A 143,048-nucleotide genomic window follows, 5' to 3' on the forward strand; every position below is an offset into this window, starting at 1 on the left:
AGTCAGGGTGAGAAACTTCCTTGAGAAAAGAGCAGTTCACACGGTTGTGGAAATTTTCAGAGACTACTAGCTTTAGTACACTGTATAATTTATGTAGAATCTGAGTGCATAACCATGTCACGGTCATGATGTCTTTAACTCCAATGCAGAATTTGAGCATTCATCTTAAAGCTCTCTGTCTTTAGTGTATATACAACAGGGCTTTTTGATTTATTTCTTTTTTATGTGGTAGCTACCATGTTAGCTCCTGACATTGTCATGAGCTAATTCATTTTGGGGGTAATGCTGGTCTTGTGTACCATTGCATGATTAGTTCATGATTTACAAAGATCATGGAAAAGCTGTAGCGTTTAAATCAGGAGCATAATCTCGTCCATTCAGCCTTCATTCATAAAACTGCCCTCCTCCATAAAACTTCATCTCCCTTCATCCTTAAAACGGATCCCCGTGCCAAAATCGTCAGCTTACAATCAGTGTTTTCATCACCCTCATAAGCTTACCAATTACCATCTCACATCATCAAATACAGACTATCATATGCTCCTGAGAGTTGGACCCCCCTCCCCCACCTTATGGTAGTATTTATTTTTCCAGGGAGATGTTCCCTGGAGTATATCCAGTCCATCAGTGGTGCATGTCACCGTGTTCTCCATTGATACCATCTGGAAACTATTTAAATGTCTCTGTTGCCCTCCAGTGGTCAGAAGAACACAGAGCCTCAGTAGTACTGTTGGAAGATTCCAAGTTTCCAAAGGTTTTTTGAGACTATCAGTCTTTCAGAAGAGGCAGTGAATGCAGTGTTGTTTCTTATTTGTTTCACCTTCAGAAAAAGAATGGGAAAAGTACCGAGAATGCACTTTACTTTGCATTATAATGCATTACAGTGCTGTACCTCTTCCATCTTTTTGACCCCACTTTTGACAGCATCTAGTTTGGTTTTCACTTTCCTAGTGTATAATATGAACCTGCCTAGTGAGGATAGCATGTTAAATGTATGAAGTGAATTCATCCACAAAAGTTTATGCTGAAATAAATGCCAGGTTTAAAAGGCGCTGCAAGGCTTTTTGTTTGGGCTGTAACAGAACTAGCATGGCTACCCCTCTGAAAATTATATGTTTTGGAAGATTCAGGTCCCAGTGATGCATTTCTGATGTAGAGACTTCATTCCTCACATTTCCAGCCCTTGTGTTGTTGGGAAAATGCAACTGCTTCTACTCTCAACTTGCTTGTCAGTTGTCACAATGAGTATTGTGTGGATTATAGGTGCACAAAGATTTCATGTGCCCCATGATCTCACTGTTGATGTGACATAGCTGTCCCCTCCAGTGCCCATGTAATGTGCTATGTGTTTAAAGGCTGACATGAGTGTTCCCTTTCTGTGGTGTCAATGTTACTTGTATATTTATTGATTTATCGCACCACTGATGTGCATGATACTTTGGCTAGATTGTTCAGTTTAGCTTTACAAAGTTCCAGACAGGCCCCTGCCTCAGTTACAATCTAAAATTCAACAGTATATGAATGAAAGCATATGTGCAACGGACTCTCTGACAGACTTGCATGTTGCAAAACTCCAAAATTAATCGGCCTGCTTATTGGTCTGCAAGGAAAAGAATTGAATGTGTAATTCAGTCATACAGATACAATCAGCATTCGTAAGTGTGGAGGCAAAAGAATTATATACCTCCAAATATGAATCTGTGACGTGGCTCTCATACCCTTTTCACTGCTCCCCCCAAAAACAAATAGTAGTAATGCCTCCATGGAACTCCTCTTATACTCAGTCACCAGTGCTGCAAAGGCTATTATACCACCTCCAAGATAGTAAATGGGTCCTCTTCTTGCTGGTTCTGTTTCAGTTATAGGTTGTGTGCCTAGGAAAGATGATGGATGGTCGTGCAGAGATGGAGGTGATAAGAAGCACAAAAGGGGGCACAGCGGGAGAGGTCAGTGTGCACTTGGTAGCCAGTGAGAATACTGTGCAAAATGCCCACCTACCAGCAACTGCCTTCATCATACCAGGTAGGGGCTTGAGACACTGAAGCTTGATTGGCATCCAGCTGTCTTTCAGTTGTCTCTTCTTGCTACCATTTTTCATCCTTTTCCATGCGCATACCCAGGTGAGCTAATTTCTCCACTAAACCATGAAGATTTTGGCTTTTGTTTGCTTGGTGGTATGTCTTTGCCACTATTTCCCTGGTATAGGGAAAATATAGTAGACTAATATGGGATGGTATAGTATGGGATGGTATAGTAGACTAATATGGTGTGCTTTGGATCTTTTCCCTCCAAAGGGTTGGCTCTGAGGGTGGCTTCTCCCCATCTATCCTTGTTGCCCAGAAACTTGAGCATTTAAAAGTTGAGCTTGTTAGGGGAATGGACGAGGTGCAGGCAACCAGAGGCAAATGTAAGCAATGAGAGACAGACACACACCAAAATACAATGAGCCAACTTGGTGGGTGCTTTAGAAGTTCAAATTTGCTGTGCATCTACTGCATCTTGGGGTGGGGGAGGAAAAGAGAATCATTCCTTATACATTCTAATCTAACTGGGGGGGGGGAGCAAACTAAGGATAAGGGCTGTGTCAAGGTTTACCTGTCACACAGGTAAAATGCTGAATAGTGGCAGTGTGGGGCAACACTTGAACTGTTGATGTAACATTGCCTACCCTTACAGTAAGGATTTGGAAGCACACTGTAAGAACATAAGAACAGCCCCACTGGATCAGGCTATAGGCCCTTCTAATCCAACTTCCTGTATCTCACAGCGGCCCACCACTGTATTCACTCCGTCCTTCCAGGCCTGGAATGCTATGCTCTTCTGTTGTGGTTACATCTGTGTTTTGCAAATACCTGCAAGTGGATATCAATGAGTGTGTTGTATTGCTTCTCCTTCTCTCTTTGTAAGCAAACACTACCACTGTAAACCTTCCTACAAACACCTTGGAAATCCAGCGGTTCCCCCGAGAACCCCAGAAAAACATGGGGGCAGAAAGGCAAAGAGAAGGCACAGTAAGTGAGCCTATCACAGCGACAGTCATCCCTCAGATCAGTGGAGTACAGACTTGCAACACCATCCGGGTTCTGGAGTGGAAAGATGGGGTAGCCACTCTCCCTGGAAGCAACTTAAGGGTAAGTGGAGAAAAGCCTGGTTTTTATTACCTTTTGTACTGGCTGGGGGAAGCTTTCAAGAGTAATGCTGGGCTGGCAGCCAGCACTGCAGCTCTCTAAGATTATACAAAATGTTCCGTATAATAGAAGTGCTGGATCTCTGTACTTGGAGCCCTTGTCTAGAGTGCCGCTCTTTAACATGTCCTTGGGTATGCTCGGAGATGGCTGTGTACTTACTGAAATGTGTAGTTCCACCTTGAAACGGTTTACGCAGAAGTGTTGTTGAATCTCTGTACCTGGAGGTCTTTAAGAGCAGGTTGCACAATGCCTGTGCGGATGACCTGATGAAATCAGAGGGCGGGGAACAAAAGGTTGGAGAAGAGCAAGGGAATGACAAGGTTGGTGACGGTTTGAAGAGAGGTAGGAAACGGAAGAGAATATGCTGTTGAGAAGCCTGTTGAGAAAACAGAAGGGAAGAGAAAGAAAAGCGGGCACAAGTGAGTGGATAGCACTGAAATGATGGGGGCAGAAATGGCTATTTGATTATCAATAGTTAACTGACACCATGCCACGTAACCAGCTGTGGTCTGGAGTAGGGTCCTCTGTAAATGATTTGTTGTTGAGTATTTCTTGTTGTACTGGTTAATTGGATAGGTTTCGACTTACCTCGCCAGCACTGGAAAACTTTGAACAGGATCCGTACCCTGCATGGTGTTTGCGAGGACTCAGTGTTTAAAATGGGGGCTAGTATTTACCCCACAGTGTGATTGCAGGTTTTCCCGCCAAACCATATACCACATTGTGTCTGACTGCAAACTGAGGGTGTATTCTGGCCCATGGTCTGACTTTTTCAGTGAAGGTAACTCTGTCCTTGAATGGCTGGATGAACTTGGACATTGATATTTGATCTAGTTTAGTTGTTATTTAAGTCCATGTATTATATGCCATACGCTAAATAAATAAATAAATAAATAAATAAATAAATTGGGTGCCCTAACTGTTTTTAATTTATAAGATTAAACATGGTTCATATCCAGAGTGATTGCCAACTGCCTCTTCTCATCCATCTTTGAAAACTGGGTGCAGTAGTGTAGCTAGAGGGGTGCAAAACAGTAAGTACTGCAGGCACTGCAACATGCCATGTAAGCCGCCCCTCCCACTCATCATCTTAGCAGTTCTGGGGCAGTAATGGCAACATGCAGGTGCTCACTAACCAAACAGTATCACCTGCGTGTTGCCATCGCTGCCCTGATTCACTTCAATGGCGTGGGAGGGGCTGCTTACATGGAGTGTGGGGGCCTCTGCAATACTTACTGTTTTCCCACCCCCTCTAGCTGTGCTACTGATGGGGTGTCATTCAGAAAAAGCCTATGAATGTACAAACAGCCCTTCTAGCTCTGACTGAGGGTCTAGGTCAGTGGCTCCCAAACTCTCTGGGAGTTTGGAAACTGGGGTAAGTGCTTGTGGGGGAGGGGCAAAGACAGCAACATGATCACACCGCTGTCAGGGATAAAAGGGTTAAAAAAAACTTAGTGTTTGTAGCACCAGCCTTCTGGTGAGTGTGGGGAGCCCATGGACCTCTCTGCTGGTCTCCCTTGACCTCAGGACAACTAAAACTAGCTATCGCGAACCACTTCTGAAGACTGGGGATTGTTATTTTCAGCCTTCCAGAGGCCTTAGAAGGCCTTCTGAGGGTCAGGGGGCACACACACAACTCTGGTTGTGTTCAGAGGGAGCCATTCCAGCTGAATTCACGGATTCAGAACCTACGGTTAGATAAAACTATGGGTTCTGAATCCATGGATAATCAGTCTGGATTGGTAATTTAAAAATAGTGTGCCAGGGAATGGCAATTTGGAGTGAAATCATGCTGGGAGGGTTTAACTCACTCCCTGCCGTTGTTCTGATCCTGATTGTAACCCCCATGCTTGTTTTCCATTGAATAGGTGTAGGGTTTCCATTGAAACTGCCATGGTTCCAGTCCAGATTGTGTACCCTTCCCTCTTTTTGTCCTATTTACCATAGTAAAAAAAAGCTTTCATTGGCACTAATGGAAACTGTTTTAGTATGGTAAATCTATAATATAAACATATTATAGAGTATATATTTATATATTTAAGTATATAATATATTTATAATTCAAATTATACATTTAATTTATAATATAAATTTACTATGGTAAAAACTGCGGAGAGGGGAAATGCACAAGTTGTATCAGAACCATGGAGGGGTGAAGTATTAAAGTCACCTTAATCCCACCATGGTTTTGCTCCAGATCACCACCCGGTGAACTTTTAAAAAATAAAAATAAAATTCTTAAAGAGAGAGTTTACTCATTGATTGTAACATGTAGTTTTGTCCTAAGAAGTCTTTTCCAAATATATTACTTGTTAAGCCCTAGGCAGTCTTCCCTTCAAGCATGTATCTGTGTCTTTCAAGTGTATTATGAGAAGTAATTCTCAATTTGTCACCTCTGACTGCCCATTGACTGAAAGGGCTCTCCTATATTGTTGTTGTTATTTATGGCACAGTTTCAAATGAGTGGTGCTTCGGAAGGTAAAGTGAGAAAGGTCTCTGCCCCAAGAAGTTTGTAATCTAATCTGCATACTGCTATGTTGCCCTTCTCTTCCTATAGTGCATGCACAATAGAAGCAACATGATGTAGCGGTCAGAATACAGTAGAGTAGGGAGACCTGGGTTCAGAAAAATGAAACTCATTGTGCAGCCTTAGGCCAGTCACTATTTAGCTGCTTAAAATTGTTGTGAGTATAAAACAGGATGAACCCATGCATCTTACCCTAAGCTTGTGGAGGACAGACAGGGTACAGAGATGATGGTGATGATGATATCATCTTGTTTTCATTCCAGTGCAATGCCCCATGCCTTAATGTGGCTGCTTTTTCACCATATTTACCCTTCCCTCCCTTGTTGATGTAGTTTCGGATAAATGAATTTGGGACACTGAAAGTGGTCAGCGCTGACAAGCTTTCACCTGCGGAGCCCCTAAAGGACTGCCACTCAGAAAGAGATGGGGCTGCTGAGGTGGCACCTGCCAGCAAGGATATTCCCACCGTGGCCCAAGGTGAGGATGGTTCTTTAGCTGGTGTTCAGATCTTTGTATACAATTTTACTGTAGAAGTCCTAAGCATATGCTAGTCTCTTATATGCGCGGTGACCTACCAAAAAGTGCATAGCTGAAATGTACAGTTGTGTTTTTCTCAAATGCTCTTCCCGGCCATCTCTGATGTCCCCAAGCCCTCAATGTGTTTCTATGTATGCGTCAGCATTGATTCCTGGGTGTGTGTATCATCGCTTGTTTTCAAATTCAATATTTTTTTCATTCCAGTTGTCTGAGTGCAAGAAGAAATTATGAGAATCTATAGTGAGCTTTAGCAGTGGCACATTGAACATGCTTTACAGAATTCTTAAATATCTACTTGGCCACTCCAGAATTTGGGCTGCTTGTGATCTATGCTGCCCATTAAGTGTGCTTCTCTTTTGACTTCTCCAGACTCAGATGTGCTGGAGCCACCCAAGCTTCCAGCTGTTGACAGCCTCTGTCACTGCAGCACCTGTGGCCGGAGAAATGTTTCAGGGTCCTCCCAGGAAGGCAGGGGGTTCTGCAGTGAGAACTGCCACCGACAATTCAAAGAAAGGTAAAGAAAAGATGCTGCTTGCATGTGATGGGGAGAGAGAGAGAGAGAGAGGGAGGAAGGGAGGAATGTACTGTCAGTATAGAACTGAGTAAAGAACAGCTGCAGACGTGGCTGTATTCATAATACAGAATAAAACTGGTTTAACAGTCATTCTCTTTTATTTGGCAACCCTGAGACCTGTAGGGATTAGGAATCTCTAACAGAGGGTATTCAGCGTCTTTGTCAAAATACGGTTCTCAGGATTCTTGGGGGAAAGCCTGAATTAGACAGTTGGATTGTTGTGCGGCTGCTATAAGCATGTAGCGTAGATCTGCGTTATGACTTCAGCATGGTGGAACGGTCAAACCCACAGACAATGTCATACTCCCAAAGTGCATGTTCATGATCCATGCATCATACTTGTGCTTTTGACCTTTCCAACATGTTTTTCATCCAGTGTTGTGCTTGCATCCTTATGACGTACATGAAGGAATGTAACATTAGAGCCAGTGTTACTAGTTACAGAAAGATGGCAGGCTGAGCTTTTGTAGCCTCTAAGACTGCAGTCCTAATCAACTTTCCAGCACTGGCATAAGGGCAATGCAACTCCAAGGTAAGGGAACAAACGTGGCCTTAACCTTGAGGAGGCCTCCATGACTGCCCTCCAACTGCAGCACATGCCCACTGGTACAGCTATGCCAGTGCTGGAAAGTTAGTTAGCATTCCACCCTAAGTCTCTTTGATCGTTACACTTGCCGACCAGTAAGATGTAGAAGGGCTAAGATCAAGGCATTTCATTGGAAACGTTATTGCCCCTATCTCTTACCATCTTCTGCACTAGAAAATGGTGGATGTCATATTTCTAAGCATTAAAAAAATCTGAAGACGATAATATGATGTTTGAAAAATGATCATATTTGTATCTCATCCTTCCTCCAAGGAGCGCAGCATGGTATCTCATTTTATTTTCACAACAGCCCTGTGAGGTTGCATAGGTTCAGTATCAATGACTTGCCCAAGGCTACCCTATGAGCATCCTAATTCAGTGGTATTCATTAGTGGCTTTCATAAACAGACTTTTCTTCTTTGACAAGGTTATCCCTGCTGCAGCTTGGTGCCCTCCCCTATATCACTGCAGCGATCACATTATTGTTGGAGGAGCGGGGCCCAGTACTAAAAGGGAAGCAGCCTCCATTGCTCATAAAACATTATTGTCAGTAGAAGATGCCAGTCCCCTGCTTTGCAGGTCTGTCATTGTGGAGAACTCTGCTGGCAGCACCAACTCCATGGAAATCCTCAAGCCAGTGAAGAAGCGGAAAAGAAAAGATTATCAAAGCCCATCGGAGGAGGAAGAGGAGGAGTCTGAACAAATGGTATAACTGGATATACAGAAGCTTCCCTATTTACGAACACGTTAGGGTCCAGAGGTCTGTTTGTAAGTCATTTTATTCATAAGTTCAGTAATGCTATACAGCAGTGGTTCTCAAATTTTTTGGTTTGTGGAGCCCCTTATGCTCCTAAAAGGAGTCTCGAGGAACCCCGCAGGTGCATGCACAGAGAGTCTCAGGGAGCCCCAGAACTCCAGAGCATTCTCAGAGTGGTGCAGTGCCAAGCTCAACCCCAAATACCTGCAAGGAGCAAAAACTGGAGGGGAATGAGGAAGAGGAGCCATAAACAGGGGAGGCGAGAGGGGTGGATGAGCAAACTGGGCAGGAGGAAGGTGGTGGCCACATGATGTCCTTGTGGAACCCCTGGAGGGGTGTCAGGGAGCCCCAAGGCTCCTAGGAGCACACTCTAAGAAATGCTGCTGCACAGAAATGCCCCTGTCTCTACTCCTGTAGCTGTCAGTTTCACTGGGGATGCTGTCAGTGTTGTCAGCTTCACTCCCAGTGCTGTCAGATTTACTGGGGCGCTGTCAGTTTCCCTCTAAAGCAGGGGTGTCCAAATTTTTTGGCAGGAGGGCCACATCATCTTTCAGACACTGTCGGGGGCTGGGAAAAATATTAATTTACATTTAATATTTGAATAAATTTACATAAATGAATATGTTAGAGATGGAACTTATATGAATGAATGAAGGTCTTGCAGTAGCTCAAGGCCTATAAAGGCCTTGTGCAAAGCAAGGTTGACCTTTCTTTCACTGCCATTGCTGCTGCTTTGCAGATGTAAAATAGCAAGCAGCAGAGAGAAAACTCAGCTTACTCCAGAGTTGGCCCTTGTACTGAGAACAGTTGCGTTGGGCCAGTGCAGGCTCCAGCAAGTCTCTGCTGGGCCACAGACACGCTGAAGACTGGGGACCCCTGCTCTAAAGATTCTCCATTTCATTTTGTAGCCTGGGTCCGGATTGGGGTCCCTGAGGGCTGCAAATGGCCCCTGGGCCCCCTGCTCTAAAGGTTCTCCATTTCATTATGGAGCCTGGGAATGCTCAATAGTGGCTTCTGTAAGCAGCATCAGCTACAACCTGAAAGTTGGGGCTGAAAGTGGTGTTCGTAAGTTCAGTGTTCTTAATAAGCAGGGAAGCTTCTGAACACATATAGGCTTGCTGAAGTCCTATAACCACATTTTGTCATATGCTCCTTTCCTCATTAATTGGCCTGACTTTGGGTCAGCTTTAACATGAAGCAATTAGATTTAGACTGTGAGTTCCATAGAAAGATGCCAAGGATTCGTTCACTGTTGATGGGGAGGGGGGAATGGGGATGCAGATAATACTGGTGTTTTAGACTACATGTGATTATTTCTCCTATATTTCTCCTTCTTCTGGCTAACTTGCTGGTTCTCCCTAACTTGTGTGTCTGTTGTCCTAAACAGTGAAATGGGCTGTTGTGTTGGGGATGCCATGTCAAAGGCACTAATGTCTTTGCTTAGTGTAAATGGTGGCTAGTTGACCTGAGTTAGTAGCATTTTTATAGTTAAAATAATATTTGGTTACAGTTTTATCCCTTTCTCTAGGGAGCTCAGAGTGGCAAACATGGTGCAGTAACTCTGTGGGACAGATTAGGCTGAGAGTTAAGGGGACTGGCTCAAGATCATCCAATGTTCTTCATGCTTGAGTGGGAATTTGAACCCGGTCTCCCCTGTTCTAGTCAAACATGTTAACTCCTACACCACACCAGCTTCACTTGATATCTGAAAAGATACCAAAATGAATGCTCTTAATAGACATTGCTTGGGGTGGTGTGTGTGGGTTTTTTTTTTAACCACACTTTAAGTGCTGAAAATAATGTTAGGGGAGCTGATCATAGATCTGCTGTGTCTGTTAATGTGGTCTGTGTCTGATCTCCTGAGCTGTTGTTATTTCAACACACCAGTTCAGTTTTGAGACTAGCAGCATATTTATAAAGGCACAGCTCAGTGGTACTCAAACTTTCCCGGCCAGTGGCTCCCTTGACCCCCGTGGCTGTTGGCCATGACTCCCCATCATGTTCCTGAGGGCTGGAAGTGACATCATTAAACAAGAAGTGGCCAGAAATATTAACTATATTAATATTAATTATATTAATCATATCATTAATTAAATGCAGATCTTAAAAATATATTATTAATACACAGCAATATACATGCTTTATAAATGATCAGCTGCTGATCACTGTGGGAGACAGGATGCTGGAGTAGGTAGATTTTGTCTGGTCCGGGAGGACTCATTTTTTTTTAACTTTGTAAGCATACCAATAGAATTGTTTTATCAAATGAACTTTGTGAACAACCAGTCTGACCAACATTATACACAAACACCCCTATGGACCCCAGTCCAGCTAGTCATTTCTCCCATTCTCCTTGGATAGGATTGAACCCTTTATTAATTTAATGAAATTAAATTTTTCCAGCAGCTGGTGGGGAAAACAAAAATAGACCATGAAAATACATCAGAGCTGATAAGGGTTTGGTTAGGAAGCTGATTTGTCTCCTATACTAGGAGATGCACAGTTCAAGCCTATGCATGTCTACTCAGAAGTAAATCCCATTAGAGTCAATGGGGCTTACTCCCAGGAAAGTGTGGATAGGATTGGGCTGGCAATCATTTCATCAATGGCTGATAAGTATTCCCTTCAAATAGCAAGATTCATCACTTTAAAATAAGCCTTTCCTCTTCAGTTAAACAACAAGATTAATAAATCACTTTAAAAACAGTACCCTTTTTCTGCTCTTGGCCAAGTAAAGTGTGTGCTTGTCTCTCCCCTCCCCCTTTGCCAACTGCATGGAAACAACTTTAAGGGGAGGGGGAGGAAAGCGGGAAGGTTTGGAGATCAAAGGGGAGGGGAGTGGAAGAGGGAGGGGGTCGAAAAGAGAGATTTCACATTGATGAGAAGCAATCCCAGGCTCAGAACTAGGAACCAACCAGACAAGGATCAAGGAGGGTTTCTTTCTGAGGGTCAGCAAGGGCAAGGACTGAAAGCTGAGCATGCTTAGTACTTGCCAGATGGGGGTTGGAGTGGAAGAGCTTTGGAAACAACATGCAGTGAACACAGAAGGCGGCAGTCTGGGAGTGGAGGGAGAAGAGGGCGGGGCGGCAGCAGCCACTCTCGCAGCTGAGCAACTCCTGTTTCTTCTGCTTTAAAAAAAAGCGCAGAGACGGGCAGAAGAAGGGCTCATATTCTGCCCAGGGGTGTGACTGTATAGCTTCGAGAGGACATCCCGCGCCTCCCCTTTCAGTTCCTGGCGCCTCCCTAAGGAGCCGCGCCTCACAGTTTGAATAACACTGGCATAGCTAGTACAGAACAAACCCAGAATCTAGTACTGTACTCTCTTGTTGTGTTTTTTAAAGGCCATCCCAGAGCTTCCTGCCCTTTGGAGAACTAGGGAGACTTTGAAGAAACAAATTGCTTGATTAGTTCAGAATAAAAAGTATGATTTTGTGTGGCATAGGAAGTGAAGCAGGAGGAGACAAATGGGTCTGGAGGAGAACCCCCTGCAAGCAACATTGGGAATGCAGAATGGAACGCAAGTCCACCTGGTAAGTATATAGCATGGCTCACTTGCTTGAGACATCAGCGTGTTCTGTATACTGAGCTGATTCCTTGTCCAAATGTGGCATGATGCCCCTTATGCACTCTGGCCCACTGGATAATATGGATTAATGACATGATGGGAGACAGCAGGCTAATCTAATTCCTTAAATCATTACCTCAGAATGCCAGATGCAAGGGAGGGCACCAGAATGCAGTTCTCTTGTTGTCTTGTGTGCTCCCTGAGGCATCTAGTGGGCCACTGTGAGATTCAGGAGGCTGGACTAGATGGGCTTTTGATCAGTAAAGTAAGACTTTAAAATGCCAAATCTTCCAATGGACCCCAGCCTCTTCATACTAATGAGGCAGAGCACTGGAAGGAGAGAGCTTGTTTACTTCTCAGGCTGCAATCGCCTACACCAGGGTGGTCCAACTTTGAGAAACTGGGGGGGGGGCACATGAGTCTGGCATGACCTCAGTCTGTGTCACCCTGGAAGTAATTGGCAGTTACATGATGACACCACTACCAATTACTTCTGTGTTCTGAGCCACTGATAGGGAATGTGGCAGGGATTTTCAGTCTGTCATGGGAGAGATAAAGTGGTAGGAGTTGGGGGGCTATGCTGGGTTTTGGGGGGCTGCTAAAAAGGACCTCATGGGCCACAAGTAGCCTGCAGGGCACATGTTGGACCATCATGATCTACACACTTACCTGAGTGCCCTCCCTTGCATCTGGCATTCTGAGGTTATGATTTAAGGAATTATATATACTTATATACTCAACATGGAGAGAATGTATCTCTCACCATCTAATATCATTTTCCTTGGCATTTGTGTGGGTGGGATAAGGGGACTTGAACCTTAGGTGCAGGGATTTCTAGCATGTCTTTGCTTTTGCTTTGCTGTGCTGCTCATTCTCAGTGGCTAGCAGGGGGGTACCCCCTAGCATTGGCCACTTAAGGCCAGTATGTTCATCCTGGTGGCACTTCTCTGACTGTGGCACTTCTCTGGAAAAACAACTGTTGTCACATTCCTGTTCTTTACCTTTCTCTCAAATCTCTAAATGTGGAAATTTCAGTGAAACTTCTATTACTTTTGTATCATGTTTATGTGGTCTGTGATTTGCTATTCTCAGCTTCCAGTGATGAGAAGACAGAAGGTTGGTCCTGGGCATCTTACCTAGAAGAACAGAAAGCCACTGCTGCCCCTTTAAATCTATTTCAGGAAGTGAGTTACAATGTTTCTTTTTGTCTGGGATCAGAGGCATATCTGTACTACAGTCTTAAGCTGGTTTTATTACAGTAGGTCCTCTTTATCCGTGGATTTGGTATCTGCTGCTTTGACCAACCACGGGTTCCAAACCCATGGCTGGAGGACTCACTAGCATCTCCACTAGCACAACCAGAGGTTTCATCTGGGAGATCTTCTGAGTCACAGGGAGGTCACATGCAGCCTCCCTGCAACTCAGAATGCCTGCCATAACCTTTTAACAATTTAAATCTCTCCCCTCTACATCTCAGGTTGAAAAAAAAACCTGAGGAAACAGCTCTTCTCCTAGGTCCCCCAGTATCCAGCTCTGCCTGGAGGGCAAGTCTTATTCTTCTCCTTTAGGGATTGTTGGGGTAAGGCCTGCCCAGAGTGATTAATATGGCTGCCTCTCTGGTACCAATTTCCTCATTAAATTCAGTGCCAACAGGGTTACACAGAAGCAGCCTGGTTTGTCATGTGATGATAGCATACACACTTTGTCTTTCCTTGTTTGCTTCTTCTTTCAGTACCAGTTAGCCCCCCAACAAAAGAACGGTTTCAAAGTGGGGATGAAATTGGAGGGGATTGACCCCCAGCACCCTTCTATGTACTTCGTTCTCACAGTGGCTGAGGTGAGATGAGTCTGTGTCCTGTTTTAGCTCTGGACTATATCCCTTTCTCTGGACTGGCTTTAGGCCCTCCTGAGGCTTGGTTATGGGTGTGGTTGGGATGAGGCTTCTAGTGAGAGAAGTAAAAGCAACTTAAAAGAATAGCCATTGGCTATGCTTTTTAGGCCACCAACAGCACTGCCCAAGCACTCTCTCTGCTGGTTTCTCTGCTGGAGATAATAGAAAGTTTGTTGGAACCCAAATCTGCTTCCTATTAGTCAGAGATGGAAACATCCAGAAGGTCAGGATCAGTATTTAGAAAGGTTTATAGCAGGGAAATTCATGTGGTGAAATGGAATGGAATGTCCCCTTTGCTCTTCCCACATGCAGGTATGTGGTTACAGGATGCGCCTTCATTTTGATGGTTACTCTGAGTGTCATGATTTCTGGCTAAATGCCAATTCCCCCAATATTCATCCTGCTGGCTGGTTTGAGAAAACAGGGCACAAGCTCCAGCCCCCCAAAGGTAGGTGGATTGGGACCCTGTATTTGCAAACGCTTGTCAAATATGGTCTGTCTGTTGAGCAACACTGGCACTTCATGGGGTGGAGATGGCAAGGCAAGAGACTGTGGGCTTGTAAAGACCTGCATTGCCAGCCTTTTAAACAGTGACGTGTTGTGAGCTGTGTCATGCATCAGACAAGGTGCATCTAGAGACAGACCTTGGTACCTCTCTGAACTGCTTCAGCATAAAGCAAGGCATTCCCTTCTGGGTTTGTTGATGCAACTGCAAAGGAAGCTCACATCAGGAAGCACCCCTAATAAGCACCATCTCCCCTCCATTAGGGAGGGGCCGTAGTGTAATAGTAGAACATCTCCTTTGCCTGGAGAATGTCCCAGGTTTAATCCCTGGTAATTCCTGGCAGGGCTGAAAAGACTCTGGAGAGCCATTGCCAGGAGTGTTGTCAATATTGAGCTGGATGGACCAATAATCTAACTCAGTGGCAGGCAGCGTCCTATTTTCCTAGTCAGTGTAGTTTCTGTAGGCCAAAGAAGGGGCTGTGGACCTCACTGATGTGTTAACTCTTCTCTTCACTCCAGGATGTTTAGGTTACAAAGAAGAAGAATTCAACTGGGCCACCTATCTGAGGATAACCAAAGCTCAGGCAGCTCCCAAGCACCTCTTTGCAACTCCAAGCAGTGTGAGTGGTTGCTGCTTCCTTCTACAAACTAATCCCTTTACATGTGCTTTTGAAATGGTAGCAAGGGAGAGGCTGACTTTTGTGCAACAAAAGCACTCCATGGTAGGCAACTTCCTGTTTCATTAAGAAATGTTAAGAGAGTATGCCCAGCAATCTGCCCTGCTGCCTCACCCAACCATTGACCATTCTCTTGGACAGCTCCATTAGCGAGTGATAAGAAGTTGGGGAAGTCAGCCAACCTCCTCCCTCACTGCTCCCAAAGATCACAGATGCGGATGCCACTGCTGTGATCCTGTTCCCAATCACTCTCCTTTTAAGGCAGTGATCAGGAATAGGATCACCCCCATCTATCATTGTCATCTCCTTCTCTTGCTCCTTTCCTCTTCCAAGGCCTTGTCTTCAAAACAGACTGAAAGGAGAGGATCTTGGGAGAGGAACTTGGGAGTGGAAAAGTATCTAACACAGGGGTGCCCAAAGTTTTTGGCAGGAGGGCCACATCATCTCTGTGACACTGTGTCAGGGACCAGGGAAAAAAGGATTAATTTACATTTAAAATTTGAATAAATTTACATTCGTTTACATAAATGTATATATTACAGATGAACTTCTATGAATGGATGAAGGTCTTGCAATAGCTCAAGGCTTATAAAAGGCCTTGCACAAAGTAAGGCTGGCCTTTCCTTTGCTGCCGTTACTGCATCACAGATGTGAAACAGCAAGCAGTGGAGGAAGCCCTCACCCCACAGCTCATGCAAGAGGTCAAACAGTCGCCCTCACGCTGAGTGCAGTTGCGTCGCGCCAGTGTCGGCTCCAGCAAATCTCTGGAGGGCCAGAGGCTCATTGGAGAGTAGGGGCTCCCTGAGGGCCGCATTGGGAGTCTGCATTGGGAGTCCCTGAGGGCCGCAAGTGGCCCCAGGGCCGGGGCTTGGGCACCCCTGATCTAACATATTTTGAAGGTGCAGTGACTAGAGTAGACACAAGACAAAGGAAGTGAGGAAGGGATGGCAGTGATGATGGGGGGGCCCTGAATTTGGGCACCATTTGGCTCGGTCCAGGCCTGGTCTTATGCTTATGTTTTGAGGCTATTTTGATTGTAATGCCCTTGTCTACACCCTCTCAGTGGCCTACCTTGCTTTTCTGTTAAGCAAACCCTTCTCTATGTTGTTCTCTTCCTGGCTCCTTTGAGTCACCAGCTATTCCTCCTTGCAGAATTCACACACATTCCTGCCCTGCTTCCATGTTTAGTCTTGACCCTGAGTGCCAGAAGCATATGCATAATGTGTTAAGGCAGGGCGTGGACAAGGAAGCAGCCTTTGCATCTACCTCTGCTGTTTCTTCTTCACTGATGGAAACTCTCTCTAAAAGTCAGCTGTTTCTCTCTCTTGCTTTGGGGCGGGGCTATGCAAATAGATTTGATTTTGATCCACTTCAGTTGGAGAGCCTCTACAAGTCCTGCCTGCTTCAAGGCAACAGGGTTTTTCTTCAGGTTGTGTGCCATCTCCTGGAAAAGACTCACGCAAACTGCCTCACCCATATGTCCATACATATATCAACAGTCAATCAATCAACAGTATTTATATACCGCTTTTCAACTAAAAGTTCACAAAGCAGTTTACAGAGAAAAATCAAATAACATAAATGGCTCCCTGTCCCAAAAGGGCTCACAATCTAAAAAGATGCAAATGAATACCAGCAGACTGCCACTAGAACAGACAGTGCTGGGGTGAGGTGGGCCAGTTACTCTCCCCCTGCTAAAAAAAGGAGCACCCACTTGAAAAAGTGCCTCTTACCCAATTAGCAGGGGTTAGCCTCGTATTTATCCACGGATTTTTTATCTGCTGATTTGTCTCAACTCGAATGGGGTGGGGGAACCAAAATTCACACACACCTTTGCCTCCTCTACCCTGCACTGGACTCTCACTCCATTTCCAGGCAGCCCAAAACACTGCAAAAAGGCTCTGCCTTGCCCAAGCAGGGAAATAACCCTGGAGCCCTGGAAGAGGTTCCCCTTGCAAAGGAACAGTAACACTCCTGGAGCCCCTGAGACAGCAAAGAGGCTGAAGAGGGGAAGGGGGGGCGAAAATCTCTGTATCCAGAACAACAGCAAGGTGGAGCTCTCTCTCACTCACTCACTCACTCACTCTCACAGGGGCAGATGTGGTAGCAACAGAAGGGATTGCGTTAAAAAACCCAGGGAGTGTTTGCCAAATTCCCCCCCATTGAGACGGTGCAGGCAATCACCGAAACAAGCAAACCCCCCCCCATGGTGCATGCAATCACTGACACAAGCAAGCCTTCCCACCAAGGAAAGCATGAGATATAGCCTACAATGCTCTCCACACTTTCCTGGGAGTAAGCCCCATTGACTACAGTGGGGCTTACTTCTGAGTAGAAACGCATAGGGCTGGACTCTTAAAAGATCAGCATCCCATGTGAAAGAAGCTGGGCAGCTGGCAACAAGGAGGGCTGAGTACAGAGGAGAGAGGATTGATAACCACTGCCCTAGTTTCCTTCCATCCGGAAGTGTCAGGCTGCAGTGTATTTGCATAACTCTATGGAATTCAGCACAACACGTTTTTGTTAATAGCGCCGAGTCACGGAATGGAACTAACGCGGATAAATAGGCTCCACCAGTATAGTCCCTGCTCCATGGAATCGTACCACATGAAAACAGCTCATGGGCAAGCATATGAAAGGGAACTGACGTTTCTCTCTATTCTTACCTCAGAATGCTGCTCCTACAGGATTCCAGGTGGGCATGAAACTTGAAGCGGTGGACCGCATGAATCCTTCTTTGATATGCGTTGCCACAGTTACAGATGTGGTGGACAATCTCTTTTTGGTGCACTTTGACAACTGGGATGACACTTATGACTACTGGTAGGTGAGAGAAAACTCCAGAAAGTACAACTTCATTGGATGTAGCGATACCACCCAATTCTGCAGACCTTGGAATTCAATGCTAATTTGGAGCTGGTTTCAAAGATTTTCTTCTTGCCAGGCCAGTCCCATACAGTAAAAGCTGCAGATGCTCACAGAACATGCACATTCTGGCCCTAAGCTTGCTTCAAAAGGAGATTTCTTAATTGTCATGTGTGAATGTGTTTGCAAACCACTCTGCGATATGTGCTGCTATACTGTACATGTAGAGGAACAGTATGAATGAACCACCACCATTACCCCCTGCAATTGAGAAAAATCCCTCTGAATCAAAGGGACAGGCAAAGACATGGGTGTGTCATGAGTCTACGTATATCAACAAGAAGCTGGTTGGGTGATAAAAATATCCCAAGTAGCCCTCGCTTTCTGTTCAGGGGAAACAGTTTCTCTTATTGTTGGAAGCAGAGTGCTAGAAGCACTTTTGGTGTGATAATAAAAAACTTTTCTGTAATACAAATTTTAAAAACATTCTTCCTGATGGTACTTCACTCAGCACAAGCTCTAGGATCAGTGCCCACATATACACCCATAGACTCAATCCCTGGTCTCTGTATAACTGTTCCTTGAATCCTCCTCTTCCTGTTCTCACTCTGAAACAACGTGCTGAATTCTGCTACCAACAAATATGCAAACTAAGTTGACATCAGCAAACATACCTGCTTTGCATATTCTAGGGATTAAGCATGGGGGTAGGGGGCACACTTACAGATTTCCATTTTCTGTTTTCTCCTCTCCAACATGTCTGCCATAATTCCAAAGTATCTTGTCATTCTGTGGAGTGTGAACTCCATAAGCTTTAGACTCCATCTTATGTAACTGTTTTATTTGCAATTGCAGGTGTGACCCCAGCAGTCCCTATATCCACCCAGTTGGTTGGTGTCAGGAGCATGGGAAACCACTCACACCTCCTCAAGGTGAGTACACAGGAGTGTTTTTAATGACTTCCTTAAGGCAGTGACTGGCAGCAGAACACATGCACTGCCGTCATATATATATAATCTCCTAGTTTTCATTCATTCCCCCTCCTCCCTCCCCCTCCTCCCAATTCATCCTCTTAACACCCCTATGAGTTAGATTTGGCTCAGACTGGCCCAAGATCACCTGCTGAACATCATGACTGGGTTTGGATTTGGATCCGGGTCTTCCTGGTCTTAGTCTGATGTTTCCTGGCATGCCGTAGAGCTGGTGCCAATATTCCCCTCAGTTTGTTGTTTAATCTATGACTTCCTCTAGCAGTAGTAGTGCACATGATAGAAAAACAACATTTTGTGTGTGAGGAACAGTGAAATGACCTTTTTGAATTGACCAATGAACTAAACTTGACTTCAGGGCAGTAATATCCACTCTGAGTTCTAGAGAACTTACTCTGATAGGTGATGAATTTTGAGGCCTCTGGGGCAAAGCTTGTCATCTGGTAGACACCTTTATTCCCAGATTACCCTGATCCTGAGAACTTCAGCTGGGAGAACTACTTAATGGAAACAGGTGCTTCTGCAGTGCCATCCTGGGCCTTTAAGGTGGTAAGTTGTCTATATCTTTCCTTAGTCTCTATAATTTGTGTGTGAATATTTACAAATAGGATGGAGGGGAAGGGGAAATCCATTCAGTCACAAAAGGCAAATTATTTCATCTCAGTCAACCATTTTCAGGAAAAAAAGTTCATCTTCACTGCTAACATTTTTAGCAGTGAGCAAGCCTTCATGCTCTATCATGAGCCTGATAACTGTGTTGTGCCAAGGTAGTGAAATTCCCACTGGTCCACTTCTATACTACTGTGGAGTACTGAATGAAGCATTGGTCATCTCTCCACAGAAGAAACCAAACATGGATTCATATGGGAAAGCCCTTATCTGTACAGAAGATAGTAGGTAGGGAGAAGGCAAGAGTTTATTTCTCCCACTCTGATCTCTGCCTCACTCCTCATTCTTCTCACTCCAGAGGGAACCCCATGGCTTCCTGATCAACATGAAGCTGGAAGCAGTGGACAAAAGGACTCCTTCCTTGATCCGAGCAGCTAGTGTTGAGGATGTGGAAGACTACAGGATAAAAGTAGGTTTCTCCCCTTCTTTGTACCTTCTTATACCATTCACGCATCATTCACCCTCCTCTATCTCTCCTGCTTTTGTGATGAGGTTCAGTTACACATTTTTAAATGAAAGCACTTGGAAGAACTAAAAGGTGCCATGGGATATGTGAGGACCTACTTCCTGGTTCAATATATGAAACAGCCCTTAATATACCAGTGCTCCAGAGCCTGCATGTCACCTTCCTTCATGATGGTTTATTGTTCCAGAGACAGATGCTAAATCTGTTTCCTGTTGATCTGTGCCTATAGGTCCATTTTGATGGCTGGAGCCATGTTTATGATTTCTGGATTGACTCGGATCACCCAGATGTTCACCCTGTGGGCTGGTGCTCAAAAACTGGACACCCTTTGCAGCCTCCTCTCAGTAAGTTGCAGTGCTTTGCCTGATGCCAGGTATATGGGAGTGGCAGCAGTAGTAATTTCATTCAATATGAACTTGAACAGGAATTCCTGCATTGCTTTGTTTTTATTATGCCTGCTTTCCAAGTTAAGATCCTGTGTTAGCTTCTCCCTCTGAAATCTATCATGGGCCCACTATGCTCTTCTGCCTAGTCTCCATGCTCCATGCTATCATTATAGCCTCACTCATGATATATCATGATATATCATGCTATCATCAGCCTCACTCACATATTGAGCCCGGGTTTTAGCATTATGAAATATAAAAGGAGGGTGGCTTTCACTGATTCAGATCATTGGTCCACCTAAGTCAATATTGTCTACTGTGGTGATTTTCAACCTTTTTCATCTCATGGCAAACTGACAAGTCACTAAAATTGTCATGGCACACCATCAGGTTTTTGACAATTGCCAAGGCACGCTATGCTACCAGTGGGGGGCTCACATCCTCATTGGCCCTACTAATAAATGACCTTCTCCCAAATTCCTGTGGCACACCTGTGGACCACTTGCGGCACACCAATGTGCCACGGCACAGTGGTTGAAAATGGCTGGTCTACTGACTGACTATGCTACATCACTGAGATTCTCTACTTCTAACTCTCTTCCCCTGATTTTCAGCCTTATCTCCTGAAAGAGCACACAAAAAAACCTTGTAATCCTTGCCTAAAGCTTCCTTTCATTTCTGTCTTCAACATACACTCAGTGGTGTTGCTAGGGGGTGTGGGCTGCACCAGGTGATGCGCACGGGGGTGTGTGTGTGTGACGGTGACACCACTACTGGTCAAAATTTTTAAAATCTTGGTATTTTTGTATAATGCCATCATGTTATGTGTCATTCAATGTGTCATTTCATACAGAATGAAATGAAAGAAACGGTGTTTAAATATCTCCACTCTATCAAAAGTTATAACCAACAAATCAGAGGGTGTGGGGCAATGGTGCATCACCACACCCACCATCTGGGGTGTTGCCCCACCCACTGCATGGGAGGAGGTCCATCATGGGGGTGTCACACTGGCCTCCCTAAGCGGTTGACACAAACCCTACTAATGTCACTGCATACACTACCTGTGTGTCTTTTAATTTGTCTTAGCCCTGAGATCTAGAAAGTTGCTTTCTTTTTCATAAGCGGAAAAGCAAAAAGAGAACTAAAGATTGCAGGGTTGCTTTCTGTGTTATTGTAGGTCATTCTTGGGTCTAAAAATGGAACAAGGGAAGGCTATACAATTTTCCACACAAAATTGCAATTAGAGAAGTTGCCCTTAAAAACTCAAATAATGAACCAGGTTCCATTCTGCTGGAAATAGTTCACCTTTGTATTTTAAGTACCAGTGCAACCCGACAATTTGAGTCCTGATTTTAACTATACAGCAACTTACAAACATGAGATGTTATGCTATAATTCTGCATGACTCCAATGTTTTCTGTGGAAAGACTGTAGGATTTCTCTGCGTAAATAATCATTTGAGAGTCTTTCTAAATGCTTCTTTTCAAAACCCAAATCTTTTCCTTTGTGCTTATTTGCTTATTCCTCATTTTGCTGCTGATGGAATGGAATTACATGTTCATTTGATAGAATGGCAAGGATGGTCTTATGTGTTATAGCAGCTGAGAAATTCTAGCTCAATCCCTTTGCTTCTTTTTTGTGCAGGGTCAAAGGAACCTGTTTCTTCCGCCAATGGGAACTGCCCAGCCTTGGCCTGTAAGACACTCCCCAATACCAAGAGCTCAAAATATAGCTTTCACAGGTAAGCTCTCACCATAGGGTGCAAAGGAAATGCCTGACTTCACTGATAAAAGCTTCCCCAGTTTAAAAAAAAAAAAAAAAGGCCCCTCATCCAAGTGGGATCCCTCTTAAAATCCAACAATAGTGAGGGGTTTAGTTTTCATTAAACCAGAAGTGTGTCTCAGAAGGCTCTGACAGGCCTTCTGAGGCATAGGGAGGTCACCTTCTTAGGCATTGCCTCCCCGCACCTCAGAACACATCCCTCTTGATGCAACCAGAAGGCTTTTCCCGTTGCATTTGAAGGTACAGCAAGGCCCTCCTGACCCACATTGTGTCAAATCCATGGATTCCCAACTTGTGGATAAGGAGGGACAACCTGTACTGTGCAGTTACTACACGGGGTCTGCACAACTTTCTCACCAAGCTAAATGCAACCACCAGTTGGCAGCATACCCTGAGACTGATAGACATCCTGTTCTTACTGTACATTTATGATATCCTCCTTTGCTCTCCAGGAACAAAGGATCTGAATAAGCTGAATTCAGTCCAGCTGCAACCTGGCAGTTTACACAGTTCTAGCATGGTGTCTGTGCACATTTGGGAACTTCGATTCCCACAGAAGCATTAGAATTTTGGCATTCAGAATTTTGGTATTCACATAAATTTCTTGGTGCCTTTATGAAGCAACCCAGAATGTCATAGTTGGAGATGGAAAGCAAAAATAATAGAATAAAGAACACCATCCCCTAATTTATCCACAACAGAAGAAGGCTGTGGGGTTGTCAACGTGTAAGCCATATTTAGACCTGAGACTTAGGCTGATCTTCCTCTGTTCTTCAGGAAGTGCCCAACACCTGGTTGTGATGGTTCAGGTCACGTGACAGGGAGATTTACAGCTCACTACTGCATCTCAGGGTGCCCCCTGGCAGAAAAGAACCAGGGAAGGATGAAGGCTGATCTCTCAGACACCGAGAATTCAGTTCGAAAGAGGAATCTGATTGGCTTCTCTCAGCGGAAGAAATCTAGACACCATGGAAGGTAAGAAGATGCTGAAGTACCTGGATTGAGGGCCAAATGAGATATGATATGGGAGGTTAGTGACTGGAACTCTCAACATGCCACTGGAACTCCTGTTCTCAAAAGGACAGCCAGTCTGAATTGGAGCCAAGTGGAGCTCTGTGAGGCAGAGGGGTTTGATCCTTTGCCTTGCATTGATTTTCCAATGTTAATTGCAATACACACACAGCCCCAATGCTGCTGCTAGTTGCATTTGTGTTCACATAAGTTTTTCCTCCATGGAGAATAGCAGCTTTGGGAAGGGTGATTCGTACTGGGGTCTTGGCATTGGGTTCCTGATTTACAGCCCAGTCCAAATCTCCCCAGCCCAAACATGGCTGCATTTTAAAAAAGATGTCAGGAGTTTCAGTTAAAAGAACTTCCAGGTCATGTCACGTTTGACGCTCCAGAGGCTGCTGTATAAAAGTATTTGCTACTGCTCATTCTCTTTTAGAGGCAAAGCATCCATTTCTTATTACACTGTTTCTCGAACATTCTGAGCTTGACTCCTCTCCTGAATTTATTCTACCTTCTGTCTGCCTGCCTCCTCCCCATTCCTCCATATTTCAGCATCAGTCTGTTGAGTTCTACAATAGAGCATACAGAGATCTTTGTATGCAGCCACACCTATGTGGTTTTCTTAAGGCTCAAATCCAACGCAGCAATTAGGGGGGGCTAGAACAAGGTCTTAGGTCATGGTCTGGGCACATAGTAGAGCAACCATGCCAAAGTTATATAGTTCAGTGCCTGGATGGAGACCACTAGGGAACTTTGCTGCCATGACCTCCATGGAATATAGTATGAATAAATATCTGACACCCCCCCCCCCAAAAAAAAAACTAAAACAAAGCAGTAACTCTTCCTTAATCAAGTTACGTTGATGGGGCAACTGGGAGAGCAATCACCTCACAAATCGAATATAAATTAATGAGGATCCTCTGCATTCAGCCCATCCCTGTGTCTTGGCTAGTAAAGGAAGTCTCCATGTGCCTCCTGAGGCAGAAGGAATGCTTTACCAGTCTCAGGATCCTGTTCTTCTCTGGAACTTTGCATCCCCTCCTGTGGCACTCCAAAGGGAACCTTTCTGTAGGTTTAGAACTACATCTGTAAAAATGATTGGTGTTTGTGCCTTCTTGGCATTTTGATTGGAAGTTCATCCTCAATTAATATTGATGGAAGCTTTGTCACCCTTCGATGGTGGAGGAGCATGTTTGCTCCATTGGAATCATGGTGATGATTTTATTGCCTGAACCAGGCAACATTGCATGGAACAGGCATTCTGTGAAAATTCCTGATTACGCAGAAGATTGTTTCGCACAATCTTTCCTCTTCAAAAAGTGAAATCGCTTTTTCCAAACGTATGACTTAGGGCTTTGTTAATAATGTATACCACAGGTCAGCAGTTCTCAAACTCTGTGCCATGCAACCTTCAAGAGCCATAGTAACTCCACAGGGGCACTGCAGGACATCCATGATAGCCTCTTCTTCTGGCTGTTCCAGGCGCCACCATCTTGGACTGCATGAGATCTCACTAATAATAATAATAATACAGGTATTTCTATACCACCTTTCTTGGTCCTCAGATTTCTCCTCGGACTTTATTCAAGGCGGTTTACATAGGCAGGCAAATTTAAATCCCCATAGGGATTTTTACAATTTGAAAGGTTCTATCTTTCAAGAAACCACAACACTCAGATGTTTCTTTCTTGATCTGGTTGCACATTCTGGCCTCCATCCTCCCATGCTCAGAGCAGATGGAATAGCTCGGCTCAGCTTGTCAGCTGCTTCAAGGTCGCACAGTGCAGGTAGCCTTGAACTGGCGACCTTCAGATGTTATCTTCAGGCAAATGGAGGCTCAACCCTCTAGACCAGACCTCCTGCAAGATCTCATGCAATCATGCAAGATCTCACGTGATCTAAGAAGGCAGCACCCGGGAGAGCCCAGAAGAAGAGGCCACTGCAAGAGAAGGGTGTCGTGATCCTGGTAAGTTTGGGTACTGCTGCCTTACATCAACTCCTTCTAAACAATGCTCTGGAAAGTTTGAAGCTGAGCTTTTCTTGTTTTTCTAGAGGGCGTCCTCCAAAATACAGAAAAATTCAGCAGGAAGATTTCCAAAGTAAGTGCACATTATCTCTCATTCTGTCTTGTTTGTAAGCAAAGAAAGGACTGCTCTGTAAGGGCAGTGTGGAAAGATGGACCAAGAAATTGTCAAAGGGCCCTTCACTTTTCAAAGTTGTGGTTTAGCAACACTGTGGCAAAGTGACAAATTTTAAATGTGATTTTCAATTTGAGCTGTATCTTTCTTAAAACGTGGTCTGTTTAGTGCCCCATAAATGCCTGTCTGTGCTGCATAGGAATAATCCTGCATGTTGCCACAGTGACTAAGACGATATTAGTGTCATGTAAAAAGGCTTTAGACACTTTTCTGTGGTAAGTGGAGATATAACTGAGCTGCTTTGAGAAAGCCGGCACCAGTTCCCCTGTGCAATCTGCAAAAGGGATTCCTCCCTCAGGCCTGCTGCATTCTCCCCAGTTCCACATGCTAGCAACATGAGCACTCTCTGAGAACATTTTTACCAACAGCCAATGGTTGATTCTTGATTACTCATAAAGGTTCACTCCACATGACTGGCCACCCACATAGGCAACCACTTTCAAATCTATCCAAGTGACTAGACTGCCATGCAGTAAACCATTTGTGTGCCTGTCTCCCAGTGCAGTTCAGGTAGATTTTAAGCCAAGTGGTTACAGCAGGAGCACAGTAGTTGTGGGGCAAAAAGATGCAGGTAGGGAAAGGGGTCACTTCCCCCCACCACCCCATCCACCATACTGTACTTTAAATCATCTCCCACCTCCATGTGGATTCTGCAGCAAACTCATTTTAATACAAAGGCCTGTGGCCAAGTCTAGCTTGCCACTGCATCTCTCCTTTCTAGGCATCACACACCTTCTAGATATTATTGCGACAGATAATTGCAGCCCTGTATAGGCTTATTTCTTTGCATTTTTTTCATCCTTTTCACCTGACATGATGATTTGACTGTCACAACCAGCCATTTCTTCAGACAATATGCACCAGTCTCTCTTCATGTCAGCCTTATCAGCACACCCGGACCGCTCCATGTCTGTCTGCTGGGAACAGCACTGTAAGCTTCTGCCAGGAGTGGCTGGGATCACAGCATCCACTGTGGCCAAGTGGACCATTGATGAGGTGAGAGAGTGCAAAGGGCATGCATCGGCAAAGAAACTTGGAGATGGCTCTGTGAGAGCCCAGGTGCGCGTCAGGGTGCACTTCTGCCCATCCCCTGTTTGCACATAGCAGAGGGAAAAAACTGCTGGGGGGGCACTCTTGCAAAAGAGAATCACTGGATCTGGGAGATGTTAATCATCCCTCCTTGCTTTCTTATTTGCCTTCTTTTTTTCTTATTTGCTTTCCTTTTGGCAAATGGAGATATAGAAATGTCGATTTGCTGAGGTGATGCGAATTGCACCCTGAAAAGCAACAGTGGGGGGTTGTTGTTGTTGTTTTTCCCCTGCCCTCCCTTTTTAATGATTCACTATATCTCTCTTATCAAAAGGTCTTTAGCTTTGTACAGACGTTAACTGGTTGTGAGGACCAAGCAAAACTCTTCAAGGATGAGGTAAAGGAAATGGACCTTCTTTTGTGGGGTGGGAACTACCACTTGTGTCAGGGAAAACAGCATACAACCAAAGCAGGCAAATGTCCCTGGAAAGGCTAGAGCCTTTTACCTAGGTCACACTCCTCTCATGAATACTGCTGCCCAGTTTATGCTTATTCTGCAGGCATTGGTTCTGTGGATTGCTAGGTGGACCTGAATGGGATGAAACTCTGGTCAGATGCTGGTCAGATGCCGGGAAGCAAGGGGAGCATTGTATTGGACTCCAAAGCACTGAGTGGTGATGGCTTGCTTTGCAAGGACATGTGCATATGCATGAGTTGGAAACTGGCACACTGAAATCTCTTGTTTCCTTGCAGATGATCGATGGTGAGGCATTCCTTCTGTTGAGTCAGGCTGACATTGTGAAGATCATGAGCGTCAAGCTGGGTCCAGCACTGAAAATATACAATGCCATCCTCATGTTCAAAAATGCTGATGACACCTTAAAGTGAACCACATTGAACTGCATTGGACTTCCTCCACATACAGGAGCTGCCAAATTCTTTGTCCGTCTATCTCAGCAGAGTGGAAACCTTCCTGACTGCTGCAGCTGTAAAATCCTGCCAACTTGCGTGCTCTCTCTCTCTTTGAGTCTTCGCCTTTGTTTACATGCCAAATCCATCCCCTGTTTGTCTTCCTTTCTCTCCTACCAGCCTCTCTGAATACTGCTCAGCCCTTCCTGTGACTAGCAGTGGAGCTCCAGCACTATCCTACTTCATTCCACAGACCCTTGTATTTTTTTTTTTCCTGATGATTTCAAAGGCACAGAACATGAGTTTGAGATTTTTGCTGATGGACTAGAACCTTTAGTTCTGACTGCCCAGGGTTCTTATATTAGGAAGTGTGCCTGGTTTTACATGCTAGGGCAAATATGTATTGATGACCATTATATCCAGCGATCCAAATTCAATTGTTATCTAATATTTGGAAGTGACCTGAACTCTGAAGTTTCAGGGCAAAAGTCAGGATTAGACCAAGAACTTCACAGAGGGCAAGACTACTTGGCCATGTGCTGGAACACAGATTGTTGGTCCTTCCAAAACTGGCTATTGGACTTAAGTATTCAGTAGACAAAACTCACCCAACTAATCTTGGATTCACTGCTGCTATTTAAAAAAAAAGATATTTTGGTGCTCACAATTTATACTTATATTATTGCCAAATTAGCCATAGAAAATGAGAGGAACAAAGCAGGTATAATACTGTTCCTTGGTCTGACTTCTGTTAGTTCAGTCCTTTGTGTTTGCATGGAGCACTTTTGCAAGCAAATACATAAAAATATATAGAATATGAACTTTACTTGGCACACACAACGCATTAGATCTTTGTACTAAGTAAAATTATTCCTCCAGCCATTGGGAGGAATGACAAATATTAAGAAAAGCCAGCTAACTTAATCCCCCTTTGCTGGCCAGGTAGGTGCTATATACAATGTAGGGGAGGGGGAATAACTGTGCAGAGCAACAATTTTTAATTTCTTTGTTTGGGTGTGCCAAATGTTTCCATGCAGCTGTTTAACAATGGGCTAACCAACAATGGGCTAACCAACTTTCCAGCACTGACATAACTGTGCCAGTGGGGCATGTGCTGCATCCTGCAATTGGGGGCAGTCACAGAGACCTCCTCAAGGTAAGGCAATATTTGTTCCCTTACCTCGGAGCTGCATTGCCCTTACCTCGGTGCTGGAAATTTGGTTATGACTGTGCCCAATGTCACTTTGCAACACAGTTTTTTTTTGGGGGGGGGGAGGGGGGAGTTGTTGAATGCCATTAAGAGCATCAAAGTTCTGGTTAGTTATATCTTTTTGTGGGATAGAGGGGAGCCATATAGATTTTCTACCTAGAGTGCCAAAACATCTTGGAATGGTCATGTTGAATTGAGCATTTTTTTTCTAATTTCAGTTGTCCTAAATTTCTTTCTGGATCCTTCTCACTGTTTCCTAGTTCATGCCTTGCATTACAGTGGTCATATTTGATAAAGCAAGTTGAAAGACAGTGAATGGCCCAAGACCTCCATGGTCAAGCAAAAATTTGGACCTGATTTGAAGTTTCTGGGGTCCAGTCTCAACCCTCTAGGCACCATACTGCTCCTAGTGAATGGATCTCTTTAAGGTCACTTTTATTTGTTCTTCATGCTGTAAAAGCAAGGGTAAAGTTTCTTAATCATACATTACACCAGCAACATGTCTCATAGTAATGAGGTCTGTGAAGTCCACTTTTTATGTTTGGGTCAAATTCATGCGAGGCTTCCCATGGAAACGCAGCATTGACTCAGATATTATTAAATACTTGGTCACATTTGGCCTTTGCTTTTTAACTGCTGGCTGCTTGCTACCCAAGATAAACTGAGGTCTCAATTGAGACCTCAATTTAAATTGAGAGTTTTTCTTCTCTGTGTCATGGCAAACTTCTGTTTTCAGCAAGCTTTCAAATTTGGGTCAGCATTTTGTTCACCATATGTTTACCTGTTGGGATGAACAGTAACAGGATGGAAAATGTTTTGCACTTCTGAATCAAAACCTTCCAAGAGAGGCAACTAATAAAAAGTGCTAAAATATTTCTCTTATCCAAAGAGGTGATGTTCTTTCTAGTCAAGCAGGAAATATGAACGAGGACTGTTTGAGGATATCTATATGATTCTTGGCAATGGCTGCGGATTTTAAGAAAACATTCTTATTTTGGGGCATAGTCCTGGCAAAAGTCCAGTTTCCTGCTTCACTGCTTACATCACCACTTATGGATAAACTAGCATATTTGCAGGAAAGAAATCCTGTGCATTAGAAAAGACCCTTCTGTTTCTATTAGTTTCCATCTTAACTCACCAATTACGAATATGTTCTTGTATTGAAGGGTAGCCAAAAATTTCCATGATTCCATGGATGAACAGTTGGATGAATTACTGTAGAATGGATTTGGCTCTGAAACTAAAACCTGAGTGGGAAAGAGCATGACCTAGTTCAGAACATGCTCCAGTAAGCAGAGATACTAGAGTAATGCTAAGGCTCAGTAAGTATGTGATTGATTTGAGGCCATCTCTGTTGCCCTCCCACTGGGACTCTAGTCATGGAGAGAATGACTTCTCTTATGCAATTTTTGAGACACTGACAGACCCAGGTCTGCATCTTTGACTCTTCTCAGGTTTGGGACTCTCTTGTTTGGCTCGAGTGAAATGAACTTTCTGAAGGGTCTTGGAATCTGAACTGCAGCAGGTGGCCACTTGAGGTCCTCAGTGTCAAATGTTGCACATGCAGGCTTCAGGTTTAATAGTGTAATCTGCTGTGGATTTCATGTTTCCTACTTGGGCAAACTGGACTGGATTGCACCAGGAATGGAATCCAGATATAGTGCATTGCTCCCATCAGCCTCAAGTTCTTCCAAAGGAAAATGATCATTATTGGGAGTGTAAAACGTAAGGTCTAATATTGAGTGTTTGTGCATTTGTGTGTCAGGAGAAATGGAAATAATGTTTGTTGATGGGAATATGCACGCTTAAGTAACATGAAACTTCAGCACTTCCAGTGATTTTCTGTTTATCTGCTGTCTAATCTCATACCTCTTGTCCTTTGAGGCATGAAGCTTGTTGAATTGGTCCAGACTGAGGGAATTGCAGGTATAACTGAATAGATGGTAAAGGGCTATTTACTGCTAAAATTGGGTTCGATTCTTATATTAACATAAGAACATAAGAACAGCCCCACTGGATCAGGCCATAGGCCCATCTAGTCCAGCTTCCTGTATCTCACAGCGGCCCACCAAATGCCCCAGGGAGCACACCAGATAACAAGAGACCACATCCTGGTGCCCTCCCTTGCATCTGGCATTCTGACATAACCCATTTCTAAAATCAGGAGGTTGCGCATACACATCATGGCTTGTACCCCATAATGGATTTTTCCTCCAGAAACTTGTCCAATTCCCTTTTAAAGGTGTCTAGGCTAGACGCCAGCACCACATCCTGTGGCAAGGAGTTCCACAGACCGACCACACACTGAGTAAAGAAATATTTTCTTTTGTCTGTCCTAACCCGCCCAACACTCAATTTTAGTGGATGTCCCCTGGTTCGGGTATTATGTGAGAGTGTAAAGAGCATCTCCCTATCCACTCTGTCCATCCCCTGCATAATTTTGTATGTCTCAATCATGTCCCCCCTCAGGCGTCTCTTTTCTAGGCTGAAGAGGCCCAAATGCTGTAGCCTTTCCTCATAAGGAAGGTGCCCCAGCCCCGTAATCATCTTAGTCGCTCTCTTTTGCACCTTTTCCATTTCCACTATGTCTTTTTTGAGATGCGGCGACCAGAACTGGACACAATACTCCAGGTGTGGCCTTACCATAGATTTGTACAACTGCATTATAATACTAGCCGTTTTGTTCTCAATACCCTTCCTAATGAGCCCAAGCATAGAATTGGCCTTCTTCACTGCCACCGCACATTGGGTCGATACTTTCATCGACCTGTCCACCACCACCCCAAGATCTCTCCCCTGATCTGTCACAGACAGCTCAGAACCCATCAGCCTATATCTAAAGTTTTGATTTTTTTGCCCCAATGTGCATGACTTTACACTTACTGACATTGAAGTGCATCTGCCATTTTGCTGCCCATTCTGCCAGTCTGGAGAGATCCTTCTGGAGCTCCTCACAATCACTTCTGGTCTTTACCACTCGGAAAAGTTTGGTGTCGTCTGCAAACTTAGCCACTTCACTGCTCAACCCTGTCTCCAGGTCATTTATGAAGAGGTTGAAAAGCACCGGTCCCAGGACAGATCCTTGGGGCACACCGCTTTTCACCTCTCTCCATTGTGAAAATTGCCCATTGACACCCACTCTGTGCTTCCTGGCCTCCAACCAGTTCTCAATCCACAAGAGGACCTGTCCTCTAATTCCCTGACTGTGGAGTTTTTTCAGTAGCCTTTGGTGAGGGACCGTGTCAAACGCCTTCTGAAAGTCTAGATATATAATGTCCACGGGTTCTCCCGCATCCACATGCCTGTTGACCTTTTCAAAGAATTCTAAAAGGTTCGTGAGGCAAGACTTACCCTTACAGAAGCCATGCTGACTCTCCCTCAGCAAGGCCTGTTCATCTATGTGTTTTGAGATCCTATCTTTGATGAGGCATTCCACCATCTTACCCGGTATGGATATTCTGTGTAAAGAAACCAAATCAAACTCCAAATTTGTGTGTGTCGGGGTGGGGGGAGATTGAGAGAGCATCAGAGTGAAGCTACTCTTTCCAGGTTTGTTATGAGGTTCCATTGGCCTCAATTGATATTATCTGTGGCATCTCCAGGTAGTGGAGCTAATGACAATGGAGAACTTCTCCCTATTAGAATAGATGGTACTGGTCTAGCTCTCCAGAATAGCTCCCTCAGAGCTCTCCAGACTCCGGCACCCGGTCTAATTCCTTCCCCGCGTGAACAGAGCCCCTGCAGGCTGTGCACCCAGACTTCTGAGCAGTCGCGGCTGGCTGGAGCACAGTTTGGGGGAGATTGGTAGCAAGGTAGGCAGGCTCCCCCGTGGAACGGAAGGGAGGTCTTTCCAGGTGCACAACAGTTTCTAGTTTGGAGACCACTGGCCTAGATGGATTACTGATCTGAGTTGGTACATAAGGCAGCTCCTTGTATAGTTCATCCTTGAATATTATTTATCTTTCATCTATTTATACCCTTCCTTTTCAGCCATTAGGGCCACCGAGGCAGCTTATAAATGGTTGAAGAAAGAGCAAGCGCTCTTGGAAGCACCTGTCACCTTGACCAAATGTAAGAATGGAGCAGACCAGATTATGATGATCGGGTCAGGAAGACGGGGCTGCTTCTGTTTTCTCACACACAGCTGACAAAAGTGTCAGGCTGCTTCTCAAAACTTCATCCCCCATTAACTTTTTTTTCCTTGGACCATTGAAGTTGGTAGAATTTGGAACTGGTTGAGGCACCTAGGAGTTATTTTGTCTCAAGCATTTCAATAACGGCTCCTTTTTGTGGAGCCAATGGCAGCTAAAGTGTCTCCTGATCGAAGGAGGTGGAGGGTTGTACCTGCCTTCTGATTGAGTCCTGCACCTGCACTGTAGGCTTGAGGTCCTTTATTTAGCACTTGAGGATCCTAGAAATCTCTTCAAAGACCAAGCAAGACAATCAGCCAAACATCCTTCCCAAAAGCTTGGGATGGGCTTCCTTGCATTTGCTTCTGATAACGTCCAGAGTGATGGTGCTAAGTAATGGTTGGAATGATGACACAGACAGGCTGGATAAGAACCTCTTCTAGCTCTTCTCTGCATTGCTGCTCTGAGAATGATTTCTCCCAGTAAGAGCAGACATGCTGGAATCCCTTTGCTAAGAACTGATGTGAAATAGTGTCATTCTGACTCTAGTTTTGGACTCATTTTAAGACACGGAAGGTCGGATGGCATCAAAGCCTTAGGGGGAAGGACACTGTTAAATCAGTTGCAGAGAGAAGCTTGTATTGAAAGTACTGGCTGGTCATTAAGAAATCAGGATAAGGCCTGATAAGGTTTTATGAAATAGGAAAAGTGTTTCAGAATCTTCCTCTATGGACATATTGAATACTTTCCTTCATTGAAGAGTTAAAAATCTCTCATTTGGAGTATGAATTGATCAACTAGTGTTATAACAAGTGGTTACTAAATCTTGTATTTAGAAAGGATCCAGCAGATGACATAGAGACCAACTTACTGCATACAATCCTATGCATATTTTCCTGGGAGTAGGCCCAACTGAACACAATGGGACTTGTGAGTAGACCTGCATCAGATTGGGCTGCAAGTCTACTACATAGACCAAGGCACAATATCATTTGCTTGCTTCCTGTCAAACTACGACTTCAAAATCGCAATGGAAGATGCCACAAATGTCTGAGCATTATTTATTTGTTGGTTTTAGTATGCCATCCCAAGACTTAGTGTGTGGAGGTGGATGGATCACTGGGTAACAATCTACTAGTTCTATCTTAATTTTTGCTATCATTGGCCACCCAAAGCCAGTATGAATAAAAACATTTTGCGGGAGTAATGCAATAACCCTATCAATAGATAGAGTGAGAGACAACCTTGCCACATGAATTGTGGGTATCCACACAAGAGGGGCACAAATCAACAGAGCTAGGTGAGCTTAATTCCTTTAAAAGTGGGTTTAAGCACATCTAACCCCGAGTTGGATTATGGAGGTTGCCAAAGAAGAGTAATGTAGCAGGGAGAGAGGTGCAGAAGCTCCAAAGATTTATTTTTTTTTTAAAAAGAAACTAAATTAAACTAAACAAAAGATTCACAACATGATGACAGTTGTTATGTATTTGTGGGAGGGGGAGTTGTCTCAGCTATAATTGTGACACATACGGTCTGCTGTAGATACCCCTGAGTTGGATGAAATTGTGTTCCATGCCCTAATGTAGCAGTTGGCATCCTTCAGTCTCGGAAGACTATGGTATCGCACTCTTAATGGTTGTTCTGGAACAGAGTGTCCTCTCCAGTGCGCGAAGCCTGGGTAAAGTAGATATGGAGGATAGACTGTTTCCCTTGCAGCAAATCCCCCCTCTCCACGTTGTTGAAATGGTCCAATGGAAAGGCAGAGGCCAATACAGTTGGTTCTAGCGACATCGCAGGAGTTGCCAGAACGTGACTGTGTTCAGCCATGAACTGCCTCAGGGACTCCGGCTCCGGATTTTGCCTCAAGGTTGACTCCTGAAGCCTTTTCCATAACTGGATGTAGCCACAAGGCAGTGGAGGTTTGGGATCAGAGTTTTCCTTCTCTCAGATGAGCTGCCTTTCCAGGCTAACAGTCCCATCTACCCGGTGGCTATTTAGTCGCCTCTTACAGACAAGTACAGCCAAACTGAGGGCCTATTCTTATCCCCAGCCCCCAGGGGACAACTGATCTAGCAACACACATACATTAGCAACAGCCAGTCAGGTATCCAAAAGGAGGACAATTGAATCCAGTCTCTTGCTTCCTCTCCCAAACAGCTGGTTAATGCTATTGCTGAGATTCTGATTGTGTTTATGTATCTAGCCCTAGTTGTTGAAAAGGTCTAGCAACCTTGCACACAGCTCTTGTTTGCATGTACTGTATAGTTCCTTGTCCAGGTAGGGCTACGTGAGCAGAATTCCCAAAAATGTGAATACATAGCTCCTAGTTATATGAGGGTTTCTTGCAATAAGTGCACTAAGTAAGGGGGAAATTGTGGCTTTACTTTAACCACAGAATATTGCACTGGAATGTTGTCATATTTTTGATACTGCTTTGAAAGAAGATGGGTAGATTATGAAACAAACGTGCATTTATTTCCCAGTAAACAAACTATGTATCTTCTTTCCTGTCCAGGACTCGGGTTCCTTTAAAAGATCTTACCAGAAAATCTGGTATTATCTCCCATGTTCAGGCACAGAGTTAAGGATTTATTTTACATAGTAGAAATAGCAAAATGATGCTCAAAAGTCTGAACTAAAGCCCATCAGAGTTGTTAGCAAACATGTGACTTCATTCTACTGACCTATGTTCTGCAGTCCTATATACACACTTAACTGGAAGTAAGTCCCATTTAACACAATCCTATGTGACCTCTGAGTAGAGATACATAGAATTAGTTGGGGAAATCTGGATGGTTTCGTTCCTCAGTACCCTTGATTACTCCCACCCTTAAGTCAAGTTTTGGCACCAACTTCAAGCACTTTTAAAATGCAAACAAGTTCAAAATTGTAAAACAGGTTTACTATTTAGGGCTTATTTAGGGCTTGAGTGCAATGGAAGATGGGAAAGTCTTCAGAAACCCTTGGTTGATCTCCATCTTTTCCTCTTCCTTTCTCCATGGTTCCTGTGGACCACTCAATCGATCTAAACATGAAGGAAGGAGGAATAGGACCAATAGGTGAAAGTCCAACTGTAACAAAATTTTCAAAAATGTCTTTTATGTGCTTTTTCAGAGGCCAACGATATTGTTTTCAGAAGAAGCATTTTCATGAAACTGAAGCTTTTTTGCACTTTCATTCATTTTGCACTTGTTTAATTTGGTTTTTTGATATTTGCACCTTTGTGTTTTCATGAAGGAAATACTATAATTGTATCCAGTGCAGCTATTCTGGAACGTTGTGTCCTGAAGGTTACTATAAAATAAAAGCAAGATGTGATATGTTTTGTCAAGTGTTTACAATAACAATAAATGTGAATTATGGAATTATACAAATAATATTGAGTGGATGTTTTTGTTTTCAGGGATTTTGTTACGAATCATGGGCTAGGATGTACGCAAAATAAACTCAAAATGAATATTCAAAGTAAACAATCCATATAATGTATGAAATTCCAAAAAGTTTGATTGCATCTCTGAAGTGGTATTTGAATACGTGCTATTGACCAGGAAGGAAATTTAGATCTTGTTTACTTGAAACCTAAGGCTTCAACACTTGCTAGATTAAGGAAATCTTAGTTCATTAATCATGTGATTTTTAATTAGGGCTGAATTGAAACTTGAAGGATGTATGCTAGCTCAGCAGGGATTTAGAAGCATTTGAAGCTCATAATAATCACAGATTAATTTTCACAGATCCACCACCAAATTGTTACCTCCAGTCTGGAGGTCTAAGTTCTTCCCTAAGTGGTTGTTTGCTTCTAGTCCGGTTCTGGAGATGAATGTAACAGAAGCCTGGAAGTACTCAGCAATGTCCAACTTTGAAACAGAACACCCTGACCCAGATGAAGGCCTCAGATCTGTCCAGAGCTAGTAATTCACCTCGCATTAGTGGAGACACAATGATAACATGTGTACTTTTAATCCTGTGTGCCTGCATATTTGTATACAAATTGTGCATTTTAGAGAAGCAGATAGATCTATATACAGGTGTCCCCCCACTCATTTGACAGGTTAAGGACTGGAGCCATGGTGAAAAGCCGAAACGGTTGAAAACCTGGTCATTTTTTTTAGTACACAGATGTGGCTTCCAATGCTTTTTTAGCTAACAAATTGCAAATGTCTTTTAAATCTTGCAAATCCTTGCTGTCACACAAAGATTTCTTCAAATGGACTCTTATTAATGCCTTTGGGAATGGGAATAGGACTGGTGCTAAAGTTGGTGTGTGCGCTCTCTCTCTCTCTCTCTCTCTCTCTCTCTCACACACACACACACACACCAAAACAGTCTGAGTCACCATGTCATATCAAATCAGCATGGAGGAGGGCAATTTTAGCGTTTAGACCAGGGGTGCCCAAGCCCTGGCCCTGGGGCCGCTTGCGGCCCTTGAGGCCTCTCAATGCGGCCCTCAGGGAGCCCCTAGTCTCCAATGAGACTCTGGCCCTCCAAAGATTTGTTAGAGCCCACACTGGCCCCATGCAACTGCTCTCAGTGTGAGGACAACTATTTGACCTCTTGCGTGAGCTGTGGGATGAGGACTCCTCCACTGCTGCTTGTTTCATGTCTGTGATACAGTAGTAGCACCAAAGGAAAGGCCATCCTTGCTTTGTGCAAGGCCTTTTATAGGTCTTGAGCTATTGCAAGACCTTCATTCATTCGTATAAGTTCATCTTTAATATATTCATTTATGTAAACTTATGTAAATTTATTCAAATTTGAAATGTAAATTAATTCTTTTTTTCCCCTGGCCCCCAACACAGTGTCAGAGAGACGATGTGGCCCTCCTGCCAAAAACTTTGGACACCCCTGCTTTAGACCAACAGAGAGAAGTTGAAGGAGTGGAGCGTGTTTGGAGCGAATGACTTTCGTGTATAATTGAAATGTGTTAAAAGAGCAGAATGTTGAAAAACAAATGGTCAGAAAGCGGGAGACACCTCTATGTATGATTCAGAAGAGAGAGGACACCGTGATGGTGATACTCAAAGTAAGGCACACCTTTAGGGTTGCATCGAAAAACATGAGAATTCTGAGGTGCCTAAGAAGCTGCCTTATACTTTCAGATCTGAAATTTTATACTGTCAACACAGATTGGCAGCTGCTCTATAAAATTTCAGGGCAGAAATTTTTCTCTGCCTCACCTGGAGATGCCAGATATTGAAACTGGGCCCTTCCGCGTGTAAAGCTCACATGCTCCAATGACATACACCCTGCATATTTACATGTGCCCTCAGTCATGCCAGGGCTCTTTTGTCTTTGATCACCTTTGGGACTGGGAAGAGGGGACTCATTCCAGACAGAACAGGCTTTAAAAAAGAAATTAATACAGCAAAAGGGAAGAGGATAAAAATATGAAGCTACCAGTAACTATAAGCAATCACTGCTTACGCAAGCAAGCATAGTTACAAAATATTAACTAGAAGATACATCGAGCACTATTCCTTCCCCCCACCCCCTTGGACCAGGCCGGGGAGTAAATGCCATTATCTGGATAGGCTGTGTGGAACACAATGTGGTGCTATGCAAAATTTTAAAAAATCCCACCTTGCGTTACCTGACTGATGGTGGGAATGCCCAGGACCCAGACTGGTAAATGAGTGGCCCTTCATAAACGTGGCTGCTGTAGTCAAAGGCGCTCAGTGTGCATTAGCACCTTTCAGCTCTCAGGTTGTCAGTGCTGCTGGCATTTAAAGTGACACATGTCATAATTAGCTCAGCTCAGCTCCAGCGTGTGACTTACTTCTAGAAAATAGGGCACTTTGTTTAAACAGTTTTCACTTTCCTTTGCTGGGCTCTAATCTGCCAGTGAGGTAAACTCTCCTCCTCCTCTTCCAGTTATTTCCAACCCCCCTGTTTCCAAGAGCAGGGTAATAATTTACTTCCTGACATAAGCCACTCCTTGAAATTATTCTTGTGACCTTCAGACTAATTCGTAAAAATAAAAACAGGAGGAATGAGGCAAGGAGGGAGGAAGCAACAGCAGGATGACAGTGGACTGAAAATGATCTTTCCTGCTTCCTGAGAGACCCCAAGAAGCCTACCTGCTAGAATCCTCTTCTTTAGCAGGTAAAGTCTGGACCTGCAGTACTTCTCTCATATTCAGATATATTTGAAGAAGCACAAATGAAGAGGTGTTTGATGGGAAAAAAACAACAACCCTGAATCAAGCAAGAGACGCTTGCCAGTGCCTTGGAATTGATCCACTGGGATGTGTGCTATTTGTGCATCTCCCTTTACTCACTGTTTGGCAGCTCAAGTCAGCTGGTTCTGATCTACAAAGGGCGCAATCCTAATCCACTTTCCAACTCTGACATAAGGGGAATGCAGCTCTGAGGTAAGGGAACAGACATTCCCCTACTTTGAGGTGGCCTCCGTGAGTGCCACCCAACTGCAGGATGCAGCACATGTCCCTTTGGCACAGCTATGCCAGTGCTGGAAAATTAGTTAAGATTTGGGCCAAAGAGTGTTACATCCTCATGTGAACTAACAGTAGGAGGATAGCTTCCTCCGCCCAAATACGACTTTTTTTTAAGGAACAAATTTGGTTTCAATTGGTTTGAGCTCTTGTGAGCAACGGGGTCTGTTTCATCATGCCAGTGAAGCGATGAATGCTCATGCTTTGGGACTGCAACCAAACAGAGCATTGCTTCCAGAGTTTTCTTTTCAATAGCATTCTGTAGGAGCTAGCCTGGCACTGGTTTGGTGACAGGCAATAAACTTATGGAGAAATCAGTTCAGGCCTGTGGCCAGAAATGATCTGGTGAGGTGTCCTGAGGGGCAGGAATCATGATAGAAGATCCAGAACATAAATTCAGGTAGCTTAATATGTGCATTGTTGTTTGTTTTATTTCTTGTGAGCTTTGCTCTGCTACATAACCTTCATTTATTTCAACTAGGCTTATTCAGGTTTTTGGCACAAGAAACAGCATTAAACAAATGAAGTTTGCACAACAGTAAGAATCTGGAAGAGTCATCTCCTCCCTGGCCTTCACTGACATTGCTCAGGTACCCGCCCCCCTCCACAAAGCAGGAGTGACACAATTCTTGAAAGAAACAGGGCCATGATTTATTTGAAATTACAGTGCTGGGCAACAATTGGCAGCTGCAGCAGGGCCTGAGGCACCTGAGGGGCGGACATGATTGAGATGTACAAAATAATGCACGGGATGCATAGCGTGAATAGAGGGATGTTCTTTTCCCTCTCACAATCCCAGAACCAGGGGACATCCACTAAAATTGAGTGTTGGGAGAGTTAGAACAGACAAAAGAAATTACCCAGCAGGTAATTGTTCTGTCCTAGAGTCCTCTTCCTCAACTTTATCCACATAGTTTCTTCCAGTCCCCCAGTGCATTACTAACAAAACAAAAGGGGCAACTTACATGTTATGGGTCATGTCTAGTTTGACCCCTTAGTTCAGTGGTTCCCAGACTGTGAGCCATAGTTCCCCAAGGAGCTGTGGAATCTTCATGGAAAGACCCACTGCCCTAAACAATGGATAGGATTGTAGCCCTAATAAGGAGCCACAGCCAATGGCCCATTAGGTCAAGGGAGCCATTCAAAAATGTTTGGGTAACCACTACCTTAGGGGAAGGCTAGATGTGTATCTATTTGTGTACTTTTTTTGATAAAAGCAGGCATGTGGGGGGGGGAGCCCTAGTTGAGATTGAGACCCACAGGGAAGGGGAGATGTGCTCTTTTCCAGTGTGCCATTTTCAAACTGAAAATTGCCCCCAATCTTCTTGCGAATGGAGTAAAAATCACAGCATCACGATTATGATTAACAACAACAGTACCCAGGGGAAGAGCAAACTTCCCCCCTCTCTAGTCATCCTGGTCAAGACTAGGGTTGCCTCTCCCTCCCGTCCCCACACCTGTTTTGAGCAGAAAAGTGGCACTTCCAGTTAGATACATGCTTATACAGCAAAATTAGGTCTGCACATCTTATTTGTGTCCCTAAGGGTGAAATCTTAAAAAGCTAGGAACACAACTTGACCTGAACTTGGCAGCCATCTTGAGTAAACAGTGCAGCTCGGATAATGCTAATAAATTAATGCCAATGAAACAATAGCCATGCATAAAGTTAGAGTCCTAAGAGTGTTTACTCTGAAACAGGTTTCATTGAGATTATCCGGTGTTCTAAATAAATGTACTTGGGATTGAAATACTAAGGCAATTAAGGTTTTTTTGCACACTGGGATTGTGAACTGTTTCTCAAGCCCAGTTCCTTTGCTGCAGATCTTCAACAGCTGGTTTTCAGCTTAGCAGACTCGTGTAAAGATGTATATTAGAAGGGTTGGGGGACATGCATTCCTTTTCTAGAACACTTAAATGCACATGTATTCACTTTTGTGTAGAAGTAGGTACCAATAGCCCATGCAAGTACATGAACAAAATCTAAGCTAATGAACCTGACTATGAGGATAAGGCTGTAGCTCATTCGCAAAGCACCTGCTTTTCATGCAGAAGATCCCAGGTTCAGTTCCTGGCATCTCTAGGTAAGACTAGCAAAGAACCTTGTGAGAAACCCTGCAGAGTCCCTACCAGTCAGCGTAGATAGTTTTGAGCCAGCCCAGATGGGCCAATGGTTCAACTCAACATATGGTAGCGTCATATCATTAAAACAGGTTTGATAGGACTTATTTGAATCTGATCTCTGATCTGAACTTTTGAACCTGATTACAATGTAAGTTGACAAAACAGAGATGAAAGTTGGTGGCCCATATTTCTCTGCTGACATCTGCTTCTCACTGCAGCCCAAAAGCATGTGTGTGTGTAATATAAACACAGAGACAGTATGAGGAAATTTATAATGAACAATGTATTTGTGAATGAGAAATTGAGCAGGAGAGATGGATCCAAGCTTTCTACAGAGTCCCCTGCTACTCACAAAGAACCCATGGGAAGCAAGGGTCAGCAGCTCACCTTGTACCAGGCTTTAAAGCCCTCAGAAGCAGTGAGAGATTTTTTTTTAGCTTCCCAATAAAGTGTGAGCTCAATTGGGGCACTGTCCCAAAAAGATGTTTCCCCTGTGAAACTGGAATCCTGAGACTTTCTTCCTGGAGCTACCTTAGCATTGAAAGGCCTGGCTGATTAACAGCTGCAATGCTTAATCATTAAACTGCCCCGTTCTTTTGATTTGAGGCTGGTATCACATGGGCAGAAGGCATGGCAAGCCCAGATTCCCACAGTTGCCCCTGCCCTGTCTCTCATGGCATGGTTTATCAGCAACGGAGACAGACTGTGCGGAGTAGGAGAATTTATAACTCAGTCCTGTTGATAAATGTATTTCTCTGACCTGAGAAATGTCTTGATCCTGGAATGAGAAATGGGAGCTGCCAGGCCAAGGTCTGGGATAAAGGCTGCAATGCTATACATAGTAATCTGGAGGTAAGTATCATTGAACTCAATAGGATTTAAATCTAAATAGGCAGACATGCTTGAGCTTTCAACAGTGTGATTTCACTTGCTGATTTCTGCAGATCAAGATGGTATAGAGATGAGCCTTGTCACCCACTGATGCCTGCAGATCCAGTTGCAGCTAAAGGCACAGAAGCAGGGACCAGTTAAAAGAACGACAACCCTAATCATCCTGCTGGAGGAAGGGTACTGAATATCAGGTAGCAAGGAGTTCAAAAGTGAGTCCAGATTGGCAATTTTTTCTGCAAAGAAGGGATGCATTCCATACAGCATTCCTTGATTTATCACTTTCTGGGTTTCTAAGAGAAAGGTATTGTAAAATGGTGCTGGATCAAAGTCCCTTGGTGTCTATCTTTGTCTCACAATAGTTAAACCTCACCCTTTAGACCCTCCAAGCTACATCACACTCCCTTAGCAAGGTGCTCTTCACTGACTATTGATGGATTATTCTGAAATTGTACGGGGCCACCTTTCAGCCTTACTGCTTCCGGGGCAGCTAATGAAAGTACAATGTCGAATATACAATAATTCAAAAGCAGCAGCAGTGCAAGCATAACATCACTGCAGCAGGTAAGAAGTAAAAAACAACAACACAAAACTGGGCTACAGATTGGAAGTCAGAGATTCAAAAGCTGGGGAAAATATAAAGGTCTTCTCCTAATGCTGAAAATCAGCACAAGATGAAACTCCTTGGAGTGGGCATTCAAAAGAAGGTGCCACAACTCTGGTCACCTGCCCTACCTCTAAATGTGGGGGCACCTGCAAAAAATCTTTGATTCCTTCTTCCTTTGTGAGCAGGAAGAAGGCATTCCAGCACAACTTTAGCTTTGTTGTGGTAAATATATGAATACATATGTGTCAGGCAGCTTTTATAGATTTATCAAGGGAGAAAACACACAATGAACATTGAATTCTGGGCAGAAGAAAAATAAAATATTGTTCAGACATTAGCCTGAATGTGCATAGAGGAGGGAGCAGGATCACCCCTACACTTGCCTGTTGTCCCCTGCCTCTATATTCATTTGGCATAATATCTGAGAGAGATCCCCCCCTCCGGGGCAACATAATGAGGGTTTCTTGCAGCTCTTTCAGATGCTATAGCAAATGGATGTAGGGATGGGGCAAGGGGTAGTGATCAGGAGCAATCAGGGTGACCAGATACAATGAAGTACAGTGCCTGTTCCTTTAACCATTGCATTGAAGAGGGAATTTTGGCAGGTGCAGCTCAACATGGAAGGGTTTAAGAAGCTGCACCTGCCAATATTCCCTCTTCTACAGAATGGTAAAAGGTATAAGAACTCAATCAATCAACAATCAACAGTATTTATATACCGCTTTTCAACAAAAAGTTCACAAAGCGGTTTACAGAGAAAAATCAAATAACTAACTCTGTCCTCCATTGCATCTGGTCACCCTAGGAGCGATCCTACTCCCCCCCCCCCCGCCCTAAGTACATCCAGTTGAATGCTTAGAAAGTGCTTATGAGTATGGAAAATAGTACCAGGTTTAGATCTGAAACAATGAAAAAAAGAAAGTGACATGAAATACAATGTCACAAGACTGCTGGATTGCTGAGCACTGAGTTCAGTACATTGGGGGACTATGGCATGTAAACTGAATTGTGTATCATACATTGGGGAACTGGGGCATGTATGCACACACCAGTGACCATGGTTGAAACTTATAAAACTAGGCATAGCATGGAGAAGATAAATAGCCCAACCCTATCCTTTTCCCCACCATAGGATGTAGCTGTGCAAAAACGAACTGTGCTGCTTGCTATGGTGGGGGGAGGGGTGGATCAGAAGGCATGGGAGAGGTAAGGGAAATATTTTTTCTTATCTTTTGGTAAGCCTCCCAATTGCCAATGAGCTCCCTCAGACCTGCACCAGCTCTTTGGCTGGTGCAAGACCAAGGAGAGAAAGGGGGCATGTCAGGAGCATAGGGATAGCATATTGACAAAGGTTGTGTGCACTCTGATACACCTCCTCCTGTCCTCAACGTGCCTCCTCCTCTCCCTGGTTTCTGCCCACCCTGCTGAAGTACCTCAATTGGTGGGCCTTCCTTGTCCTGCCACCAATGCTCAGGGCCTCTGCAGCTTCTTCAGTGGTGGTCCAGAAGTGCATGGCTATGCTTGCTTCTGATCACTGTTAATAACTACTGTATAGCACAGATTGCATCTGTAGGATTGGGACGAAAGATAAGTTTTTTATCCCTCTCTGACAATACTAGAAGCAGGGGTCATCCCATTAAATTGACTGGTGGGAGACTTTAGGATGGACAAAAGGAGGTCCTCTTTCACAAAGCACATAAACAGCCTGTAGAGATGTAGCAACAACCACTAACTTGGATGGTTTATAACAACACTGAAAGTTCGTCAAAATCTTGGCAACTCAAATGATAGCAGACCCTGTTCAAAGCTACCCTTGATGTGTGTTCTAGGCTAAATGTTGGGCAACTTTAGACTTGGCAAATTCCAGTTAATCTTGAGTTGGTGAAAACTGAGCTGGCCTTTTGAGTCTCTCTATCTCTCTGATGACTGTCTAAATAGCCTTGGCCATGATAATTAACATAAATATTTGAGCAGATGCTTGTTAACACCCTTCTTGTACTCTTCCAAGAAACTTCTCAGTCAAGTGGCTGCTGCACATTGATCATAAACAAGTGCTATTTGAGGTTCCTTAAAAGATAGTGGGTGAGGGCCAAAGATAAGAGTTAGTACTGGAGCTGTCTTTCTGTAATCTAAACTTATTTACATGTAAATTTTTTTAACCCTTGATTTGTAGACCTGCGGATTTTCTTTAGGAAGGTGAGAAGCAATTCTAATGAGGCTCCCCAAATGATCTGCAGGGCAACTTGAACAGGGTGGTGCCAAATCCCTTCTGCTTTTGTTATTGCAATCCCTAGCATTGCCAGGTAGGGTAGGGAGTCCCCTATATGACTCACTTGGCAAGTCACTTCCCATCTGAGTAGACTATACTAACCTAGAGGGACTGAAGATCAGGTTCTGTTTAAGGCAGCGTCATGTGTAAAAGGTATGAGTTGCTTATTGCACTTTCTGCCTTTTCACTCTTAAAGGCAGAGGAATGCTGCTTTGTATAGAATCTGGCAATTGTGCTTCAGCTCAGTGATGAGATTCATGTGGTAGAATTAAATGCCACCAAAGTGGAGCTCAATCCTAGGATACAATGCATGACTGCTGGGGGGGGGGTAAGGTACCTTGTCCTTCACTTTTGCACTAGGAGCCAGCCAACTAGGGCAATACAGGGGTTCTCAAAATTTGTTACTGCAACCCCCCCCCCAATTTACATGACTCCCCTTTACAGCTAGCTGTGGTCCTTTGAGACCTCTGGCATAATACAGTTGGTCCTTCTAACTCAGCATTACCTAACTACAGTACTTACTGGCAGTGGCTTTCTGAGTCTTCAGACAGGGTCATCTCCAGATCTACCTGGACATTCCAAGGACTGAATCTGGAATTCAGTGCTTTGTGGTTGTGATCAACACTTTGGGAACAACTGGAGAAGTGGTTTTCTATTCCGTAGGCTAGGAAACTAAAAGCCCAATCCTATGCATGTCTACTCAGAAGTAAGTCTCATTATAGTCAATGGGAATTACTCCCAGGAAAGTGTGGATAGGATTACAGCCTAAGTGTCATATGCTACTGTCCCCCTTTCAGGGAAGGCTCCTACACCTTTAACAGCTTGGGACATGCTACAATTCCACAGATGATTTCATTAGGTCTCCTCAAGGGAAAACTGAGTCTGTTGAATGCTTTAATATAGTGCAGCTGCTAAAAATATGAGAGCATGTCCCAGGGAAAAGGTAACATATACCAGTAACATGTAAGTAATTCAGGAAGGGGAAGCAATCTATACCCCCTAGTTTCCTTTCTCAAGTACTGTGTTTGGTCCTTTAAAGTCTCAAATGGTCCAGGCCTAGAACATTTGAATCTCATCCCACCCGTACCTTGAATTTTTCTCTTCTGAAATTCAACAAGTGGGTACTAATGCATTTTTTTAAAATATCCCAGTTAAATTCTTTTCTGCACTGTGTGTCTGACTCACTCATACCAAGAATTTAGAAAAATTGTCATTATTAAGGCTTGCATTTCTGGGGATATTTTGATGAAACTGTGTGTAAGAGTTATCTACCTTTTCTGTGTTGTGTTTGCTTAATGTGGTTGGGATTTCCTGCATATTAATCTGTTGTTGTTTGTACTGGATTGTAATTGCTTTAGCTGCTCTAAGAGCCAACTTTTACCTAAATAGTATTATGATAGTGCTACCTTAGTCTTGTTTTCATTGGAAGGTTCAGGTATTAAGGGATGTTGAAAATCTATTTTAGGAAGAGGTGTAGAAGGCTCTACCCTACTTGCTTTGCTTAAGATAACTTCAGGTCCTACATGTGTCTCTGCAATTCCTGAAGGTGACCTTAGTGCAAAGTGCTCTTTTTATTCTTAACTGACATTGATGTACTGGGGTAACAATGTTGTTTACTGCTATGTTCTGAGCTAGTGGGTTCTATAGTCCTTCAATGTTCTAAAGACGAAGCTACATTTGATATTAATAATGTCACTCAGGGCTGGACTTAGGAGCTGCAGGACCCAATTGGAAACATATTTGCAGGGCCCCAGGTTCATAGCCAAGGTATGTAGAATCACTGGGTATCAATGAAATTTATGATAGAGTTTATGGTAGAATGGAAAGCAATAAAAAAGTGTGCTTAAAAAGTGCATGTGAATTAATGGCTCAAATGACTCTAAGCACACTTTAATACAAAGTTATTTAGATGTAAACCAACAAAATGTATAGATTACCTTTGAAAAGCAAATAGTTACAAAATCATTTGTTTTAGTGACTGTGAAACGATTAAGTCAAAATATTGATTTTATTTTTATACCTTATCCTAGGATGGGTCCCAGTTGGCTTAAATTCAGCCCTGATATTACTATAAGCACCCCAGATTTTTTCTTTTTTTTTTTTTTTTTGTAAATAGTATGTATGTGGGGGACCTAGAAATGGTTTGGGACAATGGTGAGGATTAAAGGAACTGTAACTCGTGTCTTCCGCCTGAATTGGTCCCTCGTGCAGGTGCTGTTTTCCAAACAGGGAGGAGCTTCCAGGAACATAAGATATTGGTACATCTTTTGCTGTATAAATGCATTCATTTCCACAGTTCTATTTTGTTTGCTGTAACACGCAAACATATCTACCCCTCTGGAACAGCAGTGAAAAATACCTCACTGCTTGTCATCTTGAACTCAAAGTTGGTGCTTCTTGGGTAGGCTGCAGATGAGATATGTGTTTGAAGTTTGCAATCTAGGTTATATGATCCAGTGAGGCAGGTGATATCCAGTAAGAGGAGTGGGGGTGCGGGGAAACCAGGGAAACCTGGAAAATGAGGCTCTGAGGCTGCTTTTTTTTCTTGCAAGGTAGGAAATGTACTCTTAGCTTTTAAAATGCTTTGATTATAAGCCTGGGGTGGTGTGAATGAGATTTGTGACAATTAATGGCTGTTGAGGTGTCTTGGAATTGAACCATAAAATACTGATGTGTCTAAAAGGGTTATTGTATTGACCTCTTTTTCAGTGATGAATGAGCAAAAAATGGCAACTGAATTTCAGTGTAAGTGGAATTATGTGCCCCAATGTGCATCACATTCTATCTTCCTGTATTCATTTATGGGATAAGAACCGTCAATCTCCATGGTGGGCACTCACTGCAAATATCAATGTAATGTGTGGCAGTGCTGAAAGAGGCAGATTCCTTGTTAGGACTTATTAGGGAAAGGATTGAAAATGAAAATGGTTAGTATGAGAATTAACTTAAAATCTATGGTTTGATTACTATATGATGTACGTGAGCATGCACCCAAGTGCGCAGTTCTGGATATTGCAGAGCTGCCAATCAAAACTGTCAGAGGGGGTGGAACTCTTTCTGTATGAGGGAAAGCTAATTTTGGAGCTCTTTAGTTTATAAAACGGTTGAGAGGGATGAGAGAGCTGTTCACAAAATTACACATGTTGTGGAAAATGGCCTATTTCTTAAGATCTGAGAATGTTTGCAGGACAGAGATAAAGCAGGGTTGAATAGGTTGGCACTACAGCCATGTTCAGGGGACTAACTGTATAGAACTACTAACATTTGTTCCAAATAGACATATCTGTATGGAATCGGAGCAGGATAGTGCTTGCTGGCCCAGTCCCCATCTCTCTGCATCACATGTTCAGCCCAACCTGTGAACAGAACCTGCATGTGTACAACTTAGGTTTGGATAGATGAGGGAGGACTGGGCTGTGTGATCCTGCTGCCCCCTTAACCCCCACTGCATTTATTCTATATAGATGAGTGCATAATGTGTATAAAATGGAATTGTTGCTTTTCAGATAAATGAGTCCATATCACATATTAATCTGTGATAGAACCATCCTTGGAGTTGACCAAATCAGGGTGACCATCCCCACTTTGCAGGGTCCCACTTTAGCCATAACTGCTATGATCTTCTTGCTTGCTCTTCTGAAAGGAGAGCCAGAGAGAAGAGGACTGAATGAGCAGTGACCCATGTCTGTCTCCAGTGCCATGTCTGTGAGCAAGGCATTGCAGTGGTGGGGCTGGAGGAGGGAGCAGGAAGCAGGGCCCAATCCAACTTTCCAGTGCTGAAGCAGCTGCAATGCAGCCCCGTGGAAAGGGAATAAACATTTCCTTACCTGGAGAAGGTGTCGTGGCTGTTCCCCTGCCACAGGATGCAATGCAGGCACCATGGGCATGGCCGCACTGGCACAGGAAAGTTAGATAGGATTTGGCTCTGGGAGACTTTTAGTTCAGGTCCTTCTTAATTGTGAGGAGGAATTTTTAGAAACCTTTTTACAGTTCTTTGGAGCAGCATTAATGATGTTCATCTTTCCACTTCTGAGGCATTACACCTGATCCAGCATTGTTAAACATGTTAAATTTACAAACAAAATGCGAGAAGAAAGGGTGCCAGTTGTGTTTTCCTAATGATATCTATTCTCCCTGGATTGATGGAACTTCCTAGACCAGAGTTTCTCAAGCTGTGGCTTGTGACCCGCTAGGTGGGTCGCAAGCCAATTTCAGGTGGTTCCCCATTCATTTCAATATTTTATTAATATATTAGACTTGATGCTCCCATGGTATATGTGACTACATTTGGGGAAATGTTACAGGTCCGTACTTTGAACAAGCTACTACGTATATTCTTTTAACTAATATTATTTTAAGTAATCTACTCCTGGGTAAGTGTGGGTAGGATTTCAGCCTAGGATTGTGAAAATTTTTCCTGCTTGATGTCACTTCCGGTCATGACATCACTTCCGGTGGGTCCTGACAGATTCTCATTCTAAAAAGTGGGTCCTGGTGCTCAATGTGTGAGAACAGCTGTCCTAGGCAGGACTGCAAGCTCCTTGTAGTATGGTCAATTTCACTTAGAAGTAAAACTTAATGGTGTGCAATCCCATGCATGTTTACTCAGAAGAAAATCCCACAGAGTTCAGTGGCGCTTATAACCAAGTAAGTGGTCTCTAGTCTGCTGTCTTAAGTGTTTGTGAATATGGGAGCACTACTGAGAGGGAAGTCTATCCTTGCAAATGTTTTCAATAGCTAAGTAAATGTCTATGTAGGCAGGTGGATAATACTTATTTCTAGTGTGTTTTAGTTGTTTAATTCTGAAACTGCTCTGATTAGGGGTGGATGGAGAGCATGTGTATATTTAGTCATGGATACCATCCTGTAGACTACCATGGCAGTTGCATCAAAATGTACCCGTGCCTGCTGCAGCAGTGTAGAATCTTCCTGCTTCAATACTTACGGCACCCCTGACTTACTGTAAGCGCTCTGCCTTGGAAGCAAAGGATTGCCCTTGTGCTGTGGTGCTTGGTTCATGTTCATAAAATGTTTGGAAAGCTTTGAATGAGAGGAACTGAGTGTGTGCCAAGTATGATGTATCAAAGGGTAGTTCTGCCTTGTGATCTCTCTCTTTCAGAAAAGCAGAGCACATTCTGGGTTGCCTCTTTGGAAGGGAAGGCTTGAGATTGCTGTTTACAGGACACCGCTCTTGTTTGTCTGAAACTTCTGCTTCTCCATCCTTTTATCTGCATAAGGTTAGAACAAACTCCTTACTGGAGTGGCAGAGTCTGTCTTAGTTCCAGTCAAACTTGGTTATTTTGACTTGTGGGTGGATGTGGGAGAAGGGCAAGGTCACTCTGCAAACAAATGTGTCTCTGTCTATGTTTCTTGTGATCAAGAAACAGATTAACAGCTTACTTGGTTTGCTAACTTCTTTCCTTCCTTACTGTAGATCTCATAAAGCATTGGTGTGAGAGGCTAGAACAGACTACCAAGTCCTCCAGTTCCAGGCAGTGCTTCTAGTGAGTAGGACTTTTTTCTGTCATTGTGTTGCTAGCCCTTTAAATACAACCTCCTACAAGGCAGGCAATAAGCAGTGAACTGAGCTGGCTGGCACGGGCCTGATGCTCAGGGAAGCACCCTCTCCTTAAACAAACTGCGATTTGTTGCTTGATATGGCATCTGCGGGCTTTGTTTTCAGGCTGATGTGGGTAAGGTTGTGAAAAATAAGAGACCCTTTGGAGATTTAGTACTGTGTCTATTCTATGGGGTGCTTTGAAACAAGGGGCTTCTGTGGGGCTGTGCAATTTCAGAAAGAAAGGAAGGAGTCAGCTGGGGTACCACATAGTCTCTCTGACTACAAGGGGTGGAGAGTGCTAAATTTTAAAACTTCTTATGTTTAGCTTGCCGCTTACCTGCTAGGTACAAGGGGGAGCTGAGAGCCGGGATTTTCATGGAGTTTATATAGTAGGGGTGTGTGTACTTACTTTCTCTCCACTAAAATATCAGGAAGGTTTTCTTTACCAGGAGAGGAGGGTGGGGATATTTATATAGCTGTATGTTCCTTTTTACAAAGTATCACAGCTTGTGTTTAGTCTGTCAACAGCCTGGGGGGGGGGGAGGAGAGGAGGAATAAAGTAAAGTAGTACATGCCTCTCCCCTGCCCCCCCCCCCAAATAGCCATTGGTTTTCAATTGAATACATGGTGTGGGGGAGAAAGGGTTATCCCCTCTCCTGAACCAATCCCCCCATGGCTGTTTTAAAGAGACTTTGGGAGAGCCCGTTATGGAACTGGGTTGTATGAATATATCCTTTAAGTGCAGGATCTAACTTTTCTTTTTAAAAACAAATTTATACCCTGTCTTTCTTGCAAAGTAAGCTAAGGTGGCTTATGCTAGTAGACAAAAAAAAACAAAACAGAACTTTAATAACAAATGACTAAAATGAAGCAAAAGCACAATACCTGTGGTATGTGTCTGAGGGTATTTGGGGTCAGAAATAGCACTGATAGTGCATTGCTTCCATAGTACTGGACACAGCCCTAGAAGCAGGAGTCAGGAGCCATTGCCTGGTTTCCTTGATGAGGATTTCAGTACAGTACTTGCCAACTAGCAAAGAGGGCAGGCGAGAGGTGTGTGCCAGGCCAGCTGATTCCATGAACAAACATCTCTTAAAGTTATAGTGACAGAATTGAGCTTTAACAAGCAACTTCTACAGGTTTTATTTGTTCACTGCTGAAAGCCAAATTAACCCCCTAAGTGTATGTAAATTTTTGAGCTGGAGGCTCAAGTTGTGTCTCCTTGCTTCTCCCAACTGACTTACCTTTTATCTTTGACAGTGCTGAAAGAGTTGCCTTCTTAATGGACAATTCCAAAAGCCCAGGTGATAACAGCACGGTAAGGACCAGGCACTGCTCTTCTGTGTTAATTCCATTTTGTTGGGTTCATATCTGAAAAAGAGAGCTCCAGGAATGTAATGACTTGCACAGCTAAGGGATGACTACATCCTGAAGGAAACATCTATAGATTGAGAGGTTTTATACATAGAACAATACTGTAAAGACCTTTATTGGATCTAGGACAGCCTGTCTGCGTAAATCACCTTGAATATATCAGAGGATGAGAAAGATAGTGTAGATACTCACATATGGTAAGTGAAATTTTTGCCAAGTAATCAAGCTCCAATTCTCACTTTGCCTTATCTCTGGGTCAATCAGAGGGCAAAGCCTTTCAACTCTGAAAAGTTTCTCAAGCGGCAGACAGGTGCCAAGTTTCTCAAGCAGCAGGCAAGCACCAGGCACGCAGGGCAGAGATAGTTTCTACAGCAACTGGGAAATTCCAGCCAAAGTTAATCTTTTAATCTCCTTCCTTCTGCTGCAGCCTGGTTCTGCTTGGCAAATGCTTGCAAAGCAGATCTGTTCTTGTGTTTGTTGAAACACCAGGATGGGACCCTCCTTCCCAGGCTACAATTCAGTGCACCCTTACTTAAGAATAACACCCATGGAAAGCAGTGAGTCTACTTCTGAGTAAAAAGGGCTGCAAATATATCAGCTGCATCTCTTTGCTGTGAATTGAATTGCACACTCCCAGTTATGTGTTATATGCTGTATGTAGAGCTTCAGGTGTAACACACCAGATACCTTAAAGGTGGATTTGATTCATGGTTCAACCTTTTTCACTTGCATATCCCTTGGCAGCCCATTTCCATAAATTGTACCCTTCCTATTAGCAAAATGTTTGTAATTAGTAAGACAAGCCCTCCTCCATATGAAAGCCCAGACTTCATGTATTCATCACATATTTTCTCTTTTTATCTGTTTGAAGAACAGAAGACTTTGCACTGTTTTGCACCAGAAGTGTGCTGAGAAATTCTGGGTGATTGAAAACCATCACAGTAAAAAAGCTGAAACATAATATGGAAAGTGATCAATCACTATTGCATACATGAATTGATGACCAAAAACTAGCTTATTGGTGGGGCTTTCACAGTCAACTAGCTACCTCCCTTCCTGTGTGTGTATACTACTTTGTACAAACATGGTCCACCTTCCCTCACTCCTGTGTTTCTCCATTGTATGGCTGTTGATCTAGCCAGATGTAACTGATCCTTGGTTAACTTCATCTGTCTGCTTCTGTCATCTTCAGCCAACATCACCGACTGACAACATCAACCTTGGACCTTCTGCTAATCCCAAGTAAGTGGCATGCCAAACTCTAGTCCATTTTCCAAAGAGTACTGTACAATAAAACTTCAACAATGTGCCCTGCTAATTGGTTTGCACTCTTGAGAAAGGGATCTCTTTGCAAGTTGGACCAGGTAAGCTGGGGGGGGGGGGAATGGAAAAATTAGGACCATAAAAAGGTTGCCTTCTCCTGAATTGGACCTTTGGTCTGTCTAGCTCAAAATGTCAACATTGTCTGGTAGTAGCTGTCCCGAGTTTCAGACAGGGCTGTTTTCTGCCCTGCCTGGAAATGAACTTGGGTTGAACTAGGGGTTGAACTTGAACCTGCATGCAAACCAGGTGCTTCAGCTTCACTGCATGCGCTCATGTGCTCTCTCCCCAAATTATATCACCAAATGATAGGTGATACCACAGGGTGCTATCCAATAGGTGGCCAAGCCATTTGTGCTACCACATGCCAATAAGTACTCCCAATATCAGACGTACTGTGGGTTGGGGCAAGAGTTGCCTATCCCCAACAGCAACATATTAGTGCTGGGAAAACCCTGATATGCCTGGCTATCAGTCTTCCACAACAGCACCAAGAGCCCTGAGACAGCCTTGTCTGAGGGAGAGCAACTTTGGCATCTGTTAGTATTCCTCAAGCTGCTATCTTTCTCGTCAAATGGCACTTCCAGGCAAGTGATGATATATGGACTTGGAAACAAATAAGTTGAAGGCTCTTGAGATGCATGTATGGATATTCCCCAGTAAAACCTTCACTTGGTGAAGCATAATCTTCTGCCTGGCTTTTCATGTTGGGAGACTGGATCTTTCTTCATGTTTAAGCCTTCTGCTTCCATTTTCTGACTTCATTGCCATCACCTTGCATCTAAAGTGTATGCTTAAGATTACGAAAAGAAAAATGTCTTCAGAATGCATACAGAAATCTAATTATTGTTCCCTTTGAGTGTTTGGCCATCTGATTAGGAAGATTTCTGTATCTGTAATGTTAATTTGAATTAAGAAAACATTTTATCTATTAGAACATATTTCAAGAGTGGAGAAAGTATAAAATAAGGTTATGTGTCTTGATGTGCTTCGCTTTGGGGAAGGAAGTTAATATTTCCAAAGTAACTTGGGGAAAATAACTCTAAGTGTTGACATTGTCTCTTTTTTTTCCCAACAGTGCCAAGCCTACGGATTTTGACTTCCTAAAAATAATTGGCAAAGGTAGCTTTGGAAAAGTAAGTGATCTGGCTTGGAGAATTTTTCTTGTCGATTGCCATAACCTTTTGGAAGCCACACTGCCTTCCAGCTCTACTCTGGCTTCTCACTTCATCACACTGGTTCACGATATCTCCATTGATAGGGTGCAACTTTAATAGACTTGGTGCCCAATCCCATCCCCTGTCTACAGCACTGGAAGTAGCATTCCAGCAGTGGAGATTGCTTTATATATGATCTTACAAAAGCGCACAAAGCTGTGTGCTTCTGTCCCACCTCTGGAGAAGCTGCAGAGACATCGTGCATGGTAATGGGATCAGGAGAGGCAGCAGGTGCTGGCAGGTAAGCAATGTGTGGCAGATAAGCCACTTTGAATACCTGTGAGAGAGATTAAGCAGGGTATAAATTTGTAAGTAAAAAACCAGGTGGAGAGGTAGCTAATGAGCTGTCACAGATCCAGGAAAAACCCTTGTAGAACAGGCGGCTTATGGGGGTAAATGCTAATTGGGTAAGAGGCCCCTGCTAATTGGGTAAGAGGCACTTTTTCAAGTGGGTGCTCCTTTTTTTAGCAGGGGGAGAGTAACTGGCCCACCTCACCCCAGCACTGTCTGTTCTAGTGGCTGTCTGCTGGTATTCATTTTAGATTGTGAGCCCTTTTGGGACAGGGAACCATTTAGTTATTTGATTTTTCTCTGTAAACCGCTTTGTGAACTTTTAGTTGAAAAGCGGTATATAAATACTGTTAATAATAATAATAATAATAATAATAAATGGAAACAATTCCCTTTCCTCCCTGTGAAGCCTCCTGATTCTCCCCACCCTTAGCCCACTGAATACAGCGCGTTCCTTTTTGGTGCTGCTACATCAGCTCCCCCCGTCAAGGATAGGATCGGGAGGATAGGATTGGCTATTGCCTTCTGAAAGTTGTGCTCACAGTTCAAAATGAACTTGCTCCTATTTATTTTTTTAAATCTTGATAATACTTTTTGAAAGTACCCGAAGCTAGAAGTACCAAGAGCTTATACAATGCTCTGGATTAGTTGGTTACATAATTCATTGCATAATTCATTCAGCCATTCTAGACGGCTGAAAATCAGGGTACTTTCAGCTACTTCTGCGATTTTCAGTGTGCCAAGTCAGAACTTTTTCAGTTTTCTCTAGGAAAAAGTTCTGATTAGGCACACTGAAAGTAGCTGAAGCAAACCTTTACGGCAACACACTAGGGCCAACTTGCTATACCAGTATGGTGTGAATATAAAGCACTGATCAAGTGGAACAGTGGTCAGGATCAGAGAGTAAGGCATGACAGACACCCCCTTCATTGGTGGGCTTGGGCAAAACAGATGCTTGGCCCTTCCCCTCCTAGAACCAGCACTTATTTTCTTCATTCTGTTTTCATCATGTATAATAATCTGGTCTCTAGTATTGTAAACTGTGAATCATAATCTACACACTTGCAGAAAAGTGGTGAATAAATGTAAATTATGTAAGAGGATAAGAATTGAATTCTTATCCTTGCCCCTGTGAATTCTGTCCACTTGCCCCTATCTGTCCCTTCTGCCACAGGTCGTCTTGGCAAAATACAAATCTGATGGCAGTTTCTATGCTGTGAAAGTTTTGCAGAAGAAATTCATCCTCAAGAAAAAAGAGGTAGGGTGTGTGCTCTTCCTCAGCTATCCGTTTGTTTGCTATAGAGGCCTACGCTTATCTCTGCCACGCATATTATCCTCTTTAGCCATAGACTTTTGGTATACAGTCCAGGAAGCAACTATGTTGAATGCACTGTCTGATTAGCAGCATGTCCCCACACTCAAGGCCTGTGCTTTACATACTCCCTTTTACAGTTTATCTGTGTTTATGCTGTGTTCCTACCAAAATTTTACCATATTGTGTTCCTACAAAATTTTACCATATTGTGAATATGGGTCCTAAAGATTAAAACATGGGGGAAATGAAAAAAAACAGGTGAAATGTAAGAGTTGCTCATAGTTTACAACTAAAGTTTGAAGTGCTAAACCTCATTAGATGATGCTAGAACTTCTGAAACATTTTTATCATTTACAGTGGGCCCTCAGTATCCACCGAGGATCCATTCCAGGACCACCACCCCCCCCCCATGGATATTGAAATCTGTGAATGTTGGAATCTGAAGGGGTGCCTAGGACTTGCCGCTATTAATCCCCTTAAGGTTGCCCCAGGCCCTCTTGAGACCATGCTGGGCCCACGGCCCACTCCACAGGCCCTCCCACCTCCTCAGAACTCCTTTTTGATGTGACCAGAGGCAACTTCTGGTTTGTGGACAGGACTACCAGTTGTGTCCGGGAGGTGTTATGAGGTCAGGGAAGGCCCATAAGCTTCCCTGTGCTGCGGAAAACCTTCCAGACATGACTGGAAGTGACTTCTAGTTGGCTTGGAGGCCCTCTGAGGTGTGGGATTGGCATCTGTGGGTGGTGAAAACCGTGGGTGCCAAGCTCATAGATACCAAAGGCCACTGTATGGCCTTTATGGATTCTGTATAATGTTGTTAATTGCTCTATATGATTGTGCTGCACAACGTTTTCTTTCTGGTATTAGGGTGACTTTGGGTTTAACTTAGAATGGCTTTGGAACAAATTAGAATTTTTCACATTTAAATTAATGTAGTAGTTGTACTCATCCAAATTTCTGTGATAACGTATAGCCCGTAGGGGCTGTTTTTGGGAACAAATTAGTTACGGGTAACAAGGGAAGAGTGTGTGTATATTTAACCCACACATGTGCAACAAACAAGACATCTTCACCAAAGAAATCAAAACTTCACCACTCTTTCCATTCTTTGTCTGTACTCTGTAGCATGACCTTTTAAACAATGAGTTAATGTTGTTGGTTTGGTATATTTGCCACAGCCACCTTGTGGGAAATATATAGTCAATAGGAAATTCCCCAGCTCTTATGTAAATAGCTTCAAAGGCTCAGAAATAATCTTGAAGACAATTTTCCTAGTCTAGTCAGGCACTTGGTTCATTTTTAAGGGGAATTGCCGCACATGGTCTTAGGACCATACTAGATATACCATGACTTGAGGTTTTAAGAGGCATTCCTTACCTCAGAAGTGCCTCTTACTTCAGAAGGCTGATCCTGCTTGGACCAAATGTTTGTGAGAACGGGAAGATGTTTCCTCTTGGTGCAGTTATTCCTGCTGATAACTTCCCTCTCTCCCTCCAAAACTGTTTGCTGCAAACAGCTACTGAGGGGAGGATAAATACTTCTGTGCAGTTTTGGAGGTGAAAAATGCATGAGTGGAAAGAGTTTACCTAGCTCTTCCCATGTGTCATGGTCTTGAGCAAGACTGGGCCTCCTGTAGCAAGGGAAGACTAGGCCTCCTGCAACAGTGCCTTATGAAATAAGAGGTATGCTTGGGTTTAAGCACACCATGCTTTTTTTTTTTTTTTTTTGTTAAAGAAAGGAGAAAAGAACAAAAAGATCTAATTTGACCCTGAGATACATTTAATCTGACCCCCAGCCTCTTCCAAAGAGGTTTGTTTCCTGAATCTTAATCTATATACTTGCTTATGCTTCCCTTTTGGGTTTTCCTAGCAAAATCACATAATGGCAGAACGTAATGTGCTTCTGAAGAATGTGAAACATCCTTTCCTTGTTGGGCTTCATTATTCCTTCCAGACAAAAGAAAAACTCTACTTTGTACTAGACTATGTAAATGGAGGAGAGGTGAGTAAACATCAGTCTTCCCTCATAAGAGTATTTGCGGTCATTCAGAACAATCACTTTTGATTTTCATTTTCAACCCCATTGGGGTGGAAAATCTTTGTTTTGCAAGTGCATAAATTTCCAGATTAAGCTATTACGTATATTTATATTTAGAGGTGTTTGTTTCTAGTGAATAAGATAGGATTTCAGTCTAAGTCTTACTGAACGCAATGGGCTTACTTCTGAGTAAAATAAATGACACTGTTTTCAGACACCTCTGTTTATATTACGGGCATGCCCCCTTATCTGCAGATTCACTTATTAATGGATCAAGCCCATGGGGACCCCCTACACATGCTGCGTATGCAGGCTGATGTTGATTAGTACGTATATGGGGGAGTAGGATAAAGTGTTGTGGGGAGCATGTAGAGACTCCTGAGACTGAACTGGCTGATCTCAATCTCTTTCATTCCTATAATGAAAGACAATTCTAGTGGGAAAAATATAGAAATACTTAATATTGCTTACTTTATAAGAATGTACCCCCAAAAAACAGTCTTCAGCAAATTAAAGGATGCTTATCAGAAGATTAAATGCACTTCCAAAGAGCTCTGCTCCAGTGTCAATCTCTCTGATCTTTGTTCATAGTTGTTTTTCCACTTACAAAGGGAACGTTGCTTCTGTGAACCTCGAGCGCGCTTCTATGCAGCTGAAATGGCCAGTGCTGTGGGGTACCTCCACTCCCTAAACATCATCTATAGGTAAAGTTTACTAATTGCTGCTGATACCAATTGCATATATTACTAGGATGTTAATTTCAGGATATGTTGTTTGGCTTCAGAATATTATCTTCTGAACAGAAAATTAAAAGTAGCCCATTTTGTAGCAGGAAAAGGTTGGACAAACTAGGATGAAAACTGCAGTGTTCTAGTGGTGATTGGGAGACAGGGCTTCTTTGTTGTCTACCACCACTGTCAAATGTGTCTCATGTAACATTTCATTCATGGTCTTTCCGTTTCACCTTTCAGTAGGCCAATGGTTGTTCCCCCCCCCCCCCCCGGAATGTTGGAGCTCTTCAGAAGCTTATTTGGGGCAGGGGTGTTCATTAACAATGACCATCAATAATAGCAAGTAATAACAGCCTGCTCATCACTATCACAAAAAATAGCATACTCATCACTGTCCAGTTTTTTCAGCAGGGAAAAGCTGTAGAGGACTGTTGGATGTGATTTAGAGCACAATGGCAAGGCACAAAAGTTTGTCCCAAGTATGCACCCAGGGACTAATATATAGCTGTCATGTACCAAGTCGGATCAGTGGTCTAGCTACAGATTGTCTACAATGACTGATTGCAGCAATCCAGGGTTTCCAAGAGTAGAGTTCCCAACCCTAGTGGAGATGCCAAGGCTGGAGATCCCTAGTGGAGATCCCAACCTGGGATTTCTACTAGCTAGCTCTACCACTAGCAAAGCTCTCCCCCCTCCTCAAAACAGTTCCCATAATTCTTTGCAATATAAATTATGGTCTTAAGACTTCCCTTCTGTTGCTAATCACTGACTCTCAGACTCTCCTACCTCATAGGGTTGTTGTGAGGATAAAAGGAGGGGAGAAAATATGTATACCACTCCTGAGCTCCTTGGAGGAATAAAAATGTGAAAAATAACGGTAACAGGTAATTAGAGGACAGGTCCTCTCGTGGATTGAGAACTGGTTGGAGGCCAGGAAACAGAGAGTGGGTGTCAATGGGCAATTTTCACAATGGAGAGAGGTGAAAAGCAGTGTACCCCAAGGATCTGTCCTGGGACCGGTGCTTTTCAACCTCTTCATAAATGACCTGGAGACAGGGTTGAGCAGTGAGGTTGCAAAGTTTGCGGACAACACCAAACTTTTCTGAGTGGTGAAGACCAGAAGTGATTGTGAGGAGCTCCAGAAGGATCTCTCCAGACTGGCAGAATGGGCAGCAAAATGGCAGATGCGCTTCAATATCAGTAAGTGTAAAGTCCTGCACATTGGGGCAAAAAAATCAAAACTTCACATATAGGCTGATGGGTTCTGAGCTGTCTGTGACAGATCAGGAGAGAGATCTTGGGGTGGTGGTGGACAGGTCGATGAAAGTGTCGACCCAATGTGCGGCGGCAGTGAAGAAGGCCAATTCTATGCTTGGGATCATTAGGAAGGGTATTGAGAACAAAACGGCTAATATTATGATGCCGTTGTACAAATCGATGGTAAGGCCACACCTGGAGTATTGTGTCCAGTTCTGGTCGCCGCATCTCAAAAAGGACATAGTGGAAATGGAAAAGGTGCAAAAGAGAGCAACTAAGATTACGGGGCTGGAGCACCTTCCTTATGAGGAAAGGCTACGGCGTTTGGGCCTCTTCAGCCTAGAAAAGAGATGCCTGAGGGGGGGACATGATTGAGACATACAAAATTATGCAGGGAATAGACAGAGTGGATAGGGAGATGCTCTTTACACTCTCACATAATACCAGAACCAGGGGACATCCACTAAAATTGAGTGTTGGGTGGGTTAGGACAGACAAAAGAAAATATTTCTTTACTCAGCGTGTGGTCGGTCTGTGGAACTCCTTGCCGTAGGATGTGGTGCTGGCGTCTAGCCTAGACGCCTTTAAATGGGAATTGGACAAGTTTCTGGAGGAAAAATCCATTACGGGATACAAGCCATGATGTGTATGCGCAACCTCCTGATTTTAGAAATGGGTTATGTCAGAATGCCAGATGCAAGGGAGGGCACCAGGATGTGGTCTCTTGTTATCTGGTGTGCTCCCTGGGGCATTTGGTGGGCCGCTGTGAGATACAGGAAGCTGGACTAGATGGGCCTATGGCCTGATCCAGTGGGGCTGTTCCTATGTTCTTATGTTCTTAACTCCAGGAAAAGGGTATTGTAATGAATTTAAAACCTTATATTGCAACTGAGTCTGGCCGTTGGGCAGTGTCTGGCAGTTATGTCTGGGAATCTGACCAAAGAACAGTTGTTAATGGTTCAGGATATATTCCTTAAGGGAGACTCTATGAAAGCTTTTGGAAACTGTATCTGTTACCTTCCTGAATGGAGGGGTATTCATCCACTGCTCCATCCACTGCTCAGCATGTATAAGTAAAGAACATTTTATAAGGATGCTATAATCCCCAGTTCTCTCTCCTTTTAAAGGAAGCCAGAATCTAGGTAGTGCTATCCCTGAACCTTCTTGGGAAAGTGGAGTGAGCACATTAAGTTGGAGCTACAAAGCAAGGGCAAAGGGTGAGACCCTTTTTCCCTCTGCCATAGCCCTGATTCAGATTGGGCGCTACAGCAGCTTTTAGATCAAAAAGGAACTTGGGAGATCCCAACACTGCTCCCATGTCATATCTAGTGTGCCCTGTGTCATGACAACTGCATCCACCATCTCTGTACAGACAGAGGAAGTCTGAATACAAACAAGACAGCAAATATAACAGTAGTGGCTTCCATTCTGATATCATTTTGTCACTGTGAAGTATTCGTATGAATAAAATGATTTTTCAGTGCTTTTAGTGGTGTAACTGAATGCTATCACTTCTTTGGAGTCTGCATGTTGGTTTCTACATATTAGTTTCTTTTAGCTCTTGGAAGTATCAATTAAGTTATTGGATGAGAAGTTTACCCTGAAATCCCAATAGAACTTAACCCATCTATTCTTTCTTTTTTCTTTTAGGGACCTAAAACCTGAAAATATCCTCTTGGATTGTCAGGTATGTTTTGGCTTGTTATGTGCTCATAAAAATTCTCCTGCCACTATAATGAAAGTCCCGGTTCTGTAGATATAGTAATTGCCATTTCTCGCCACTTAAGTCTCTATTAGGCATATGGAAATATAACTTGCATGTGTGTTATGTTAAAAGCACACACATGTAGGAGCATGAATCTTCTTAGAAAAGACTTCTGGACTAGCAGCCCAATCCTTTTCCAACCATCACTTGACAGTTTATTTAACAGTGTGAGCATATAATTATACATGTGCACCCTTCAGACAGGAAGCACATGTGTCACTTCTTGGGTATACATGCCTAAGTATAAAAACTGAGATCTTCACCCACGTCATACAAATTTGAATTGTTTACTTTGTGTTGCCCATTCTCTGCATAGCATTTACATATGAAGAAGCTAGCCATGGAATACATTGGTATAAGAATACAGGTGTACATCACTTAATGACAGGGATATGTTCTCCAATCCCTGTTGTGCAATTACGTTAAGTGAACATTCAGTCCAATCCTAGTGCCTTTGTTGTGCAAACAGACACTCCCTGCCAGAAACTAGCTGGCTGCACAGGCTACTGGAAATAGATTGCCTCTTCTTTATATTAAGGGCCTCCTTGTTGTGTAAACAGACAGTCTGCTGCAGGCTATGGGAGACCTGACTGCCTCATTAAGAGCCTCTTTGTTGTGCTTTGATCACTGTTGAATATGTGGTCTGTTGTTAAGTGGAAGGTTGTTAAGCGACACACACCTGCATTTTATTAGGGACAAAAGGATTCAAACTTCTAATAAAACTTTAACCAAGGAAGAAAGGAGGACTGTTATGGGAACATAAACAAAAACGATCCTTGAGAAGTGCAAATGAATTGTCAGGAATATGCAAAGTGACCACAGGTTGCATATCTTGCATTCTAGTGACAGAACTTGGTAGCTTGCAGGTTGTATAACTTTGGATTAGTACAGAATTTCAGCAGTGTAGTAATGACTCTGCACTGTGGTCTTATTCAACTGTACTGGTAGGAAGTGTTTCATAAGTGGACTGAGAAACTGTAGAATAGGAACATAAAGCATCAATATTGTACTATAACTTCCAAGAAGGCGAAATTTCTCCTTTTTTCTTTCAGGGTCATATTGTACTCACAGATTTTGGACTTTGTAAAGAAGGAATGGAACCCGAAGAAACAACATCTACTTTCTGTGGCACCCCAGAGGTAGGTGCAGGCTGTATGTAATTTTTAATGTTTGTTTGAATGTCTTGAATTTCTAATGTACTAAACACTGCCGTTTGATAGGAGCTGTAAGGACTATCTCAATTAAATCGAATTTCCAGTCTTAGAGGCTTACATTGTAACATCAATGTGCCACTGTCTAAATCAGTGATTTTCAACCTTTTTTCATCTCATGGCACATTGACAAGGCATCCAAATTGTGAAGGCACACTATCAGGTTTTTGACAATTGACAAGGCACACCATGCTGCCAGTGTGGGGCTGACAACCCCATTGGCTCGACTAATAAATGATCTTCCCCCAAATTCTTGTGACATACCTGTGGACCACTCCTGGCGCACTAGTAGAAAATGGCTGGTCTAAATGCTGTCCCCTTGCCAAATTCGGAATCTGAAATCCATAAATGGAACCTTCCAAAATGGCTTTAGACAAAACTAGTACCTGTAGATGGAAGTGGATTACTATTTAAACACTAGATAATTTTCACTCAAGATTTCTAAAAATGTGGATGTGAGTGTTGAACCACTAATTCTTGGCTACTAATTGCTATAAGCGGTGACGTAGCTGGAGGGGGACAGAGCACTCAGGCTGGCAGCGAGGTGGGCAAGCAGCCCCTCCCTTTGGAGCCATTCCTGGCAGGGGGAGCAAAATGGAGCCGTACAGGAATGGCTCCGAAGGGAGGGGCTGCTTGACCGCCTCACTGCCAGCCTGAGTGCTTCGCCCCCCTTCCAGCTACGCCACTGGCTATAAGAAGGAATGAAAGAACAGGATGTGGGCAAATGCAATGTTTACGACTGTGCTGCTTAGAACAATTTTTTTAATGTAGTAAGGCAATATAGATGCCAACTTTAAAATAGATGTAATATCGATTGATGTTAAAATGCCGATGGTGATCTGGAAATTACATACCAGAAAATTAGTAGAAGTGTCCCTCAGAAGTCTGAGGAAGATACATCAGTGCATGATTTAAGCTCAGGCTAATTCTAGCTTAGGAACCTGCATCTTTCACAGTGTGACCTGGATGACAGGTTGTCCTTCCTTCTAAAGACATGAATGAGTATCAGGGGTTGATAACAATCACCTACATAATTTGCAAGACTAGCACAGTACAGTAATGTTGGCCCTCTCTCCTCCCCTGTCATGTGGATTGGTGGAAGAACAGATGATCATGAACTGAAGTATCCTGCAAGTTTGAGGAATTGCACATACTCAACTGGGATGCTAAGAATTGAATTGTGACTGCTTAGCTATGCTGTGAGGAAAATCTTGGGTGCCCATTAACAGGCCACAGACAAAAAAATTATACTTTTCAAGTTAGCTTGAATCTGGACTGTTGAATTTCTTTTCCTTAACTTCTTTATCCTCCTTGGAGCAAAACTTGTGTCCAAATGTGGGCATTGGCTTTCATACGATTCTTCTCAGAAGGCATATTTGGGACTGCAAATGTATAGGTATTCTCTATTAGAGTTTAATCCTCCTTTTCCTTCATAGTATTTGGCTCCAGAAGTGTTAAAGAAGCAGCCTTATGATAGAACAGTCGACTGGTGGTGTCTTGGAGCTGTCCTCTATGAAATGCTGTTTGGTTTGGTATGTTTTTGTTTTCCAGTTTGGCACCAACACTGGTCATGTATAAAATGAATAGCAGTTCATGGTTTGTGCAGCTGATTCTCTTCTTTGCCCCTTTTTGTTTGCTGTCAGCCTCCATTTTACAGCCGGGATGTGTCTCAGATGTATGATAATATTCTGCACAAGCCACTTCACATTCAAGGAACCAAGACCATAGCAGCTTGTGACATCCTGCAGGGACTTCTCCATAAAGATCAGAAGAAGAGGCTGGGAGCCAAGACCGATTTTGTATGTGATACTTTTTGCCAGTCACCATTGCACATTCCTTGTCTCACTCATAATGCCATCTTTCCTGATGTCTTTACTTCCTTCACTTTTGTCCTGGTGTCTTGCATGGATTGCAGCTTCAGGACAGGGATCATGTCACACCTATAGTTTTAGGGCAGTGTCCCTGTTAATAAACATTATTAGTAGCCATAGGGCTGGCTCTAGGTTGCTGAGCCTGGGGCAAAACCCTGCACTGAGCCTCCATGGTGCTTCCACTCACCCCAATGGTGCATTGGCCACTGCCACCAATACCAAGGTTTTAAGGATCAATCTGGCAACTTGGACCTCCCAGGCTGTACCCAACCTGGCTGAGCTTTGGGCAACAGCAATAAAGACTTTGGACTAAAAACTATGGGGAGTAGATCAGGCTGGGCAACACAGAGTACTACTGCTAGCTTGTATATCTAATGGTATGTAAAGTCAAACCTCATTGGCATGGCAGATATTGAGAGAACCTCACCAACTGGTCTTTTCTGATGTATATTGAGATAGGACTACATCTGTTTGCAGTTCTTATCTCCATGCAGCATGATATATGTTGCTGTTTTCTCTGGATTAGTGTGCTGGTCTGTGCAGTGGCGTCTCTAGGGGGTGCAGGGCACATGGGGGAGTGACACCATAAGTGACCAAAATAGCTAAAATAGCAGTTTGTAAGAATAATGCAATCATGTTAGATAGCAATGATTTACAGCAGAATGCAATAAAAAACCATGTTGAAATAGCTATGTTCTATCAAAAGTTATAGCCAAAAAAAAAAAGTGGGGGATGGGGCAATGGTACATCACCACACCCACCACCAGGGTTGTTGCCCTGCACCCTGCTTGGGACAAGGTCCATCATGGGGGTGATGCACTGGCCTCCCGTACTGGGTGACTCAAACTCTAATTATGCCAATGAGTTTGTGACTTTACTTGCACCAAGTATGTACATTCTCTTTCTCTGCCAAATGTGTCAGAAAGCCGTGTGCCAGGGAAGGATCTTAAAGAATCTCTGAAAAATTAAGAAACAGCAGTGTGTGTGTGTGTGGGGGGGGGGGGGGAATGTGTGGAAATAGAAGTGTCTGTTTGCTTATGGGTATGCAATTAGATGTTTAAAATTCCTTCTGAGTAACTGTTGACAAAAGATCTTTGAAAAGAGTAACAGTGGATAATGCTTATTTCCTTCCCTCCACCCCACAGCTTGAGATAAAGAACCACGTGTTCTTTAGCCCAATAAACTGGGATGATCTGTATCATAAAAGGATCACGCCTCCATTTGATCCTAAAGTGGTAAGTAGCTGTATTCTCCCATAGGCAGGATTCTGATTCATAAAGTAGAGGGAAACAGAGACTAAAATGCTTAAAGAAGTCATCACCCTGGCAGTTTTCAGGAACTGAAATCTCTAGGGTTTGCATTTATAGTGGGACAAGGACATTCCTGACCTGTAACATGTTGGTCAGGTTCAGACACCATGGCCAAACATGGTCTGCCTGCTTTCTCCCTGGTTCATGATAATGTCATTTGCTGCAACATCTCAATTAGGTAAACTCTTTGCCTTCAACCCATAACTGAAAATCACTAGTTACCAATTATGGTTTGGATGGAAACAATGGTCTTCTATAAGCATCATCTTTACACCAAACGTTAAGTTACTGTGAACTAGCAAAGGAGCATGTAAGCTCAAATGCTGTCCATGGGAGGCAAATTAAGGTTTGTGACATCTGAACCAGACTACTGTTTCTTGTATGATGAATGAAGCCCCTGTCCAACTTGTAGGACAGCAGGGTTAGAAACCACTTCAAAATCATCCTAATTCGGTATATCCCAATCTGCGGGTCACAAACCTCCAAGGCAGTGGGAAACGCCAAATTCTCCTTTAAGGGGAGTGGTGACCTAGTAGTGATGGCAGAATGGTGGCAACAGCACTTCTGGATTTGCCACTACCAAATAAGTAAAAATGAGTGTTCCATCATCCATATCTGTGGCTGGAGCCACCACAAAGCCCAGGTTCTTGCCACCACCAAACAGTTATATCTGAACACCTTTTTCATTTAGCTGGGGGTGATGGCACAAATCTAGAAGTGCTGTTGTTGCAGTCACCACTCCCATAGACAGGCCCTGCAGCAACTTAGTGGTTCCATTCAAGTAAAAGTTGGGAACCACTGTCCTAATTCAATTCACTGTATGAGAATTTCAAACTCTGCATTTCAAACTCTGGTGAGGGTCAGATCAGACCCTAAAGAGCTTTGAGATAGGAAGATAGCACAATGGATGCAAAGAACAAGCCTGTCCAAGGGCCAATTCAGGCAATATTTCTAACCTCAGACTGGCCCATGCAATAAAGGACATGCTTGCTTTGGCCTCTCCCTTTGCATTTGGGAGAATATGGGACACTTTCATATTGACCATCCCTCCACAATTACTGAAAATGTTCCAATTGTCTCTGGACATGAGAGGAGGAGCTAGAACACATTCACACATACATCGCTGTGTGGCACTAATTGTTCAAATTGACCCAAGACCTTGCTTCACCTGAGCTGAGTTTCTTTCCTACATGTCCTCAGGCAATTTGCAATCACAGTAATACTTATTACTGTGTTCCCAACAACGGATATCAGTTTTGTTTTTACTTCCTTAAGGCTGGTCCTGCTGATCTTCGGCATTTTGATCCGCAGTTCACTCAAGAAGCCGTCTCCAGCTCCATCATCCGTACCCCCGACTTGTCAGCCAGCAGTTCCAGTGCCACAGATGCTTTTCTTGGTTTTTCTTATGCACCAAACGATGAAAACTAAGGCAAGCTGTGTAGACAGGGCTTGAGAAATCCAGTTTGGCTCTTCGTTGAAATTAGAGAAAGCCATTACACTCTGACTAATCATCTAACAGGAAGAGAATCAAGTTCTCCAGCTTTGAGATATGGGACCTTCATCATGTGAATGCTCCTCTAACAGAGGAAATGCTGATTACTTAACATTTATTTTATTTCCACAAAACTGAACATATTTAACTACATAGTTTTGTGCCAAAATCAGGTAATCTTATGTGGGAACACAGGGTAACCATAACTTGGATTGCCATATGTTGTTTAAGGGGGGGGGGGGCCAAGATAGTCCAGTTATTCTGGCCTTGGTCACTGAGTATACCAGAATACACAATAGAGTACAAAACTCTGATTGTTCACTCCTGTTGGATCCATATTCTGCTTATATTCTCTTGGGCCATAACTCTTTCAAACTCACTGGGTCCTTTTTGGAGCATTTGGGATTCCCAGGAATGCCCTTTGGGGCTCCTCAGATTTTTCTCTCTCCCCCTCCCCCCTGCCCCATTCTTGGGGAGCCATTATTACTTGCAGCTAAACCTTCACGCTTTGCATGTATCTGCATTCTCAATTCTGAAACGGGTTGCTTTTGATTTTTTTAATTTTTGTGTTCTGGGAATAGAAGTGATGCCACCTCCAGCTCTGCATGTGTTTCATGTCCTGATTGTGAGCATGGCTTGCCCCTAGTAGGAGTGGAACAGTATTTGTCTCACCACATTATAAAGTACTAATTCAGTAACTTGTCATTTTACCTCTGAAAGGGTGCCAAATCTTACATTTTTAGTACTCTTGTTCATTTTTCCCCATTTTAATTTTAAATCTCCACAGTGATAAGGATTGGGTTATATGCTACCTCTTTACAGCCTAGGTTAAAAAAAAATGAGCAATGGATTTTGTTTTTAGAAACGTGGAGTAACACAATCTGTCTGCCTACTGGGCACAGATGAGCACAAACATTGTACCAATATGCAATTTTATTAACAAAAATGGAAGACTTTAACCTCTAGCCAATGCATTTGTAGCAATCTCAGTGTCTACTCTGATTTTGCACCAACTAACAAGTTACCTGTTATTCTGTTCCGGGGGTGGTGTTAAGTCACTTAAACTGTTACGTATCAGCTGCTGGATCATTTCAATTATATCTTCCTTGATGCTTAAGTTGCTAGACTCTGAAGAATCTTCCTACATAGCATGAATCTGCAAGAACTTGGACTGAATAACAAAGTGGATTGACACTGGAGATTAACTACTGCTACCAACTAAAATCAAAACAAATCCACCTTGCAGATGAACTATATAGGAAGAGCAAGAAGGGACCAGAATGAGTTGTGTAAAAGCACATAAAAGCACAAATGTGAACGCTGCAACCCTGAAGTAAATGGGGAATCCTCTTGTTCTCTCAAAGACGCACAAAAAGCACAAGGCGCATACTGGTGTACGGAGAACTAAACTGTGATAAGGAACATCTAATCCCAAAACACTGAAAATAACTGCCAGTTCTGGTGCCTTTATAAACAAGCACCCACCAACCCTAGGTCCAGGGATAGCCTAAAAAAGTTCGTTCTGTCTTAGACTTACATGCACATAATTTGTAAGGGCTGCTGTATCTCTTTTCCCTAGTTTCTCAAACTGGCTCAGAAATTCATGTTTTGCTTGCCCTTGTATTCAAGGCTAAGGTAGAAAAAATGGATTTGTTCATCTGACACTGTTGTCTACCTTTCACTGATATGCTGAGATAGACACTTGCATTTTTATCTTGTGTGTTCTCCCAAAATTTTTATTTTGGTGACTGTTTAAGACTTTAATAAAAAGTATAATTATATTTTAAGGATAAGTGTTTTTTTTTAGCCTTATCATCCAATGGGCGACTTCAGACCAAGGTTTAAGTGACTGAAAAATGAACTCTCTCTCTGTCCTAATACGTAATCAAGCTCTTACTCATGAGAGTACCAGTATAGCACTTGCAGAAAGGTCAACTTCCAAGAGCATGAAAATCTTTAAAGGTGAAGAAAATCTGATCTAATAGAACCACGTACTTTATGGTATGGGGCTAGGTCTGTTGACTGCTGAGATTACTACCCACATCTGGCTGACCTCTATCCATTGCGACCTTGCCCACTGTATGTGTTTTTCGTACATCATGAATTCTGTCTAGGCACACGTTGCCTGATTGCATTTCAAAATGTGCATGTGGCAGTGGTGTAGCGGGAGGGGGGTGGAGCAAAAGAAATATTTTCTTTTGTCTGTCCTAACCCGCCCAACACTCAATTTTAGTGGATGTCCTCTGGTTCTGGTATTATATGAGAGTGTAAAGAGCATCTCCCTATCCACTCTGTCCATCCCCTGCATAATTTTGTATGTCTCAATCATGTCCCCCCTCAGGCGTCTCTTTTCTAGGCTGAAGAGGCCCAAACGCCGTAGCCTTTCCTCATAAGGAAGGTGCCCCAGCCCCGTAATCATCTTAGTCGCTCTCTTTTGCACCTTTTCCATTTCCACTATGTCTTTTTTGAGATGCGGCGACCAGAACTGGACACAATACTCCAGGTGTGGCCTTACCATAGATTTGTAGCCGTTTTGTTCTCAACGTTTTGCTCCGCCCCCCTCCAGCTACGCTACCGCCTGCACTGAGTGCTCCGCCCCCTCCAGCTACGCTACCGCCGCCCTCCAGCTACGCCACCGCCTGTACTGCGTGCTCCGCCCCCTTCAGCTACGCCACTGTGTGCAAGCACTGGAAGGTGCCACCAGAGGCTGCTCCACTCCAGCGTTCCAGAAGCCACAGGCAGGCGTCAGCACCTTCACTCCTCCACACCGCCCCCCTCTCCGTGGTAGTCGAAGTTGTCGACGTCACTTCAGCAGCTTGGAGCATGCGCAGCAGGCGGGTGCTCCAGTTACTAGGGAGGGCGCGACCCTTAGTTACCGGCGCGGCCGCTGCTCCTGGGCCTGAGGAGCCGTGAGAAGATGGTGGCGACGCCTCAGGTAAACGGGCTGCCTCCGGCTGGTCCCCTGCCTGAGGTGGGGCTCCTCCGTAAGTGGGCAACTTGAGGCTCCTTGTCCACCCCTGCCTGTAGAGGCCAGTCGTCCTTCTAGTAGCGGTCCTGGCAAAGCTCCCATTGCCTTTGAAGGGGTTTTCACAGGCAGAAGTTCCACGGGTGAAGTTGTGCCTCTGTGGGCGCGAGAGGCTGCCCGTGTTGTATTTCTAACTGCCTTTCTGCGGTAAGAGTGGGGGGCTTCCCTCAAAGGATGATGGGAGTTGTAGTTGGGTGAGAGGGCTGCGTGTTTAAGATCAGTGTGTTGGGGCCTTCCTCAAAGGATCTTGGGAGTTGTAGTTGGGTGAAGGGTAAGCTCAGTGTGTTGGGGCTCCCTTGTAGTCCGGTAAGAGGGCTGAGTGTTTAAGATCAGTGTGTTGGGGGCTTCCCTCAAAGGTTCATGGGAGTTGGAGCAGGGTGAGAGGTAAGATCAGTGTGTTGGGGGCTTCTCTCAAAGGATCATGGGACTTGTAGTTGGGTGAGAGGGCTGAGATGCCCCTCCCAGAGCTACAGGGGTCCCTGCAGAGATGGAAGGAGTACTGAGCTAGTTAACCCAGTGGGGTGTTGCTGTGCCCTCTCTGTGCTCTGAAGGTGAACTTCTGTGGTGCCAGAGGAGGATTCTCCCCATGTGGTCCTTGCCAAACCAGCTTCATATAGGTTTGTATTGGGGGGAAAAAATGAGTTCTGTGAATCTTCTCTGCTTTTTCCATGAAGGTTTTGAAATAAGAGATGTGTATGATGTAGCTAGCAGGACAAGAGATCACTCTCTTAAACCCATTTTTGCCCGGCCCACCGGTATACACATTGGGCACAAATGGTTTAAAACGAGAAGCCCCTTGGCTTGGGGCTTCCCCTGAGGCAATCTCCAGCTGCTTCCTGGCACCCACTAGATACAATGGTAGCTGCTGTGGCGCCACTGCTCCAGTGGGCATGGGGAAGTTTGGGATTGGGCTGCCCATCTCTGTAACTTCATGGGTTAAATTACTACCTATGAATAATGGAAAGGTATGCTTGCAGCTACCAATTTCAGTGGGTTTTATTTGGAAGTCTGCATCTGATTGCAGCATTACGTGGCATATCATAGACAACAACAAACACACTTTCTAGGCTTTCTATTTAAGCTACAGTGCTACGAAGGGAATTTTCCCCTTACAGTTTTCTGATTTGTAATGTGAGGGACAACTCTGTTGCTAAGCAATTTAATAAGGAACTAGAGGTCACAACAGTAAGCTATTGGGAATCCAAAAAGGAAAAAAAACTGCACAAAATAAAACAGCTATTTTGCTGGCACAGTTCTGAGAAACTCTGTGTCAGGCCTTCTGGCCTGACACAGAGTTCAGGAGCCAGGAGCTCTGTTCCGCCAGTCCCAACCTCCTCCCACACTGGTTCCCTGCCCTGCCCTCCCCCTACCCTCGTTTTGCCACCCCCCCCCCCGAGATCACACCGCTGCCCATCAGTCATACTTACCTTCAGTGGTAGCTCATCTTCCAGTGCTGGGCCCAGCATCTGACTAGTGTGGGGCCTGCACAGATGCTCCCTACTTCCTGTAAAGCAAACATGCTTTACATGTTGACGACACCTAGCACTGGCACTGAGGGAACTCAGGATTGGGCCCTAAATACCATTGACTACAGTAACTTTTACCTCATGCTAAAAGCTTGTATTCTGATAATCGTGTTTTTCCCTCTTCAAAATACTGTACATACTTGAGGAAACAGTGGGTGCATATTTGGGAATACTGTACACCTATGACTTGTTTCCACCCTCCCCCACCTCTGAATAGTTCTTTCACGTTTGTAGGACAGTTCAAGATCAAGATCTTGGACCTGATCTCAGTATTTATTGTCACAGCCTTTTGTTTTACAATAACTAAAATGTGATATGGCTAGTACATGTATGTGTTATCTATTGATGTATTCCACATTGAGCTATGGCTATCTGTTCCTTTTTTAAAAAAAAAAAAAAAAAAAGCAAAGACAAGTGAATTTTTAAGATTTTATGAACACTCATAGCCCTTGTTTGCTTTTCCTTTTGATTATATGGTTGCGCTCTTCTTTCTTTAAGGTAACCATGGAGGGAGAAATTCGGAATACAATAATTTTCAATGCTTCCAAAAAGGAGATTTTTACTATGAACAGTGGCTATAGGATAATGCAAAAAAAACTTCGAAGTAACTGGAAAATACAGAGGTGAGTGGTGTTTCTGTATTTTTTTTATTTCTTTATTTCTCTGTTTTTTTATTTTTCTCAGCTTGGGCTCAGTCACTGCTATGTGGAGTAGGAAGGTGAGGCATGGATATCAGTGAGTCAGTCTTTCATTTCTTGATTAGTACTGAAGTGTGAGGATGGCATGCAAATGGTTGTCTTCCTCTCAGTATTTACAGCTCTGCTCACCTGCAGTAAGTACAGAATCTGTATACTGTTAAGGTAATAATAGATGGGGCTGATTTTTTTTTTAAAGTTTGTTCTACCATGTAGTTTATAGCTAAGAGTGTGAACTAGGTAGTTTTGCATTAAAGTCACATTTCAATGGGGAAAACTCATATGGTGACCATAGGCAAGTCACATCTTTCAGCTTCAGTTCCTCAGCACCTACCCATCTGTCTGCCATTTGTTTTTATTTGTTTGTAACATAATTCTCTGGAACATTTTGATCTTGGAATGAAATTTGATTTTTGTGATTATGAATTTATATTTCAAGTTCAAATACCACCTCACAATCTCTGTGTCTATTTCAGAGTGGTAAAACCAGAGAAACAAAATCAAAATTAATTGCATTATATCTAGTAAATATGCTTTGAACATTGAGATAGCTGAATGGACACTGATGTTTATGTTCAGGACACAATTGTATGTTTCAAATTCAAACTTCAACTCATCCTTTCTCCCTTTCCAGAGAGGGGAGATGTATGCAGAATTATTGTAATGCAACATTTACCTCAAAGTTTAAGAACCCAATCCTGAGCTCTGTGCTCCAGCTGTTGTAAACGTGCCACAAGGCAAGTCTGCAAGGCTTACCACCGGACCAGCGCCCGTGCTAGCCCAGAGCTGGCAGGCTGAGGCACACAGGATGCGGCGGGAACTGTTCTCAGCGCCGCTGCAGCTGTGTGCCCCGGGCAGCTCAGGATTGGGCTGTAAGACATTGGAAGTAACATTTTAGGTCTGAATGCATTTCAGGTGATTTGTGTTGTTTTTGATGACTTGCCCTTGTGACTACAGGGTTATATGTCACTTTGTTAATTTGTTCATAGCTTAAAAGATGAAATTACTTCAGAGAAACTGGCTGGTGTAAAACTGTGGATTACAGCAGGACCCAGAGAAAAGTTTACGGCTGCTGAAGTATGTACTAGTCATAAATACTTAAGAATTGTTCAGATATCTTCTTGGTGTTGTCTGGTGGTTTGATCCTGTGAGCTACTTTGCAGAGGTAATAGTTCTTGGGTTTCAGTGTTCTTTTGCATGGCATCCTATGGGACTTTGGGATTTATAAGAGCAGAGCGCACAGGCACAAAAATGATCAGACCATTTAGTAAATTTAGGGGTTGTTGCCTGTCAAATGCATCACAACCATAGTGCTCTCCTTATATTTTGTGGTGGTTAAATAATAGATCAGTGGTTGTCACACATTTAGCACCAGGACCCACCGCGACAGAATGAGAATCTGTCGGGACCCACCGGACGTGATGTCATGACCGGAGGTGACATCATCAGGCAGGAAAATTTTTAACTATCCTAGGCTGCAATCCTGCCCACACTTACCCAGGAGTAAGTTTCCTTTACTTACTAACAAAGTTTCCTTTGTTAAAAGAATATACATAGTAGTTTATTAAAAGTACAGGTCTATAACATTTCCCCAAATGCAGTCACATATCATGGTAGTATCAAGTCTATTAAAAATACAATATTGAAATGAATGGGGACCCACCTGAAATTGGCTCGTGACCCACCTAGTGGGTCCTGACCCACAGTTTGAGAAACACTGCAATAGATCTTATAGGTAGGTAGATTAGTGGCCAAGCATTGATGGATCACATAATGCCTGCTGGGTGTGAGATTCTTGCAGAAGAATACTGGACTAAGTTAAGTGGGCCTTCATCTGATGCAGCAAACACTCCTTTGTTAAGTAAAAAATGCGTATTTGGAATTACTTAACATGTATTTTATTTCAAAATATGTGTATCCTGCCTTTCTTAAAATTCAAGGCAGCTTACAGACATATAAGGCACGGGTCTGTAAGACTTTCACACATTGTGAGAGTCAGTGAGAAAGGCAGTATATAAATACTGAATAATAATGTGTTATGTATTAACTATGAAGAGATCCCAAGTATGCATGCTAGCCTTATAAATTGAAATTTTCAATTGATGGACCCGCAGGTATGAAAACAAAGAATGTAGCCCACACAAAACTGTAATAAATTCACCTCTGCTAAACAGATGCATGTGTGTTAATCTCTGTTTATGTCACATAAAGTAAAACCATCTTTAGGATTAACCTGCCCATTCCCTTGTAAGAAAAATAGGAAGGGATTCCTTAATCAAACAGGTATTTGTATTTATTTGTTTGCCTCGTGCATGCTTGCAAGTGTATTTTAATATTCAAATGTTAAATTAGCTAAAAGCAGATTGTCTTTCCTTTGTAGTAGTATATTATTGGCAACCTTCAGTCTCGAAAGACTATGGTATCGCGCTCTGAAAGGTGGTTCTGGCACAGCGTCTAGTGTGGCTGAAAAGGCCAATCCGGGAGTGACAATCCCTTCCACACCGGGAGCAAGTGCAGTCTGTCCCTGGTCTGTCTCCCTGGCTATGGGCCTTCCTTCTTTGCCTCTTAGCCTCAGACTGTTGGCAAAGTGTCTCTTCAAACTGGGAAAGGCCATGCTGCACAGCCTGCCTCCAAGCGGGCCGCTCAGAGGCCAGGGTTTCCCACTTGTTGAGGTCCATCCCTAAGGCCTTCAGATCCCTCTTGCAGATGTCCTTGTATCGCAGCTGTGGTCTACCTGTAGGGCACTTTCCTTGCACGAGTTCTCCATAGAGGAGATCCTTTGGGATCCGGCCATCATCCATTCTCACGACATGACCAAGCCAACGCAGGCGTCTCTGTTTCAGCAGTGAATACATGCTAGGGATTCCAGCACGTTCCAGGACTGTGTTGTTTGGAACTTTGTCCTGCCAGGTGATGCCGAGGATGCGTCGGAGGCAGCGCATGTGGAAAGCGCTCAGTTTCCTCTCCTGTTGTGAGTGAAGAGTCCATGACTCGCTGCAGTACAGAAGTGTACTCAGGACGCAAGCTCTGTAGACCTGGATCTTGGTATGTTCCGTCAGCTTCTTGTTGGACCAGACTCTCTTTGTGAGTCTGGAAAACGTGGTAGCTGCTTTACCGATGCGCCTGTTTAGCTCGGCATCGAGAGAATGAGTGTCGGAGATCGTTGAGCCAAGGTACACAAAGTCATGGACAACCTCCAGTTCATGCTCAGAGATTGTAATGCAGGGAGGTGAGTCCACATCCTGAACCATGACCTGTGTTTTCTTCAGGCTGATTGTCAGTCCAAAATCTTGGCAGGCCTTGCTAAAACGATCCATGAGCTGCTGGAGATCTTTGGCAGAGTGGGTAGTGACAGCTGCATCGTCGGCAAAGAGGAAGTCACGCAGACATTTCAGCTGGACTTTGGATTTTGCTCTCAGTCTGGAGAGGTTGAAGAGCTTTCCGTCTGATCTGGTCCGGAGATAGATGCCTTCTGTTGCAGTTCCAAAGGCCTGCTTCAGCAGGACAGCGAAGAAAATCCCAAACAAGGTTGGTGCAAGAACACAGCCCTGCTTCACTCCGCTTCGGATGTCAAAAGGGTCTGATGTGGAGCCATCGAAGACAACAGTGCCCTTCATGTCCTTGTGGAAGGATCTGATGATGCTGAGGAGCCTGGGTGGACATCCAATCTTGGGGAGAATCTTGAAGAGGCCGTCTCTGCTGACCAGGTCGAAAGCCTTTGTGAGATCTATGAAGGCTATAAAGAGTGGCTGTCGTTGTAGTGGCTGTAGTAGTAGTAATAATAATAATAATACTAGTATTTATATACCACCTTTCTGGTCATCAGATTACTCCTCTGACTTTATTCAAGGCGGTTCGCATAGGCAGGCTATCTCTAAATCCCTGAGGGGATTTTTACAATAATAGAAAGGTTCTATCTTTCAAGAACTGCACAACATTTCAGATGGATCTTTCACGGTCTGGTATCACTTCTGGCCCCCAGTTGCCTCCCACGCTGGCTGACAAGCAGCTCCTTCATCTCTCACTTGAAGGGCAGACAAGACACTTCTTCACTCACACCAAAGAGCAGGTGGAATAACTCAGCTCAGCTTGTCAGCTGCTTCAAGGTCTCACCATTTATGGAGTTGCCCGTGGCCTGAAACTGGCAACCTTCAGATGTTATCTTTGAGCTAACGGAGGCTCTACCCTCTAGACCAGACCTCCTACCCTTTGTAAAAGGCCTCCTGCCTTTGTAACTAAACCCATTTGTTAATTGGATTAGCTTTTCTGAATGTGTTTCATTTCTTCTCAGTTTGAGGTTCTGAAGAAGTACCTAGAAAATGGTGGGGATATCTTGGTGATGCTGGGAGAAGGTGGTGAATCTCGATATGATACCAACATCAACTTCTTATTAGAAGAGTACGGGATCATGGTCAATAATGGTAATGATTAACCTGAATGGCTTCTGATTATTTTCAGGTTTTGTAGTAAGAAGCTACAAATAATTGACTAATATATGTTGAGTGTGATATGTTGTTTATATCTAGTTTCTAAGATGGCCAGAGGAAAGGTTTGATTGCAGTTTTCCAGTCTCTCCCTTTTCTTTAGGTCTGCTGATTTTGAGAATATTAGGCACACATAATACTATAAAAGGATAGCCTCAGGTACATGGTACTTACTGCAGCCTCAGTTCTGTACACTTGGTGAACAGAAAGCAAAATGTAGATGGCTCTCTTCCTGCTACAGCTGAACTTCCTTTAGCACAGTGGTTCTCAAACTTTTCAGGAGTTTTAATCCCAAGGTAAGTCTTTGCAGGGGTGAGGGCAGTGAAGTGATCCCCAGGATTGTGTCGCTAATGGGGGGGTGAAAGGGGGGTACTTTTATTTCGTATAGGCTGCTGCAGGAGTTGTGGGGAGTCCTACATAGCCCTCCACAGGGCTCTCGGAGACTTGGAACGTTGAAAAGAAGAGTTCACAAAGCACTTCCTGTTTGCGAATGCAACTAGGAAGTGCTTTGCAAACTCTTCTTCTCAACGTTCCGAGCCTTGGGGAGCCCTGTGCAGGGCTGTGTGGGACTGCCTGCAATTCCTGCAGCAGCCTGCAGTAAGAAGTACCTCTCTTTCACCACCATTAGCAATGCAATCCTGGGGATCATGTCGCTGTCCTTGCCCCCTCCCCACCCCTTAAAGGGACTGGAGAAGCTTTACACGAGCTGGTGGGTCACAACCCACCAGTTTGAGAACCATTGCTTTAGCATATTGCCTTAGCAGGCTGCAGCTGAATCAGTTACAGTGCACAACTTGATTGTTCTTTTGCTCTTATGCCCGTGACCAAATTCTTACAACCTACTCCTCCCCAAGGCCCAGGCAGAGCAGAGCAGAGCAGTGCATGAGGTTGCACCCAAATCTCTACTTATGGGTCTGTTGCAATGAAAGTTCTTTCATCTGTATCAAAAGGGAACAAGAATCCATATACCATAATATCTGGTATTGTGCTTCCATTTCTTTAAGATGCTGTGGTGAGAAATGTGTATTACAAATACTTCCATCCTAAAGAAGCTTTGGTCTCCAATGGAGTTTTAAATCGGTAGGTCTTCAGTGGCAGAGGGTATGTCTTCTATAATATAGCTATAGTTTGAGAACACAATTCTTAGTCTTGCTTTTGTCAATAAGGGAAATCAGCAGAGCAGCAGGCAAAACGGTGTCTGGGATTATAGATGAAGACAGCAGTGGAAATGACTCGCAGTAAGTATCTTCTCACCAACCACTTTACAGTTGTCATGGATCTTTACTCTGAAATGTTCTAAAGAGATTTTGGGTGCAATCCTAACCCGCACTGGAGCAGGCAAGCCAGGAGGCTTGCGCTGCGTCCAACGCGGGATTGCAGCGAGCAGCGGCTCAGCCACGGGCAAGGGGAAGCTCTTACCCTTACCCATGGGTAAGGGCTGTGCGCCCCTATGGGTCTCCTTGGACCTACGCCACCTCTGGAGGTGGTGCAAGTCAGAGGAGAGCAGAGCGACTTGAAGCCGCTCCACTTGCCCCGGGGATAGGGGTTGGGATCCAGCATAACCGCCGGGTCTCGGCCCCGCTCCCAGCTCTCCGTGCACCCACCCCTGGGCCCCTCCCTTCCCCTGCCCAGTAACACCCCCTCCCGCCCCTCACCACACCCCCCACTCCTACCTTTGCCGCTTATGTCGGTGTGCTCGCACGTTTACAGCACATTCGCAACCCTCCAGGGCCACCTATACCAGCATAACTGCCGGTTAGGATTGCACCCTTTGTCTGACAGGCGGGGTGTACTATTGACATTTCTAGAATATCATACAGCATATTCTACATTTTAAGATTTTATATTTTGCTTTTTAAAATGTGGTTTAAAAGGAACTAATCTCAGAAGCACAGTGCAACTAAAGGGAATATTTCCATGTCCTCTGGAGGAATGCTGGAGTTCCTATTTTGGTGCAAGGCTTTTGAGGCACACTGAAGACCTTGTAGCACAGCACCAAATAAGCCATAGCTATGACTCTGGACTGTTTGGGGACTAGGCTGCTGGAACACTCTAAGTATCTTGGCAGCCCAATGCCAACCCAATACCTTCGTCTTGACTCCAGCTCAAACTTTAGAGTTGGGAATTGAGGTCAAGATTGTCCCTGCAATTGATTGGTTTTCTGCAATGGAGGGAAAATCCCTATACCCATCTCCAGCTACAAACTTGGAACTAAGGAAAGAAGTAGAAGATTGGCTCTGATACCACACAGAGACACAGCATGAAGTCAGGGTAAGGGGAGTAACAGCATTCTAGTGATCACTGAGTTTGACTTCTCAACCAACCCCATTAAAAAAAAAATGGGGACCCTGTATATATAAATAAAGAGACTGGGTGTTGCAGATTGATAAATCTAAAGTCCACTCTTAACAGCGCATGATTAAACATGTAACCATCCAGGAGTCTTGCTAATACGTATTGAGGCACTATAGTGAAGTTTAGAAAATGCTTATGATGTTATTACATCTTTTTGTAGGGCTCTTACTTTTGTGTATCCCTTTGGTGCCACTCTGAACGTGATGAAACCAGCAGTGGCTGTTCTCTCCACAGGATCTGTCTGTTTTCCTCTTAATAGACCCATCTTGGCTTTCTATCATTATAAGGTATATTACATAGTTGCATGAACCACAAAGTACTGGTTTAACATTGCATCTCATAACATCATAAGCAGTTTTTATTACTTGTGCTTTACTGAGGTAAGCCTATTGAAAGGAGCTTTATTTATGATAACTGTTACCTTGCAGATGCCCGATCTCGGAAGCTAAGCAGGGTCAGGCCTGGTTAGTACTTGGATGGGAGACCACCTGGGAATACCAAGTGCTGTAGGCTTATACCATAGTCTTTTGAGACTGAAGGTTGCTAACCAACCATTTGATTTATTATTTTTTTTTAAACAACAAATAGTTCAATTGATCAGTTACTACAAGTTGTCACCAGCTTATCTGTTGTTGTTAATAGTAATTATTACACAGGCCTACACACATTTTGCTGTTGCAAAAGTGAAAACCTATTCTTGGGTATATATGCAGTGCTGAAGCCAAAAGTAGCATCGGTTTTGCCCGATTGGCTCTAGGTTTGGGGGTACAACATAGCCACTTTATATGCTGATTCAAGTAGCTTCCTCATTAGTTTAACTCCAGCTACCAGAACTATTTTAAATAAAGATGTATTCCAGTACATTCTTTATGTTTACCTATAATATGTTAAATTGATTTTGGCTGGTTTTGGTGAACAACTAGACATACACATAAGAATGCATAATGTTTTATACACTAAGGGCGCAGTCCTATCCAACTTTCTAGCACCAGTGCAACCACAATGCAGCCCCAGGATAACAGAACAAACATTCTCTTACCTTGAGGAGGCCTCCATGATTGCCTCCCCACCACAGGAAGCAGTGCATGCCCCATTGGCATGACTGAACTGGCACTGGAAAATTGGTTAGGATTGGGCTCTGAAACATTTATTTTGCACAATTTTAACTATAGTATTTCACCTTTCTTATAGTGTCATGAGAAAATGCTGACAGAGATTTAGAGCCCAATCCTGAGCTCAGTGCTCCTGCTTTCTGCCAGAGTGCACTGTCGCAAACATGCCATAAGGCACGTCTGTGAGGCTTACTGCCGGGCCAGCTTCCGTACTAGCCCAGCACTGGCCGGCGCCAGGTGGGTGCCTTTCCTCCACTGCTCGGTGGTCTCATGGACCGCCGAGCTGTGGCACAGTAAGCGGGGGAGGGGGTAAGGAGGAGGTGTTCCAGGAAGGGGGGAGGCAGGTGGAGGGTGGAGAGAGGGTGGGGAGGAGGCTTGAAGTTCTACCTGGAGCTGTTTGGAATCTCACTATTATTTCAACCATATTCTCAACTCTTACTTTTCCAACCTATTCTCTTTGAATAAATTGAATGAACTGAAAAAGTGGATAGCAGAATCAGTCTAACTAGACATCTCTTTTACCCTTGTCTAGCTGGAGGAAATTATAGACAAAATGCTGCAAGAGGAAGCTGAAGAAAATGGTAGATTGTCTGTCAGGGCAGAGAAAAAGATTAGAAGGAAAATCTATAATCTGTTTGAGACAAATGAGGAGGTAGGGAAAAGAATAGTGATACACCAGATTCTCTTATTAAGTAAATGGGAAAAAATAAGAGCAGAGAAACCAGAATAAGTTACTTTATTATATAGACAATCAGATGTCCTTTCTGGAAACCATCCATCAGCAGCAGTAACAAGTATACAGTCCCTCTGTTGAAGAAAATAAAAGTTACCTTTAGACATTCTGTCTCGATTGGAAACTGAGTTGAAATTCTTGTGCATTGTATATTTGTAATAATTGATTGTGAATTTTAAATTTGTTAACTCTTTCAAGTGCTTACTTGTGACATTTGTTTCCTTCTGTGATTATTCAGCATATTAAGATAGTAGAAATAATTATCTTTATGAAACATTTTAATTCAGCCTTCCGAACACACTAGCCTTCACAGGTTGGCAGTTTGAGCAGTAGGCAGCCCAATCCTAAGCTGTACTGGTGCAGTCAGGCCACATGGCCTGCACTTCATCCAGTGCAGCTCAGGAGGTGGTTAGAGGTCTCCTTGGGGTAAGGGGATATATTTCCCGTTCCCTAGATAAAGCCCCAGCCACCCCTGTGGGGCTCTTTGAATCTGTACCAGCTATATCATTGGCACAAATCCAGGAAGCACAATGTAGGGCTGTCCAGCCCGAAAAGGGGGTTTGGACGTGACAACTGCCACCGCTGCTGATCCTCCTCCCAGGCCTGATCCGTCCCTCATTCTGCCCTCCCCCTGCCCAAAAATACCCCTTTCCTTCCTCCAACACACCCTCCTGCCACCCTGTCCCATTCCACTAGGGGCAGTCTTATCTGTGCCACCCAGGACTGGGGTCAAATGCAGTGCTGCAAAGCTGGTGCAGGCCTGCACGCTTGCCCAGCCAGCTCACGTGCAGCCACAAACACCCCTTATAGCATTTTTGTGGCTACATATGAACCACAAATGTGGTTATGAAAACACTCTGAACCAGTGCAAGGATGGCTGCCCTGGCTCAAGCACAAATTTGGATTGCACAATAATTGACTTTTTTCTGTTCAGTTGCTATGTTCAGTTCAGTTGCTATGGAGCTATCCCCATTGAATGTATTATGTATGCTGCTTAAAACCCCTTACTAACTCAAGAAATGTTAGCAAGTAGTTGGTGATGTACTGTAAGCTTTGACTTACATTTCTGCCCAACGTTGCATATATGCAAGAGGGGTCAATTGTGTACACCTGTGCGCTGGGCAGAAATGGGTTAACCACATTTGTTAAGGTAACTGAAGATTTTGGTAGCATCAGAATATCCAATTTTCAGATATCTAGATAGGCCGATAATTACTTATTTGTCAGTAGTATTTTGTCAAATACAACATTGAATAAGTAATCTTGATAAATGTTTGGCTATTTCAGGTGCTTCCGCGAAATATTGTAAAACGTTTTTATTGATTTCTTGTTGGCAGAATCAAGGTGGCAAGTTAGCAGTGCTAGGCTCTTCTCATATGTTCAGTGATCAATATTTGGAAAAAGAAGAAAACAGCAAGATAATGGTGAGACTTTATGGTTATGAAAGTGTTCATTATTGTTAGTCAATTTTAGGGATGTGCAAAAAAAAAATCAGAATTGTTTCAGATTTCTCTTTGTTGCTGTGATGGCCTGATTAATTTTGTTGGCTCATTTTAGCAATTTGCTTTGCTTCATGGCTGATTAGGATGGTTGCTTTGTTTCAATTTTGATTTGTATTTTAATTGTTTCCGTGGAACAAAATTGAGGTCATAGCAACTTGCAAGTTACTTCTCAGGTCTGGATGAATTTTACAAAGATGGAAAGTCTCTATAAGGAGAAAAAGGCAGCTAAATTTCATCCGCATCGATGCGGCGGTTTTTATTTGAGAGGCAATTGAAGCCTGATACTTTTACTGGGTTTTTACTGGGTTTTTGGTGGTCTTCTATTTTTTGTAGCCAATTTGTATGAAGCTCATCAGTAATGTAGGGATGAGTCCCCTCCATTAAATTTCAATAAGTAGGTGTCTTTAGTAGGTGAAAAGTAAATTTCAAAAGTATATGTGCTGGACCATATCTCAATAACTGCCACATTCCTACTTTATTTTTTATATTGGGGCAAATAAGAGAACCTAGGTATGTGGACAGAAACAGGTTAATCTGATGCAAGTCTTGAGTGTACTTTTCTTGCTTAAATCAAGTGACTTGAAACACCTTGCTTGGTTCCTCTCTGTATCCTGTCACGTATCATGTTGTGCAAGCGGATTGCAAGGCTTTAAACAGCCCCCGAAAGAAATGAAGGGCTCTTCAACTGAATTTAGTATTTATGGGGGAAACCAAACATTGTCATGAAATACCAAAAAAGTGTAAAAAGTTATTGTGACACTCTGATTTAGTAATAGATGTTAAATGCCCTAGGTCAGGGCAATTCTTAGAGTTCTCAAGGATAATAACTAGACACCCAATTCTTAGAAAGCAAGGCGAGTTTCTCTCTCTTGGTTGGTTGATTAAAGTAAAGACAAAGACTTGACCACAACCTGTAATAATTAGTAAAAGTCTCTCCCTTATCAAGGAAGAATCCTTTTTGACAAAGACTGGTGGATCCTTGAAGAAAGATTTCTAAAATAGATCTGCAGGCCAATCCTGTGCATATTTATTTGGAAGTAAGGCCCAGGTTACTGTATATATTCAGGGCCGTTGCATCGAACTTTTCTCCATATTAGGGCATTGTATAAATAAGCCACTAGACTTGCAATCTATGGAGGTCACTGGAAATACATTGACTGGTCCTTTGAAAAATTTGGTCATGGATATTAGATGTTCAATGGCAATGCTCAGATTTAGGGTCCAAACACACAGGATTAAGATTTGTGTAAGTATACAGGCAAGAAAAAAGCAAGGAAAGCGCCCTACAGGTAGACCACAGCTGCGATACAAGGACATCTGCAAGAGGGATCTGAAGGCCTTAGGGATGGACCTCAACAAGTGGGAAACCCTGGCCTCTGAGCGGCCCGCTTGGAGGCAGGCTGTGCAGCATGGCCTTTCCCAGTTTGAAGAGACACTTTGCCAACAGTCTGAGGCTAAGAGGCAAAGAAGGAAGGCCCATAGCCAGGGAGACAGACCAGGGACAGACTGCACTTGCTCCCGGTGTGGAAGGGATTGTCACTCCCGGATTGGCCTTTTCAGCCACACTAGACGCTGTGCCAGAACCACCTTTCAGAGCGCGATACCATAGTCTTTCAAGACTGAAGGTTGCCAATACAAATACAGGCAAGAAAAAAAAGGAACCTTCTAATGGGCACAATATTTTGACCCCCATGGAGTTTTAACAAGTACGTTTTTTGATTGATTTGATTGAGTGGGTTACTTAAAGCTTTTATACTTTTCACAAATAATGCCAAAGGCAGCTAACAAGCAATTTTAAATTTGCTTTAAATTGGCAAATGTGACATTTATCTCTTGAACTGTGAAAGTGGTATCCCTGGGGCTGCCCAAGACATCCTGACACCTGAAGCAGCATTTCAGATTCTGCTCTCCTTACCTGATGATGTGCTAGCCCACTTCCCAGTGTACTCATTCAGCACTTTTCCTTCCATGTTTCCTCTGCCCTCCTTCTTCATTTTCCAATCCAGTGAGTGGAAGGGGAAGCAGTGAAGGCAAGTAGGCAGACAGAGATGGGTGGGTACCCCCCCCAAACTACAGCCTGTGGTAACCACTTCAAGTGGGCCTATGGATGGGCTGGTCCTGAGTAATAATAATTTACTGTAATTAAAGTAATTATTTAGGGCCCAATCCTATCCAGCTTTCCAGCACTAATGTAGCTGTGTCAGCAGGGTATGTACTGCATCCTGCAGTGGGGTAGCAGTCAGGGGGCCAACTCAAGGTAAGGGAGTGTTTATTGCCTTGCCTCAGGGCTGCATCGCAGCTGCATCAGTGTTAGAAAGGATAGAATTTGGCTCTTAATTAGTAATAATTTACTGTAAATATTGTTTGCTCTGCTATCTAGTCTATTTGCATATATGTCTTTCTTTCCACTAAGTTTGATCCGTTGAATGTGCCTAGAAACTTCCATTGTTGTTATGCAATATTAATGTAAACCATTCAAACAGCATCACAAACTGAAAAGGTCTGTGGTTTCTAGGATGTCCTTTTCCAATGGCTTACAACAAGTGACATCCATTTAAATCAAATTGATGCGGAAGATCCAGAGGTAAGAGAAACTGATCTAATAGTTGAAACATCATAGATTGTTATGTTGGTCCATTAGAAAACATCCAAAAGTCACAATAGAGTTAATACATTTAAGACTAAGTGGCAGGTTAATCATTATTAAACTTGTCTGCAATAAAATATAATTGCCAGGTTTTTATATTTGATTCTTAGGCTTTTTTATTCCCTAACAAAGACCTTGCTAATCTTAAAGAAAAAGTTCAAGCTGTTAATATTGGTACCTACTGAGTATATTTTCCCATTATTAGAAATTTCCCACTATTACTCCCAGTATATGTGAATCAGGAGAAACATAATGAGAGATATACTTATTTTGAATCAGTACGTGGTCACAATTTGCAAAATTGTTTGAAATTTTTGATTCCTGCATCATGAGATATACGAAATGCTGATGGAATGACTACCCTCCCGGATGGGGACAAATTCAAACCACACTGTTAAAACTGCACATTTGGTTTGATAAGTGCTTTGAGACATTCATTTTATCATGTGGCTACATATTCTACTGGAAAAGCTCTATACTGCAAGCTCTCTTTTCTCACAGCAGTTTCCATGATTTTTCAGATATCTGATTATACAATGCTTCCTGATATAGCTACCCTGTCAGAGCGACTACGTGTTTGCCTGCAGGAGGGGGATGAGAACCCACGAGACTTCACAACACTCTTTGACATGTCCATTTACCAGCTCGATACTACAGCACTCCCGAAAATCATCAAGTTAGAATCCATTCTATCTTTCACTTAATTTTTAAAAAGAAAAGAAAAAGCCTTTGTGTGTAGAAGAAAGTATTGGAAGAATGTATCCAATTATTGTCAGTTGTTCACTGAATATAAGGCAGTGCCTTATGCCTGTCATAAACAGGCATATATACATTATAATATGTTACAAGCCACCAATGGAAAAGATGGATAAATCATGACTTTTAATTCATGTACCTCCCTAACCTTGTCCAACCATCTGGCATAGTTAAATTAGTGACTATCCTGCTTTCTTGGCTTAGTCTGAATTTAACATGACTCCAAAAGTTTTAATAAGACATTAAGGGCACAATCCTAACCAACTTTCTAGCACTGGCCTAGCTGCAATGCAGCCCCAAGGTAAGGTAACAAACATGTCCTTAGCTTGAGGAGGCCCCCTTGACTATCTCCCCACTGCAGGATGCAGTTCACGCCACATTGGCACAGCTATGTCAGTGCTGGAAAGTTGGTTAGGATTGTGCCCTAAAATGGTAACCTTTCATAATACGAGAGGTAGGTCCTCCATTTGAAAGTCACAACTGTAATAGAAATAAATTTTGAGGGCTATTTACAGTTACCTGCAGACAGTTAACGGCTTGAGCTATATTGTAATTACAGGTGTGCGCCACTTAACGGTCTCCGGTCCCATTGTTATGCGATTAGGTCATTAAGTGAGCATTAAGCCCAATCTGTCGCCTTTGTTGTGTAAACAGACAGTCCCTGCCAGACACTAACTGGCCACACAGGCTACTGGAGATAGATTACCTCTTCTTTGCATTAAGAGCCTCTCTGTTGTGTAAATAGACACTCTGCTGCAGGCTATCCGATTGCCTCATTAAGAGCATCTTTATTGTGCTTTGACCACCATCATATATGCGGTCCATTGTTAAGTGGCGCATTCCTGTATTTTGTTTATGAAATTTTTTTTGCATATGATAACTGCATTTATTAACATTTATTTATTGTACCGGTCAACAACATAACATTTGGTGAAGTGCCATTGTCTGCCATTTGTACTATCTTGATTCTTTGCAGAGCTTATGAACAGTTGAATGTGAAATATGAACCTCTTCAGCTTATTCAACCTCAGTTTGAAACTCCACTACCAGCACTTCAACCTGCAGTGAGTAGTAGTTAGCCTAGTCCTAACTTGCGCTGGAACAGGCAGACCTCTGCTGTATCCAGCACAAGTGTCAGGCAGCCAGAAGCTCAGCCTGGGCAAAGAGAAACTTTTCCTCTTCCCCTGGGGAGAACCACTACAGTCCCCTTGGGGCTCCTTAGGTCTGCGCAACCTCAGGAGGTGGCACAAATCCAAGCAGCCCAGGACTGCCCCAGGTTGCTTGGGAATGGGGTTACAATTTGGCATAACTGCTGGATCCTGGCCCTGGCTCCCACTCCCCACCCGCCCCAAAACACCTGCCTCATCCCCACACCCTCCCAGACCCCTGTGTTGGCTGAGCTTGGCTGACTCAAACCCACCATCCCCGGAGCTTGCGTCAGTGCCGGGAGGCCAGCACACATCTGTGCGTTGGCCTTTCTTCCCCCAGAAGTGCTTGATGGCACTTTTGCAACAAAGGACTTGCATCGGCCCAGTGTGCAGTTGGATTGTGCCTAGTGTTGTTTTGTTGTTATGACATAGTGAGCGTGTAGGAAAAACAAATATTTATTTACAATTGAAACATAGAGAAAGAAACAAATAAACAAACAAGCAAGGTTTCTGGAGTAAAATTGAAGGCATGAAGTGACCTTTGTGTGAGACATTGATAGTAGGTGATTTCAAAGATAGTTAAAACAAAAGTGTTTTGGGAGGGAAGTGAATATTTATGAGGCAGCAAGAGAGATAGGTGGATATCTGCGTAAGTGTTGGGGGTTTTGGCAGGGCTAGCAGGAAATAAAAGCAGAGATTAGGATGAAACAGCCATGGAAAGGCTTTTAAGTAAGAATCAGTTTGTTTTGCTTTAGGGCAGTCAGTGAAAATAAGGAAGGACTTAACTCTAGGCAAAGTGTCTTCATTCTTCCAACTTGGTAATGCCCTTCTAAACCTATTGTAGGAGCCAAATCCTCATAACTATCTTACAAATTAATCTAAACCTGCTCTGGCTAACCCTGACATTATGATACAAACAGGCTAGTCTTCATCTCACCGCTTGATGGCAGCGAGGTTCCTATGATAGCGCTGACTGCCATAAGGCAGCCAGCACCTGTTGTAAAAGGCACTCCCAAAGCATGCAAGTCAGCATGCCGTCCGGAGTGCCAGCGGGAAGGCCTGCGCCATCCTTGCTCGTGGGAATCCCTGCTCGCCACAGGAGGTGGGATTATGGGGGAGGTGGGAGGGTGGAATGGAGGGGGGAAGGAGGTTGAACCAGGTGAGGAGGGAGCCATAACAGTGGGAGGCTGTGGGAGGGGGAGGATCCGTAGTGGGTGGCCCAAACCTGCCAGTGCATGTCCAAGGAGACCCATTGCGGGTCAGGAGGCTAATGCAGGGGTAACAAGATTTTACAATTCCCTTTTCCTGCTGAAGCCTCCTGGCCCTACCCCACTTCCAGCATGGATGCAGCGTTCATCAGTTTGGTGTTGCTGTGATGGTGGTGGTGGTGGTGTAAAAGAATAAGATTGGGCTCAAAATTCCTTTTCATTAACCATAATTCTTATGCTCAATTACCTTGTTTCTCTAAAGTTGAAATCAGAAAGGTCAAACTATCATGTTTATCATTTTCTATTTTCAATGGTATAAACTAGTTGCTAACATTGTGGGCTTGGGTAAGTGTCAGAGCCTGCACCAAATACTCTTGTCTTTAAACAAGTAAGAACAGGACCAGGCGTGATAGTTTCCACTCTCCGCTTACTAGGTTTTTCCACCTGCCTTCAGAGAGCTGCCTCCTCCCAGTCTGGACCTGTTTGATTTAGATGAAACTTTCTCTTCTGAGAGAGCTCGTCTTGCCCAAATAACAAACAAATGTAAGTGCTTGCTCCTGGGTTTGTTAAGCTAAGATTGATTTTTAAAGGGAGAAAAACAATCCAAATAAGTTGGTGTAATAAAAACAGTGTGTGGGAGTGTGTGGTTGGTTGATTAGAACACGTAGAATTATTATTCTTTATTCGACTTGTAATCTGTCTTTTTCCTTGAAGGGCAAAAAGGCAGCTTACTTAAGGCAGCTAACAATAAAATACAGACAAAACTATAAAAACTTATGAAATAGACATTGAAAAACAGGTGATATAAAAACACAGCCAGCAGTAAACCAACATGAATGCTAACAAAATAATTAAGTAAACTCCTAAAAGCAGCCATTTTCGGCCTTGAAGGCTTTCTTAAATAAAAATGTCTTCAGGCCTTGCCTGAAGGTTAAAACAGAGGAAGCTGTCCTTGGCTCGAAGGGGAGGGAATTCCATAACATGTGCGACCACCGAGAAGGCCCTGTTTCTGGCCACCATCCCCCTGACCTCACTTGATAGCGGCACAACCAACAGGGCCCCTTCGGATGACCTAAGAGAACAGATGGGATTGTATGAAAGAAGTTAGTATCTCAAGTATGCTGGTTCCAAGCCATTTAGGGCTTTAAAGGTCAAAACAAACACCTTGAATGTTACAGCTAACATAAATGTTACAGTTAACATTTTTCTCAGCTGAGCTGAGCTGAGAGAAATAGCTATGGAAAAAGCTATTTTCCATAGCTTTCCATGCTCGCTTGCCAGATGCTTAGGCCGGCATGAATTGGCATTGTCTCCTCTAAGGCTGTGTTCAAATGCCATTCTCCCATTTGGCATTTGTGTCAGGAACTCCTTCCTCATGAGTTTGTCTGCCATTTAAGGATCTCTACCAAAGAGAACAGTTATGGATTCACATTGATGCCCATTAACAAATTTCTGTGCATCTGCCAGTTGCAAATTTCAATAATATTACTGCAGTCAGTTTTCCCCTCCCCTCTGCATATGACTAAATGTGCATGCACTATGACTTTCATAAATAGTTTAGCTTCATTTTGAACTAAATCTACTAAGTCCTGATTGCAGTTCAACATTATGCACATTATGCAACATTATGCAATTAAAAAAATAATTGGGAAAATGTTTTGAGCTTCATCAGTAAGAAGATTGGGTCTTTACAGGTTTTCTCTTTGATAATCTAACTTTTAGAAAGATATTCTAATATTTATGTGAATCTGTCTCATAATTTCACACAACTCTTGCATCTGTGGGTTGTCATACTATTTTGACATTCTTCTCAGGTACTGAAGATGATCTAGAATTCTATGTCAGGAAATGTGGCGATATCCTCGGAGTAACAAATAAACTTCCAAAGGAGCAGCAAGATGCCAAACACATCTTGGAACACATTTTCTTCCAAGTGGTCGAGTTTAAGAAGCTAAATCAGGTAGCTATTCGACACTGAAGTTATAAAAGCCACATTTCTGGGAAAACAGACTCAATTCTGATCTCACTGAACTACTGTGGAAGCACCATATTGAAATTAAATCTTAAATCCTATTCCCTGGGGCATTCCTTATTGCAAACTGATTTTGAAACTAACAATGGCTAGTGCTAATGACAGTGCAGTACTGACCCTCCACAGTCCTTTTCTAAAAAAGTTTAAGTTTGGAAATATTTCATTTGCTCCAGACCATACAGTTTAAGGAGTTTGAACACCTTACTTGGTTTTTAACTTTTGGTTTGTATCATTAAGAGGCATTTAAGCAAGGAAAAAGTGAAAGTTCATGTATATCATTGAACTGAAATGTATAATGCTGCTAATTTGATAATTAACAAAGATTTTTACATTTGCAATGAAACTTTCTGAAGTACCTCAGGTGATGAACCAAATGTTGCTTCACGAACATATCAACTACCTATTGTCTGTTTTTGCATCTGCATCCTATAGTGGTGGCCAAAATTGTGGACATTTATTGAAAATTTCATGTTTCACAATTTTGCAGGCTTATAGGAGATATGAATATTATGTTTCGCTAGATTCAATGTCAAATCTGCAGTTTCTGCATTGCAGATAAGAATAATGAGGATTCCTGTATGTAAACAGTGGTTCATAATAAAGGGAATTCCATTGTTGACCTGGCTAGGAAGCAGCCCTAACCTGAACCGATAAAAATTTTGTGGCACTGTTTGAAAAACCTGATACTAATGAGGTGTCCATCAAATAAGAGGCAATTAACTGAGGCTATAATTGCTTCCTGACACCATGTAATAGCAAACATAGAGCTTCAAACACTTGTTGGCTCAGTGAGACACTGCTGTGCTGGTGTTTTAAACAATGCTACCCTACTAAATACTGGTAATAGTGTAGATTCATCATGGTAGAGGTATTTGAAGCATACCTATTTTTTTTGTACTGCAGATATTTGAATTCTTTTTTTTGTATTGAATTCAGCATTAGATTCTCTTTCAATTGATATATAAACATTTGAATTTAGTGAAACAAATTCCTATAAGCCTGCAATATTGTGAAACATGAAATTTTCAAAGAGTGTTCACAATTTTGGCTTCCACTGTATCTTGCTTGATTAGGGGGCTCCACAGCCGGAGTTCTTTGGGTAAAGGTTATTGCCTCATTGAAGTAATTCTAACCATCCCTTATAATGGCTGAACAATTCAGCTAGTCAATTGGACTATTTCCAATCTTTCTAGCAACTTGCTGTTATTCCTTCTCACAAGCGGTATTGTCTTCAGTACTTTATTTGGTCAAGTACCTCTTTATCTTCCTCTTTGGTGTACCCATGTGCAGTGTATGTCCCTTGTGGTGGGGAAATTCCAGTATTTTAAAAAAGTAGAAGTATCCTGAGAGAACAAAAAAGTGCATGGGGAGTGCTGATGAAGATGTAACCATGCCTAGTGGTGACAGGAATGTCTTGAACTATGAGAAAAATATGTTGACCTTAGATTTATGCTCAGTATTATTTTAACGCTTAAATGCTGAATTGCAAAAGATGGCCATTTAACAATTTTACTGGGTGTTTCAAGTCTGCCTATGTAGAAATTGAAAGATTCTTAGAAAGATGGGTGTTTTGATAAATCTTTTTCTCTCCTTAAAGGAACATGATGTTGATACAAGTGAAACTGGATTCCAGAGTGGTTTCTGAACACTTGTTTCCCAGCTGAAGAATATGACTCCTCTGTGGCAGAGGAAGGAATTATAGCAGAGCTTCTCTGTTTGTATATTTAATAAAATGTTTTCTGTCTGCCACTTTTCTGTGCTACTTCTACTCTATATTGTAAATTTGTCAGTTTAAAACTTCAATGCCAAATGAGGGATTGCCTTACAGGCAGCAAGAATTTTGATATGTATGAAGCATTCCATTTTAAAAAAAATAAAGATTGCATTTTGTACATTGAGAAGATCTTACTTCTGGGTTCTGTTCTTTTGCTTTTAATTTTGGATTGCAGACTTAGCTCAGGGCAGTTAGCCAAAGCATCCAGCTGTGTTTGACTACTCAGGGGGGCCCATGGATCGGGGCTGCTGCCCCCCCCCACAACACCCTTCCAGAGGCAAGGGAAGCTTTGCTCTACCTCCAGAGCTCAGACTGAGTCCTGAGCTTTGCTCCGCCTCTGCTGAGCTCAGACTGAGTCCTGGAGCTGAAAAAAAATCACTTCTGGTTTCTCTGTGAAACTGGAAGTGATTTGGAATGTCTTATAAGGCATTGGGGAAGCCCTTCAAGTCTTTTTACCAATTCCAGTACTTACCCAAGCTAGATTTGCCACACCAACCTCTCTCCTGGAAGGTAGTGATCACCTTGTGCGTTAGCATGATGAGGGTGCACTCTAAAAGCACTTTGTCCTGAAGTGTGTCATTAAGTGAGATTTTGGGAACAGAAATAACTTGCATCTAGGCAGGTGGGCTGGTCATTTAACTGCAGAAATACACTAGTTCAGGGCACTTTACTGATAAAAATATCCTTTTTGGTTAATGGGAAAGGTCACTTAGTATAGACGAAAACTAGAGGAACCAAAAGATACGTACATTCATACTACATTGAGTTAAACTGTAAAATGTGGTTGCTAAGGCAATAAAACCATAAATGCACCCATGTATGAAATATGAATATCATTTGTAGTATGCATGATTTGACTCACATAACAGGAAGGACAACTACAATAATGCTTTGGAATTCTTGACCAGTTAGTTTTTTCTATGCCTTACAGCTGTAGAGACTGAAAATTTGAGACTACCATAGATTCTTGAGTATAAGTCAATCTCACAGATAAGACAAAGGCAGGTTTTAAACCAAAAATCATGGAATTTTCTATGACCCTCAGATAATTTGGGGGTTAAATTTGGGGGATGTCTGACTATAGTTATGTCTGATTTTATCCAAGGCCAAGTGCTGAAAACAATTACAGGTAAGTTATTAACCTAATAACTGTACAGTATAATTTATTAAAAATTTAGTAAAAGATCCTAAGATACATTTTTATTCATTAACTTTTTAAATTCTGATCACAACCTTTTTGTCAACACTAACAGTAAGTGCACAGTAAACAACATACTAGTAGAACCATTAATCAAATCCTTCTTTAAGGTGCCTGGTGTGCTAAGCCAGAGGCCCTACATATAACATACAACATATAACACATAACTGGGAGTCTGCAATTCAATTCACATTGGAGAGACAAGCAACAAGGACTGAGTGTGAGCAAGCACAGCTACACATAGTTGCAACCTGATTTACTCAGAAGCAGACACACTGCTTTCCATTGGTGTTATTCTTAAGTAATGGTGCACTGACCCGTGAGTGACCTGCAGATAAGGTGAGGAGATGATTTCCTCCCCCTCCCCACACCCCCATGCCTATCTTTGCCGCTTATGTCAGCACGTTTGCGCCGACACAAGCAGCAGCACGGGAGCTGCCGCGGAGGCTTCTGCCTACATCCATGCGTCGGCACATCTGAATGCACCGACGCAGCTCCCGCCTAAGGAGGCGCAAACGTGCTTTATGGCCCGTTTGCGACCCTCCAGGCCACCTATACCGGCATAACTGCCGGTTAGGATTGTACCCTTAGTCTCCCTTCCTGTTTGGAGAAGGATTAATGGCCCCTTTTTTAGCTTTTTACTGCAGCCTCAGAACAATTCCTGATAAGTCATTTCCAAAGAATTTCACACACTACTAAGTTTACCCCTGACTTATCCAAGGGTCATAGAAAGTTCTATGATTTTGGCTCAAAGCTGCCCTGACTTATCTGTGAGATCAACTTATACTCAACTTTCTGCGATAGGATGCTAGAGTATGATTAGGACAATTCATACCTGTGTAGACTAACCTCCCAGACACAAATTAGGTAGGTTGTAAGCAGTATTTTGGGATTGTATATTAATTCAAGTCAAGCTGAGTATAGAACCAAAGTCTATTCTAATCAGATTAGTTCTGAACTACTTCAATATTTAGGCCTTCTGCTACCCTCAAAGAATAGGCTACCCTCCATTTCCACTTTCTGGACACAAACATTCTCCTGCATTATCTTCACATTTCCTTTCACAAACATGCAGCTCTGGATTAGTACTGCAAACTGAGTAAAATAGTGTCACAGCAAGGGGGTCCACAACATACAAGCAAATAAGCTGGGGCAAGAACTCTTGATTCCATAGCAAAGCCAGCAGAACAGCCTCTGAAACAGCAGGCCTATTAACTCCTGTTTTCTCCAAGAGATACAGCTACAACAGCATTGTACCATGAGCAACTCCTTTTGACTACAGGAAATCACTATAGGATGCAAAGAGTTAGGGAACAGTGCCAAGGCAAAAAGTGAGCAGATGTGAAATGCTGGATTTCATTTGTCAAACTTTCCCGTCTTTAGGGCAGTGGTTCTCAAACTCTCTGGGAGACTTTGAGAGCCACTAAGTTCTTGCGTGGGCGGGAGGGGGGAGGCAGCAGGGGTGGGGGAAGGCAGCAGTACCCAAGCCCCTGCAGCCTCCCTGAGCGGCAAGATCCTGGGGATCTAACTGCTGCCTCCTCCCTGCCTCCAGGCTGCCCCTGCCCCTTAAAGGGGCAGTGGCCAGGGCCCACAGGCTGGGGCATCGTGACGCCCCAGTTTGAAAAGCCCTACTTTAGGGGTATAGTAAACATTTTAGAGAACTACCCTTTGTTCTTGTTTTCTATTCAAGTTGTACAGAGATCTTCTTGGGGGAATACTCTTGGGCTTTGTAACATAAAGGACTGGTAACCTATTACTAAGAAAGTAAAACTATTCTAATCATAGGGCTAAGATGACAGGCAATAGTTTTCAGTTGGGATTCTTCAATTTACATGTTAAGTACAAAGTATGTAAAACTGTTATACTTTTTACACCTCCTCCTGTATCCAGCTACCTCAAGACATGTAACAAAATCCTTACAAGACATATGGGGGCAGGGGGAGAAACTAGGCCTCAGAAACCAGCCAGGGAAGTCATAGAATCCTTGTGAAAAGCCTGTCACTCTATGCAATGTATAGGATTGTACACCTAACGGGAAGCTGCAGCCAATAGTCCAGTAGGTCAAGGGAGCCACCAGTCAAAATGTATGGGAATCACTGGTCTAGGGGTAGGTTTGTCCTTTTTGTCTTTCATTTCAACATCCTAGTCCACTATCAAAAGATTAAATGCTGCTGTGATTGCTTATCAGAAGCTGGTAATAGCAGAGAATACTCTCTTGCAGCCAATATTACTCTAGCCCAGGGTTTCCCACCCCCATGACAGATAGCCGGGGCTAGTGAAGGCTGGGTCACATAACTAAGGGCAGTTATGCTGGATCCTATCCCTGTTTCCGGGCAGCCTGGGCCAGCCCTGAGCTGCTCGGATTTGCACTATATCAGGAGATGATGCTGATCCAAGTAGCCCTACTGGGGCTGAACTGGCTCTAGGCTCTAATTATGTTTTGGCTTAATTAGGGGACTTTTCCATAGATGTTATTTCTGTTATCTTAGAAAATTCCATTTCTGTCTGCCAAACAAGATAAAATGTCCTTGCCAAGGCCTTTTTATCTAATGTTGCTAGTTTTCCTCATTAAAATGCTTCAAACCTGTGTATAACCTTTAGTTTTATCGCCTCTGGTGCCAAGAGATATATAACTTTTCCTAATTAATTGTTGCAAGTGCACTCTGCTTCCTGGCTACTCCTTATTTGTTCTCTTGTATGTTGTATCTAAATCTGTCACTTTGAGTTGTAAATCTGTCTCTGAGTTGTAACTCCCTAGTTCCAATTAAGGTATCAGGCAGGGGAGATACAGAGTTAGGAATGCTTCTGCCTTAGATAAGGGTCTTATCTGTGAGGAGTAACTTTATACCACATTCCAGTCTCCTTGTTAGATTCTGTTAATTAACTTTTGCCAGACTTCTGCTTCTCAAGGTTACCGTTGAGTTACATTTTCAGATTTGTGGCTTTAAGTAAAACTTAAAATACACAGAAAGGTGAAAAGCTATTATGCTTTGATCAAACTATTCTAACAGCTAAAATTCACTTTAAACTACTACATATTGCTACTAACATTAATTTACACTTTTAAGCAATAACTATTAAAATATTGAAGAATGCATGCAAACATTGGTACTTTTATGATGCTTTGGTAGGTTGCTTTGGTATAATGCATATACAAGGCTGTAAATTTGATTTATAATAGAATAGCAGGTTTAAATCTGGAAAAAGCTTTATTTCTTGCCATGGGTTACAAGCAAGCAAGGGAATTTCCAGCTTTTTCCCTATCCACTTGTTTTGACATTCAAGCTTGGGAGTGTATGTCACTCCCTCCCTCCTTCATACTCCTTTTCCAAGGGTATTCATCTTATCTGATGCTTTGGCAGTCTGCCCAGAAACGTTCCTTGAGACTAATTTACAGCCTGTCTGCTGTTTGCAGACAGAGACCAGGAAAAATGCTTTTTGGTACTGAACATATAAGCATGCTAAACACTTCTCCCTATTTCCTAAACATATAAACCCATAATTTGTTTTAAACTAATTTAGCTATAAACACCCATAAACATAGCATAAACATTTGGTTCATTAAGCTTGCAAACATGCTGTTTGTTAGCGTAAGTGGCTTTCATGACCCTGTATCAGGTCCTGGTGCTAAGAAGTTTGAGAACCACTGTAACCAGTTGGTGAGCATCAGGCAATTAACAGCAACATCCAAAACCATTATACTCTTTATTTGCATTATTATAAAACACAGACTCAACAATGATTACATCTAGCAGTTAAGATAAAGCCTTTTTTGCTCTTAAATTACCTAAGTTTTATACTGAGAATGCTGCTCATAATTCCATTCAGTCTCTTACTAGTTGCATGGCAAACTTTGAGGAACCATGCCATCCACAGCACCCCCATTGAGCTTAATACTACAGAGCACACTAAACAAGATCCTTCAAAATATTCATCTAAAATATTTCTTTTAACACTGAAGTAGGACTGCTTAGCTAGCCATCATGTCAACAGCACTAGGTCTCCTAAACTACTTTCAAATGTAGTCTTTTGTTTGGAGTTATCCATCAGACAATCCAATTCAACTATTTAGTGTTTTTCTCCGTTTAATGCAATGCCTTGTGGCTGGTTCTTCCTTTGAATTTTTGGTTCACTCACAATAGCAGATAGCATGAAAGAGTGTCCTTTGTCTTGATAGTACAACCCATCTTAAGACTCCGATCTGCTTAACAGAACTTTGGGTGAAAGAGCAGTCGCCTGGTACTTTATAGCAGAGACACCACTGCCAGCCTGAGGCATTGCAAAATGCAACATCTCCAGGGATGGTGTGTCAGGTTTCATAGAGCTCTGAAAGCCCAGTTCTTCCAAGCTGCTTCCTAACGAAAGGGTATTGTCCCGAGAGGCTTTTATTTCAGAGATCTCCCAGCTTAGTGGTGGCAGTGGCTTCTTGAAGACCGCAGGATCATTCATTTCAGAACTCTTTAACACATTCTCAGCTAGTTTAGAGAGTTTATCTTCCTTGCGTGGGGTAGATGACTTGGTATCACAGAACACATCAACTCTGGAATTGCTTTTGCTGTTTGCAGAGCTCCCATTAGACAATTCATAGGCATATGGTTGGGATGGAGTTTTGCAGAAAGATGCAACACTGTCACCTGAAGCCTGCAAGTCATCCTTCAAACTGTTCAGAGAGGATTCAGTTACTTTTAAAGCCAGTTCACTGCCCATCAAATTGCTAGCATTGTCCCATGCATCAGGTTTGAAGATGTTGGTCATTTCCAAGGAACAGCAGCTCCCAGGAGAGATGTTACAGCTGGAAGAACCACCCAGAAACCCATTTTCCATTAAGTCTGTTAGCGACAGAGTGCTGGTACAGCTTTTCTGAGTGGAAGACATCTCCGGGTTTCTGAGAAGTCAACTTTGGAGACCTATAACACCTTATGATAGACAAAGACTAGATTGAAAAGCAGCTTCAATAAGGAGTTGTTACAAGCTCAGTTAAAGTCATTCACCTTAATATAGCTACTACAAGAAGACTAGAGCTCTTCAACAGGCAGGAAGATGGAGAAAAAGGGTGAAGGTTTTCAGAACAGTTTACTTGAGTGCTCACAGATTAAAAAAGGGGGGTTCAAACCAGGCCCAACTGCAATAGCTCACTCATACATTACTCTAGAAATGGGAGTTGAACAACTTTATGCACTATGGAATGCTAAATGAAATGGTTAGACTGGGAGAGAAGAACTCATTAGGAGGATGGGCAGAGCAAACACATGGCAGGGAAAACAGGATGTAGGGAGATGTCCTCCAGGACAAGGGAGATTTTGGACCTGCAAAAGAGGAAGAAAGAAAAGGCTTCAGGCAGCTCAAGCTCCTGCAGAAGGACAGTAGTTAGAAGTGGCTGTATGTAGCATAGACCAAGAGCTGTGGGCAACGGGGGAGCCTAGATGGAGGCCATAGACACACTTCCCCATTCACGGTGGCGAAGCTAATCTCTTCTGCCAAATGCATACTTGATAATCCAAGTCTCCAAAGGGAGATATTTCCCAGCTCTCATGGGTATTAGTCTCTGTTTGAGGTCCTAGTGGATCTGGTATGGAGATTTGCTTGGGAAAGAGGCTCAAGACTGAATTTTGCTCTCAAGCAGAGGATGGTACTCTCATGCACACACACCCCACAAAAAAAGCAAGCAGTAAATACAACTTCACATAAGCAAAGGCAAATAGAAGCCCACAAATAGTAGGAACTTGAAGGATCTTTGGCAAGCTTGCACCACAGACCAAGAACCCGATCCTATTTAGCTTTTTAGCACTGACACAGCTGTGCCAATGGCACATACATCCTGTAGTGGGCAGGCAGTCACAGAGGCTTCCTTAAGGTAAGGAATGTTCTCTTATCTCAGGGTAGCATTGCCACTGGAAAAGCTGGATAGGATTGGGTCCTAAGTTACTAAAATTTTTCTGCAAGGCTTGAGAGCCTCATGTAGAGCTCACCACCAGCAGCAACCCTACCTGATCAAAAAAGGGGTCACACAGACAGAGACCAGAAGTGGGTCACAATCTTTATTTTTAGATTTTCTGCAGCTTAGGGAGCCTTGCAGAGGCTTCCACGGGGCTCCACACACCCCTGGGAAGCTACTGGTGGTGAATAAAACAAAGCCCCTGTTACCTCTAGCAGTGGCATATTCTGCTAGAATATGGGGTTTGTTTGTTTTTAGATTTTCTAATTATTGTAAATTGTTTTTAATGATTGTTTTTAATGTTGTATTTTTTAAAGTGTTTGTAAGCCACCTTGTGGGCCCGTTGGGCAAAAAGGCAGGGTATAAATTAATAGAATAATAATATTTCTGGGAATCACATCACTGCATAGATCACATCCTTGAATGGGCAAAGACAGAGATTTTCAGGCTGAGGCATCACAACACCCTGCTTTGAGAACCTCCGAAGTAATGGAACTTCTGTTGCTAAGGTCTGAGGTAGTATTTTCCTGAGGAAATATCAAATATGACTAAAACTAACTTCATTTAAACAAGAATAAGTTTTACAAGAGAATATTATTTCTTTTAGCAACTTATTTCTCAAAGCCCCATTTTTAGAAGCTACTCACTTTAGGCCGTCTTCAAGGAGTCCAACCTACATAAATACTACTATTTGGACTCCCCAGCGGCAACTCTTATAAATCCTTCTCAACAATTGAGAAGCCTTTCCATCCTTTTTCAATTAAGCTTGTTGGAAAGAACAGCAACAAAGGCACCACCTGAAGCTGGTTTTCAGGGAAAGTGACCTGGGTATTCTGCAAACACCTCTTCAGTTACTGTAGCTTCTCCCCTTTCTTTCCGAATCCTCAAACACGCAGGGCTAAAAATATTCATCTTCACACACATGACATGAACTCTTTTCAGGGTTACAAGAATCTTCTGGTTTTCCTTTAAAGCCCTTTAAATTACTTAACCCTTTTTCATTTTTACTTAGTGAATGTTATGTTAGTATTGAATAAAGTACTGAGATAAACACAGTCCTTAGAATCAAGATCTGATCAACTCAGCATTAATAAAGCAGGATTGCTGTAGGTTTTTGCATTATCCCTTGTTCATCCATATCTGATTGCTTGTTCTGGAGAAATGAATGGGTTGCCAACCCTCTAGCATTGGCCTGGAGTGTCCAGGAATCGGCAATGTTCTCCAGGTGACTACTGAAGCCACCTTGGAGATTTTAACAGGGTCTGCTTGAGTTGAGCTGCAAACTATTTGCACATATTAGGGTATGTCCCACTGAACTCAGCAAAGCTTAGTTCTGAGTACATGTTTATTTGCAAGTAAGTTCCACTGAGTTCAATGGTTTAGGATGAAAATTTAAATATAGAATAAATCCATTGAATTTACTGTCAAGTAAAGATGCACAGAATCAGTTTGAAGTATGGGAAGCATCCTAAAAGATGCAAACATGCATCCTTCTGATGTCTGGAAGATAACTATGTGGACCATCCATCCTGGACTCATCCAACTGTGAACCCCATTTATGATGAGGATTGGAAGGCACTTCTCCATTCAGTGTCTTTGTTCATTGACCTGCATAGGATGCAAATCTGGCCCTTCTGTGCTAACTGGAAAATGTTGCCTCGGGTCACCAAAGCAACTTTAAAACAAATCAGGTAGCTATATATGAGATTTCATAAAGAGCAGCAGTGCCACCTTTTGGTATTGATGATGCTTCTAATATAAATGCCTCATCTTGACAATATAAATAGCTAACACACAAGGGACTTGTTTCATAAGTACAGACTGTTTTTACTGTCATTTTAAAAGTTGAGTGTATTAATTGCTCAAATACATCAAACCTATACCCTGCACTACAACATATTTTCCAAAGGCAGTCAGTGGTTAATAGAAAATCATCTGCTTTGGTATTACTCTAACAATTTTACTAAGTCTGAAGGGGCAGTCATTCAATTGTTGCAGCAAAGTAGCTGCTGATGGATCTCTGTGGAGGAGTGTGACGGCATGTGGAGGAGTCAGTTGGCAAGATAACACCTGAGGCTTGGTTTGCAGCTGCCTTCGAAAGCTTGCAAGCACTAGGGGCTGGCAAGCCAGAATAATGACTGCAATATGAAGGGAAACATCTGGACAAATGGAGGGTTCTATGAATCTCTCTGATGGAACAATACCTTTAAAAACCCCATTCAAAAATGGGGTTTATGATTAACCTGCGGATGCAATCTGCCTTGAGTCTATGAGAAAGTTGGTCTATGAATACTGTAATAAACAAATAAGTGTTACCTTGATGGCAGGTGTGTGTGTACATGTGTGTGTATATGTAGCAGAATGCAGCACATGGATGAGAGCCCAATCCTACACAGGTCTACTCGGAAGCAAGTCCCATTATAGTCAATGGTGCTCACTCCCAGGTAGGTGCAGATAGGATTGCAGCCTGAGAGCCCAATCCTAGGCAGGTCTACTCAGAAGCAAGTCCCATAATAGTCAATGGGGCTTACTCCCAGGTAGGTGTGGGTAGGATTGCAGCCTGAGAGCCCAATCCTAGGCAGGTCTACTCAGAAACAAGTCCCATTAGAGTCAAGGGGGCTTACTCCCAGGTAGGTGTGTTACTCCTACAGGTGTTTTACTCCAGGTTACTCCTACCTGGGAGTAAGCCCCCTTGACTATAATGGGACTTGTTTCTGAGTAGACCTACCTAGGATTGGGCTCGAAGAGTCAAGAAAAGATGCCCAGCGCTTGGCTGCAGGCCTCTTATGGGCTGTGGGCCCCTCGCGTTGCTCGGCAACCATCATTCATTGGACAGGATATGTTTGGGCAAATGAAGGCTATAAAGAATTGCCCGCGCGCGCCACTTCTTGCCCGCCCCTCCTTCGTCACCCTCCGTTTCCCTCCGAATCTTTGCGCTTCTCGTCGCCCGCGCGCACCCTCCGCTACGTCACTCCGCCGGAAAAAGTGGCTGGTGGGGCGGAGTTGGCGCGAGATAGGAAAGTGCTTTTGGAGTCCTGGGCGGGCGCGCGCAAGCAGGTCTGCAGTTGCAGCAGCAGTTCAGGCTCTCCGCGCGCTATTCATGGGGGCCTTTTAAGCAGCGTTCTGTTCCCCCTCCCTGGAAAACCTGGCAGTCGCTTCACCCTCTTGGAAGTTTATTTCCAAGAAGTTCATTTTATGCCCTGCTGCTTGAGGCTCTCAATGCAGGAAAAATCATGATGTCTCGCAGGGGTCACTGGTGAGTTGCATGGGGGCAAAGTGTTTTCCTTGCGGGGGGGGGGAATCTTTCCTTCCTCCCCACCCTTTTAGGACCTCCTTTTCTTGCTCCTCTCCCCACCCCCACCCCAGGAGAGCAGCACTTTCCCCCCTTGAGCTGCCTGAAACTGCTCTGGGGGGGGGCAGCATTTTAAGATTTTTTGGGGGGAGACAATCCTTCCTCCCCACCCTTATAGAACCTTGATCCTCTACCCCACCCCCAGGAGAGCAGCACTTTGCCCCATTGATCCACTCCCCCCACTAAAGTGGGTCATGCACGGGGAACTCTGCTCTGCAGGGGGTTGCTTAGGATCTTAGGATTGCTGGGGGAGAGAGAATGCTTCCACCCTATCCTCCTAGAATCTTACTCCTCTCCCCCCCCCCTCAGGAGAGCAGCACTTTTCCCCATTGATCCACTCCCCCACTAAAGTGGGTCATGCATGGGGAACTACCTGAAACTGCTCTGTTGGGGGGGCATTTGAGGATTTCTGGGGGGGAGGGAATCCTTTCTCCCCACCTTTCTAGAATCTTGCTCCTCTCCCCCCCCCAGGAAAGCAGCACTTTTCCCCATTGATCCACCCCCCCCCCCACTAAGGTGGATCTTGCATGGGAAACTGCCTGAAGTTATTCCAATGGCTTATTTGCATGGTGGAAGTGGAAAGGGTCCTCTGGATCAGGATGGGGGTGGGTGGGTAGAAGGCTCTTTAAGGTGCTTAAAATGGCCCGCCTGAAATGTCAGGGCGGGGGAGAGGAACAAAATGCTCCTTTTTGCGCCAAGCAGTGGGAGGAAGGGAGGGAGGAAGCACTGACCTTTTTTTTTCCCAGTCATCAAAGTCCTTTGCTTGAATTGGAAAGTTTTGGGGTGGGGTGGACAACAGCTCCAAGATGAAACTGTTAGAAAGTCATCTTTAGGGAATGGCTCCCATTTCCAGGTTTTGGGGAAGATCTAGGTGTGTCCCCCAAAAAGCACTTGTTAAAAGGCTGCAGTGCAATGAATGGTTCATGTTGCATGCAGGATGGTTACTGTTTCAGATGTAAGCTTCTATTGGGACAGCTGGACTGATGTTCCAGAAGGGGGAATGGACCTGTTCCAAAATCATGGCACTTTTCTTAACGAGAACCCTGTGTTCATCCTGACTGTTGTTCAGGATATTTTAAAGAATGTATAGGCGACCTGAAGACCTGCCTACCAAGAAAACCTTGTTGCTTAACTACAGATCTGTTTGAGACTTCCCCTCACCAAATTCATAAGATTCCTTTTACATAACTATGCAAGGGATCTAGATACTGTACTAGGTTCTTTTTTGCTTGCTGGTGATGCTTTGGTGTACACTTTATTTATTGGTGTGCATTTTACTTATTGAATTGGACTTAAAGCATACATCATCCAAAAGGCTCAGGGCATATGATCACTGTTTTGCCTTGTTTCTGTCCAGCAAATGCTAGAAAAAACATATGTGCACTGGAAGATACACAGGCTGTGAGTCTTCTGATGAAGCAAATGCCAAAATTGAGGAGCTGCCACAGCACTCTCCTTTAAATGCCATTATGGGCTTGATTTGGTGAACCTGATCAGCAGTTTTAAAACTGAAACATAGAAAGCTTTGTAGTGCCCTCTCCAGCTTCTTTTGCCCACTTTCTGGTTTGTTTCTTGTGCCGCCTTTCCATCTAAAGCAGCAATCCTGAGCGCACTTTCTATGGTGTTTGCTTCCTTGAACACTTAGTCGGGAGTAGCCCAACTTACAGTCCGTCAGCAGAAATGTGTACTCATGATCTCTCAATTTAGATGAGTGTTTCTTGAACTATGGGTCGGGACCCACTGAGTGGGTCATGAGCCAATTTCAGGTGAGTCCCCATTCATTTCAGAATTTCATTTTTAATATAGTAGACTTGATGTTCCCGTGGTATGTGACTGCATTTGAGGAAATGTTACAGATCTGTACTTTTAACAAGCTACTATGTATATTCTTTTAACAATGATGGTCAGTGGGATTTACTCCTGGGTAAGTGTGGGTAGGATTGCAGCCTAGGATTGTTACAAATTTTTCTGCTTGATGATGTTACTTCTGGTCATGACATCATTTCTGTTGGGTCCTGACAGATTCTCATTCTAGAAAGTGGGTCCAGGTGCTAAATATGTGAGAACCACTGATCTAGATTAATTGTCCCCTGGTTCACTGTACTTCAATGGTTTCCAAACTGAGCCATGGCTCCCCAGGGAACTGCAGAAACCAGTCAGGGGAACGGTGGAATACTAAAAAAGACCCTACTATTCTATACAATGTATAGGATTCTAGCCCTGGTGGGGAGCTGTGCCCAATGGCCTAGTAGGTCAACGAGGTCACCAGTCAAAAAAGTTGGGGAACCACTGCTTTTGCTGTTTTTCTGAACTTGCCACCAAGGAAGCTGTGCACTGTGTGCCACCCTCTTTTGTGATGCAGGTACAGTGCATGGATTGGTGATTCTGATATGTGTTTGTGGAACATGGTGGCAGTCATTGGAAACTGACCTAAACGACATCTTTGAAACAAAATGGGATGAACTACAAGGCTGGGTTGTACTGTGAGCAAATCGATACTTTCAAAACCCAGTGTTAACAAGCATTTCTCTCTCCTTAAAAACCTTTCTTGTCACAGTGAAGAACAAGATGAATTGCATTGCCAGGATTCAGATGCACTTGAACGACGAGATAACAGGTGCAAAGTCAAGTGGACACGTGAAGAGGTAGGTAATGTACTGATTATATAGAGCAGTGGTCGGCAATCTTTTTATTAAAGGAGGTTTATTTATTAAAAGAGGACTAGAGGTTTGGTGATGATATCATTATGTCACAGCTGATCGTCTGGGTTGCCGAGTTCTCAGAAGCAGCTGCACAGAACTCGCCTTGGAACATGAAGCCCAGTTTGCTTCACACTGGATGGAAAATAGTAGAGCTGCCTGCCTGGGCTTGCTGACTCTGTGAGTTCAGGCTGGTGGCTCTGCTATTAATTAATTAATTAATTCCCTACTCGGCACACAACAAACTGGGCTGGAGGCTTTGCCTTCCAAGCCAAGCTCTCCATGAGCTTCTTTGGATGGCAGGCTGGATCTGGCTGTGAAGTGGTTGTGATAAGCTAAGTAGGCATGAGCCTGGCCTGAAGTTGCACCCCACTATTTGGGGGAATAGTGCATTCTCCAAGTGCTACTTGGAGAGTCCTTTAGAGCAGGAGTCTCCAAACCCTGGCCCTTTGGCCAGATGCGACCCACAGCGAGCCTGTATCTGGCCCGTGGCCAGCCTCTTGTCCCCTGAAAGCCTCTGACCCACTTGACTGAATATGACCAGAGCTGTGCTCTGATTGTGTCTGGAGGGTGTTCTGAGGGCCGGAGAGGCTGAGTGAAGGAGCCCAGTCATTCATTTATTCATTCATCTAAGTTCCATCTCTAATTTTAATTTTATATTTAAATTTTCCCCCGGCCCTCAGCACTGCACCACATATTTCATGCGGCCCTCTGGCCAAAATGTTTGGAGACCCCTGCTTTAGAGGAAGGGTAGGATACAAATGCAGCAAGTAAATAAAATGAGAATGGGAGCTTTGCCTAGGGAACTTTGACTAGTCCTGCTATATTACCTACATTTTCCTACAAATACAATGGAGAATTGCTTTTAAAAGCCAACAACCACTGGTATTCTCTCAGTGCTATATGCAGTACATCAGATGCTAGGAATACACTTACACTCCTTGTTCATACAGTGGGCCATCCTTATCCACAGGCTAAGCATCCATAGATTTGAATATCCGTGGATGCCAAGCACCCAGCTAGAGGGACTCAGAATACTGCCTGGACATGGCCAGAAGTGGCTTCCAGTTGCATCCCAAAGGATGGATGCCCTGTGGATTCTGAGGGCCCACTGTATTTGACCAGAATTGTAGTGGGGGGGGGGGGATGAACACATACACACTTGTGAATGGATCTTTTTGAGGTTCAATCTTGTCAAATCAGCCAAGAAGGTAACAATAGCCTGCAGTCATTGTTACCTTCTTGGCGGTTGTGCCCAGTGTTCTCTATAAGGTGCGCAGCTGAGAACCTCCTTGCCAAGCTCCATGCAGCATGGAGTTTGGCAACGTGGAAAGTTGGCAGTGACATCATTGCCAAAAGTTTGGAGGTGGCATTGCAATATGACACTGCACAATTGTTGGAGGGGTCTGTGCGTGAGCGCCAAACTCTTACAAGGAATGCTGGTTGTAGCATGAGCAGAGGTTTCTGAAGCCACCGCTAAAGCAGCATCCTCCTTTCCCTCATGAGATAGAGCTATCCGATTCTTCCCTGTTTGCCACTATAACAGCACTGCCCAGTATTTTCCTGATGCAGATTTGTGCCAGTAGCAGACTAGCAACACACTCTTTGCGAGACATTGGGATAAGGTGTGAGGGACCGTTGCCCATTGGATGGTACTTCTTTTCTGCAGAACATGGGGAGGACTTGCAGACAATGCACTATAAGATCCTATCTGCTGTTGTTCCTGCTGCATAGTGCAGTGCAAGTCTTAGTTTCTGGATATCAGCCTGATTTGTGAGGATGGTGTAAGAACAACTGGCTCCAGCCTCTTGCCTTCATTTTGGCATGCTAGGATCCATGAATTCACCAAACTTCCAACCTGCTGACTTACCACCTCTTCTTTCTGAAATACTGAATCTGGGTACAAAGGTACTCTTTATGGTTGTGATGTTATATGCAAAAGGCAGACCGTGTTGCTTTTTGCAGGATGAGCTACTGAATTCGCTGGTGACGCAGTTTGGACATGACTGGAAGTTCCTGGCAAGTCACTTTCCCGTAAGTGGAGTTTTTTTTTCAGGAAAGGGAACAGGGGAAGCTGCCTCATACTGTCATACTGTTGGACTAAATGTACCTGTACTGTTTTCTTTGACTGACAGCAGCTCTCCAAGGCAAAGGTCTTTCTCTTTCCCAGCTCTGTCTGAGATCTGTTTAACTGGAGATGCAGGAATCGGATGCCATGGAGTCCTAGGTTTTGTAGGAAGTTGCCTTATTCATCTTTGCTAATTGTAGCAGCACTCTGTAGTTTCAGAAAGGGGCTTTTCTCACACTACCTGAAGACACCAGGGATTCAACTTGGGGCCCTCTGCATGGAAAATGTGTGCTCTGTAACTGAGCAATGGAAGGGGAGACGAAGGTTTTTGTCCTTCATTATTTTGGGGGAGTTCTTGTTTGACTCAGAGAAAAGGCAGAGTTGCAAAAACAAAACAGCTAGCTGAAAATATGGTGGCATTCTCTCTTGTGCTTTTTCTTGTCTATTTTTATGACTGCCCTTGAAGTCTGATGTGCATCTGTCTCAACTTGCTTTCATAGAACCGCACTGAGCAGCAATGTCAGTACCGTTGGCTGAGGGTGCTAAACCCAGTTTTGGTGAAAGGTCCATGGACAAAACATGAAGATCAAAAGGTAACAGTTTTCTCAAGCATTGATGATATATAAGTGAAGAAACTGGAGTAGGAGTAGAGGATGCTGTTTTCTGTTGTGTCCAACCACTTGGCCATCTAGCTCAGAATTGTCAATGCTGACTAGCAATAGCTCTCCAGAATTTTTGTCTGCACTAACTGTAGATTGACCTTGGGACCTTCTGAGTGCAAGGCAGATGCTCATCCACTGAGCTCTGGCCTCTATCCAAATTCCATCCTGTCTGTGTTCATGTGCTCCACCTTTGTTGCTATCGAGTCTAGAGAGGAATTTGCCCTGCAAAGAGCATTGTAGCACCTGAGCATTTGTTTCAGCATAAACTTTTGTGAGCTACCATTCACTTCATTAGCTGCAATGGGCCCCTTGGGAAATAATTGACTTTTGTTCTGCGCTCAGTGTGTGTGATTGGATAGGTTCACAATATTGTTGGGTGAGGGGAGGACATCTCTATTAGGGCACAAAGTAACATGCAGCTTGGTGTCCCCCTTTAGAGTTCATATGTTCATAATAGATTACATGCCTTGTTTCCGAAAAGTCATGCCAAGTGCAAGGCTATGTGGATGGTTGGTTCTTTCTGTAAGAATCCAAGTCTGAGAGGTCATGCTTTCATTCATTCTTCTTTGCTCTGTAAGAGACAGCTAACATGGTTCATAGCATTTTGGACAGTCAGCCTGGTCTGTGTAGTATATTACAGTAGTGGTCTGTTGTTCACTCTGTTCTCCATGGTGCCCTGTTGTCTGCATTTGAAGAGAACAATGTCTGTCTGTACCTGGGCTAGTTTTTTATGAGACTTATGATAGATTTTCATTTTGCATGGCTAAATACAGTGCCTTCCAAACAGTGTGAGTCTAGCTGTAAAAACAATAAGCACAACTTTGACTCTGATAGTTGTTCTCTAAAATCGAGTGGCAGTGACCTCCCTGCATTCCACCATGACAAGTTCCAATTAAAAAGAAAAATGCAATAAAGCAACATTTTGATTGTGGCTTGCAGGTTGGGAAAACCTGACTTACTCCCAAAGAGTCACTGGTTTTAGTTGCCACTGTTCTAATGGAAGCGCTGGTTCAGATGTCAGTTTGATTGCCTGACTTTGCCCATATTAAGCTCTAGGGATCCTTGCTACAGGGTGCGCATGTGTCTGTACGACATTTGCAGAACACTAGCACGAGTCCCATTGCAAAGGCAGGACAATGGGGAACTCAGAACTCTAATCCTAGGTTATAAGCAACATGAGTTGCTTGGTAACTCATGAGTTGCTTGTGCTTTGGTAAACACATCTGCTGGTCCTCACTGACTGTGAAAGACAAAAAAAACCCTTCAGAGAAGTGTGCTCTCTGTAATGGCTGATCTTATTTCTACCACAAGGTAATTGAATTGGTGAAAAAATACGGCACGAAGCAGTGGACGCTTATAGCAAAGCACTTGAAAGGCAGGCTGGGAAAACAGTGTCGGGAGCGCTGGCATAACCACTTGAACCCCGAGGTGAAAAAGTCATCATGGACAGAGGAGGAAGACCGCATCATTTGCAAGGCTCACAAGGTTCTCGGAAACCGATGGGCTGAAATTGCTAAGCTGCTGCCTGGGAGGTAGGTTCTCTACTTTGTTCAAGGGTAGATTTTGGGTGGTTCTGCCGAGCCATTCCAATGAGGGTCAGAACAGGAAGATATCAGGCCACTTCTCCGTTCACAATTAGCATTCTGCATGTGCCCATTGCGTGCACACACTCTTCATTGTCTCTTTTTACAGGACTGACAATGCAGTGAAAAACCACTGGAATTCCACTATTAAAAGGAAGGTGGACACAGGAAGCTTTTTCAATGAAACTAAAGATTCCAAGTCTCTTTATGTGCTGGTGGAGGTGGAAGGCAAGGAAAGCCAACAGGCCCAGGAAGCTGAGAACCAGGTATTGCAAAACGTTTGTCTCCATCCCTCCCCAACCAAGGAAACTAGTTTTTGTATGTTCTTAATTGATGAGCTTTGTTTTTTTCAGCTTTCAGATGAGGAGCGGTCATGATAGTCAGTGTAGTGTTCAGTTTCTTGCCCCATATTTGGCACATGTTGACAGGGCTGCCAACTTCAATGTAATACTTTTGTGTTGTTTTACAAGGCCACTTGGACCTTGTTTTACAAAGCCGCTTGGAAGTAGCCTACCCACTTCTTAATGTTGTTTTTTAAGCAGCAGGCCCAAACTACGGTCTGTGGGCCGGATCTGGCATTAAGAAAAAACCTCCTGGCGTGGCACTTGCCGTTCTGTGCCGCAGCATCTTATCTTTCTATTCGATATCCTCACAAATTCGTTTTGGGCAGCCAAATCCCCCCAGAAATCGGGTGCAGAACCTACTGGGCACTGGGCAGCTAAAGCGGCTGCCTGGTATGAGTTTGTGAAGAGATCAGATGGAAAGATAAGAAGCTGTGACGTGGAATGGTGAGTGCCATGCTAGGAAGGTCTTTTCTCAAAGCAGCAGTACCGTGATATGGGGACCATGGTTTTTGAGGATCAGATTGGAGGAAGAACCATGTGTGTCTCCTTTTGCTCCTTGAAGGAAAGGCAGGATATAAATGTTAATTATAATAATGATTGTCTTTGAAACAGAAATCTATATGCTGCTTTTGTGCTTCAGAAAATGCACGAAGTAATCGCATACATGCAGGGTAGTCATGAAATAGAAAAACATCTTGACTTATCTCTTTGAGGTAGTTTTGGCCAATGCCTTGTGGTTTTAGTCCCTGTCTCTGATCCCTTGATGTTCTTTGACTACAGCCAGCTAAATGAGTTGTGTGCATGTGCATGGTGTTGTCAGCATGTAGTCCTTCAAATCCTCATTTGTCTTGCCCAGCAAACATTTGTAACCAACTGGCCTGCACGTGTTTTGGAAGTAAAAGAGGAGGAAGCCAATGATGAAGAGTCACTCGGCTTGCAAACACTGTCTTCTGAGCCGCTGTCAGAAGGCCTGGCGGAGGAGGATGCCACGGAAACAGCAGACAGCCCGATGCCCGATGATGCTTTGGAGGAAGGCTCCTTTCCGTATGCCTGGGTGGTGGAAGGCAGCAGTTATCTTTCCACCACTGCAGCCCCAGCCATTACAGAAGCCCTGGACATGATTGAATCTGTAAGAAGCAGAGCGTTTGTTTCCATATAAAGGGTGGGGGAAGCAAGTGTAGGCGGGTTGCACTTATCAGGATGAGTAGAAAGCAAGTGCAGCAAAGACGTATATACTGCTTTCTCTTTTTTTCTTTCCCATAATGGGCATGGATTTTGAAGCCTGCTGCAAGAATGAGGGGGTACTGAGGGAGTTGAGTGGTCTTGCAGTACATGTATTTATTTAAGCTGTTTACAGTATATGCTGCTTTTCAGGCAAACCTGGCAGACCAGTTTTCATGAAGGTTATTGGAAACCTCATGTAGCAGCAGCAGAACTACAGGTTCAGCCTTGTTATACACTGATTTTTTTATAGGTGGATTTGACTCAACACGAACGGCCACTGCAAATGAGAAGGAATGTGCTGATCCCTGGAGAATGGGAAAAATGCACCTCTTTAAAATCAGTTTTAAAAACTGAACAGTCCTTTAACAATAGCCTTCTTAATGGGGGGGGGAGCTGGCTGACAATCCATCAGTCCTCTCTCCAGGTGACCCCTCCCTTCCCCCTGAGCAAGTGAAAGAATGGTGATAACTGCATTGGTGAAGGGAGGAGGACTGCTTGATGGATTGTCTTTTTAATGACTCTTATCTTAAATCATAAAGGTCAGCAAGGCTATTTTAAAACGCCTGAGCAAGAGAACTTTGTTTTTTAAATGGATTTGCTTTAGTTTTTTGCTATTCACCTGAGTTCTGGGAACAGAACCCAGGAATGAGGCTCAACCTGTACTTTAAAATGCATCTTTTTATACTGCACTTAATTAGGTCCTTTCCTCTGTTGCTGCGAGGTGGCAGTTGGGAGGCAGGGAAGGTCACCTCTGGTGGGGGCAGGGTGTGCTGGGTAATGGACATCTCACCAGGTGTGTCTGCTTTCCCTGTCCTTCCCTCGGAGCTAGTTGTTGTAATAAAGATATGGCGTGACACTTTTGTGAAAGCTTGTACAAATGTTATAACTGACCAGTTTCATGCTCATGGGTTAATCTTGGGCATATATAAAAATGGAAGTCTGCAGCTTTTTTCTTGCATTGCTGTTGCAATCCTTAGTGCTAAGGAAATGGTAGTTATACCTATATTAGAAGAAAATAAAGGCCTGTATAAAATAGAGGCCTGTATAAAAACCTGTGTTGAAATTGTCCTTTAGCTGAAAGGATCACTTGAGAGGGATAGCCAATAATGTAAGAACCGGGCTGTATCAGGAAGGTCCATTGGGTGTGACCTTCTGTTTTTCCATAGTGGCTAGCTTCTGGAAAACCCACAAGTAGGGCATGAAGGTCATAGCCCATTCCTGCTCTCAGCAACTGGTATTCAGAGAGATACCGCTGCTGTGAACAAGGAGGTACCATATCCTCATTGTGCTTAACAGCCAGTGATCATACTTACCTTCCAAGAATTAGTCTTTCTTTTTAAGCCAGTAAAACTATTGAAGCTGTATACATGAATAAAGATGCTTGAGCCGAGCGTTTGCATTCAGTAACAATTTAATGGCTTGGGGATCTATTAATGTTGGTACCCTGCCACTGCTTCTGCTTCCCTTCCTTTTTATCCTTGTCTCAGCTCATTTCTGAATTCTTCCCATTCCGGCAGGACCCAGATGGCTGGTGTGATCTGACTCAGTTTGACCTGCCGGAGGAGCCGTCCATAAGTGAGGACAACAGCCCAGAGAAGCAACCATCTATCAAGCCCTACTCTTCCTCACAAAATGTGACAGAATACCGTTTGGATGGCCACATAATCTCAGATCTGAGCAAAGGCAGCAAGGGCGAGCTTATTCCCATCTCCCCACGCACAGACATGACCTTTGGAACACCACCTTCTGTACTTAAGCGGCAGAAGAAGAGACGAATTGCCCTCTCGCCAGTCGCAGAGGGTGGCACCAATACTAGCCTCTCTTTTCTGGATTCCTGTAACAGCATGACACCCAAGAGCACCCCCGTTAAGAGCACCCCTGTCAAGACCCTACCATTCTCCCCTTCCCAGGTTTGTAAGTGCAATGCAGCTAGTTGATCGGCACCAAGAACAAGGCAGTAGCTACTTCTGGGCATAAAAACGTCATCTTGTGACGTACAGCCTTGGTATGCTCAAACAATGTCCTGTGTTTATTAATGGCTGGCTACAGTCCACTTGTACTGAGGAACTTCTCATCTGAAATACAGAAATCAAAGGGTACAAGGCAGATACAGAAACTGCCTTTAAAACTCGCTTTTTAATTATGTTTTTACGTCCCAGTGATGGGCTCAGTTGCTTCCATGCCTCACAACTTTTCTTGGAAAACTTAAATATCGTTGCTTCCAAAAAAAATGAAGTTAAGCAGAGAGTACTAGGTGTATCAAGCAGAAATATGAGTACATAAAGTCTTCCCATGTTACATTTTTTTTAAATATGGGAGTGCCTTACAGGAAGCCCTTCCGTGTCTTCAATGTGGCATAGGAAGTTACCATAGGGAGTTTGTTGCATTGACCTGATCAATTTCAAAACTGTTTTAACTAGCTTACTCCTAACCAAAATTGGTTGAACTGTTGGTTGAACTTTCTTCCTGCTTAAAACAGTGATGGTTCTCATTTGTATTCTTTTTATTTGGCAGTTCCTAAATTTCTGGTCCAAGCAAGACACCCTTGACCTTGAGAATCCTTCCTTAACTTCCACACCTGTGTGCAGTCAGAAGGTGATAGTGACCACCCCGTTGCACAGGGACAAGACACCGTTGCTCCAGAAAAATTCAGCGTAAGTTGTCTTTTCCTGTTAGTCTCACATCAGAAAGGACCATCTGGGTTTCATTGTAACATGACTAAGCCTGGCAATTGCTTTGTGAGCACATTATCCTTGAGATGGCAGGTGGACTTTCTGGGGTTAACTAATGCCCAGGTTTGTCAACTTTAGGTGACAGTTTTGTTTTTTTTAAGCTTTACTTGGTCTCCCTTACTACTTAGCCTGTCTATCAAGCATCTCCCCCTTTTTTTTTATCACAGTGAAGCAGTTGTGTTGTGAGGTTTAGAACAAACCAAGAAAGGGAAACCAACTCCTTGTAGAGTGTGTGCGCGCACATGTGAACTGAGTGGTATCTTGGAGCAAAGAAGTTCAAGGTTTTGCCATTTCCATTGTTGGAAAATGGGGAGTGCACAAAAGAGCACTAGTGAATTGATGCTCTGCAGGTTAAATTCAGGGCCCAATCCTATCCAACTTCCCTGTGCCAATGGAGCCATACCAACGGGGCATGCGCTGCATTCTGCATTGGGGAGGCAGTCACAGAGGCCTCAGTGTAAGGGAATGTTTGTTTCCTTAGACAGACATTCCTGGATGATGGTGGAGGGTTCCTCCCCTTTTCTGGTATGGTCTGTTGCTGATCCATGTGGATGGTACTCATATATGCACAGTGATTGCCTTAAGCAAAAATAGCGTTGTCATTTTAGTCAGTTTCAATTGAATCTTACAGTTGACTGAAAATCCAGAACTTTCTCTCGTTCTTTACCATTTGTGCTTTTAGGTTTGTGACTCCTGATCAGAAATATGTAACAGACAACACACCTCATACACCCACCCCTTTCAAGAACGCTCTGGAGAAGTATGGACCAATGAGGCCTTTGGTATGTTCTGCTGACTTGTGGATCTTTCTTGCTTGGGTCTTGTTAGGGTTCTGGAGGGGGCAGTACTCCTAGGTAGCAACACCACTTCCACCAGCCCAAAGAACCAGGTTCTCTAGAGAGATTCCCTAGGCTAAATCTCTCTTCCTTACCACATAAGCTATTTAATGGGTTTTCTTTAATTCCTCTCTTTTACTCCCTATGAGGGAAGAGAGTAATGGTTCCCAGATACCTCAGATGAAAAGGAATAAGAAACACAGAGTTTATTAGGATCCATTAACTATTAAAAACTAACAAAAGGGCTTGTACACAATCCAGATAATGAAGTTGGCTAAAAGTACTACAGTTATAGGAGGCTCTCAAACTTGTAAGACTCCCCCAAGGCAGAACTCTTCTGCGAACTTGCTGAAAAACTGCAAAGAAAAGATAAAACCCTAAGGCAGCCTAACTCTTTTACTGACAAGTCAGAATTAGTTTAGCTTCTCTTATTTACTCACAACACCAGAGTGAGGCTAACTCCCCCTTAGGTTTCATGCACCAGGAAGACACACAAAGTGCCCTTCTCTAAGGGTTTTTATCCTTTCACGAATGAAACCAACTATTCTCACCTGGATCTTTTACACTCAAGGAGCCCCAGCTGCTTTAATACTAATGCAAGAGAAAGTAAAAACCCATATGAAACAAGTTTCATGACAATACCTAAGAAAGATGCTGTGTGTAAGCACAAAGCTAGCAGCGTATTTAGCAGAAATATCCAGGTAAATAACATGTCAACTGGTGTTTGGTGGGAAAAAAAAAACAAAGGTCTCTGGTTTAGGTTTATGTTAATTACTCTCTGTTGGACCAGTATTATTGCTGAGGTTTTTCTCTGATGGCTCTCTGCTTCTCTGAATAATGGTAAAATATTGCATGTAAACAAACAAGACCCCAAACACCATGCAGCTGTTGGTTTTTTTTGAGAACAAAAATCATCAAAAATGCTGATGGTGAAAAAAAAAATCAAAAATGCTGATGGTGACTCCATTTCCTTACATAAGAACATAAGAACAGCCCCACTGGATCAGGCCATAGGCCCATCTAGTCCAGCTTCCTGTATCTCACAGCGGCCCACCAAATGCCCCAGGGAGCACACCAGATAACAAGAGACCTCATCCTGGTGCTCTCCCTTGCATCTGGCATTCTGACATAACCCATTTCTAAAATCAGGAGGTTGCGCATACACATCATGGCTTGTACCCCGTAATGGATTTTTCCTTCAGAAACTTGTCTAATCCCCTTTTAAAGGTGTCTAGGCTAGACGCCAGCACCACATCCTGTGGCAAGGAGTTCCACAGACCGACCACACGCTGAGTAAAGAAATATTTTCTTTTGTCTGTCCTAACCCGCCCAACACTCAATTTTAGTGGATGTCCCCTGGTTCTGGTATTATGTGAGAGTGTAAAGAGCATCTCCCTATCCACTCTGTCCATTCCCTGCATAATTTTGTACGTCTCAATCATGTCCCCCCTCAGGCGTCTCTTTTCTAGGCTGAAGAGGCCCAAACGCCGTAGCCTTTCCTCATAAGGAAGGTGCCCCCGCCCCGTAATCATCTTAGTTGCTCTCTTTTGCACCTTTTCCATTTCCACTATGTCTTTTTTGAGATGCGGCGACCAGAACTGGACACAATACTCCAGGTGTGGCCTTACCATAGATTTGTACAACGGCATTATAATATTAGCCGTTTTGTTCTTAATACCCTTCCTAATGATCCCAAGCATAGAATTGGCCTTCTTTACTGCCGCCGCACATTGGGTCGACACTTTCATCGACCTGTCCACCACCACCCCAAGATCTCTCCCCTGATCTGTCACAGACAGCTCAGAACCCATCAGCCTATATCTAAAGTTTTGATTTTTTGCCCCAATGTGCATGACTTTACACTTACTGACATTGAAGTGCATCTGCCATTTTGCTGCCCATTCTGCCAGTCTGGAGAGATCCTTCTGGAGCTCCTCACAATCACTTCTGGTCTTCACCACTCGGAAACGTTTGGTGTCGTCTGCAAACTTAGCCACTTCACTGCTCAACCCTGTCTCCAGGTCATTTATGAAGAGGTTGAAAAGCACCGGTCCCAGGACAGATCCTTGGGGCACACCGCTTTTCACCTCTCTCCATTGTGAAAATTGCCCATTGACACCCACTCTCTGCTTCCTGGCCTCCAACCAGTTCTCAATCCATGAGAGGACCTGTCCTCTAATTCCCTGACTGTGGAGTTTTTTCAGTAGCCTTTGGTGAGGGACCATGTCAAACGCCTTCTGAAAGTCTAGATATATAATGTCCACGGGTTCTCCCAAATCCACATGCCTATTGACCTTTTCAAAGAATTCTATAAGGTTCGTGAGGCAAGACTTACCCTTACAGAAGCCATGCTGACTCTCCCTCAGCAAGGCCTGTTCATCTATGTGTTTTGAGATCCTATCTTTGATGAGGCATTCCACCATCTTACCCGTGGAATCTTACCCATCTGTCTTTAGGAATCATCTGGTTTTCTTGAACGGCTGCTCATGATATGTCAGCAAAACAGTCAAATGACATGGAGATTTCATCTTGCCGCATTTACCCTTAGTAAGAAAGATGAATATTTGATGTTGTTGCTGTCCCATAGTCTCAAGGCTAAGCTTTTGCAACCCTGAACATCTCTAGGCAAACTCATGTTGTTGTTTTTTTGGCCAGATTTTTTCCCCCAAAGGCAACTATGGGATTTTTGCCTCAGAGGATCTCCTTTTAGCAACAGGGAAGCATGAATAAATTTGCACATGTATTGGTGGAGAGATTATGGGTGGAGAAGTGTGCTGCGTGCTAGGGTATGTGGTCCTGCACAAGTTAGCTGCCAATTCTCTGCTACTAACCACATTGTGTAACGATTCTCTCTCCTCCCCTGTTTTGCTAACCCCAGCCCCAAACACCTAACCTGGAAGAAGATTTGAAAGAGGTCCTACGGAGTGAGGCTGGTATTGAACTGACCATAGAAGACGATGTGAAGCCAGAGAAACAGAAGAGGAAGCAAGGCGTAAGCAGCATCTCTTCTAGCACTCCTGGGATAGATGGGCTTGTGTTTTTAATCATAACCCCTGAAGTGTGGAATGTCAGGCTAGGTGGAAGATTCTTGTCGCTGCAGGAATTTGAAATGCTTGACACTGTCTTTCGATTCCTAAAGCGATCTTTAAAAACTGAGCCTGTCTTACCTTAAATCAGGGCTTTTCAAACTGGGGAGTCATGATGCCCCAGCCTGAGGGCCCTGGCCTCTTTCCCCTTAAGGGGCGGGGCAGCAAGGAAGCAGAGAGGAGGCAGCAGCACAATCCCTAGGATCACACCACTCAGGGGGCTGCAGGGGCTTGGCTGTACTTACCAGAGCCCCCTGCAGCCTCCTGGGAGTGCAGGGAGCCCTGCTTGACCCTCCGCAGGGCTCCCCAAAGCTGTGAAAGCGGAGTGATCGCACCCCGCCTCTGCTAAACCAGAGTGCAGTTGCTCCACTTTCACTTCTAAAGCTTCAGGGAGCCCTGCGGAGGGTTGTGCAGGGCTCCCTGCACCCCCAGGAGGCTGCAGGGGGCTCTGGTAAGTACAGCCAAGCCCCTGCAGCCCCCTGAGTGGCGCAATCCTGGGGATCGTGCTGCTGCATTCTCCCGCCCCTGCTGCCTCCCCCATCCCCGTAAGGACTTACAGCGGCTCAGACTCTCCAAGAGAGTTTGAAAACCGCTGCCTTAAATGAATATGAGTATAAAACTTATTCTGCATTGAATTAATTCTCAGGTGCAGTGACTTCCATGCTTTCTGCCTGGAGACTTTCACTTTGACTCTTTCATCATTGCCTTGTCTTTTGGGGAATCCCTGTGTGTCTGTCATGAAACACCAGGATTTTGCAGAAAATTCTGGGACCAATTTTAGGGCACACACTTGATTCATGTGAGGACAGCGACCAGAGCTGTTGGGCCTCACTGTTGACTTGCTTAAACTGAAAGCACAATCAAGGTCCCAGGGCATTGTCTGAGGGTACATGATACAACACCCTTGCTCAAGCAGAGCAGGTCCAGATCTGATCAGTGCCAGAATGAGAGATTGCCTGCCCCCCCCATTGTGCCTTGAGTTTCTTGATAGAAGAAAGTTGGGATTTAAATAAAATAAATAAAAATAAAATCCTAGATGTTCATTCAAAATTTTCCCTGCAGCTGCACAGGGAAATTGTTGCAGTGGAGGGTAAATTGTGTTTCAGAGAAGTTTGTCTGCTGTTGCTGTTCTCCTCACTGAGTGGACTGATGCATTTCTGAGGAATCCCAGGGTTCCTTGGAAGAGATTTTGAAAACTATCACTCTAGGATTTTGGTTATTGGGGTGTGGGGGGGGGGGATATGCTTTCAGTCCAGCATATACTGATCAGATCCTGGGCAGCAAAAACTTCAGCCACAATAAATCTGTTAGCCTTGTCAGTGCCACAAGCCATAGTATTCTCTTGGTTGTGATGGTCTAACATGGCTTCTCCAGGATTTGCAAAAAGTGTCCTGACAATGAGACTTCTAAAGTCACAAGTATTTAGACTCTCAATTTGATGATCCTATCACCTTTACAATCTTTGCCGTTGTACAAATCGATGGTAAGGCCACACCTGGAGTATTGTGTCCAGTTCTGGTCGCCGCATCTCAAAAAAGACATAGTGGAAATGGAAAAGGTGCAAAAGAGAGCGACTAAGATGATTACGGGGCTGGGGCACCTTCCTTATGAGGAAAGGCTACGGCGTTTGGGCCTCTTCAGCCTAGAAAAGAGACGCTTGAGGGGGGACATGATTGAGACATACAAAATTATGCAGGGGATGGACAGAGTGGATAGGGAGATGCTCTTTACACTCTCACATAATACCAGAACCAGGGGACATCCACTAAAATTGAGTGTTGGGCGGGTTAGGACAGACAAAAGAAAATATTTCTTTACTCAGCGCGTGGTCAGTCTGTGGAACTCCTTGCCACAGGATGTGGTGCTGGCGTCTAGCCTAGACGCCTTTAAAAGGGGATTGGACGAGTTTCTGGAGGAAAAATCCATTATGGGGTACAAGCCATGATGTGTATGCGCAACCTCCTGATTTTAGGAATGGGTTAAGTCAGAATGCCAGATGTAGGGGAGAGCACCAGGACGAGGTCTCTTGTTATCTGGTGTGCTCCCTGGGGCATTTGGTGGGCCGCTGTGAGATACAGGAAGCTGGACTAGATGGGCCTATGGCCTGATCCAGTGGGGCTGTTCTTATGTTCTTATGTTCTTATGTCATAAGTGGCCTTTCCTTGCATAGGGCTTAGTGTTGTAACTTGTTCCAGGTGCTTATTTTTAACCTTTTGTTCTTACAGGGTTGGTTGGATTTGATAAACCTGCACGACCTCCATGGTGCAACGCCCAGTGTGTCGCTGCTTGTACGCTTTAGCAGCAGAGAAAGTGCACGTTGATGACATTCTTTGGGCGCAATCCTAACCAACTTTCCAGCATTGACATAGCTGTGCCAATGTGGCATGCACTGCACTCTGCAGTGGGGAAGCAGTCAAGGGGGCCTCCTCAAGTTAAGGGTATTTTTGTTACCTTACCTTGGGACTGCATTGAGGCTAGGTCAGTGCTGGGAAGTTGGTTAGGATTGCACCCTTAGTGACTTCCTGTGCCTAGCACTGGTTTAGTAGGAGCTGTACTGACACCTCTTGCAAGTGTGTTCTGTAACATTGACACCCTGATGGTTCAACCTGGATGGTAGCTCCTTCCTTTTTACAATAGTAGAAGATGCATCTTGTCGGCTACTGTTTCCCCCCCTCCTGCTCTTGCCGTTCGTTTAGACCCTCTATTGTTAACCTAAATGTTCTGCTTCTTTCTTTCTTTCAGCTACACAGGAGTCCCATTAAGAAGGTCAGGAAATCCCTTGCCTTGGACATCATGGATGAAGACTTAAAGCTTACAGTTTCCACCATGACCAAACCTGTGTGCTTCAAAAGAACTCAGGTGAGCAATGATCAGGTGTCCATATCCACTGCCTCCGCTACCACCACAGGCCTAACCAAATTTGCAGCCCCATCCTGCCAAGTTGCAGCATGTTTCTTTTAAAAAGAGGAGATACTGATCCTATGTCTTGTCTAATTTGATGTGGCGTTCTCATTTTGTTATCGGTGTGGTGATTAGATTGGAAAGAGTCCACAGCTAACTGGGAGAGTGCACATGTTACATATAGGAGGTTCTGGATTCCAGATTGAATCCCTACTATTACTATTAACTGTATTTATATACCACTTTTCAACAAAAAGTTCACATCTAGAAACTTCATTTGAAAAAGTCTCAGGTAGCAAGAGAGACGCTCTGCTGGAGGCTTTCAAAAGTACTGGGCTTGTGGCCCTGCGCTTCGATGGTCTTGATGGCTCTGACATTAAAAGGCAGCTCAGATGTGCATCTGGTTATTCAAATATTCTATAAAATATTGTTGCAACATTCTATTCAATATTATTTAAAGAGTTTCTTTCCAACCTTTAGGCACTGAAGGGTTGATAGGCAACTGGTACAAGAAGGGACCCTTCCCCTGGTCTCTGAAAGCCATCATACCTGCAGCTCTGGATACTAGAAATGTTAATTCCTTGTGATTCCTTGTGGTCACTTTTTGAGACTGTCACTCCTGTGGAGGCATGAACTGTTGAGTAGTGTCTATGTTAAAAAACTTAGTCAGACATTAAAAAAAAATAAAGCAAAAATCTCAAAACAGTCTTTGTACATTCATTCTGGTGGAATAATTTATGATCTATGCTGCTTTTAGTGACTGAGTCATGCAGCTTGCAAATAAAAGGCTTGAGCTGTTGCAGATGAAAGCATGGTAAAAACCTGTTGGACATTGTCTTTCTGCCTGGGTTGATCACAGGAGAGGAAAACTTGCTTATAGTTGCATGGTTCTTGGGGTTTCAGAAGCTGCAGGAAGACTTCAAAATCTGGGCTTCTCCTGAATTATTGATTAGGAGCTAAACAGTTTCATTGCTGAAACTGCACCTATACTAAACTGCTAAACAGCTCCTATGGCTAGAGCTATAATTCATTTAATGATGAGTTGCCTGGTATTGAGTCTTGAGCATTCCATTACATTCAGCCCCATCTAGTGGCTGAATGTATAGCATCTATGTAATGTGATGGAGTTGACTAGCATGTAATACAGTAGGGCAGTACAGGTCCAGCCTTGTTATACTACATGGATTTGACGAAATATGAATGACCGCTGCAAATGAGAAGGAATGTACTGATCCCTGAGGAAGGGGGAAAACGCACCCTTTTAAAATCAGTTTAAAAAACTGAACAGTCCTTTAACAGTAGCCTCCTTAATGAGAGAGAGCAAGGGCAGCTGGCTGACAATCCATCAATCCTTCTCTCTCCAGGCGACCCCTCCCTTCCCCCTGAGCATGTGAAAGAGATCACTTTGCATTAGTGAAGGGAGCGGCTGAGTGAAGTGCTTTAAGCTTGGAGGAAGACTGATGATTGTCTTCTTAATGACTCTTATCTTACATCACAAAGGTCAGCAAGGCTGTTTTTAAATCTCCTGAGCTAGGAAACTTTGTTTTTTAAATGGATTTGCTTTAGTGCATTTTTATCATCCATGTGAGTTCTGGGAATGGAACCCATGCGAATAATGAGGCTCAACCTGTGCTTCTCAAACTGGGGTGTCGCGATGCCCCAGCCTGAGGGCCCTGGACTCTGTCCCCTTAAGGGGTGGGGCCAGGAGGAAGATCGCAAACCAGAGGTGGGGGCGCGATCGCTCCACTTTTGTTTTCTGAAGGTTGGGAAGCCCTGCGGAGGATAGTACAGGGCTCCATGCACCCCCGGAAGGCTGCTGCAGGGACTGGTAAGTGCATGAAAGCCCCTGAGCTCCACTTAGTGACATGATCCTGGAGATTGCATCGCTGCCCCCCCTGCCCCCGCTGCCTTCCCCACTCCACCGCTCACACTTAAAGCAGTTCTCAAGCTCCCTGGGAGTTTGAGAACTGCTGCAGCAGGGGGACTGCGTTGTAAATGCAGTTGGTCATCAAGTGAAAGTCATCATTTAGTCATCAAGTCAGTCATCATTAAGTGATGCACATCTAATTTGTTAGCCCATCAGAGGAAGCGGTTCCCTGAAAAGCTAATTTATTATATGTAGGAGTTGTTAAATATATCCCTTCTGCTACCTGTAGCCTGAAGTGGTCCAAAATTATACTAATATATTTTGTCATTCCATTCTGCATACTCTGTAGAACAGCTTTCAGTTTTCATGTTTATGGGAGCCAGTGTAGTTTGGCAGAAATGTTGTTTGGGCTTGGAGCTGTAGCCTAAAGCCTAGGTCGTTCACGAGCTTACTGGGATGGCCTTGATCCAACTGCTGTGTCTTTGGCCTTTGTTTAACAAGTTATAAAATGAGAATATTGGTGATCCGGTCCACAGTTCCTAAGAGTTTTTGAGATAAGCACATGTGGAATATTACTTTTTCTGGACTTTTTTTTTTTTAAGCCCAAGAGTGATGTAAAACTTACTCTCAGCATCCAAGTTTTTGTAGATGCAGAGTTGCATTTTGAAGGAATGGAAAAAAATGGCAAATAGGGTTGGTGGTCCATCAGGATGGAGAGAGAGGCATGCTGCCCAAGCACCTATCCCACATGATGGCCACAGACTGATCAGAGTATTATCCAGACCGGTCCACTGATAGTGCTTTGCTAACCCTGATCCTGCAATGTACTTGTAAATGTTTCTCTATAGTTGTGACAACTATGAAATTAGAATGGGACAATTGGAAGTTGTGAAATTGGTGGGGGTATCTGCAAGCTTCTGGAATGGATTCTTTGTTAAAGGGCTTGTTTGAGATTCCAGGGCATTACTGCACAGTAACAGCCAGGGATTTTTGTAGTCAACAAGAACATTCGGTGACATAGCTGGTGGATAAGGGTATTGGGCTTATTCTGTTCTCTGCACAGGGGACCACTTTCTCCTGAAAGCATGCACTGGGACTGAAAGATGGAGAGGAGATTGATGATGAAGTCAAGACTTGCTTCTTAATTCTGTCTTTTTAAAGCAGAAGATTTGAAGGGAGAAATCAGCCAAGTGATACCTTTCCTCTTTTCTTTGATTGGTTGCAGTCGGTGAGCTTCCTTTCGCAGTCCCTCAACCTTTCTTTGTCAAGCAGCAGTAATGACAGCAGCCTGCTCAATAGGGGGTTTGTGCATGTAAAGACTGAGAAGACTCCATCTTCCCGAAGGATCCAAAGCAAATGCAGACCACCTGCTCTGGTAGGTTGTGGCAGCTTCCCCGATATGATAATGCTGGAAGGATTTGATGGGCATGCATAGGAACATGTGGACTTGAGAAGCTGCCCATCTAGGACCATTGGCCCATCTAGCTCAGGTTTGCAGAAGTAATTTTGGTTTGATCATTGATGAAGACATAACAATACACTAAAAGAATAAGCTGTAGATCATATGACATTCTTACAAAAGTGCTGGTTTTAAAGTTTGAGTAGGGAGAGGAAGATGAAAAGGGGTAATTATTTGCAGTCTGAATAGATCAAAATTATCACTGTATTTTTACGAGCCAGTGAGATGTACTTTTTCTAAGCTGCTCTGTAAAATGTTTTGTTCTTGGATGAATTCAGGTAGTTGGAAGTGGTCCAGAAGCTGATTTAAAGCTTCCTGTGCTGCGCTTGTAACATCATGGAGGGGTGACAGCCTGTAGCTTCCTGGCCATGAGTTTTGGCCTGGGGCATTTGTCCTCGGGTTCCTTGGACTTCCAGGCAGCTGCAGTGGGATGAGAATTCCGGAGTTAACTATAGATGATCATTTTTTAAAGTAGCTTCTTCATAGCTCCCCATCATGTTTCTAGCAGTTCTGATAGTTTCAATCCCTGATTTCCTTGGACATTACTAATAATAGATAAATGCAGAAAGCTCAGGGGATAGGGTTGCAAACACCAAAAGCCACCTTTTATAAGGTCAGACTACTTGTTCACCTAGCTGAGCATTGTTTCTTCTTGGCAGTGGCTCTCCCATGGTTTCTGGCAGAGAGATCTTTCTATGCACCTGCTCTGAGGCTCTTATAATTAGAGTTGTTGTGCAAAGCACATGCTTTACCATAAAGCTATGGTCCTCCCCCCCCCCAACTTATGCAGCATGCTTAACTGTACTTCACAGCTTCTTGTCTCTTCCCATAATTAGCAGAATCTAAATTTGTCATGCAAAAATGGGCAGGCATTCTTATTCTGAAATTGTTCATACAGGTTCCAAAATTCAGCTTTGGTTAGTAAGAATTTTGGTTTCTATGTTTGTGCAGATTACACACCTATAGAAAGTAATTATTATTAATTAACAGTATTTATATACCGCTTTTCAACTAAAAGTTCACAAAGTGGTTTACAGAGAAAAATCAAATAACTAAATGGCTCTCTGTCCCAAAAGGGCTCACAATCTAAAAAGATGCAAATGAATACCAGCAGACAGCCACTAGAACAGACAGTGCTGGGGTGAGGTGGGCCAGTGAGGTGGGAAAGTAAGAGTTTAGCTTGGAGAAATAGCAGTTTAGGAAAGATACAGTAGTATTGCATCAAATGGTTTGGAAAAAGAGAGACCGGGGGCACTAATTTGTTGCATTCATTCTGGGATTTAGGGGTGATTGGAAACCTAAATTCTGCACTTGGTGCAGAATAGTGCACTAAATTCTGCACTAAATTTGCACTAAATTCTGCCTATGGCCTGATCCAGTGGGGCTGTTCTTATGTTCTTATGTTATCAGGTGTGCTCCTTGGGACATTTGGTGGGCCACTGTGAGATACAGGAAGCTGGACTAGATGGGCCTAGGGCCTGATCCTAGGGGCTGTTCTTATGTTCACTTTCAGTATGGAGTGTTTCACTGAAATCTTGAAAAAGTCATTTTATGATACATCTGCCTTGTGGTGGGTGAGAAATCTGTGCATTCTTTTCGGTTAACAAAAGCTTCTCTACCTGTTTGCCTTGAGGCAATTGTGATTCATCACAGGTGACTAACTCCCAGTCATTGATTATATGTTTAAAGTATTTTTTTTTTCCTTTTCCTTAGATGTCCAGGGCTTGGAAAACAGTAGCATGTGGTGGCTCTAGGGACCAGCAAATCATGCAAGACAAAGCTCGGCAGATTTTGGGTTTGTTGAAACAAAACCACACATCACGGACTTTAATCTTGTCTTGAGGAACTTCATAATGTTTTATAGCTTCTCATTTTTATACAAATATGGAGGGGGAGAAACAAGACATAAGGCAATACATCTTCCACCACCCTCCTTCCTTGTCAGCCCTATCAAAGATGTATTTTTTTGTATTAAACTTTGGAGCAAGAGTGACAATAGAAGAATAAATGTCAAAAGCTAAGCAACAACCCCATATTTTTTGTTTAAAGAACCTGCATTCCTCATCCATCCGTCTTTTCTTCTTCTCTTGCATTTCCTTAAGTTGGAAGTGACAGCTGTATTGTCCTTGTCTCTAGTTGACTTGCAAGATGGACCGAAGAGGTGGATCAACTCTTGGTGACAAGAAAGTTCTAGCCTTTGGATCTCCTTTTTTCTTGTTTGGGGCCTTGTTCGGCAGTTATCTTGAGCTGCCCCCATCCTGTCTGCTCCAGCTGGCTCTCTGACTTTTATCTGATGAAAAGAGACAGTGGACTTGGATAGAAGGAAGACTACCAATTACTTGGGAGTTTCTGCTTATGCTGAATACAATTGAAAAATCTAAACCTGAATGGGGTGGGTTGCACTGTGATAAGGATAGGCATCAGGCCCTTTTCCAGAGCTTTATGGTTAAAGAATAATGACAGTAATAATAAAATCATCACCTCTAAAGCTACACCAACCTGCCTTTCTGCCTTATTCAGTGCCTAGATATCATGTTCTAGGATTGCTTGTTCTGTGTTTCAGAGTCCACCAGATGGTGCTGACATCATTAGGACCAAGCAACCCACCTGAAGCATGCTGGCCTGTGTTCCTTTGCTGGGAAAGCTAGCAACCTTGATTGCTTTGCAAACTGCTCCAGCAGAAGGGGGATGTTGTGAAGCGGCATGTGAATTAAATAAGTGAACGAAGCCATGGTTCATTCCCTGGTTGGAGAAAGTATACTCGAAAGAAGATCCGACTCTCCTGCTATACTTGCCTGCAGCCAGGTTAAGGATGGATCTGGAAGCTGTGTGTACATCCTTGCTGAGAGACCAAGAATTGCTCCTGCAGGATTACATAAATTTAGAACACATCTTTCCCATAGCAAACATTAAAAGCCCTGCTGGATCAGACCACTCTAGTCCAGCTTCCTGTATCTCACAAGTTGTCCACCAGATGCCTTAGGGAGCACACAAGACAACAAGAGACCTGAATCCTGGTGCCCTTCCTTGCATCTGGCATTCAGCCTACTTCTAAAATGAGGAGGTTGTACACACCCATCATGGCTTGTAACCTGTGATGGGGGTTTTTTCTCCAGAAATTTGTCCAATTCCCTTCTAAAGGCATCTAGGCCAGACGCCATCACCACATCCTGTGGCAGGGAGTTCCACAGACTAATGGCACGCTAGGTAGAGAAATATTTTCTTTTGTCCTAACCCTCCCCACACAATTTTTATGGATACCTTCTGGTTCTGATGTGGTGTGAGAGGGAAAAGAGCATTCCTCTATTCATCCCCTGCATAATTTCGTATGTCTCAATCAGGTCCCCCCTTGGGTGCCTTTTTTCTAGACTGAAGAGACCCAGAAGAGTGTTGACCTGCTCACTTTGTATGGCCTTGGTCAACCAGAGAGATTAAACATCAGTCTGTACTAGAAAGTGTAGTTGCTGGGCTTGAGATCCATCCTAAATATATTGAGTGTTGACATTAGTACTGTTAACGGGACCAATTTTAGATGCCTACAAGTAAGCCTGTCATCTCGAGCAAATCACCCTCTTGCTTAGCCATTTTCTGTATGTGGAGGGTCACTTCACATACCATTTTTTTAAAAATAAGTGTACACCTTAAAGAGTTAAATGTCAGTTTGGGGGAAATGCGTGAGGTTTTCTTGGTACCATATTTGATTACTTTGGAGCTGCAGTTTAAAAAATGTTTTGTTTTTAATGCAACTGGGTATGTACAGTCCCAGCTAATAACTCTCCATAAATTATAATTCACTATAGAAGGTGGGACCAATTTGATTTGGAGTCTGGTTTAAATTAAAAGATTATGATAGAAATATTAAAAGCCGTTTCTAATCCTGTAAATCTGATTGTACCAACGTGTCCTCCTATGTGTTTATTGCTTATTAAGGAAGATCTAGTACTGAGCAAATTTCAGGGGAAATGAGTACATAGCCTGGCTAATGACTAAGACAATTAACTTTTAATTGGAAAGCAAAGACATTTCCTATCTGAAATGCATGCCTGTTTCTGTCATCCCTGAGCTAACACTTGTAGAATAGGTTATATTCTACTTTTTTTGAGGTAGCAACAGCTATTGCTGCAGAGGAATAGAAGGGGGGAGGAAGAGAGGAATTTTATTTCTATTAAAACCCTTTATCTTGCTTGTCCATTGTTAAACGCACAAGGTGGCTCACAACCAGCAAAAAAATAAGATTAAAGAAATTGAAATAAATACTGAAATATCTAAAATCAAGCTAAAGCAAAATACAATGCAATAAAAATCAGCAAACAGAACAAAGGCAGAGACAGAATAACAAATCAAATGTTACATTAATAGAACTATGGACAATATTTCCACATTAAATAGATGATTGGAATGTGCCTGCGGAGATAAACAGGTACATGAGGGAAATTATTTTGTCTATCAGTAAAAAGAAGACAAACTTGTAGCACCTTTTTAAAGACTGACACATTATGGTTGCATAAGCTTTTGCAGACTGTAATCAAAGCTGCCCCATCCATGAGGCCAACTGAGGCAATAGATTGGCAAAATGCTTACCTCTGCCCACCTGTATGTTGGCAACCTTCAGTCTCGAAAGACTATGGTATTGCGCTCTGAATGGTGGTTCTGGAACAGCGTCTAGTGTGGCTGAAAAGGCCAATTTGGGAGTGACAATCCCATCCATGAGGCCAACTGAGGCAATAGATTGGCAAAATGCTTACCTCTGCCCACCTACTCACCTACATAAGAACAACCCCACTGGATCAAGCCATAGGCCCACCTAATCCAGCTTCCTGTATCTCAGTGGCCCACCAAATGCTCCAGGCTGCACACCAGATAACAAAGAGACCTGCATCCTGGTGCCCTCCCTTGCATCTGCCATTCTGACATAGCCCATTTTTAAACTCAGGAGGTTGCATACACATCATGTCTTGTAACCCATAATGGATTTTTCCTCCAGAAACTTGTCCAATCCCCTTTTAAAGGCATCTAGGCCAGATGCCATCACCACATCCTGTGGCAAGGAGTTCCAAAGACCAACCACATGCTGAGTAAAGAAATATTTTCTTTTGTTGGTCCTAACTCTCCCAATACTCAATTTTAGTGGATGTCCCCTGGTTCTAGTATTACATGAGATTGTAAAGAGCATATCTCTATCCACGCTGTCCTTCCCGTGCATAATTTTGTATGTCTTTTGTATGTCACCTCTTTATCTTCTCATTCCCTGGATTGGAAAACTCTGATTGGGGTGGAGTTGGGAGAGGAAATGGAGAGAAGTGGAGAGGAGAGTGGTGGGTAGAGTGTCATAGGTGCTCTAGCCCACCACTCCACTCCCCCTTCCTTGTTCAGTTCAGGAAGTGAGAGGAACATCAGCTGGCGTATTACAGGCAAAGGTGGAATGGCCTCCATTTGACACATTGCCTCAGGTGCAAAAAGTGTTGGGCTGACCTTGCTGTAATGCATGAAAATTTATGCTATGAAAAGTATATTAGTTTTCAATGTGATGCAAGACTCCATTAAAAAAAAGTGGAAGCACAGTTAGTGTTTGTTGAATTGCTGAAAATAAATTCCATGTAGTCATTCTAAAAGTGAGGTAGACTGGTAACCTCCTCTGGGGAGTTTGTTGCACAACCTAGATACAGTAGGTAAAGAAGGCTTGTGATATGTCCCAACCTACCATACTTTACAGCAGGAGTTTCCAACCTTTAGATGCCTGCGAACCACTAAGGCAAAAATGTGAATTTGCATGGACCATATGCAAGCCCTCTACCCCATGCACACAAAAAATGCAATTAAATTTGTAATAGACAAGATTTATTTGAGATTAGATTTATTGAAAATATTTTGTTGCTTACTACAGGCAGTCTGTTCTCCACCCTCTGGTGGTCTGTCGGAAAGTATCTCCTGAGTGAGCGCCCTCCCCACCACGCACTACCAGAGGCTAAAAACAGACCTCCCATAGCTGCAGTTTAGTCCTCTGGTGGTCCATGGGGAACAGCTTGCTTGGCAAGATGCTGGAAGTGATCAAAGGCAATTTTTTTTCATTCACCCACAGCCCTCCTGTGATCCACAGACCACAGGTTGGGAACCAATGCTTTAGAAGATGGCAGTGGATAACAAGAGATTGGTTGTTGAATGAAGTGTTCAGATACATTTGTACAGATTTCTGCTATTTATCTTCAAGAATGGCAGTGGAAATGGGACCTGGGAAGGGATCTGTGTGGCCATGGGTGCCTTTCTTGTCAGAGATAGGGGCACGTACCCCTAGTGAGCTGGCAAGTGGTTCAAACTTCCCTTCTTGCAAGCCCCCCCACATTCTATGGGAGTTTAATGATGCCTAAGTCTCGGTAAAAGTAATGAGACTCATTCATTACAACTTGACTTATTGATTTCATGGTGCTTAGTCATGATGGGCTTTCCTCAGATTCAACCTTGTATATGTCCAGCAGCAGGGAAGTGTAGAATGAAAGGGATCTTCACCAGAATAAAAATATTCTTGCAGTGTATCATTATAGGCCGGTCTTGTCACAGGTTTTGCTGGCTTTGATTGTTCAAGCGAATGTGCCATTTTAGTTCTCTGCAAAGGCACATTGGAGTTGTCTTTTCAGTTTGTTAGATTCTAAGGGCTCTTGCTCTTCTTGTTCAGTTCTTGTTCAGATGGTACCATTTGCCAATTTCTACATTCCACGCAGGACAGCTCCTTAGGTCAGGATGATGTTAAACCATAAATCTCTCCCACTGTGCTGTTTATATGCACCAATTAGGATTCTGTTTTGCATAACCTCATTGCTTTTCCTGTCTTTCCTTGTCAGATTCATATGCCAATTTTTTCCTGTCTCAATACTGTATTTCTAAAACCTGATGAGGTTGTTTTTTTTTTTTCATTTAAACATCATCAGGTTTAAAGGTAGCAATAGAACAGGCTCAGTATTAGCCAAAGGTTACTAAATGTAAACCTGGCACCTGTGTCTTCCTAGAGAAATCAGCCCTGACCACAGTCATTCATGCCCAATTTGTGTCCTGTTTCAATGCATGTGGGGTTGCTTTGAAAAGTGTTCAGAATCTTTTGTGGCTTCAGAGTGCAAGAGCCATACTTGTCCTGGGATGTAGAGGAGGAGAAAAGCTGTTAACATCCCAATGTCATTCTAATTGCAGTGGTTGCCAATTTCCTTTTTTTACATGCACTTCAAAATGCTGGCCCTAACTGGCCTGAAATTAGGATCGCTTGAGGACTGCTTCCTTCTGTACATTTTCATTCAACAATCAAAGACCTATTGACTCTGCTTTCTGAAATATGGCAGAAGTTTGGAGGACAGATGACAGCACTTTTCAGCTGCTGCTTGGGGCCTACGTATTGGCTGTTTCACTGTAAAGAATACACAACTAATATATACATTTGACTCCCCCTTAAATGGTTGCCTGCTATAGCCCCCATTAGCTATGGGCAAACATCTATCCTGCAAGCACTTATCAGTCAACCTTCCATTCTTTTTTTTTATATTTTACTGAGCTGATCACTTCGTTTTGTGGTGTAGAGTCCCAGTGTAAGGGCTGACCAGCCTTTCATTAGTAGGGCTTCTGACTCCTATCATAGTTGTGCAGAACAGGGAAATTCAGTAGATGCAGCTCATCATATGCCCAGAAAAACTTAATGTAAAGGTTGGCCAGCCCTGCCCAAAGACTTAAAGCAAGAATAGTTCAGATTTAAGTCTCTTGGGTGAGTGGGAGCACACATCCACTCGTTTCCCCTGCCCACCTTATACTCTAAATCCCTTTTTAGCATTTAGTGCATTTTTTTTGCATAAGTTTCCTTCAATTGCAATCAACATTTGACAGCAAAATGACAGGAACTATTGAGGCAAAATTAATTGACATCTGGCACTGGAAGATCTTAAGTAAAGATTAATGCACTGCTGAATTAATGGAGCAGCTCTGCATTTCATTCTCTGAGCTGTGAATCTAGGCTCGTCAGCATTAAGTCAATTTTTGAGCAGTATCCATCTTTTGGCCATGCCTAGGGAGTTTTAATAATTATCAAAACTTGTTTTTGTGTTAATATGCTTACTCAAGGGTTTCTCCAGCTTCTTTACTCTGATGTTTTGTGGATTAACATCAAACTAACTTCCATGAAAGAAACCTGCAGTCTGATCCTGTACAATGTATTACTTAGAAGTCCTAAAGTCTAATGGGGCTTACTCCCAGGTGAGTATGTATAAGATTATACTCAAATCTGAATATAATGTGATGTTTATTTGGAAACCAGTGCCATTGTGTAGTGAAAACCAATCATGCTTAAGACCGAGAGAGTAGTTATAACTAGAGAGGAATGACAGGATCCTCAGACTCTATTGCTGAAAGGTCAAGTGTATCATTTTTCTGTATGTGTCAGAGACTCTGATATTTAAGCCAGCTCTGTTTTGTATGTGAGGAAGGACAGGAAAGAAGAAAAACTCTTCTTTAGTCTTCTACATTTATATAAAACTCAATATACATGGTGATCCAAGGACTTTACAAGCCATGAGAATTCATGCCTGTACAAATCAATGACACACTACCTTGTCATAGTGGGATTCTGTACAGGGTTGTTGGAGTACCTCAATGACACAGAGTTTACTTAGAATAGCTGACAAATTATTGAAGTTTAGAAAAAAATAATTACAAATCATGTTTTAACTTGTTTTGATTTTATTTTAGAATCAATGTAAATGTATATTTTTAGTTGGACCATAAAGAGCTCTCCTTTGCTCTATAAAACAATTTTCCACAGATCCTCAAAATGTAAAACTCTCTGCTAAGACGTAGTGAATCATCTTAGCCAAGAGCATGCAGCTTGCAGAAAATGATGCAATTTTTCCTGAAGCATGGACTAAATTAAAAGTAAACACCCCTGCTAGGAGAGATCTAAGTAGCCCAAAACCAGCTCTTTCAATATTCTAGAGCAGCCATTTTCAACCACTGTGCCGTGGCACACTGGTGTGCCGCGAGTGGTCCACAGGTGTGCCACAAAAATGTGGGGGAAAGTCATTTATTAGTAGGGTCAATGGGAGATGTGAGCTTCTCCCTCCCTCCAATGGCAGCATGGTGTGCCTTGTCAATTCTCAAAAACGTGGTGGTGTGCCTTGACCATTTTAGTGCCTTGTCAGTGTCATCTCAGTGGGCCCTGAGATGGAAAAGGTTGAAAATCACTGTTCTAGAGGTTTCCCTCTATTTAATCAAGGAAGAGAACACTCAAGAGAAAAAAGCACCACCCAATCACCTCACTGAAGACATGGTAGGTTCCAGTTAAGCAGACATATAGACACCCTGCAAAATGTTCAAACACGATGCACATTGGTTTGTGCTGTTAATGGGGGTCAATGCAGCTGCTTTGAATCACAGAGATGATATTCATACTCTGACCATTAACTGGTAAGGGAACTGGAGAGGGATTCTAAGGTACAAAAAGGTGACTGTACCCAGACACAAACCCTACTGGAAGGATGTACACAGGTAGTGTCCATCTGCGCAGCTGGAGATTTTGCAAAAGTCATCACTGTCTTATTTGTTTATACTGTTTACAGGGTAAATTTTACATATGACCAGTCTGCCTGTGCTATGGGACCAGGTGCCTGTGTGTTTTAATAGGTTATGTAAAATGATTTTTGACTTCTCTCCTCATAGTGCAGTGCTACTGCATCAACTAGAATTCTCCCTTCTACCCAGTGTGTTAAAGATATAGATACCTCATGGCACAACCAGACCACTCATGTGGGATGAAAAAAAGATACAAACAACTGACTATAAAGTGAAATTGGCCCCATGTACGGATTAAAATGCTCTTAAAAATTATATTTAAGGGTTGCATTGTGAAGAACCTGGAATAATTGCATAGGCTCCAATCCACATCACGTTATACCCTTTGTTAATAGAAATTAGATTCATTTTCACAATAACAGCTATGAAATGGCATTTTAACTTTTATTAGGAATGCATCAGTCCACTTTTTAAAATGTAGATTATTATGAACAAGTAATTGCATTGCAGTTATTGGAGGTGTGTTTCTAAATCATACCAATACCCCAAAACACAAACCAGTTTAAATATTATTACTTCCTCCAATAAACTATTTTTGTGAGGTTGAACAGAGCTAAGGGAGGTTCACTATTTTCAAATAGCTATTTTTCCCAGTGACACTTAAACTGGTTTCTGTATTTTTTTTAACTGTAAATCAAATGAGAAAACTATACTTGCTAGGATGCAATTCCATTTTAAAATGATTCTCTTTTGTAGTTTTTCCAATATTAGCATTCATAAGTGGCTAAAACCAGGAAGAACTGTGCACTACAATCCTAAACCTCAGGTGTAAGTCTCACCAAGTTCAGTTGTCTACACCAGTGGTTCCCAACCTGGGGTACATGCACGCCCACAGATAATTGCCAGGATGTTTAGTGGTACTGGAAAAAGAATTGAATAATAGTGAAAAGGCAGGTCTGTATTAGAATGGCCTTGCGGAGCTGGCAAGGCAGGAAGACAGCTAGCTGGTTGTGAAAGCCCCACCAACTGCTAGTTCCTGGTCATCAATTCATGTATTATCAGATATGGACCAGTAGTTGAAAACATATAAACTTAAAATAACAGCAACTGTATTAATTAAACATCATCTTAATATGAGGGGTACAATTTATGCACATGGACTGCCAAGGGGTATGCAAGTAAAAAACGTTGGGAACCACTGTTCTAAACAATGACTTTTGAAGTGGCTGATCATATATGGTACATAGTCTTAATAAAGTGTCACTGAACACCTTATTTGAACTTTTACTATCCAACTATCCAACGTATGTAGAAATGGCCAGAGCTTTAAAAAGAACAAGAGTATTATTTGAACCCAGATCATCTACAATACAGACCCCACTTATAACAATGAGGCATTTGAGAACACAGTCTGCACTTTTCAGTAAGGTCACTCTTCCCTAGCACACACTGGTAATTCTCTCTACCACCTTGAGTCCACAATGAAGGCCATGTGGCATTCAGACCCTGTTCTCTTATTCGCCTTTTTGCACAACTTTCTGTCAGAGAAAACATCCTCTCTAAAAAAAACAGTTTTTCTGTATCTTTAACGTCTTGACAGATTTTACCATGAATTTATCACCATTGGAAGGAATTAGCTATAAGTAGGTTTTGTCTATGAAAGCCTGAGTGACAATAATAAATGTGTTAAGTCCTGCGGTATTCACATGTTTATGTGAAGGATATGCGTATGGTATTATTTTTTCTGCTATAACTAAATGTTCATAGTGGTGGTGAAGTGTCTACTCTGACTGAGCTGCCCTTCCATCAGAGAAAAGCAGAGCCAGTAGAAGGGTTTCAGTGGCCATTGGCTGAATTGCTCAGATTTTGGGGAAATATAAAAGCAGAGGGGTCTACAGAAACCACAGGAGTAATGGGCTTAGAAAAGAAGGAAGCAACCTAAGAGAAGTCATATTGTGCCATACACAATATGATGAGGAATTTAAGCATCTAAGTTTTCAGTCAGATCATGTGTACTTTCTGCCAGCAACTCTGTGGAAGAATATAAGAGCCCTGCTAAATCATGCCAAAGGCCCATCTAGTCCAGCTTCCTATAGCTCACAGTGGCCCACCAGATGACTCAGGGAGCACACAAGAGACCTGCATCTTGATGCCCTCCCTTGCACCTGGCACTCTGAGGTAGCCTATTTCTGAAACCAGGAGGCTGCACAAACCCATCATGGCTTGTAACCTATGATGGAATTTTCTTCTAGAAATCTGTCCAATTCCCTTTTAAAGGCATCTAGGCCAGATGCCATCACCACATCCAGTGGCAAGGAGTTCCACAAACTAATGACACACTGGGTAGATATTTTCTTTTGTCTGTTCTAATGAAAGCTTGGGAAGAAAAGCTGGGAGTTGCCTAGAACTGTGCTTCTCAAACTATCTGATGTACCCGAGTAGAGTTTTTTCCCCCTATGTGCCAGGGACCAAAACCATATCTGTGCTATATTATTACTTTTTTTTATTTCCTTAAGATTTGCTGTGAGTCAGCAGCCAACGGCTTGCAGACCAGTATAGGTCCATGGACTACCACTTTGTGTAGCACTGACCTGGAGGGATTGGTCAAACTTGCTTAACGCAAGAGCCAACATATTCCCTCAAGTCACACATAATATGTTAGAGTCACATGTGGCTTGTGAGCCATGATTTGGCCACCCACCCCTGGCCTGGAGGGAACGGGCAGAGAGAAGAGGTGCTTAACTAGGAGAGAAGCTGAAATTCATAGAAGACATTTGAAATAACTAGCCAAATGATAGGCCTATAGTATTCCTTAACTGAGACAGGCAGGGGCAAAAAAATCATTTCCGTTTCAACATCTGTATCACTTAAGTGGAAAGAATTCCAAATGAAGAATTCCAAATGAAGGTGGCCTCTTAGCAATTCCCTATGTATTTTTTTTTTTTTTAAAAAGCGTACATCAAGCTGAGAGCCTATCTCCTCAGATTAAGGGCCAAATCCTATCCACTTTTCCAGTGCTGATGCAGCTGTGCCCTTGAGGCATACACTGCATCCTGCAGTAGGGAGGCAGTCACAGAGGGTTCCCTTACCTCAGGGCTTCATTGTGGCTGCACCGGTGCTGGAAAGTTGGATAGGATTGGGCCCTCAGTCTATAAATGGGCTGGGTGTATCTTATGCCATACCCCTTTCAGCTCACGCACTGTGGAGCTGGTAGTGATTAGCAGTGTGTATCAAAGCTGAATATTGGCACAGAAGATGCTTTCACCTGAGATGTAAAGGAACCAACTATAAACAAAAGGTTCCAAAATGATGCACATGGTGACTTTTATCGGGCCAACTTCATAAGGATGTAAGACAACTAACATTTTGCATGTACGGTTATGAATAACCTCAGCAGAAGAATGATAGAGGAAGGAACTGAAACAATCAAACTGCACCTAATGAGATTGGTTCTCTTTTCATTTAGCAAACAAGACAACTTTAAGAGTTGGGGAAATATAGTGGTATATGAAATTATGAGCAGTGCTGGAAGACTGGACAGGGATTTTTTTTTCACCCGCTCTCATATTACTCAGCCTGGGCTTCATTCACAATTGACATTGATTGTCAGTAAGCATAAGATAGACAAAGGAAGGACTTATCTTCACAGAATACATAATGAACATAGAATCTGTTGTCATAAGATAGGGTGGCAGCTAGTACATTACTTCAAAAAATTAGAAAAATTCATGGGAGGTCTTCTGATAGCAACAGTAGTTCAATGCACATCCACAATCAGTGACAATATACCTTGGAGAACAAGATACTGGGGTTAAAGAACAGGAGGTGACTGTCACTTTCATGCCCCCCTCTTTGTGAACTGCCCAGAGACCGCCTAAAGAAACCTGGTATAGGCAGATCATCCCATATCCAGACTATTCTGAAATCCGGACACTATTGTCCAAGACGTTTAAAACAAAAATTTTCTGTAGTGTGAACACTAGAAGGTCTTGTGCACATTACCACATACAGTGCAGGTATAGCCTGTAAGTTCTATTCTCTGCTCTGTGGTTTGTACTTATACAGACACTGTTGGAAAACGTCAGAGACCAAGCTGTACTCATTCACAAGCTCTTACCCTCTTGCCAACTAAGGGCCCAATGCTATCCAACTTTCCAGCACTGGTGCAGCCGCAATGCAGCTTCAAGGTAAGGGAACAAATGTTCCCTTACCTTGATGAGGTCTCTGTGACTGCCTCCCCACTTCAGGATGCAGCACACACCCCATTGGCACAGCAGCACTGGCACTGGAAAACTGGATAGGATTGGGCCCTAAACTGGTCCAATTGACCACTACAAACCAAGCGCACATTGCTTTGGATAGCATTTACTATCCCTCGACACACACCGTTAAAAAAAAAACAACAGCCAGAGAGAACTAAGCCTGCATTTTCACCTTGGAAGAGTAGCTGCAGCAGACACCTTAAAAAGAATTCTTTTTTGTTACTCAACTACCTTGTCTTGCCAATCAGATACGGATTCCAATGAAACAGGGGAGGAAGATAGCCAACTGCTAACATTGCATTTCCTCGATTTAATAACTGGAATTTATATAGCAACCGAGAATGAGGTTCTTTTCTCATCTTCTACAGCAGTTTGCAGTGATCCACAATCCTTAAAACTTCCAAAAAATCTTATCTTCAAAATCCATCATTAATATTACTGATTTGGAGCTAGAAAAATTGTAACTCAGAGGGGCTTACCAAATGCAAGTGAGCTTATAGCTGATCAAAGATTATGAATTTACTTTTTCCAGGTACCAAGTCAACTTCTAGAGTGCATTGGCAGCCTGATCCTTTTCATCTCTATTCAGGAGAAAAGCCTACTGACTTCAATGGGTCTTACTCCCAAGTAAGTATGCACAAGGTTGCAGCCTGAATCTTATGACTGAGCAGCCTGAATCTTATGACTGAGGAATTTAAAACAAATGTCAGAAAAGTGGAATGACAGTGAACCAATTTGATCAGCCCAGGCAAAGTTCATCATTTCCTCCCCTATACAAACCCACCCACAAACTTAAAATCTGGCTAAAAATCTAGAGATTGAGAGAGAACTGATGAAACATAAAAGTTATATGTTTTCTTCACCTTCCTACCTTTTTCCTTCAGGAGAATAAAAAAGGACAGACATTCCCCAATGAGAACAAAATAAATGTGTTGAAGGATTTCTGTGTGATCGTCTCATTCTAGTCCAGTGTTTCTCAACCAGTGGTACAGGCACCACCAGTAGCAATTGAGGTGGTGTCTGGTGGTACTCACAGGACCCCTTGGCCCCTGCTGCCTGGCAGCGAGGCCAAGCATGCAATACAACAAACAGTGGTAGGAGACTCCAAAGCCTGCTTTTCTGCACTTGGAAAAAGCCCTCCCATTCACCCCGAGCCTCTTACTGGTGTTTGTTGCATTCACATGTGGTCTCCCAACCAGATGTAATTGGCAATTATGTCACTGCCAGTTATTTCTGGTGGTACTTTGAATAGGTGGACCATGCAAATGGTACAGCAGAGGACAAACGCTAAGAGATACGGTTCTAGTCGTCTTCTGTTTTTATTTTCTTTGCTCCTGGAGGACATTCCCCAGACTTGCAGGGAGATGGTGATGTTGGTGCTTTAAGATCATCAGCATGGGGACCCCGTAAAGTGTTCAGGGTACTGGGCAGGCCTGCTGCTGGTGATGCAAGTGGTACAGAGCTGTTTGGGGAAGAAAGAATGGGCTGACCTTGAGCGACTGAGGACACTGAAGGGGCTGGTGCTACTGTGGCAAACAAACGAGCCATATTCTCCAGGGCAGCAGTTTGTCTGTCCATGGCGTCTGCAATACGTCTGGTAGACGTTTCCATCAGAGTAATGAGTTTGTCCATATTTTTTGTGGCCCGGTCCACATGACCTGCAAGGATGGAGAACTCCTCCTTGCGAGCTTTACATTCCCTGGTCTGTGCAAGCTCAGAGGTCTCTCTGTGTTTTGAGTGCAAATCAGACAGAGCATTGACTAGCCTGTCGCCCACTTGTGAGATGGCATCCACAAGGTCTGAGGTAGCGTCGGTGTGCTTCCGCTGCTTCCTGGTCCAGTGGCTGCTCAGTATGTCAGCATCGACCAGGGTTGCCCTGGGGAAGGAGCTGCATGGGCCTATAATTGAAGAATATGCATATTAATATGGCCTTCTCCAGACAAGTACCAGTGTACCCACTATCAAAAGAACAAGTCAACCTTAGTGGTCTACAACTAGGGCTTAATTTCAGCTAGATATCACTAGGACTTAGCAAGAATAATGACAGCACTTCTGACCATAGGCAAAGTTCCTTTCCCTTGCTACAAAGCAGGAGTGTCCAAACTTTTGGGCAGGAGGGCTAAATTTACATAAATGAATCCATTTTATAAATTTACATAAATGAATCTAGAGATGGAACTTACATGAATGAATAAAGGTCTTGCAATAGCTCAAGGCCTATAAAAGGCTGTGCATAAAGCAAGGCCAGCCTTTCCTTTGCCGATGCTGCTGCAACATAGATGTGAAACAGCAAGCAGTGGAGGAAGCCTTCATCCCATAGCTCAGGTGAGAGGTCAGACAGTTGGCTGTCACACTGAGAGCAGTTGCATCAGGCCAGCGCGGGTTCCAGCAAGTCTCCGGAGGGCCAGAGGCTCATTGGAGACTGGGGGCTCCCTGAGGGCTGGATTGGGATTCTCCGAGGACCACAAGTGGCTCCAGGGCTGGGGTTTGGGCTCCCCTGCTAAGGGCGTAATCCTAACCAACTTTTCAGCGCTGAGGTAAGGGCAATGCAACTGCAAGGTAAGGGAACAAACATTGCCCTACCTTCAGGAGACCTCCATGACTGCCACCCCCACAACTGCAGGATGCAACAAGTGCCCCATTGGCACAGCTATGCCAGTGCTGGAAAGTGGGTTAGGACTGCGCCCTAAATCTCATATGTCTGCAGTTACAGATGTGGGCTTCTAATGCACAATTTCCATGTAGTCCCAGCACCTCTCTATTTTCAGGAACCAGGGACAGCCACATTCACAACCCTGATTTAATCCAGGCTCAACCACACTGCCATAAAGCACTCAAAGCAATGCTTTTAAAGCAGTGAATCTTAACGCTCCAAATTCACCTGAACTGGCAGAAGAATGGCTCTCTCCTCTAGCATTGGGAAAGTTGGGTGAAGCCTCATCACCTGCTAAAAGAACGTCTTCTCCATGCTGTTCCCATTCATCACCTGGGGACTGAGCATTTACAGTGTCAGAATCCATCCGATTATCCTGGAAGTAGCCATTAGAGTCATCTGCAGGCTCTGGAATTGATGCCTCATCATCATCAGAAACAAGAACCACGCTTAGCTTTTCAGTCTTCTCATGCTCCAGGCCCAGCTTCTGTGCCTCACGATTCCTTCGATCTATAGAGAGGGAAACTTTGGACACCACAAGGCCCTTATGCATGCAGAGAAAACTGTTCAAGGAATCATAAAACGGCAGGGCACGTTGACCACTCACAGAGGAGTTGTTCCCGCAGACGATAGCCTTGTATCCTCGCCGCAGCTCCTTGGCACGCAAGCGGCACTGCTTCATGTCCCGGTCGTAGCCATATTCCCGCATCCGATCGGAGATCCACTCATACTGGGCCTCATTGCGAAAATTGGTGGCCAGGGAGGCTTGGACTTGGTCATCACCCCAGATCTCAATGAAGGTTCGGATTTCTTCATCAGGCCAATATGGGTTACGGTGGCGAATGCTCTTTCTAGGAGCAAATGGCTGGATGTTCATATTCTCTCTCAACAGTTGCTGTTGGGCACGAAACAGCGACTTGGTAGTTGGTCTAGTAGACGCCAAGGGGCGTTTTGTGCTTGTGAAGTACACAGATCGGAGATGGTCCAGTTCTTGCAAGTTACTCTGCAGATTCTTTAAGAGGTCTTCATTACCAGCCATTATTTTCCTTACGCCTTTGCTGTCCAAAGGAAAAAATGAAGACAAGAAGCCAATGAAAATTTCATAGGCACAGAGAGGAAGGGTATTCTTTAGCATTAAGCAATTTTTCTGACCCTTGTGGGATTTTTGCAATGCAGTCCTTTCCACAACTTCAGTTTAGCCAAGAACACTCATTTACATCCTGTTCTCATAAACAGCGGTTACAATGGCAAACTAAGGCCCTTCATATAGCTACTGCTGAACTGTTTGTAGGTTACAAGAGGGACTCTCTCACCCAAATTCCTTTCCAAGATGCCTCTGTCCATGACAGAGACAAATTCTCCTCCCTAGAAAGAGCTATGCTGTATCTTTGGAGGCTAACATTCTATGCAGGAGTACTTGGGAGTTCATTTATAAAGTTACAGCCCAATTCTATGCATGTCTACTCAGAAGCAAGTCCCATTATAATCAATGGGTATTACTCCCAGGAAAGTATTGATAGGATTGTAACCTCAGACATATCCATAAGAAGCAAGTACAGAATTGCAAACATCTATCTTTAGGGCCTCCTAAACACTAGCTCATAAGCTTTTTTCTGTATGTGGTTAGACATGGAGCTGGTAAATAACTCAGTGCATAGATCTTCAAAAAGGGATAGCTGTACCTTGACAGGCTACATTTCTATCAGTAAACTCCCAAATTCAATGGCATTAACATGGAAAAAGCATATGCAAGGTGGCATCCCTTGTTCAACTAACAGAACAAGCAACATAATAAGGATGCTTAACATTCACACAGCACTTCCCCAGGTATGCAAAGCACTTCACATGCATTATCCTGTAATCTTTACAATGAGCCTGATTAGGCAATTAAGTTTTATTATCCCCAAAGTGTAGCTGGGAAGCTGAGGCTAAGAGGGCATGGCTTGCCTAAGGACATCTACTGAGTTCACAGCAGAGGTGAGATTCAGGGAAGGGTAAGTCCCCATTCACAGCTCAGGTTCTCAGTTACTCATGATGGAGCAATCCCATATTCTCTCTCTGAGCATGGAAGCAAGCTTCTTTCCAAGGGCTTAGGTTGTGATCCTAAGCATAC

At 43.4% G+C, this 143,048-nt stretch overlaps 5 protein-coding genes across 12 annotated transcripts in view; 4 read left to right on the plus strand and 1 right to left on the minus strand.

Moving 5' to 3' along the window:
• The first annotated feature begins 1,886 nt into the window (after window positions 1–1,886).
• L3MBTL1 (L3MBTL histone methyl-lysine binding protein 1) lies at window positions 1,887–27,092 on the plus strand. Its single transcript, XM_066624238.1, has 21 exons — window positions 1,887–2,028; window positions 2,908–3,131; window positions 6,048–6,192; window positions 6,628–6,766; window positions 7,992–8,118; window positions 11,612–11,703; window positions 12,834–12,918; window positions 13,467–13,571; window positions 13,938–14,073; window positions 14,658–14,749; window positions 17,478–17,629; window positions 18,527–18,603; window positions 19,124–19,209; window positions 19,628–19,738; window positions 20,025–20,139; window positions 21,829–21,925; window positions 22,744–22,941; window positions 25,030–25,076; window positions 26,014–26,171; window positions 26,539–26,601; window positions 26,958–27,092. The coding sequence occupies exons 1-21, from the start codon at window positions 1,887–1,889 to the stop codon at window positions 27,090–27,092; spliced, it is 2,526 nt and encodes an 841-aa protein (XP_066480335.1).
• A 23,181-nt stretch (window positions 27,093–50,273) lies between these two features.
• On the plus strand, window positions 50,274–69,321 carry SGK2 (serum/glucocorticoid regulated kinase 2). Of its 5 annotated transcripts, none has more exons than XM_066623029.1 (13): window positions 50,274–50,293; window positions 51,610–51,667; window positions 52,916–52,965; window positions 54,122–54,179; window positions 55,726–55,809; window positions 57,736–57,867; window positions 58,495–58,607; window positions 61,542–61,578; window positions 62,709–62,795; window positions 64,304–64,399; window positions 64,511–64,666; window positions 65,884–65,973; window positions 67,324–69,321. In XM_066623029.1, exons 2-13 carry the CDS (start codon window positions 51,632–51,634, stop codon window positions 67,474–67,476), a joined length of 1,092 nt encoding a protein of 363 aa, XP_066479126.1. In that variant the 5' UTR covers window positions 50,274–50,293; window positions 51,610–51,631; the 3' UTR covers window positions 67,477–69,321. The 5 variants fall into 5 exon arrangements, with proteins under 5 accessions (XP_066479126.1, XP_066479125.1, XP_066479128.1 ...); XM_066623028.1 differs by lacking the exon at window positions 50,274–50,293 and adding an exon at window positions 50,409–50,482; XM_066623031.1 differs by lacking the exon at window positions 50,274–50,293 and adding an exon at window positions 50,409–50,482 and having other exon boundaries at window positions 67,360–69,321.
• Window positions 69,322–70,252: 931 nt separating this feature from the next.
• On the plus strand, window positions 70,253–92,637 carry IFT52 (intraflagellar transport 52). 3 transcript variants are annotated; one of them, XM_066626189.1, is made up of 14 exons: window positions 70,253–70,524; window positions 72,590–72,714; window positions 73,776–73,863; window positions 77,078–77,207; window positions 78,275–78,350; window positions 78,437–78,508; window positions 79,786–79,912; window positions 82,808–82,894; window positions 85,488–85,556; window positions 86,141–86,295; window positions 87,352–87,439; window positions 89,166–89,274; window positions 90,546–90,691; window positions 92,361–92,637. In XM_066626189.1, the coding sequence occupies exons 2-14, from the start codon at window positions 72,596–72,598 to the stop codon at window positions 92,406–92,408; spliced, it is 1,314 nt and encodes a 437-aa protein (XP_066482286.1). In that variant the 5' UTR covers window positions 70,253–70,524; window positions 72,590–72,595; the 3' UTR covers window positions 92,409–92,637. The 3 variants fall into 3 exon arrangements, with proteins under 3 accessions (XP_066482286.1, XP_066482284.1, XP_066482285.1); XM_066626187.1 differs by having other exon boundaries at window positions 70,254–70,475; XM_066626188.1 differs by lacking the exon at window positions 70,253–70,524 and adding an exon at window positions 71,107–71,182.
• A 10,249-nt stretch (window positions 92,638–102,886) lies between these two features.
• Window positions 102,887–126,930, plus strand: MYBL2 (MYB proto-oncogene like 2). The gene is made up of 14 exons (XM_066625650.1): window positions 102,887–102,926; window positions 105,580–105,667; window positions 107,687–107,755; window positions 108,290–108,382; window positions 109,763–109,983; window positions 110,144–110,300; window positions 111,235–111,507; window positions 113,120–113,512; window positions 114,117–114,256; window positions 115,017–115,116; window positions 118,049–118,162; window positions 120,999–121,115; window positions 124,250–124,399; window positions 126,197–126,930. The coding sequence occupies exons 1-14, from the start codon at window positions 102,904–102,906 to the stop codon at window positions 126,323–126,325; spliced, it is 2,067 nt and encodes a 688-aa protein (XP_066481747.1). The 5' UTR covers window positions 102,887–102,903; the 3' UTR covers window positions 126,326–126,930.
• Window positions 126,931–133,233: 6,303 nt separating this feature from the next.
• Window positions 133,234–143,048, minus strand: part of LOC136649634 (uncharacterized) — a 13,140-nt gene continuing 3,325 nt past the window's right edge. For both annotated transcript variants that reach the window (XM_066626411.1, XM_066626412.1), the window contains exons 3-4: window positions 141,164–141,993; window positions 133,234–140,180 (exon numbers count right to left, since the gene is read on the minus strand). In XM_066626411.1, the coding sequence (XP_066482508.1) occupies window positions 139,585–140,180; window positions 141,164–141,974 (1,407 nt within the window). In that variant the 5' untranslated portion in view covers window positions 141,975–141,993 and the 3' untranslated portion in view covers window positions 133,234–139,584. The remainder of the gene's footprint in view (window positions 140,181–141,163; window positions 141,994–143,048) is intronic.

Source organism: Tiliqua scincoides, chromosome 4 (genome assembly GCF_035046505.1).
Source record: "Tiliqua scincoides isolate rTilSci1 chromosome 4, rTilSci1.hap2, whole genome shotgun sequence".
NCBI lineage: Eukaryota > Metazoa > Chordata > Lepidosauria > Squamata > Scincidae > Tiliqua > Tiliqua scincoides.

Coding starts and splice junctions, on each gene's coding strand:
- SGK2 (XM_066623029.1), top strand. CDS start 51,632: ATGGACAATTCCAAAAGCCCAGGTGATAACAGCACG. Junction 64,667..65,883: donor TGGGAGCCAAGACCGATTTT/GTATGTGATACT, acceptor TCCACCCCACAG/CTTGAGATAAAGAACCACGT. Junction 65,974..67,323: donor CTCCATTTGATCCTAAAGTG/GTAAGTAGCTGT, acceptor TACTTCCTTAAG/GCTGGTCCTGCTGATCTTCG.
- IFT52 (XM_066626187.1), top strand. Junction 86,296..87,351: donor GCACTCCCGAAAATCATCAA/GTTAGAATCCAT, acceptor GATTCTTTGCAG/AGCTTATGAACAGTTGAATG. Junction 89,275..90,545: donor TGCCCAAATAACAAACAAAT/GTAAGTGCTTGC, acceptor CATTCTTCTCAG/GTACTGAAGATGATCTAGAA.
- MYBL2 (XM_066625650.1), top strand. CDS start 102,904: ATGATGTCTCGCAGGGGTCACTG. Junction 109,984..110,143: donor GCTAAGCTGCTGCCTGGGAG/GTAGGTTCTCTA, acceptor CTCTTTTTACAG/GACTGACAATGCAGTGAAAA. Junction 114,257..115,016: donor TTGCTCCAGAAAAATTCAGC/GTAAGTTGTCTT, acceptor TTGTGCTTTTAG/GTTTGTGACTCCTGATCAGA.
- L3MBTL1 (XM_066624238.1), top strand. CDS start 1,887: ATGGATGGTCGTGCAGAGATGGAGGTGATAAGAAGCACAAAAGGGGGC. Junction 8,119..11,611: donor AGGAGGAGTCTGAACAAATG/GTATAACTGGAT, acceptor TGTGTGGCATAG/GAAGTGAAGCAGGAGGAGAC. Junction 13,572..13,937: donor TCGTTCTCACAGTGGCTGAG/GTGAGATGAGTC, acceptor TCCCACATGCAG/GTATGTGGTTACAGGATGCG.